Source organism: Akebia trifoliata, chromosome 8 (assembly GCF_017979445.1).
Source record: "Akebia trifoliata isolate Shusen 1 chromosome 8, ASM1797944v1, whole genome shotgun sequence".
NCBI lineage: Eukaryota > Viridiplantae > Streptophyta > Magnoliopsida > Ranunculales > Lardizabalaceae > Akebia > Akebia trifoliata.
Window position 1 is genome coordinate 9,424,945 of NC_141382.1, and position 144,179 is coordinate 9,569,123.

At 34.1% G+C, this 144,179-nt stretch overlaps 9 protein-coding genes across 10 annotated transcripts in view; 5 read left to right on the forward strand and 4 right to left on the reverse strand.

Annotated features, from left to right (window-relative positions):
* Positions 1-3,442: 3,442 nt before the first annotated feature.
* Positions 3,443-15,551, forward strand: LOC147395976 (putative histone-arginine methyltransferase CARM1). The gene is made up of 16 exons (XM_086449749.1): positions 3,443-3,579; positions 3,686-3,938; positions 4,123-4,191; positions 4,329-4,437; positions 4,674-4,817; positions 5,143-5,246; positions 5,768-5,866; positions 5,979-6,048; positions 6,541-6,637; positions 11,502-11,556; positions 12,309-12,392; positions 13,425-13,502; positions 13,774-13,877; positions 14,030-14,202; positions 14,293-14,444; positions 15,239-15,551. The coding sequence occupies exons 2-16, from the start codon at positions 3,717-3,719 to the stop codon at positions 15,326-15,328; spliced, it is 1,650 nt and encodes a 549-aa protein (XP_086305875.1). The 5' UTR covers positions 3,443-3,579; positions 3,686-3,716; the 3' UTR covers positions 15,329-15,551.
* A 1,881-nt stretch (positions 15,552-17,432) lies between these two features.
* Positions 17,433-18,922, reverse strand: LOC147395977 (large ribosomal subunit protein uL30x-like). The gene is made up of 4 exons (XM_086449750.1): positions 18,568-18,922; positions 18,383-18,462; positions 17,973-18,075; positions 17,433-17,866 (listed from the first exon to the last, which is right to left on the reverse strand). The coding sequence occupies exons 1-4, from the start codon at positions 18,664-18,666 to the stop codon at positions 17,651-17,653; spliced, it is 498 nt and encodes a 165-aa protein (XP_086305876.1). The 5' UTR covers positions 18,667-18,922; the 3' UTR covers positions 17,433-17,650.
* Positions 18,923-19,102: 180 nt separating this feature from the next.
* Positions 19,103-19,444, forward strand: LOC147395978 (cytochrome P450 86B1-like). Its single transcript, XM_086449755.1, has one exon. It carries the CDS (start codon positions 19,103-19,105, stop codon positions 19,442-19,444), a length of 342 nt encoding a protein of 113 aa, XP_086305881.1.
* A 15,238-nt stretch (positions 19,445-34,682) lies between these two features.
* EMB1644 (Small nuclear ribonucleoprotein family protein) lies at positions 34,683-46,398 on the forward strand. The gene is made up of 8 exons (XM_086449836.1): positions 34,683-34,755; positions 37,168-37,210; positions 37,312-37,353; positions 37,508-37,606; positions 37,703-37,780; positions 45,289-45,331; positions 45,503-45,673; positions 46,067-46,398. The coding sequence occupies exons 2-8, from the start codon at positions 37,208-37,210 to the stop codon at positions 46,087-46,089; spliced, it is 459 nt and encodes a 152-aa protein (XP_086305962.1). The 5' UTR covers positions 34,683-34,755; positions 37,168-37,207; the 3' UTR covers positions 46,090-46,398.
* A 781-nt stretch (positions 46,399-47,179) lies between these two features.
* On the reverse strand, positions 47,180-53,828 carry LOC147395980 (Transducin/WD40 repeat-like superfamily protein). The gene is made up of 8 exons (XM_086449835.1): positions 53,637-53,828; positions 53,324-53,531; positions 53,129-53,224; positions 52,361-52,435; positions 51,508-51,618; positions 50,107-50,198; positions 48,485-48,569; positions 47,180-47,762 (listed from the first exon to the last, which is right to left on the reverse strand). Exons 1-8 carry the CDS (start codon positions 53,771-53,773, stop codon positions 47,400-47,402), a joined length of 1,167 nt encoding a protein of 388 aa, XP_086305961.1. The 5' UTR covers positions 53,774-53,828; the 3' UTR covers positions 47,180-47,399.
* Positions 53,829-92,001: 38,173 nt separating this feature from the next.
* On the forward strand, positions 92,002-102,888 carry LOC147395981 (ABC transporter C family member 14-like). Its single transcript, XM_086452649.1, has 12 exons — positions 92,002-92,194; positions 93,523-95,701; positions 95,829-96,149; positions 96,249-96,335; positions 96,898-97,530; positions 98,241-98,405; positions 99,104-99,398; positions 99,485-99,699; positions 100,381-100,686; positions 100,776-100,839; positions 100,935-101,174; positions 102,390-102,888. The coding sequence occupies exons 2-12, from the start codon at positions 93,602-93,604 to the stop codon at positions 102,488-102,490; spliced, it is 4,527 nt and encodes a 1,508-aa protein (XP_086308775.1). The 5' UTR covers positions 92,002-92,194; positions 93,523-93,601; the 3' UTR covers positions 102,491-102,888.
* A 5,953-nt stretch (positions 102,889-108,841) lies between these two features.
* On the forward strand, positions 108,842-123,923 carry LOC147395982 (kinesin-like protein KIN-13A). Of its 2 annotated transcripts, none has more exons than XM_086450951.1 (14): positions 108,842-109,094; positions 109,512-109,783; positions 112,083-112,304; positions 113,870-114,058; positions 114,388-114,492; positions 114,684-114,761; positions 115,113-115,194; positions 117,323-117,485; positions 118,773-119,102; positions 120,213-120,431; positions 120,533-121,103; positions 122,624-122,689; positions 123,239-123,489; positions 123,649-123,923. In XM_086450951.1, exons 2-13 carry the CDS (start codon positions 109,568-109,570, stop codon positions 123,419-123,421), a joined length of 2,424 nt encoding a protein of 807 aa, XP_086307077.1. In that variant the 5' UTR covers positions 108,842-109,094; positions 109,512-109,567; the 3' UTR covers positions 123,422-123,489; positions 123,649-123,923. The 2 variants fall into 2 exon arrangements, with proteins under 2 accessions (XP_086307077.1, XP_086307079.1); XM_086450953.1 differs by having other exon boundaries at positions 109,529-109,783.
* A 609-nt stretch (positions 123,924-124,532) lies between these two features.
* LOC147395983 (ubiquitin-like-specific protease ESD4) lies at positions 124,533-130,347 on the reverse strand. Its single transcript, XM_086450954.1, has 9 exons — positions 129,176-130,347; positions 129,003-129,082; positions 128,834-128,927; positions 128,097-128,195; positions 126,871-126,963; positions 126,654-126,773; positions 125,445-125,548; positions 125,156-125,228; positions 124,533-125,077 (listed from the first exon to the last, which is right to left on the reverse strand). The coding sequence occupies exons 1-9, from the start codon at positions 130,037-130,039 to the stop codon at positions 125,015-125,017; spliced, it is 1,590 nt and encodes a 529-aa protein (XP_086307080.1). The 5' UTR covers positions 130,040-130,347; the 3' UTR covers positions 124,533-125,014.
* Positions 130,348-135,668: 5,321 nt separating this feature from the next.
* LOC147395984 (ABC transporter C family member 14-like) overlaps positions 135,669-144,179 on the reverse strand; it is a 10,878-nt gene continuing 2,367 nt past the window's right edge. Inside the window, exons 2-12 of the mRNA XM_086450385.1 lie at positions 143,554-144,179; positions 140,860-141,180; positions 140,675-140,761; positions 139,396-140,025; positions 139,133-139,297; positions 138,071-138,365; positions 137,771-137,985; positions 136,724-137,029; positions 136,576-136,639; positions 136,242-136,481; positions 135,669-136,130 (exon numbers count right to left, since the gene is read on the reverse strand). The exon at positions 143,554-144,179 is cut by the window's right edge and continues 1,543 nt beyond it. Coding sequence (XP_086306511.1) covers positions 136,030-136,130; positions 136,242-136,481; positions 136,576-136,639; positions 136,724-137,029; positions 137,771-137,985; positions 138,071-138,365; positions 139,133-139,297; positions 139,396-140,025; positions 140,675-140,761; positions 140,860-141,180; positions 143,554-144,179 — 3,050 coding nt within the window. The 3' untranslated portion in view covers positions 135,669-136,029. The remainder of the gene's footprint in view (positions 136,131-136,241; positions 136,482-136,575; positions 136,640-136,723; positions 137,030-137,770; positions 137,986-138,070; positions 138,366-139,132; positions 139,298-139,395; positions 140,026-140,674; positions 140,762-140,859; positions 141,181-143,553) is intronic.

Sequence of the window (144,179 nt, forward strand, 5' to 3'; positions counted from 1 at the left end):
AACAAATTTGTTGATAAATTACCAGCGAGATCGTTGATTATAAAATTGACAAAATTACAAATTTGTTAATTATAATAGTAAAAAATTAACTAGAAAAATATGTTTTGAGAATTAAAATGAACATTGTACCGGACTCAAAATTTTGTCATATTCAATGCATGAAATAAAGATTCACCCAATCTTTGGTTCATTTGAATTGGGGTGACATTAACAAAAGTTGGTGTGGCAATAGAATCTATGTTGTTTTATGACATTTAATGCAAGACCTAACATTACCTAATGTCGATTCTCATGCTCACCTTTCCTTTGTGGTGTTGTTAACGTGTGCGCTTGGGGCACACATCACGTAAAGTACACTAAATACACTTTGGAAATTGAATTTTGTACCGAGAATGCCTTTTAAAAAATTACTTTTTACCAAAATACTCTCTTCCAATTTTCAAAGTGTATTTATTGCACTTTAACGTGTGCCCTAAGGGTACAAGTTAACAAAATCCTTCTTTTATTATAACAATAAAGAAGTTTGCATGACCACTTCAATTATTATTTTTGACTTATTGGTGTAGGACGAGTTGGAGAAGAATTCATGGAACGCTTAGATCACCAAAAGTCCAAGTATAAGGCCTTAGGTCTATAAGGGCCCATGGACCCGAAAAAGACAACTAAGTTAGAATCATCTAAGAAGACTCATTATTGAATGAAAAATGTCGAGATCGTTAAGATTCATAGTTTTGTGATGGAATTTTCACTTTTAGGCCTGATTCCTTTGTTTACCTTGTTTTTTACGTAATTTTGGTATTTTTGACAATTTCTCGTTTTGTTTATAACTTTAGCTATAGAAGTTAGAATCGTGCATCATAGATTTTGTCTTACTTTTAAGGTTAAGTAGTTTCTATTTCCATATTTAGTGTGTGAAAAAATATTTTTAGTAATTTTTGCTATTTTTGACCATTTTTATTTTTGGAGCTATTTCCTCGTTTTACTAGAATTATAAATTAAAAAAATTCTATAAAAGATTGTAAGAACAAAACATAAATCATCTTCAATTGAATAAAATTCCTCTTTGAGAATTCATTTTTGGTGGATCCCAAAATTTATTACTCTTTTTATTGTTTCACATAGCGCTGCTTATAATTTTACTCTTGGATTACATATTGTCTTTACTATTATAGTGAGGGGAGAGTAACTAATGTCGATGAAAATCTATAATATGTTGCAAGACCTAATCAATAGGAAATTTTGAGTTTTTGACTTGTTATGTATGGAATAAAAGATAACAAATCTAGATGGAACTTTCTCTTCTAATTAACAATAAAAAAAATGCTCGGTGAAAATTTCTCCTATAATTAATAGTCAAAAGCTTAGGGAAGAAGATGAGGACAAATTTAACAGGTCTCTCTTACTGTCACAATGATTACATTTGAGTTTCCAAGGAAAGTTAATGGATGATCCCTCTAGTGTCATAAGGAGGGTGGTGTATGTATGCTTTCTTCTCTACAAGCTTTATGCTCGATTAATTGAGAAGGATGTATAGTTATCCTTCTACAAAATGGTTAGTACGCTTGATCTTTTTTGATTAAGTGTCGTTAAAGAACTTTACTCCTCTAGAGAAAGGCTTTTGAGCTCTTTTATTTTATTTTTTGGTGAGAAAATGATGTTAAGATTTTTATCTTATCTCAATTATACTTTGCCATTGCCTTTGGAGAAAGGTTTGTGAGCTTATCCTTTTAATGGATGATGTTTTTGTCTCTAAAGAATAACTTGTGACTATAAACTATTCAAAAGAATGCTTTGTCTCTAAATGAAGCTTTGTTTCTAGATATAAAGCTTTGTAGGTTTGATCTTTTATGGAGATTTGAATCCGAGTGTTATTGGCAACCCCATTTCTTCTCAAGAGATGGAACCTTAAATCTTTTGCAAGAAAGTGATCTAGAGAAGAGTTTAAGAGTTTATTATTGCGTAGATGGTGTTTTCCCCGTAAATAAAGGCTTGTGAAGTTATTACTCTTCTAATAGTGTTTTAATTTCAAATATGGGCTTGTAAGGTTGATATTTTCTATATGATGGTTTATCTATTAAGAGGTGTGTGTGAGCTTGATCTTCTGTGATATTAGAGTCCAAGTCTTTTTTAGCAAAATGATCCGAATTGGGAGAGGGACTAAAGAGATTGTTATTGTTTGGAGCTCGAGAGTCACAGCTTTTGAGAGAAATGATCCAAGGTTCATCTATTGACTTTACCTTGATATTTATAGATTAAGAGTGTGATTGACTTTTGCTAATCGATCTATTAGTCAATTAGTTACCATTCTAATAGTAGAGGTTTTAGGAACATTTCGTATGCCTCACCTTATCATCTTTGGTGTGACGATTCATGGCAAGGCTATTTAGTTCTTAGACCAACCCGTTTAGTGGATTTGTTGGTCTAAAATTATGAACCAATCCCATTTTATTAGGTGTATATATGGGTTCAATGGAAGATAATATCCTTTTTACGTTCATTCCCAATCGATGGGTCTAATTTAAGGACTAAGCTATTTGCACCCACCATATGTTCTCTTTTCACCTATTTACTCCTTGCATCTCCCAAGTTTTTTGAAATACTCTTTTCACCCACTTTTTTTTTTTTCTAACACTATCTCTTTTCTTTGCATATATGAAAGTTTCAACAAGGATTTTATGGTACAAGAAGCAATACCCTTAGAACTTGTAATGTCATTTAGAAATGATCACGGAAACCTCAACTTCTAATCTAGGGATGTTAGAAAATCTCAACAACGAGAAGAAACTGAAACTTTATTCGGTAGACCAATATTGAATTCTCCAACATACATTCGGTAGAATTCTTTGAATCTACTTAAAAGGACTTAATAAGTTCTTACAATTTCTTAATCAGTAAGTTTCTATCAAGTTCTTCCAAGTAGATTTAATAGAATCTTATTGAGTCATAATGAAAAATTTTGATAACTTCCTATCGAACAAAAAATCAATTTTTTTTCCTTCTTTGTAAGTGAGTGTAAAGAGGTTTTTTTTTTTTTTTTGTTAGGGTAAATTTGATCATTTCACCATTATTTTAATTCTATCTTTTAAGGTGGTGCACTATACCCTAATTTAAAAACGTGATATTTACTAGAGTCATGATAATATGACTCGTCAGGTGGCATACTCAATCGACTCCTTGATGTGGACAAGTTCAGGAATCTTATATTTATATGCCTCGAGATACACTATTGCACTTTCTTGTAGAAAAAGTGTATCCCGAGGGAGTCTTGTATCCTGAGGCTTACAGACTCGAACTTCCTCATGTCAAGAAGTGGATTAAGTATGCCATCTCACGAGTCATATTGTCAAAACTCTATTTACTATGATTTGTCAAACAACTAATATGATTTTTTTACCTTTTAGGGATGTTAGGGTTTTGAATTTTGATTGTCTACTTTGATGTGATACCTTATAACAAAATGTAAAATTACACTAAACATAAACATAAACATAAACACAAACACAAACACAAACAAACCTACCAATAAAACGGGAGAAGTGAGAAATGAGAAGTCTTTAGCATCTCTCCCTCTGTTTCTCTGTACTCCTTTCTTTCTTTCTTTATTTTCCTTTTTCTTTTTAGTGGCTGCGATTCTTAGCCTCTCTAACAGTTTAACTCAAAACCCTAATTTTTTCCTCTTTCCAAGGTTCTCGCTTCAAGCTTCAGAAAGAACAACAATGGAGGAATCTCTAGGGCAAAAACAAAAACAACAAGAGTTCAAGTCTATCTCCATTTCTCAACTATCCTCCTCATCTTCTGCAACAACTACTGCTTCATCAGTAGTAGCTCGTTTCAGTGTTGAATCTGCTGCTGCTCAGCTTCGACTCCACCAAGAATCAGAATCTGAATCCGAATCCGATTCGAGCGATATTATTCACTTCGATCTTCGAATCACCAAGGTTTAGCTTTTTGTCCCTTTTAGTTTAAGTTCAAATGATGTTTGAATGGTTTTATTTCAATTTAGTTTGCTTGAGAAAATTAGATCATTTTTTTTTTTTTTTTTTTTTGTATTTTAATTAAGATATTAGTTCTAGATAAATGCTTGATGGATGAGAGTGTTAAAGTACATAATTTTTGTTCCAGATTTTCAAATTAGGTCCAGTTGAATCAATTATTATAAATGAAGGCTCCGATACCAGCAAGAACGATGAGGTAACGCAATTAGTTAAGGTGTTTAGATAATTGCCAAAATGTTTGGATGTTTTTATTATGTTCAAATTGAAATATACCCTAAAGGTGAATTTTTTTTGGAGGTTTATGTGTTAATAGTCATTTTTCTTTTGAACCAGAAACATTTTTCAACAGCAGTTACTATTCGATTTAGAAATGTGGATGAAAGTAAAGCCTTCCATCATGCATTTGAACAATGGAAGAATGAAGTGGTTGATGCATGTTCTGGTATAATATCCGTTTTCGATTGCTATTCAAGTTCAATCTTTTAATCTGTTAGACTTTTATATTGGTAGTTTGTGTTAGAGTTTGAAATCAAATATAATAATGTTAGTTTCTTTCTTTTTTGTACAAATTCTATCAAAAGCATTTTTTGTAATTATCATAAACATTATGATTATGAATATGGTTAATTATTATTCATAAAAAAAAAATTATGGTTAATTATTGTTTTTCATTTCCAGGAGTTAAAGTGGAAAATGGAACAGTTGTAGCCCATAAAAGCAAGTTTGATGATAAAATAGAGGCATCTTCTGCTAAAATGTACTTCCATTACTATGGACAGCTCTTGCATCAGCAAAATATGTTACAGGATTATGTGAGGACAGGTTATATGATCAGACTGCTATTTGTTGCTCTTTTTTATGTGCTTTATTTTATATAGATTTAAATGTGAAGGTGGGTTTTCAATCCCAAGTCTGTGGTATTACCACACACACAGAGACCTTACTACCTCACCTGTTGCTGAATTTGCTTTTGAAAAAGGCTCGACCTCTTATCTTGCGGTATTTCTAGAGAATAGTTAATTCGATGAAATCATACTGATCCTCTATTTAAAGTTTCAAGCATTAAATGTGTTTTAATGTTATGGTTAGCACTAGAAGGTAGTTTAACGAACCTGTCTTTAATATAGTAAATGTTATTCTTGTCCAGGAACTTATTACGCCGCAATCATTGAGAACCGGGCTGATTTTGCGGGTCGTGTGGTAGTTGATGTTGGCGCTGGTAGTGGTATTCTTTCATTATTCGCTGTGCAGGTACATCAATTAAAAAATTATGAGATACCCATTTGCATTTTATTTCCTTATGTCTATGCATGCGTGCTTTTCTATGTTGAATAATGTGAGGGGCACATGTGATACACATGATACTCAAGTAATGGTTTGCCCTTTAAAAGATGCTAAAGGTGTTTTTTTCTGTCCCATTCACTTTTTTTTTTAAAATTCAGGATAAAATCTATTTTACCCATGATGCCTTACTAGTTAGGACACATGTTTATAAAGATTAAATTTTGCAAGAACGTTTGAGAAAGGAAGTGGCCAAAAATGATAGAAGTTACAACTAAAGGAGCCAACTTGTCCAATTGGTTGGCTCAAAAATATATAAATGCTGAAATATTTCAATTTAAAATCAACATTGAAAATTTGTATATTACAAGGATGCTTTTTGAAAAAAAAAAACGGTTCAAGAATCAGATTACAGCTCTAGGATCAGTATTTATTATAATAATACTATAATAGAGATATGCAAATCTATCTTCCGTTTTGTTTTCCTCTAGGCTGGTGCAAAGCATGTTTATGCTGTGGAGGCATCTGAAATGGCGGAATATGCACGCAAACTCATTGCTGGGAATCCATCACTAGGACAACGAATTACGGTGGGATTATACTTTCTCCTTTAGCACCAAAGGTTGATCTCATATTTCTTTTCATAATCACCTTTTGACTAAATTTCACTTTTCCTGCTGGACATTTGTTATCTAATTGCAGGTGGTCAAAGGTAAAGTTGAGGAAATTGAATTGCCAACAAAAGCAGATATTCTGATATCTGAGCCAATGGGTAAGTTTTATGCCATTTGTTTGGGAATTGCACCAATGATTCAATAAACAATCATGTTCGTCATGTACCATCCAAGACAGTAAACATTGTTCATTCAACAAATTAATATCCTAGCGGAACTGAGCTACTAGAGAACATGGAAAGAGAATCATAAAAAATGGATACAACTTTATACCGATATCATTGAATGGAATTGACTTAAATTGGTCCACTTTGGTACTAGTTTGCCAAAGTTGGACCAAATTGGGGACTTACAAGCTAAGCTTTCTAGTTCTCCCAACTCAAATATCCTTCTTGTTTTTATCTTTGAACTGTCTGTTTTCATTTCCATCTCCCCCCCCCCCCCCATTTTAACTCCCTTGTTCTTGGACGCTTTGGTATCGTTTGTTGCCTTCAGGCTATATATGCCACCGACTCTTCTGCATGGGAAAATTAAATATTGTAATGAGGCATATTGCAAGAAGTATAATCCTGTATTTGTGTGTTTTGTAGGCACTTTATTAGTTAACGAAAGAATGCTGGAATCATATGTGATTGCAAGAGACCGGTTCCTTGTTCCTAATGGAAAAATGTTCCCCACAATTGGAAGGTGAGTGTGGCCATTAAAAGGTCATGTCTTCCCTATGCTTTTGAGTATGTTCATTTGTGATGGTAGCAGTGTTTACTCAAATGATGTATATAATTTCTTCCAGTTCCTATTTTCATGGCCTTGGATCTTAAACCAATAAAAACAAGTAGTTTGATTTCGAAATAATATCATAAGTGTCCTTAGCAAGTTGCTCATTCTGACGTATAAATCTAGGATCGTCATAAGTTTTGGCTGAAGTTGTTGCATTTTTTACTTTTTTTCTTTTCTTTTTCACTTTTCTAGTGGTGGCTGTTGTATTTTGTAGCACGGTAGTAGTAGTTTCTACTGTTGTTTCTTGGTACATCAGAATGTACGTCTTAGTCTTTGTACAAGGCACTCCTCATGTTTTCTATATGGGTAGTAAAGTCAGGTTGCGTAAAAGCACGCTTGTGAAGCTTATTTCAAATGACATGGGATTGAGTTTGTCTCGGGGTGTTGTGTGTGTGTGTGTTTTTTTTTTGGGGAGGGGAGGGATGGTCTTAGCCATGGATATGGCTTCTAGATAGAGTTGAATGGCAACATAGGATTCAAAACACGGACCCATTTTTGGGGCTAAGATGTAGAAGCTGATTGGGGATGATGAGAGATTACTTCTAGAAGCATTATGGCATATGTTACAAAGGCACAACACTTAAGATTTTTGCTTGTTGGACATGTACCGTCATGGAAAGTAATGTTATCCTCAGTTTTGATCATTATCCATAAAAAAAATACTTCCATAAGAGGACTGTTTGGAGGTTCTTACCTGCAGCCATTTGTTGGGGTCTTTGGAAGGAGATGAATGAGCATATCTTCCAAGGGAAGGAGCTTCCTGTTCAGGAAGTTATTTTCAGCATTTTGGATCTGCTTTTCTTTTGGAGCAAGCAGTTTGAGGAGTGTTCTTTGAAGATTTGGTGTGTAGATGTAGAGGGTGATTGTTTGAGCATGGTGTGATTGTTTGTGTGTTTGTTTTTCTTTTCTTTATTGCTGGCATCTTGCCTTTGTTCTTTTTTGATAAGTTGGCTTGTTCTCTTCTTTGCAGACTTCTTGCCCTCTTTAATAAATTTGCACTTATAAAAAATATATTAGAAATCTAATTTTTATTAATTTTTGTATATTTCTTTCCCTATTTTTATTTAGGGGAGTTCTGAGTAAACTATTGTTTAAAAATTATATCATAGTACCTATGTCGAACTTCTCAAGGTTGTGTTATGCACCTTGTACCCATGTCAGACACCAGCATGTGTCTGTGTCCTTGTTACAAGTTATCAGAATATTTTCTTTTGTGCTTTGGAGTACTATCACCAAACTGTCCCTAAGTTAGTTTTGATGACCTTGCACTCGTCTGGTAAAAAGTTTTTTGTCTTTTGTAATGGTAAGCTATGACTGGACTTCCAGGTTGAGTAAAATCTTCTGTCAGACAAGTCCATCCTTCTCATTCAATAGAACCTTTACAAATTTCACTACTGTGGGCTAAGAAAAAATTTCAATAAAAAAAGTCTATCCTTCTATTCGGGAGAAGTTATGCAAATTTCATTGTTGTAGTCCTTGGTACCTCTCTATACATGGACACTATAGAATATGTGAACATATCCGTAAACAAAACCCTAGCTGTGAAGAATGGATAATAGAATAAAATTCCATTTTCACTTCCAAATCCTGGTGTACAAAGAACAGCACACTCTATCTATAAAAATTATATTGCAAATCTTCAAAAACCTGCAAATGAATTTCCCTTATCAAGTTCATGCAACCTTTAATCAAAGACCAGTCTCCACATCAAATCCTCGATTGCCCCTGTAGCTTCTCATTCTGAGGAAAGGCAGGAGTGTAGGTTGTGGAGAAGGGGCTAGCCAATTAGGGATGAGAGGTGGTGGTTAGGAGGTGAAAGAGAGGAAGAATAGAAGGTGTCACGCCCCGAAATCCCAACACGAATCCCTATGATTCATCGGTTAGAATCTCGAGGTATGAGGTAATCAAACACACACTCTGACAGAACATTCATAAATAATAATACTTATGAAAAGAAAATACACGCAGCGGAATAAACATTTAACTAACATCTATACGAGAGTCTAGAGTAAACAGAAGAAATCGACAAACACTGATATAAGTCAAGATCTTTAATCTCATAATTCATCAGGTTACAAAAATTTCTAAACTACCATGTTTCTTATCTACAACCAAAAACTGCTAAGATCCTCTACTAGTCCTCAAAGACATGGCGGCGGCAAGACATCAATCTGATCCTCCTCGAGGACCTCCTCAAAAGACTCCTCAAAGAACGGTTCTTCAAAAGTTGAATAATCTGAAAAGGGAAGGATAGGGTGAGTAACAGGGGAATGTTACTCAGCAGGATGAACGCCGTTCTAACAACGAGTCATACTTGCACGAGTAATCAGTTGAACAGTTAAATAATGTAAGTTTTTCATAATGTAACATACGATAAATGTCTAAGCATATTCAATAAACAGTTAAATAATTTCAACCTATCATTTAAAGTAACATATGCATCTTTTAAATGAAAACATCTATCAATCATTACAAAATAAGAAAAAGATACATAATAAGAACATGGCGGTGTAATCGATAAGAGAGCAGAGGAACACGCCGATATAACCGCCTCGGCTATGGCAATACGATATTCCAAACTTAACCTCCGATGTGGAATCCCATCGTTATAATCTGATTTTGTGGCCGGTCTAGCATACCACGGTTGGATGACCATTTATCCGGCTCAGACTGGCCGTTGACCAAGAACCCAATACTGAGTTCAACTAACGGTGAGGTCGACCGTTTGACGACTACAGACTAAAAGTGATCACTAACTAGCCCAGGAGACCCCTCGCGTCGAAACCTATCAAGAGGCAATGCATGTGAACCCCGCCTAGCTCTATACTATACAGAGACCGCCTTTACACACAACGTTTCCCAGGAAATAAGTAGGAGAAATTCCCGGATTTCATAAGCTGTAATATGCTCTAAGGTATCCCATACTACCGAAGAGCATATGACATCTAGTGTTATCCTAGATTGACTCGCCGCTTCCGGATACATAGCAACGCGTCACTCTTTATGGGTTTTCTACAAATCTTTACTGGTAAACAAAATAATTTATTTTGTATATAATATATCATTTCTTTTAATCGAAAATACAAACAAAATCTGGTAGTGCCCTCCAGTGACAGTTATCTGTCATATCCATCCATCAACCATCTCATCCCTCTATCTATCTATCACGTTTTACGTGGCATGGCCACTACGTAGAACTGGAGGCACTGTCCCATCAATCAGTCGAGAACATACGTTCTCTCTATCCATCCATCGATTAAATCGATCAATCTATCATCTAATTTCCTACATATCTATCAAAGTAATTTTACTTTTAAAGAAATTCGAAATCCATAGAGCATCAACCAATTCCATTCGATGGTTTTGGTTGAGTAGAAAGACTCGAAAACGAAGATAAAACCATAAGACATAAAAGCTGGAAATCTATGCAAATTTAACTAAGTGTTGAAAAATAATTTTTTCAAAGTCGAAATTGAAAATGAACTATTTATTTATTTATTAAAGAACTTAAAGTAATACGTAATTGTTTTTAATGAAATAAATGTAGGAAATGGGTATACATACTATATGGAAGCAACACAAAACAAATTAGAACCAAACTCAACATTCGGATACTTTTCCGAATTGCTGATTTTTCGTCGAAACTCGACCAAAATCGATCCAAATATCATATTAACTATAAAATGATTATATTACATCAAATGAACTAAAACCAATCATAAATAAGCATGCAAACATGATTCAAATCGTTCAAATATGTATAAACTTAATGAAATAATCGATTTATCAACAATCATATGGATTTTCTATGAAATTATCGCATAACTAGAAGGTAGAAGGGAAGGCAACCTAGTTCAAGCTATTTTCAACGGTTGAACGGAGTTTAAAATCGCCTCCGGCCAATCTTCAAAATTTTCTTCCGGCGAAAATCAGATTTCTTTGCGTCCACGCGTAACCCTCGACGAGAGGAGCAACTTTCCTTCTTGCGCCTAAGCTCGGATCGTTCTTGTTTAGTGTAGATCTGAGTTTCAAATATTGAAGGAAAATAGTTGAGATTTGTTTGGAGAGGAGAATAAGAAAAATCTGATTTTTCTAATAGAATTTAGATATTTATATCACTTAAGTTGGGACATACTTGTCATTTTGAGAATTGTTTTTTTCCCGAATGCCGAATTGGACAAACTTATACTCTATTTCGGATGATTTTTCGACACGAATCTAATGGTATGATCGGTTTCCTCAAATTACGTCTCTAAGGTGTCGTTTACCTATTGGAAAAATATCTAATGCGAAACTCGAGGATTTGATAACTTTTAAATCAACGCACGGATCTAAAATTCTTTCCTCGAGATACATTTTAGGATTTCAGGTCATTACAGAAGGAGCTAGGGCTTGGTTTCAAAATCTCTCCTATTATTTTCAATGATCTCCAACAACCTAATTTGTGTGTGGCTGTGTGTATAATACTTATGTGATAGCGGGTGTGGTTGTAATCTGAACTTAGGTAAGGTTTCTTTTTTGCAACCTGAAGAGATTTATTGACACCCGCTGCAAGAGGGTTGGCTTGAGTTGGGTTAGCTTGTTGACCTAATCGATTTCCATTTATTGCTATAGTTTTCAGCTTTTGCACCTATTATATGATTGATGCACTGTAACAAGGATTAATCCCTTGCATTCCATTTTATCATAATTGTTTGGCATATAATTTGCTCCTGTGATTTGTGATATTCCTGGCCATTTGGTTTTGATTTCCTAACATTAATTACTTCTGTAGGATGCACATGGCACCATTCAGCGATGAATATTTATTTGTTGAAGTTGCAAATAAGGTATAAATATGAGATTGACATGTGTATTTTTTTCAACATCATTATATTTATTGGATTTCTCAGAATTACACTATTAAAATGGTATAGGTCGTGTGCACTTGTTTCAAAATTAACCTTTTCACTAGAATAGGCCTTAGGCTTCTATTACCTGTATCTAAGGAACAAGTTCATTGTTTTAAAGTTTAAACATCTGAATTGTGATAATCTGCAGTACATGAACTGGGACATAGATGCTGGTGTCTAACATGCCTGTGACACAGACTTGATCACAGAAAATTATGGACATTATGGCAACTTGTTCATATAAAAATATGTGCAGATGTCCATGCTAGAATATGTGAGAAAAATATGTGGTACGGAAATGCAATGGATCTGTAAAATGTTTCCAATGGTAACATACTTGATATAAAGGAAACACATTATAATAATGCTGAGCCAAAAAGCACACATTTGAATGATATGCAAAAAAAATCAGCCCTTTACTTGTTTCTAATCATGGAGGAGTTTCAAATTTATTTTTTCTCAATTGCTGTTTACAATGATAAGCGGTTATATATGGGTCTTACGGAATAAATTCTAATATGAATAACTACCACTGATGGCCGTTATATTATTGACATTGTTTCTGTGTGTAGGGCTAAAGGATATGATCCTTATAACGCTGTTATTTATAATGGATATTATTAAAACCATGCATAGTTTACATATTAATGTGGCGGTCCTTATTGTTGTTGTTGTTGTGTGTATTCTAGGCCCTCTTCTGGCAGCAACAAAATTACTATGGGGTTGATCTTACTCCCCTGTATGGATCTGCATTTCAAGGATACTTTACCCAGGTCAATTAGCATTCCTACTACTTATTTCTGTTATATTGATGGAAGAACCCAATCATCTCTATTGTTCTCTTTTATAATATTTCCACTCTGGCTTAAAACTTCTAAAACTGGGCGAAGAAGCTTCAGAGTGCAATTTTTTATACCATCTCCCATGGTACCTTGAATAATTACAATTTTGTTTGAATTGGTTAATATAAAATTATGCATTGGTAAGCCCCACTTATTGTTTTGTAAATATTGGTCTCACAACTAGCTGTCTTTTACTAGGTTTCTAGTTTATGTGGTGGTTCAGTTCTGTAGATTTGTTAGTCAGTATTCATTGGCTGTTTCATTATTCCATGTCTTGAATTTGATTTTACCCCTATATTGGATCTGACAAAGTCGTGTTACATCACATTAATGGTTATACATGTATTTTTTGTTGATGGAATCGGTCCTGTTGATTGAGGTTCTTGTTTGTTGTTCCATATGTCTCTCATGTTCATTGCATAATAACTACATGTTTTTCCTGAGGTGTTTCTATGTTGGGCCGAACCAAATATACTACCACTAACTGGTGCACTTTTCGTACTTTGGTATCCAAGATGTATTTCCACGTCTTTAAGTTCCATTCTTAAAACCTGATGCACGTTTTCTTTCTTCATCTCTTGTGCTCTCTTCTTCTGGTGGTCATCAATTTCAAATGTCATTTTCATTTTACATCTCAATCATTGAGCACAAATAATTCAAACCTGGCCACAACATTTTCAATGGTCATCATTGTCAAACCTTTATGCTAAAAATTTGGGGTCAAGTCTCTCTAAAGCCATTTCTTCCATGTGTAACTTTGAAATTTTTGAATGCATATGACGACATATTTTGGAACAGATAATGAAGCCTCATGCTTAGTTAGTTGCTAGGCATGTGCTGGGGTTGATATTGCCATGTAATGGACATTGGAAAAAAAATATTATCATGAGAACCAGAAAATATAATGGTTGTGATTTTGTTATGACTAATTCTATTATATGGGGTTTCTTGCTTTTGATACAGCCAGTGGTTGATGCATTTGATCCAAGGTTATTGGTCGCTCCGGCAATATTCCACACAATAGATTTTACTACTGTAAAGGTATCAAAATGTTTTATTTTCCATTTTTGTTTTATTTTTTAATGATGACGGATATGTTTCTCCAGTTTCTTGTAGAAAAAGTGTTCCTTCAAAACAATTCCACGGCATTATTCTTGTTTTGTGCCACTATCCTCATTTTTATCATAATTTTTATTTTTTCTTTCGTTAATGATTGATTGAATTTTTTGCATCTCTGAAATGAAGTTCTTGCTTCTGAAGCATATGTATAGTAATCATTATTTTGCATGGTTGAAACTGTTCTTGCTTTCAGGAAGAAGATCTATATGAAATTGACATCCCATTGAGATTCGTAGCATCTGTTGGCACTAAAGTGCATGGATTGGCTTGTTGGTTTGACGTCCTATTTGATGGGAGGTAAACCATCCAACCTTGATTGGATTTTTATCTGTGGACTTTACTAGTCATTTTTCTCCTCCATTTTTTTCAGTATTTTTTCTTCTCTTTTTTTCTTTGAGAAGATTTTATCTTGATTTCTGAACGAGGAAATGGACTGAATTGATCTGCAGTACTGTTCAAAGATGGCTTACTACTGCTCCTGGTGCACCAACTACACATTGGTATCAGTTACGTTGTGTTCTCTCACAGCCATTGTATGTCATGGCTGGGCAAGAAATTACTGGACGGCTTCACATGGTTGCTCACAATGCTCAGAGCTATACAATGTACCTAACTCTGTCAGGTTGGCTTTGTCATCGTAGTGTTGCTTAAGCTGGTATTGCTGTGGAAGGTTGCCTTGTTTTCTGACTTTTTTGCGCTTTATTTTCCAAAGCTAAAATGTGGGGAGCCGGTGCTGAACTAGGTGGGATTATTCAGACATCATCGTGCAAACTTGATCTTAAAGAGCCATACTATCGAATGTCACAACCACAGCCCTATGTGTGGGCCCAGGATCAGCAGACACATCCGATTTTGCATGCGCAGGTATGTGATAAATGCAAGTTGGTATGGGGCTTAACACTTTCACATTATATGTTATCGTGCTCATTATTGATCAAAACTAGACCAGGAAATATTTATATGACTAAGTAGTGTTAGCCCGGCAGTGCTAATCTTCCACCTGGGGTCCTGAAATCTCATGTTCACTCAAGTTCATGATCTCGTTTCATGATTTCTAACATAACTAATCTACTATTAACCCTACTCAGGTTTATGATTATGGATTGTGTACTCTAGTTATTTATGGAATGTGTTTTAAAGTTCGACACGTTTACTTATAAATTTTTTAAAACTGTATTAAATACTTAATTCTTCCAAACTTGTTTGGTACCTTGATTTCCCTGCTCCCACACTGATTTCATTTCATGAGACATGCTCAAGAGTTTCTAACCAATTGTCAAACAAGAGATTTACCATCTAGGCTTCTAGAACACCACAAGTTTGCTTCTTCTTCCTCCTTTTCTATTGGCAAACAACATAACTATACTATAAGGCTTCAAAACAAAAATTAAATGAAGTTTAGAGAACACCTTAATACTGAAGCTTTGATGTTTCCAAATACGAGTTCTGCAAGAATTGTTGATATAAAAGATTTTTTCTCCATAGCATGTTATGAAGTGTACAGTAGTGCGTAATCTATATTTTAAAAAGTGTATTGGAAATCTAGATTTTTATCACATAATTGTCTTTGAATATGTGATAATTGTCCGTCACTAGTGAATCATCATATTTACATTTAAGATTGTTTCGAGCTTGAGAGACGGTTTTGTCTTAAACAGGATACAACCCTTCAATCTCTGGATGCATTGGAGCCTGGCTTAATGCAGCAGCAACCAAACCAGAATTCAGGGGTTCCTTTGAATCAATAACGTGAATTTTTGTTTCATACCCGCAGATGGGCATATAATTTATCTATCATGTCACTAAGACTGTAACATAAAGATTTCTCGCAAACCAAGCATGCCGGCATTGAATTATTCCTTCTCTACGCTGTTTAATACCCTCCTCCATGATGCCCGACCCGTGTAAATTATATATTTCATGGAGCACTATTTATTTCTATTATTAGTGGGAAGGTGCTGTGTTATACCATCATTACAACCAAATAATTGATCCAGGGTTATTATATATGATTGTGGGAAAATGCACATTTTTGTGGGGAATTCATTTCCCCCCAATTCAGTGTTGCATTGAAGTTTATGTGAAAATAGCCATAACAAAACAAAATCTAGTATGAATGACAATATCTTCTTTTACTCCCCCCATCACCAAACACAACCACTAGGCCCTCAACAGTAGGCCTCAAGTGAAAATACCAGACACCCCCCAATATCAAGAGAGTCCAAAACTGGATTATTATTATTTTTAATTTAACTTTGGTGGTTCTACTTCTAAACCCAAAATCCCATTTTCAGGTTTTTCTATCAACGAAGGATTTTTTTAAGCAAGCTACTGGCTTCAACTGTCTCAGAATCCTTGGAAGCAAATGCCAATTGCACAAGAGAGATCCCATTTGGGTTGAAGACCAATCTTCTCCTTCCTCACCAGCTAAAACCATAAGATCTTCCTATAATAATAAATAAATAAATAAATAAAAAGTTTAATTTAATGAGTCAGTGATAAACTGACAAAAAAAAAAAAAACACTCAAAATTCATTGGTTCATGTGGCATGTGCAAAGAGTCATAGATTTGTTTTTTTCCCTTTGGGATACACAAGTAAAATTTCTATGGTTTGTGCATATGGCACGTTAGCAGAATCAGTTTATAATTTTTATATTTTTTTAGGTATAATTTAGTCATTACGATTTTGATACTTTTTATTCAGGAAAATTACTTAAAGGACACTAGCAAAGGGATTTATTTCTAAATAATCCCTAAGTTTTGGGTGGTAGTTTGACTGGATATTTAGTAAACTTATTATTTCTTAATGGTCCGTCATTATTGGCAAACTCACTGCTTTTTTATTTATTGTCGAATTCAACAATGAATAAAATGGTGAACTTGACAATGGTAAAATTCACCCATTTTTAATTTTTGAGTTTTTTTTACTAAAATACATAGAAAAATCAACTAAGAACTTGAGATAACAACTTGTTTAGATGATTTCAAATCAAAAGAACCATTTTTGATCGATTTTCATTCAAAAGCTAAGAAGAAAAAAAATTGTAATTTTTTACATATATTTTTAAAATGTTTGAAAAAATCCTTCAAAATGACTTTAAATCCTTTCCGATAGAATGGAGTCTATTGAAAATTGATTGAAAAGTTAAAAATCCAAACAAAAAAGTTGGATGAAAACGATGAGTTGTTAGGGCTTTCAATCGTGTGTGGGAGATGAGATCAAGGGACTCGAGAAAAGAACAGTTTACGACTATTAAGAGACCATCTAAAACTTAAGGACTATTTAGAAAAAAAAGTCCCTCAAGCAGGGTCCTTAAGTAATTTTCCGTTTTTTAAATGATTGTCCACTCCCCTCTTATTATTAATTTATTTTTGGTTCCACAATAGAAGCCGACTACTTGATCCCATGTCCGCTGTATCATCAGTCAAAGAATTCCTAAGTGGCACCAACTTCATCCCCTTCTCACTCTGCTCAAGAATTTTTTTTTTTAATTTTTATAAAAATCTTTTATCTTCTCTATCCTTCACTGAGATTTGGTTTGAAGAAGAAAATGGATTGTAAAATTGAAAATGAAAAAAAAAAAAAAGATAACATTATTTTAGCATTACTACAATGCAGTCGCATCATGGTTTTAAAACTCAGTTTCACATCTCCTCCATGCCCAGATACTGAGTCGTCTCAGACGAGTTTTCCATACATTATAGACGCCTCGTTCAAAAAATGAGGGTTTTAAATCTCATCCAAAAAACTGACTTATCTGACCGTCTCGTCCATGCCTGATACGACAACTCAGACGATACATCTCGGTCTGGAACGAGTTTTGAAACCACAAGTCACAGTAAGGTGATCATGAAACCAAAAGAATGACTCCCTTTACTAGAAATAGATTCATTGGTATCAAAATGGAATACCCAATTCAAATGTCTTAAAACGCCATAATTCAACACATGGTTTAATATAACAAATTATCACCTAAATCCAAATCCAACTTGTTTACCAAAAAAAAAAAAAAACCCGGAAGTCAAAATTCAAATTCAAAAAAGACTAGATAGAAGCACAGCTCTCACTCTAGTTCATCCTCCTAATAAATTCATTGATGTAATTCTCACGATTTCCAGCATCTCCACCTTCAACGTAATGGTTTCTCTTCTTCTTCAAACCACCTGATGGTGCACTTAATTTAAATGGCCACAAGAAATTGTTTGCTTCCTTGAAATGGGGTCCAACAGTCATGATCTCATGAATCAGATCTTCCACACAAATTATCCCATACTTGCCCAGGGCCTGTAGAAACATCAAAATCAGTCAAAAGGGGTGGGAGGGACAACATTACATTAATTTTTTATTTTAAAAAAAAAAAAAAACGATTGACACAAATATTGTAACCTACCTGTTCAACAATAGAATTATCAGTCAAGGCGATTCGCTGCTTGTTCAGCTTTCCATAACCCCTCTTGTAAATCAATTCCCTCACGCTCTTAAGATTGGGGTATCTGAGAAATAGAATGTAATATCAAAGAGTGTTGACTTCACTTCAAATGGAATTAATTGCTCTTTCAATCGACATGAACCAGACCCATTAATGAAGTGGTACTAAGTTCCATCTAAATATATATAAAAAAAGAAGTATCCAGACCATCAGACAGTTTGAAACATATGGTTCAACTGCATACATTCTTATAAGAAGAAATGGGAGCCATATAATTCAACAAGTTCAATAGCTTGAACTGGAAAGAAAAGTGCAGATCCCTTCTTGTTTTTGAGAAACAGTGGTATGATCAAGAAATAGGACATGCTTACCCATACGTCACGTAAGGTTCAACCCTATGCAACATGTTCACGGTTGCTTTGTTCACTTTGAGAAATACACCATTGAATATCTGCCAAAAAAAGTTAACTCCTGAGAAACACGTGAAAAGAAAAAAAAGAAAAAAAAAAAAAAAAAAACTTAGAAGCAAAATTTCAAGTTCCGAACAGATCTTTACCTGTCTCAAACGAAGAAGTTGCAAGATCTTTCTAGTCTTCGGGTCAATCGCATTGATACTTTCAAGAAACAAGAAGATCAAAATAAGAAACAAATACATTGGCCGCTCAAATAATATTTAGTCAAGGTGGTTGTGTTTTAAATGTATTAAAAGATAAAAGAAACATGGTTGACATTCAAATGTTAGGAGATTAAATTTTGAGGATATCTCTTATAACTTTATGGTGCAATGGTCTTTGTGTGGGATATAGATTACTAGAGTTGCTATTTGCTAATAGGAAAGAACTTCACATAATTCAAATTGGTATATTATTAACCCAACATGATATGTATGATGATCATCTTTCTTATTTGCTTATATAAATCTATTAAGCTTCTAATAATTTATGTTCTCATTGTTCTTGAGGTTTGCTTTCGACAAAAATTTTGCTGTTACATTTGGGAAGAATCCTAATTAGGCGATTGACGTTGCTACTGAAGCCATATTTTATAGGCATGTAATTCCTAAAACATGGTGGAAATTGTGTCGTTGGTTGATGATCGAGAAGGAGAAGAAATTGGAGAAGGCAAAGAAAACCATAGATCGATTCATACCCTCAAAGAGAGAAGATATGCTTAAAGGTGTGGAAGAAACTAATCTAATAACAGCTTACATGACTTCTTCTGAAGAAATTTCAAAGAATGATTTGCTACCTAAAGGTGAAAAGTTCCTTAAAGACACAGGGTTGAGCTTCCTTTTCGCAGGTCAAGATTCAACTGGTACAACTCTTGCTTGGTTCTTCTGGGTGATTGCGAAGTCACCGCATGTGGAGGCGAAGATCTTAGAAGAACCCAGCATTGTATTCTTGAAGAACACGAACGGTGAAGGTGGCGTATAAACCAATCCAATCCACAGATGCAATATGGGTTAGTGCACTGTTACCTCTTCCTAACATAGTTGAGAGAGAGAGAGAGAGAGAGAGAGAGAGTTACCTCTCCGTTTTCCGACGAGATGGCGAGGTGAGGTGAGTGAGGGAGATGATCGACGGCGGTGGCTAGGTTTTCGGCTTCTTCTAACTGGAAGAAGAGAGAAATACAGAACGAAAGTTCTGTTTTTTAATAATTAAATATATTAATATTATATATAAATTTGGTTCGGATTTCGGATTGGTTCGGTTCTATTATATGTCTAATCCGGAACCGAACCAAATCAACCGGATTTTTTTCTTTCGATCCATACCCGAACCACGAGTGTGTTCAATCCGAACCAATCAAATCCAAAAGCTTCGGATTGGTTCGGTTCTCGGATTTATCCAATCCAATGTGCACCCCTAGAATTTATGCTCTATTTGGAAAAAGGTGTACCTAAAGTTGCTGAAGTTGAGAGAAAGTTATTGTTGTTATTATTGAAGCAACTTGCTGAATTGAGTATATTATTTGGTAACATACTGTTAAAATGTTGAACTGTTTGATAACTTGTTGTTTAGAAATTGCTAGATGAAATTAAAAATAATATTAAAAAGATATTATTTATATAACATTATTAAAAAAAAAAAAATTGCTGGTCTTTCCATTCTGTCTCTCTCTCTTCTATGTACTTTTATTTTTTTCTCTCTACCAAACAATACGAGACTCTAGTTTGTATTTTTGAACTACTTTAACATAATCGTGTGAGAAACTATGATTTGCATGGATACTTTCTATAGTAATTTTTCCATCCTTGCTGAAATTTAGAAAATATGATTTGCACGGTCATTTTTTCAGGAAAATTATTTATCTTAAAAAATAATTTTCTCTTCATTATTACTGATTGTCGTAATCATATTGCCCATATTTTGATACCCATAACATGATGAAGCTGTCACATGTAATAACATGGGTGACATTAATAATGCTCAATCAAAAACAAAGATAATATTCATCTTCCACTATATTAAATATGTTTCAACAAAAAAAAAAAGATATATGACGTAAAGAATGAAATATATTTACGAGTATAATGAGAGGTGTAGAAAGTGGTAGTTCCAAGAACAGTGGCCACAATGGAAAATAAGCCTATTGCCAACCCCAACACTTATCTTGATAGCAATTTTTTCCTGGATGATCTCATAGAATACTGTGCAAACTAAATGTTTATGGTGCACTAAAGCAATGTAGTCCCCTCCCTATTTATAGAATAAAACCAACCTTCTTTGTCCATCCAATCCATAAGATAAGTTTTTAAATTCTTGATAAAAGATGAATTGGAGAGTTCTCAAGTCAAGGTCAAAAAATAAAGTTTCCATTTTTGTGTGTGGTTGAGATGGACTTGAATCCTCGACCTCATACACTCTAATAATTCAACTAACTGAGCTATATATGGGTCCAAGTCCAAAGCATTGTAAGTTATTATGGATCAACATTTGTGATTGGACAACATGAATTTCTTAGTGGACCTGCACACTTAAAAGCAAAAGCAACTCTTTTTGCCATTGTTTTCCTGTATAGAGGCAGGCAGGCAGACTTTTTTTTTTTAAAAAGGACAGTAAGGCAGACTGTAGCATACATTTAGGGCTATTTTCAAAATCGATTTTCAAGAAAAATATTTTCTCTATAATCAAACACACCCTATGAGTGAAATTTGCCTTCGTCTGTTGAACAACACACAATCGACTGAGAGAAAAGAAAGAAAGGAAAGTTGAAGATAGGATTCTAAGTTCAAACAAAATTTAAAAAAAATATAGACCTTCAAATCTTTATCAATAGTGAGAAGTTCTCTCCATAAATTTTAGTTCCTCTCTCATCACAGAAGGTTCTCTGCTCAACCAAACTACGCCCAAAACGAAGATCTCCAAGACCAGGTACCCCACTCCCCCCCTGAAAACTTGATTTCTTTCTCTCTCTCTCTCAATTTATCTCTCTAATACACCCATTTCTCTACAATCGACGAAACAATCAATCTCTTCCTTAATACGAAAATTTATAACAAAAAATTAAAAAAAATAAAGAGGATGATGGTTGCTTACTTGACAGAGAGTTGTAAAGATAAAGATGGAAAGATAGATGGTGCCAACTTTGCTATTCCAGTTTTGTGGGGCCTTGTTGAACCGTGTGATTTTGTGGAGGCTTGTTGAAGTATTGATATTTGAGAGATTCAACTGATTTTTTTGAACGAATCGGCAACAAAAAAGAGTTGTTAACAATACCAAACACTAAAGTTCCAAAAAAGAAACATGTTCAACATGAATTTAGTCTTCACATGGCTTTTTCAAACGTAGTATTAGTACATGTCTTGGTATGCAATTAGTAAAAATTGGTATGTCGATAGAATATTTCTTAATAATCGGTCAAGGTATATTACCAAAATGATCAAGCCTTTTCTCGAAATTACTGGCTTAGCCATTTCTTCCGTTAGGGGAAATTATTAAAAAAAAAAAAACAAGTTGTTGAAATAAACAATTCTAAAAAATATAACATTTTTTTCGAAAAATAGTGATAGGAATCCAAAATGCCACTTCAAGTGGCATTTTCAAACTAAAAAAACAATTGAAATGGTATTTTTCTCGTGTAATGACCATACTATCATTTGCATTTTTTTTTTAAAGGTCACTTAAAGTGGCATTTTTAATGGTTTGAATTTTTTTCTCTTTCCTCCTTCCTCCGTCTGAACCTACAAATCCGATACCAAGGTAAGTTTTTGAATACTTTTTCTTCGTTATTTTAATAACTTGATTTTGATTGGGGTACTTTATTTATTAATGGCATGTGATAAATAATTTAAGATCTTGATCTTGATCTATTATTAATACTAAGATTAAATTGACTATTTTAATCGTTAATTGGTGTGTGATAAATAATTTAAGATCTTGATTTTGATCTAATATTTAGTAATGGGAAGGATTTGTTATCTCTTCTTAATTTCATCTAATTGCATAAATAATTTTTCTATCAAGTTGAAGTATAAATGAAAAACGAATGTATGTGTGTTGGTCTTGTAGTCAACCATGACATTTTGCATTAGAATGCCCAAAGAAAATTGCATGCCCCAATTGTCATGTAGGAATGATTGTAAATTTCGTTGTCAAATCAAACATTAAAAATAAAGGTCGTTCATTCAAAAAATGCTTAAAAGATTGTTAGTATTTTGTATTCACTAACAAAGTCGACAAAGGGGAGACATCAACAGATAGAAATAGGGTTGCTATTAAAGATAAATTAAAATTTTTCAATGTTAATGATTTTCTTGTCTTTTCGGATAAGCAACCTGAGTGGTTTCGGTAGAAGATGTGCAGGTCAAGCTCAAAATTAAGTTAACTACAATATTTTTGAAGTGTTGTGAATAACCATAGTTCCCCTCTTAAGAATATTATAATTGTTTTTATTAGTATTGTAAGACATTAGTATTTGCAATATTGTTTGATATTAAGTTCATTTTTGTTATAAGTTATATTCTTCTGCTTTTTCAGTTAATGGAATATATAAAAGAAAATACAACACAAATAGAAAATTTTAACTATCATATAACATAAATAGGAAAACATAACATAGAAAAGAAAATACAACTTTTATATGATTAATATCAATAGTGAAGAAATATCATTTGTTAACTCAAATTCCTAATCTGTATTACTTTCATCAGTCATATTGTAAGATGAACGTAAATTATTATTGTATATAAATTGTTCTCATTCTTCATTTGTAAACTCGGGGAAGTCACTTAATCGGTTATGGCGTAAGTCACGTAAATATATTCATGCATTTTTCATTTCCATGCGATTCAAAAGCTTGATCAAATGTAGATGGTATATTCTTTCAGTACATTTTTGCTCTCTGTCGAGAAATTTTTCTCCAAGGTTAAGCATATTTAACTTTAGAGATTTCAATTTTGAGATCAACCAACGCCATTGTTTGTTTCTTTCATTGAAAAACTTTTCAGTGGATTCTATAGTTTGCATACATTTTATTATATCTTTATGGTCTCCTTGGTTTCATCTTTTGATTCTTCGCTGCTAATAACAATAAGAGAATTCCCACTAGAAATGAGTCTTGTATTATAAATGTTTAGATCGAATTGTTTAAGATAGGTGAATTCAAATGATTGTATTTCAAATGTTTTTATAGGCAATTGAATAATGTGAATGCGACCATACATTGTGAATTATCATTTCATTACATTTTCAATTTTTTTTTTGACTTTATCCATGGTTAGTCTATTATTTATTTAAGACTTTATCAGTGTTAAGTCTATTCTCATTTCATATTTCTAGTATAAATTGATGACCATTTGTTTTTTTGCCATTAAATTTCTGATATCAAATAGTAAGAGTCGGATTGGATGACTATTTTTTTGCCAATAAATTTCTTTATTTCTTACCAATTTTTCTTAATAAATTTCATTTTTTATTTTTTCAATAAACCCATTGAACTTATATAGTTATTCAGCAAAAGTGGTTAATTATTTTCATGGGTTTTTTATTATAATTTCTCACACATATATCTATATATACACACACACACACACACACGACAGTACCACAACAATAATTTTTTATATGGTTAAGTTATTTTAAAATTATTTTATTAAAATTAAACAAAAAGTCACTTCAAGTGGCATATTTACAGGTTATATTATAATTCTAAATAAACACCAGTCACGAACTTGTTTTACTAAAGAAACTCAACACCTATTAAAGGTAAACCCCATATCTAGCCTACATGAATGAACCATAACCACCAGCAAAGAGAGAGAAAAACATTTTCAGAACCTGCTATCACTGAGTTAGTTAAATGAATAGGAAAACTAAGGAAACAAATCCCCAAGCACATTTGGGACTGACAAGAATGCTTGACAATTGACATTTTACAACAGAGTCCCATTCTTTGATGGTATGGTACTAATACCTAGACTAGGCAATGTGAGCTCATAAAATAAAATAACCACCCTCCATGAATAACACTGTGAAGTACTACCAAACCAAAAGAGTCCTAGTCAATCAAAGAAGGCCTACCAAACCAAAAAACCAAACATTAAAAAAAAAAAAAAAACCGTCTTCTGCTTTGTAATACCTGTTTATTTTTTAATGAAATCTTATACGAATAAAAAAAATGTAAACATGCTTCTAATAAATAAAAGTGTCAAAATCAGCAAAAGACCTAAACCTCAATTTCTTACGGGATAATCATAGTACACCCATCAAAAAAATATATATTAAATACAAGAAAATGTGTGCTTTATTAGATAAGTAGGATCTCAGAACTAGCAATTGATGATCCCACTATATCTCAGTAAGGTCAATCTGGCAATCCCATTGAAATAAAATTTTAGCAATAAACACACCAAGTTTAAGTGGAGTAGAGAGAAAACAATTAATTCAAACTAAGTAGTAAGTACCAGTAATACCCATTCCCTGCTGAAATCAATCACGGATCCACAACAAACAAAAGCATCAAAGATGATTGGGGTCATTATATTCAAAAGCTCCTAATTATCACTACCACATAAACCCATTTCTCTCATGCAAAAGCAAATATTTGTGATCTAGGAAAAAAATATATAAAACCACGTAGGGCACCCAATACAACATTTTTCTGCAAGATCAAACCTAAGATAACAATTTGCTACACTGTTGAATAATAACGACCCCATTTCATAGATACCCATTGAATAATAACTCAATAGATGACAATAAATCCAACAAAACTATATAAATCAATCGTTCATGCAACAACTAAGATCATAAAATCCACAAAAACCCATTTCTCACAGTAAAAAGCATGTTTTTTATCTAATATATATATATATATATATCTATATATATATAAAACCACATTCAAGATCTTACCCAAAATAACATTTGATCAATTAGACAACAAAAAATCATGTTGATAATTACAGTGAAGATTCTAACTCAAAAACTCCAAATCCAACACGCAATACGAATTGAAGATGAAATAACCAAACCCACCAAAAAAATACCATAAAAACCCCATTTCACTCAAAAAAAAATACGACAACAACAACAAAAAAAAAACCAACAAAACTACAGAAATCAATCGTTCCTGCAACAATTAAGATCATAAAATTCCACAAAAACATGAAACCCATCAAACAAATAGAAATTCTGGGAGACCAGTGAGATTCTTATAGATGGAAACAAGTAAATAGAGTTCTACCTCTGAGATTCAGTTTTCAGAGCTGCGAAAATGGATACAGGCCGCGACGGAGAGAGGAAGATGAGAGCAGAAGTTTTGGTACTTATTGAGAGTTAAATTACTTAAAATAACCTTATAATATGATGGGGTGTTTGTGTAGGTTTAAGCTGTTTCAAAGGGTATATTTGTCTTTTGGTGGAATATTTCTTTCTAGGGCAAAACACGAAGTCCCTCTCTTCTTGAAGGGCAGTTGAGGTAAAATTCGGGGCAAATTAAAGTGCGCATCAAAGACTAATGTGAGCCATAGTTTAGTCTTTTAAATAAATTAAGAGAAAAAGACTCAAATACCCTCATCTTTAATTTCTAGCCAAAAAATTATATTTTTTTCTCCAAATATCAATCATCTTCAACCTCTTTAGATAAAAAATCTAACCCTCATCGTTTATCTTAAGATCGTATCTATTTCAAGCCTTCAACATTTAAATCTCAAGGAAAAATATAATTTTTGAGGAAGTATAAAATGATAAATTTTGGATAGAAAATTTTTGGATATTTTATGAAAGGAAGCAAGATAGAAAATGATGGATGAAAATAAGGTTTAATAGATTAAAATTATCTTGGAGATTGAAGAGCGTGAAGATGATTGGTATTAGAGAAGAAAAAATTGAGATTTTGGCTATAGATTAAAGTTGAGGGCATTTGAGTTTTTCCCCCTTAGTCTCTTTAGAAGATTGAGGTCAAGGGATGCATGTTATCACTCTCAAAACATAGGGGGGTATGTCTAAATCACCCAAAATAAAATGGGCTTTCAGATTAAGATTCTATGCATAGCAAGTTAACTATTTGACAATTGATTGATACGAGCATAGTATCTTGACACGTGGACAATGGAGTCATAGTTCCTCAATGATGTGAGAACAGATGAGCGATTTGGAAAGTGCAATATAAGGTACAATTTTGAGCTCACTCTAGCATGACTAAAAAAATATCAAGTCGTGCTGGAGTGACCTCAAGTTGGAACCTCATATCACACTTTTTGACGTGAAAATGGATTGGAACCATAGATGTTTTCCACCCGTATCTCGAAGAAAAGCATCTGTGGTTCCCATACACTTTCACATCAAGAAGTGCAATATGAGGTTCCACCTTGAGGTCCTTTCAAAACCTTAGATCAAACCCAAAATAAATTATTGTTTTGAAGGAAAAAAAAATTGGATCAAAATTTTTCCATGAAATCTTGAGGACTATGGTGTTAGATTACCAATGTGATAATCCATATGAGCTAAATAATCCGAAGTAAAACTTGAAATCTTACTAAGTTAGTAAGGAAAGTGTTTTTCAATCAACAAAGAGTCACTTTTCTCTCAAAGAGATACTATTCTGGCTAACTTGGAAAGATTTCATATCTTACAAAAGGTTATTGATCTTAATAAAATTACAAAATTGGTAATCCAACAACACATCCCTCTTGATTTCATAGAAAAACGCAAATAAAAAAATTCAAAAATTTTTAGTTTTTATTTGGTCTTGATCCAAGGTTTTGAAAATTGATGGCTTTTGATCTCCCATGAAAATCCCAAATTTCAACCATGTTCGTTTGATATCGGGTCATGTTTTTGGATACCACAAGATGAGCTCAAAAGACCTATACAACAACCTACAACCACAACAACAACAACAACCAATCAAAAGAAACAATCTAAGCTAGTAAAAAAGAAATGTGTAAATTACAAAAATAGTGAGAAAGTAGTGATTGGAGGAGTCGAGTGAAACTGAAACCTAAAGAAGATAGTGATTTAGGTTGAATAGGTTTACTATCATATATATTTTTTAAATTAAAGGTGACAAATCATTTTCTAATGGGGAGAGGATGAGAAAAAAGATTTTCAGCTCAAGCTGACAAATCTTATGGACGAGGTAAAATCTTTTTTTCGCCATTTCCAAATTTTGTGTTTGTCAGACACCAGAATATAACGTTTTTTTGTGGCCAATCATTTATTACATGATTTATCGTGCAATCAAACAAGCCCTCAGAGCTTTTCAAAGAATTTTTTTTTTATGTTTTTTTTAATTATAAATAAAAGTGTTTGATCCTAAAAGACCATAAATTTCTATTGAAATGATGCTCATTATGATATTGGTGGGCTTTTAAAATAATCGTCGCTAAACTATTAGCTTTTTCATTAATATGGTCGATGTATTATGTTTGGACACTATACCTAGAAACATTGTGTGTTGATAATTTGAAAATTGGCCGTACATGCTCACATTGCAGCTTCATATGCTACAAGAAGTGAATGAAAATATTATTGACAAGGTTCCCTCCTTTGTTTTCTAGGGAACTTAAGAAACATGTCTCTTTATTATTAGTTATTAATATTTCTTATTTAGCATTTGCAATGAAAGAAAGTCAAAACTTAGATCAAAAGGTCTACCTACGAATTTTGATTAATTTTTATTTCTATAGTCTCATTTTCATATTTTGGAAAAAAAAAAAACTTTATATTTTGTATGATTTGGATTTGGAATGAGAATCTGTAACATGGTAAACTATTTTTTTCTTCCAAGAAGGGTTGCCATGAAAACATGCAGATGGTGAATTTTATATTTAAATTATTTAATTTTTATTTCTCTTCTTCGGATATTATGATAGGTCATTCACAAAACTTCTAACAAAATATTTACGATTTATGCTCCTTTCATTCTTTGTGTTACTATCAGAATATGGAAAGTTATATATTTTTTGTTCTTCTATTATAATATTTCATAGGTTGCTTCTCTTGGAGAAGGTGTATTCATAAAAGCTAAATTGTTAAGCAGGTAATTTACAAGTTTCACACCCCCCCCCCCCATTCATTCTTTGACTTTTTTCTCTATTTTGATTATAATTTATTCATTTGCATAAATAAAATAATGTTGTATTAAAAAGGAGTAAGTAGCTAAGGAGTTAATTATATTTAGTTGTAAATATATAAATGACTAATAATTAATCATAATTTTTATTTTTCCAAATATTTTTTTGGTTTAGGTTGCCTTTAAAGCCACAAAGCAAACTAATGGTATTACTATCAAATAAATGATATGCAAATATATGACCCTTTACACCCATTTTATTTTTCTTATTGTTTCGAAAACTAATGCTTATATTTTTGGTATATTGTTTAGTTTATTTTATTTTCCTTTTGTCTTGCTTGACTTAAAGTGCAAAAGAAGATGTTGCACCTGCTCTTGAGCAACTCAAAAAAGTATAATCTGAAATATAAAGTTTTTGTTCAGAGACATGGAGAATGATTTCGACTCAAGATGTTGGCCTTACTCACTATTGGGATTTAGCTATATGGCATGATAAAACTTGTTAGTACTATCTTTTACTTCATCAAGGAGACAATGGGGTTGTGGTTTTATAGTTCATTTTGAAATTCATATATTTCATGCGAATTTGGCTTTTTAGATAGGTTGAATACATTTTTTGTTATATTCTCAATTTTCTTTTCTTGGCATTTTCATTATTGTTTGGTAGTCATGGAAATTTGGTTTTTAATTTTTTTTCCTCAGTCTGTATTGATTTGTTGTTTGTTGATGTGGGTTAAATGCCTTTTTTTTTTAGTTTGTTTAGCTCCTATTTTTCATTTATTTTATATTTTTTTTACCTTATCTCAAGAACCTATTCAAATGATAAATTATCTCAAAAAAATTATTAGATCTTTGAGCAAGATAAGGATCTCATATTCTCTCATTTTCTATATTGTTTTCTATGATTTTGTTTAGGCTATATTGCCAATTTTGATGTATAACTATTAAAGTTATAAAAAGATAACAAACTGGGCTTAATTGAAAACCTTCAATTATTTTTGCAAGCATGAAAGACATAGACATTTACATGGAAGTGATGAAAGATGAATTTTTGTTCATTAAAATTTTTTATTTCAATTTTTTTTATTTCATTTTTTATAACTTTTTATTGGATTGTAACATTTTTTTGTTTCAAGTATCCTTTATTACTAAATGTTTCCAAATATGATATTGAATGATTCGAAAATAATTGATTCAAGTTTTTATTTAGATGTAATCAATAGAAATATACAAACAATGCCTGTGTCTTTCACTAAGGTTGTTAACGGAGACACCCAAATTGAAACACTACCATCAATGGAAAAAAATTTGTTTATGATTTTCACGTTTCATAAAGAAAAAAAAATCAAGTGAATTTATGTAATAAATTAATAAAAATGACCAAAATGCACGTGTCTTCAGTCCTATAGTAAAAATCCTAGACCTTCTCTATTTCAAAATGAGTCATTTTCAAAACTAGGGATTATAGGTTTTTGAAAACGATGATATGAAGATATCATTGTTAAAAAATTATATTGTAAGGTGAGTTGGTTAGTGTTAAAAATGGCCAAATTGACAACCCTACACTAGACCATGCAAGCTCACTATGAGATCATGCGGAGTTGATTAAGATATGTCATATTCCACCAAATATGAACATTATGTCTTTCAATAATATCTTATAAATCACCTACTCTATCAATTTATGCATAATTAAAAAAAATCAATGTTTTTCCATCAAAATGAAGTTTCAAATAATAAAAAGGTAACTCTTACATAATATAAAAAATGAAATGAGAAAAAAGGTACACTGTTATAATTCCATTTCTACCGAATGCTAATATTAAAATAACTCATTGGCAATTAATATACGATTTAAGCCATGGGTTTTTATATTCATTATTTATTATTTTTATTACTACATCAAATGGTGGAACCAAATTTTATGTAAAATAAATGTTTATCCACGTGCAACGCACGTACACTTTAATAGTTTTAATAAAAATGAGTTTTTCATGCATACCCACTTGAGGCTTAAAAGTCAAGATTTACACTCTCCCTATATGCACACAAGCACTAAGGTTTTTCGATGTTTTGGCCCCAAATATAATGAGTTGCAATCCCACAGTGCCTAGGGCCCCCATGTGCGCGTGTGACCCACTCTTTTTCCCATTCACATTCAATCAAGTGAGAGAGTGGTCATTTATTATGAGCACATCACTCTTGTAATCATTCGATGTATGACTATAATTTGGAGAAATTGTCTTTACAACTCTCATAACCAAGAAAGTAAAGAAATATTTGACTTTCAAATAACATATAAAAAGAAAAAAAAATTTAGTTTTATATTTTATCAAATAATGAAATCTCTACACAACTATTCCTCAAGAAGTCTTGAGTTCAATTATTGCCCTAAACAAAGCACAACAAAACTATAAATTCTACAATAATCCCCCACATATTCATAGTTAGAAGGAAAAAAGAAATGTTGCTCATACAAAATGAAATATCGGATATCTAATGTCATTATTTTTTGGACTTAATCGATATTTAGTATAGATAAATAGAACTTACAAATTTTTTGTGTAATTAGGTTATTTGTCAATTTCCCTTTTAGTGTAAGTTAACTATTATATCATAAATATATTTTTTTCTAAAACTGATTGAGTTCTTATTGTTTGACACTTTTTGGCGATGTGTTGAATCTTGGTATTTTCATTAATTCTCTAGAATACTTGTCCATAGTATTCATAGAAAACGACCTACTCCAAAATTCACGTAGGTAAGTCTATCAAATGTGTTTTATAACTATTACACACCACCCAAATAAACTATGAACTTTACTAAAAATATTTGTTGATCATCATCACGTCGTAGATAAATATTATTTAATATAATAAGAAAGGGACAAAGAGTTTATTAACTCTTTTTCACTAATGTTTCACTCATTAGTTCAGTGACTTGTTATTATCCATTGAATCTACTTCCTTTAATCTCCATTCGTGTAAATTGAGTTTCATCACAATAAAATATTTATATAAGCTTTAATTTCATTCCTTTCGATGTTTTACTCATTAATCCCCTAGTCAATGATTTTGTTAATGGATCTAATAAGTTATTTTTTAATATAACAAAATCAATATTAATCACTTCATTCGTCAATAATTGTCTAACCACATTATATCTAAGATGTACGTGTTTACTCTTATTATTATATACATGATTTTTTGTCTTGACTATAGCAATTTGATTATCATAGTAAATTAATACTGATGACATTATTTTTTTCATAAGAGAATACTTATTAATAAGTATCTCATCATTCAACTTCAGTTCCAGTTAATTCTAAAATAATGAATTTTGATTCCATTGTAGATCTAACAATACATGTCTAGTTTTTTTTATGTTTATGTGAACAATAATGTCTTCAAGAACCTTATATTTCTTTTTCCATCTCAAGTTGGTCTTGTATTCATTTCAACTTTCGAGAAACTTTTAAATTAGAGATGATACTACAAACTATTTTAGCAATTTAATGTCTTCATAGATCCATTCGTGAACAATGTTCTGAAACTCATTCACCTGGTCTATAATCGATTTTCCACTGACACTTTAAACGTCACTTAAAGTGGCATTTTTACTAGTTTGAATTTTTTTCTCTTTCCTCCTTCCTCCGTCTGAATCTACAAATCCGATACCAAGGGAAGTTTTTGAATATTTTTTCTTCATTATTTTAATAACTTGATTTTGATTGGGGTACTTTATTTATTAATGGTATGTGATAAATAATTTAAGATCTTGATCTTGATCTATTATTTAATACTAAGATTAAATTGACTATTTTAATCGTTAATTAGTGTGTGATAAATAATTTAAGATCTTGATTTTGATCTAATATTTAATAATGGGAAGGATTTTGTTATCTCTTCTTAATTTCATCTAATTGCATAAATAATTTTTCTATCAAGTTGAAGTATAAATGAAAAACGAATGTATATGTGTTGGTCTTGTAGTCAATCATGACATTTTGCATTAGAATGCCCAAAGAAAATTGCATGCCCCAATTGTCATGTAGGAATGATTGTAAATTTCGTTGTCAAATCAAACATTAAAAATAAAGGTCGTTCATTTAAAAAATGCTTAAAAGATTGTTAGTATTTTGTATTCACTAACAAAGTCGACAAAGGGGAGACATCAACAGATAGAAATAGGGTTGCTATTAAAGATAAATTAAAAATTTTCAATGTTAATGATTTTCTTGTCTTTTCGGATAAGCAACCTGAGTGGTTTCGGTAGAAGATGTGCAGGTCAAGCTCAAAATTAAGTTAACTACAATATTTTTGAAGTGTTGTGAATAACCTTAGTTCCCCTCTTAAGAATATTAGAATTGTTTTTATTAGTATTGTAAGACATTAGTATTTGTAATATTGTTTGATATTAAGTTCATTTTTGTTATAAGTTATATTCTTCTGCTTTTTCAGTTAATGAAATATATAAAAGAAAATACAACATAGATAGAAAATTTTAACTATCATATAACATAAATAGGAAAACATAACATAGAAAGGAAAATACAACTTTTATATGATTAATATCAATAGTGAAGAAATATCATTTGTTAACTCAAATTCCTAATCTGTATTACTTTCATCAGTCATGTTGTAAGATGAACGTAAATTATTATTATATATAAATTATTCTCATTCTTCATTTGTAAACTCAGGGAAGTCACTTAATCGGTTATGACGTAAGTCACGTAAATATATTCATGCATTTTTCATTTCCATGCGATTCAAAAGCTTGATCAAATGTAGATGGTATATTCTTTCAGTACATTTTTGCTCTCTGTCGAGAAATTTTTCTCCAAGGTTAAGCATATTTAATTTTAGAGATTTCAATTTTGAGATCAACCAACGCCGTTGTTTGTTTCTTTCATTGAAAAACTCTTCAGTGGATTCTATAGTTTACATACATTTTATTATATCTTTATGGTCTCCTTGGTTTCATTTTTTGATTCTTCGCTGCAAATAACAATAGGAGAATTCCCACTAGAAATGAGTCTTGTATTATAAATGTTTAGATCGAATTGTTTAAGATAGGTGAATTCAAATGATTGTATTTCAAATGTTTTTATAGGCAATTGAATAATGTGAATGCGACCATACATTGTGAATTATCATTTCATTACATTTTCAATTTTTTTTTTGACTTTATCCATGGTTAGTCTATTATTTATTTAAGACTTTATCAGTGATAAGTCTATTCTCATTTCATATTTCTAGTATAAATTGATGACCATTTGTTTTTTTGCCATTAAATTTCTGATATCAAATAGTAAGAGTCGGATTGGATGACCATTTTTTTGCCAATAAATTTCTTTATTTCTTACCAATTTTTCTTAATAAATTTCATTTTTTATTTTTTCAAAAAACCCATTGAATTTATATAGTTGTTAAGCAAAAGTGGTTAATTATTTTCATGGGTTTTTTTATTGTAATTTCTCACACATATATCTATATATATATATATACACACACACACACACGACAGTACCACAACAACAATTTTTTATATGGTTAAGTTATTTTAAAATCATTTTATTAAAATTAAACAAAAAATCACTTCAAGTGGCATATTTACATGTTATATTATAATTTATCATTTATACTTATTCAAAAATTGTATTTTTCCTTGAGATTTAAATGTTGAAGGCTTGAAATAGATACGATCTTAAGATAAATGATGAGGGTTAAATTTTTTATCTGAAGAGGTTGAAGATGATTGATGTTTGGAGAAAAAAGTATAATTTTTTAGTTAGAAATTAAAGATGAGGGTATTTGAGTCTTTTTCTCTTAATTTATTTAAAAGACTAAACTAAAGGAATGATGTCATCATTTTCAAAACATGGGGGCATGTCCAAATCACCCTCTTATTTTTTTCTTTAAAAACGTGTATGTTCACTTATGGCTCACATTAGTCTTTGATGCGCACTTTAATTTGCCCCGAATTTTACCTCAACTGCCCTTCAAGAAGAGAGGGACTTCGTGTTTTGCCCTAGAAAGAAATATTCCACCAAAAGACAAATATACCCTTTGAAACAGCTTAAACCTACACAAACACCCAATCATATTATAAGGTTATTTTAAGTAATTTAACTCTCAATAAGTACCAAAACTTCCGCTCTCATCTTCCTCTCTCCGTCGCGGCCTGTATCCATTTTCGCAGCTCTGAAAACTGAATCTCAGAGGTAGAACTCTATTTACTTGTTTCCATCTATAAGAATCTCACTGGTCTCCCAGAATTTCTATTTGTTTGATGGGTTTCATGTTTTTGTGGAATTTTATGATTATGATCTTAATTGTTGCAGGAACGATTGAGTTCTGTAGTTTTGTTGGTTTTTTTTTTGTTGTTGTTGTTGTCGTCGTCGTCGTCTTTTTTTTGAGTGAAATGGGGTTTTTATGGTATTTTTTTGGTGGGTTTGGTTATTTCATCTTCAATTCGTATTGCGTGTTGGATTTGGAGTTTTTGAGTTAGAATCTTCACTGTAATTATCAACAAGATTTTTTGTTGTCTAATTGATCAAATGTTATCTTGGGTAAGATCTTGAATGTGGTTATATATATATATATATATTAGATAAAAAAACATGCTTTTTACTGTGAGAAATGGGTTTTTGTGGATTTTATGATCTTAGTTGTTGCATGAACGATTGATTTATATAGTTTTGTTGGATTTATTGTCATCTATTGAGTTATTATTCAATGGGTATCTATGAAATGGGGTCGTTATTATTCAACAGTTTAACAAATTGTTATCTTAGGTTTGATCTTGCAGAAAAATGTTGTATTGAGCGGTTTTATATATATTTTTCTTAGATCACAAATATTTGCTTTTGCATGAGAGAAATGGGTTTATGTGGTAGTGATAATTAGGAGCTTTTGAATATAATGACTCCAATCATCTTTGATGCTTTTGTTTGTTGTGGATCCGTGATTGATTTCGGCAGGGAATGGGTATTGCTGGTACTTACTAGGGGTGCACATTGGATTGGATAAATCCGAGAACCGAACCAATCCGAAGCTTTTGGATTGGATTGGTTCGGATTGAACACACTCGTGGTTCGGGTATGGATCGAAAGAAAAAAATCCGGTTGATTTGGTTCGGTTCCGGATTAGACATATAATAGAACCGAACCAATCCGAAATCCGAACCAAATTTATATATAATATTAATATATATTTATATATTAAAAAACAGAACTTCCGATCTGTATTTCTCTCTTCTTCCAGTTAGAAGAAGCCGAAAACCTAGCCACCGCCGTCGATCATCTCCCTCACTCACCTCACCTCGCCATCTCGTCGGAAAACGGAGAGGTAACTCTCTCTCTCTCTCTCTCTCTCACTATGTTAGGAAGAGGGAAACAGTGCACTAACCCATATTGCATCTGTGGATTGGATTGGTTTATACGCCACCTTCACCGTTCGTGTTCTTCAAGAATACAAGGCTGGGTTCTTCTAAGATCTTCGCCTCCACATGCGGTGACTTCGCAATCACCCAGAAGAACCAAGCAAGAGTTGTACCAGTTGAATCTTGACCTGCGAAAAGGAAGCTCAACCCTGTGTCTTTAAGGAACTTTTCACCTTTAGGTAGCAAATCATTCTTTGAAATTTCTTCAGAAGAAGTCATGTAAGCTGTTATTAGATTAGTTTTTCTTCCACACCTTTAAGCATATCTTCTCTCTTTGAGGGTATGAATCGATCTATGGTTTTCTTTGCCTTCTCCAATTTCTTCTCCTTCTCGATCATCAACCAACGACACAATTTCCACCATGTTTTAGGAATTACATGCCTATAAAATATGGCTTCAGTAGCAACGTCAATCGCCTTGGAAAGTTCGTTAATAGGAAAGTTCCTAGAAAGATAATTAGGATTCTTCCCAAATGTAACAGCAAAATTTTTGTCGAAAGCAAACCTCACAGCAAAATTTTTGTCGAAAGCAAACCTCAAGAACACATCTTCCAAATCAGCAACAAATGAGAACCGAGAACCGATCCGAACCAAGATTGGATTGGATTGGTTCGGTTCTATAAGGTAATTGGATTGGTTCGGTTCTAAATTTGTAGAACCGATCATGTTTGGTTCGGTTCCAATTTTGTCAAAATCCGAACCAATCCGAACCATGTGCACCCCTAATAAATTCTTCATTAACACCACATGAATTGGAATGCTCTTAGTAAAAGTTGGTGTGGCAATAGAATGTCAATTGACTAAAAGTTTAAAGGGAAGATACTTGTTAATTTCCCCACTACATATAGGATGGTCTCGCATGCTTGTTTACTCCAATAGTCCAAAAACCTTCCAACTTCAAAATACTTTCTAAGAGAGAGACTCTTTGATTGAGAGAAATTCGCTCGATTCGTTCCTCCGCAAAGAGAGAAATCGAAAGAGGTTAATATTTCTCCTAATTTCCCCCTATTGTTTCGAAGTTATTGTGTTTGTTGGTTTTGATTTTGATTTTATTGTATAGGTTTCTCTCTGATCTTATTAGTCTTATTCGAATCTTACTATTATAAGATTCTTGAGTAGTTAGGGTTGCTAACTTTTTTTTTTAAAGAAGATTTTATGTTTTTGTTTCTCATTTGTTGACGATTTAGTTGCAGGGTTGTTGTTTCTAGGTTTGCTTTCGTAGCGTTTGAGAAGATGGTAAGTCATTCGTTTGATTTAATTTAATTTAGGGTTTTGATTCTTGTTTTATTTTATAGAGTCTAATTATCGTTTCTTCGTTGTTGATTCGATTGATGTAGCTTCCTCTTTCTTTGTTGAAGACGGCTCAAGGGCATCCTATGGTGAGAGAGCCTTGTCTCTGTTTGAAAACTTTAAATGATTTTTAGAGTTTTTGGGGTTAGGGTTAGGGTTTTGAAGACCCAATTTTTATTAGAGTATGCTTCTGCCACCTGTAGAAATTTCTCTTTTTGATTTACAATTTTTGATCTTGGTTAGTTGGTGGAGCTAAAGAATGGGGAGACTTACAATGGGCATTTGGTGAATTGTGATACCTGGATGAACATTCATCTCCGTGAAGTCATATGTACCTCAAAAGTATTAATTTTTCTTTTCTTTTGGCCCCTTTAATTTGTTATGTGATTTGAACCATATTAAAGACCATCAGAGTTGATAATGGCGATCTCATTGTAGGATGGAGATAGGTTTTGGCGGATGCCTGAGTGCTACATCCGTGGAAATACGATTAAATACCTCCGAGTTCCTGATGAGGTATGTTCTCAAGTAGAATCTTGTTAAAATAATCCTTGCTTGCTTAACAAAAAAACAAAGTTCTTAATTTTTTTTAGCATCCTATAGTAATCAGATTATCTTTATACAGTGTACTTTCAATATACTACCCTACCTTAAATTTTTTAATGATGATGATGAGTGTAGTTCGATATACTGTTTATCATGGGTTGTACTTCATCACTTCTTTGTAGGGGTGTCAATGGATAATCGAAAATCCGATTCGAATTCGAAAATTTGGGATACCGGATATCGGATTTGAATATTTTTATCTATCCAAATCCTTATCAGATTTGGATATTAACATATCGAATCTGATCTGAAATAACACACACACACACACACACACACACATATATATATGTAGGGAAATGTTCAGCACCAAACATTTTGGCAAAACATTTTTCAAAACATGGGTTAGAAGTTTGGAATGGGCTGATTTTTGGTGAGGATGATCTCTACGGTGAGGAGATCATCATCACCAAAAATCAGCCCATTCCAAAACTTCTAACCCCATAAAAAATGGTTTACAAAAAATGGATGGTCCACGATTTTTCAACTTGTAAACATGGGGCTAGAAGTTTTGGAATGGGCTGATTTTTGGTGAGGATGATCTCCTCACCGTAGAGATCATCCTCACCAAAAATCAGCCCATTCCAAAACTTCTAACCCATGTAGGACAAAAATGGTTGGTTAAAATGTTTGGTGCTGAACGGGACCCATATATATATATATAATATTGAACATAAGGGTTTTCTTTTGATTTTGATTTTGATACAAATGAAGATGAAGATTTTTTTTTTAAATTTTCATTATGAAAATCATTTGGATTTAGGAAAGATCGAGAGTTTTTTTTTCTCTCTCCACAGGTTATTCAAATTCAAATTGGATATTTTCAGATATCCAATTAGAAAATCAGATTCGGTTTTGAATAGTGTTTTACGGATATCCGTCGGATTTGGATTTGAATTTGGATATCAGATAAGATTTTCGGATTCAAATTCGGATACATTTGAATCCAAACCGATAAGTAACCGTTGATAGCCCTACTTCTTTGTTTGTTTGTCATGAAGATAAATCTAGTGTGAATATAGTGCATATTACCATGAGATCGAGGACAAGCAACACCAAAAGAGTTTGGACAACCCCTTGTGTCAGTGTGTGTGCCCAATACAATTTTCTAATTGTCTAAAAGAAAGACATGGTGGCAGGGAAGTCAGTTGCCAAGACTGTCATTAGACAACAGAGGTCTTTTTTCATTTATTGGTAACAATGAAGGATTGACTACTTGTATTGCATGATCCTATGTATCCTTGAGTTTGGATGATGCTTCCTACTAGAGCACATTCTTATCCCTTGATTATCAGTCCTAAGATCGCTTTATAACCTCAAGGCCATGATCGTGGATTGGAATTAGCAGTGATAACTTCCAACAAACCTTATGAAAATTAAATGGACCAGATTCTTAATAATGATTTTTTTTCTTGTAATCTTTTACGGTAAATAGTGTAGTTTTCAAAATCTTGTTTAACAACTTAACTGGCCATGATACAATTCCAATGACACCCTATGGACATCTCATTATTTGGGCCTTGGACTCATCTTATGGTAGGTCCAATAACCATGGTTTATTGTCTCAGTCTTTTAAGTCAAGATACTCAAATATAAGGAAAGGCATGTAGAAACTGATCTAAAGAAGATAGAGAGAAAGAGAAGAGAAGAAATTCTGGAAAAATCAGTTTTATTATTTCTCATTGTGGATTGTTTATATACTTACACAAATAAATATGAAAAGACAGAAAATGACATAAACATGTAACGACTAAAATAGACATAAACTAAAATAACTAAACTAACTATTGTTAACACTCCCCCTCAAGCTAGGGCAAATATGTCACACATGCCCAGCTTGCCCATAAGACTATCAAAATTTTCGTGACCCAAGGCTTTAGTTAGGACGTCAACTAACTGTTGTGTGGTAGGAACAAAGATGGTGCAAATGTCACTAGAAATGACTTTCTCCCGGATGAAATGACGATCGACCTCAATGTGCGTGGTGCGATCATGTTAAACTGGATTATGAGCGATGCTAATGACTGGCTTGTTATCACAATACAATTGAAAGGGCATAGGAGGTGAACAACCAAGTTCACGTAGTAATAGTCGCAACCAAAGTAACTCACATATGCCAAAAGTCAGGTTCTGAACTCAGCTTCAGCATTGGAGCGGGTGACTATCGACTATTAGTTACCAAATTTCCACCCACCATAACACAATACCTAGAAGTAGAACAACGATCAATAATAGAGCCTGCCTAATCAACATCAGTCCATGCTTCAACATGCATGTGACCGTGGGAACGAAATAGTAAGTCTTTCCCCGGACACCCTTTCAGGTATCGAAGGATGCGTAGGGCAGCATCAAAATGTGTCGTGCTAGGGGCATGTGTGAATTTGCTAACAACACTAACGATATAGGCAATGTCAGGTTGCGTAAGAGATAGGTAGATGAATTCACCCACCAACCATTGATAACGATTGATATCTTCAAGGGCTTCACCATCATTGTCACTCAATCGATAATTAGGCTCGGTTAGAGTATCTATTGGTTTAGCCCCAAGTTTACCTGCTTCCTAGAGCAGATCTAGCACACACTTCCACTGTGAGATAAAAATGCATGTCTTGGACCGAGCCACCTCAATACCCAAAAACATATTTTAGAAGTCCAAGGTCTTTTACTTCAAAGCGATTTCCAAGAAGATGCTTCAAAGCTTGGATCTCAGTAGGACAGTTGCATGCAATGACAATGTCGTCAACATACACAATGAGAACTGTAGTTTGAGGTCTGTTGTGCTTGACAAACAATGTGTGATTAGTTTGACATTGCTTGTAACCCACATCCTACATAACAAAGCGGAATCGTTCAAACCATGCGTGCGGGGATTGTTTGAGATCATATAATGACTTTTTAAAACGACAAACTTTCCCATTCGCACTAAAGAAAAAGAACTCCTGAAGGAGTATCCATGTGTATTTCTTCTTGCAAATCACCATGCAAAAAGGCATTCTTCACATCTAGTTGGTGAAGTTACCACAAGAAGTTGGCTACCAAAGATAAAAGAACACAAATAGAATTCATTTTTTCTACCGGGACAAAAGTTTCTTGATAGTCAATGCTATATGTTTGAGCATAGCCCCTAGCAACCTACCTAGCCTTGTACTTGTCAATCGATCCATCATACTTGAACTTCATTGTAAACACCCACTTGCTCCCAATTGACTTCTTCCCTTGTGATAAGGACACTAACTCCCAAGTATAATTTTTTTTATAAAGCTTGCATTTTCTCATCAATAGCATATTTTCACTTGCGATTAAAGAGAATTTATTTCACACTAGATGGGATGGAAACAGAATACACAATAGCAACAAAGGAGCTATGAGATGGAGACACATCATGATAAGAAATAAATTGGGAAATAGGGTACGAAGTACAAGTACGTTTACCTTTCCAAAGAGTAATGGGAACATTAGAATCTAAAGAAACTGGATTTGACTCCTTAGTGATGTGGTATGGTGAATCCGCAATGGCTTGTTTTCCTATTCTAGTGTTAACATGTCCAAACAGATTAGGGTTAGGCACTAATGGGTGGGTCAGCTTTTCCAGTAGAGTCAGGAATAATTTGCAAAGGTAGTGAAATTAGGAAAGAGGACTCCGAAAGTGACTCATCATTAGTGGATTGAAGAAACCACTTCCTCTGAAGGAATTGTCAATCAGGATTAGGAAAGTAACATTGATCTTCAAAGAATGTGATATCCATTGTAATAAAACGACGACGAGTAAGTGGATGATAGCATTTATAATCCTTCTGAGAATTAGAGTAATCAAGAAATACACTTCAATGCCTTAGGGTCAAGTTTAGTGCAAGCAGGACTAAAAATATGAGCAAAGCATATGCACCTAAAGACTCGTGGAACCACAGGGAACAATGGATGATCAGGAGAAAGGGACAACAGAAGAGGTTTGAAGTTCAAGACGTTGGAGGGAGTACGATTGATAATGTAACATATAATAAGAACTGCTTCAGACCAGAAATGCTTAGTAACATTCATCCTAATCAACAAAGCTTTTTCTAACTCTAACAAATGACAATGTTTCCTTTTTGCAGTACCATTTTGTTGGGGTGTAGAAGCACAAGAAATTTGTTGTTCTATACCTTGAGTAGCATAGCATTTTTTTAACCCCCCATAGGTATACTCTCCTCCCTTATCAAAATGAAGGATTTTGATATTTATTCCCAATTGCGTTAAAACCACCGCATGAAAATCTTGGAATATGGAATAGACATCATCTTTTGTTTTCATTAAGTATATCCACATACATCTATTATAGTCATTGACAAATGTAACAAAATAGCGAAAACCCAATAAAGAAGTAACGAGGGATGGATCTCAAACATTAGAATGCACTAGAGAAAATAAAGAACTCCTTTTATTTAAACTTGTTGGATAAGAAGAATGACAATGTTTTGACAATTGACAAACTTCACACTGTAATTCTGACAATGACATAGATTGAAACAAATAAGGAAATAAATGTAAATATTGAAAAGAAACATGACCCAAATGAATATTCCATCGCATTATTCGAGCTTTATTGACTACCCTATTATTACTACTCTGAGAAGCATGAGCATGTGGAATATGTTAAGACATTGGGACATTGAGAAGGTACAAGTCATCTGCTTCACGACCACTGCCAATCACCCTATTTGTTGTTAAATCCTAAAAGACACAATGAGAAGAAAAAAAGGTTATACTGCAATTAGATTTTTTGTAATACTACTAACAAACACAAGATAAGTAGTGAGATTAGGAACATGTAAAACATTAGACCAAGGAAAGCTGTGAGGGACTGTGATGGTTCCTTTACTGGCTATGGATGATAAGGAACCATCAGTTAGGCGGATTTTGTTCTTGCCTGAACATGGGTATAGGATTAAAAGAAAGAAGACATAACTGTCATGTTATCTGAAGCTTCTGAATCAAGAATCCAGGAGTTGGAGTGAGATGAGGAAACATGATGAGCAGCGGTAAGAGTATTTGTGTATGCGAAAAAAAAAGTGGCAGTGGAACCATCCAATAAAGCCCTCAAGCAAGTAATATCCTCCGTAGAGAATGATGCATGCACTACTGGTGAAGGTGTCTCAGAACTCGCAGTATCATTTAGCATGTCGGCATTAGAAGTGTGATGAGCGGAAGAAGATCGACCCTTAGGCTGAAATGACTCAAGGCAATCTATCAAGTCCCAGCACTTTTGCTTGAATATGTCTAAATTTGTCACAATGGTCACGCTTTGGCTTCTCTCTTGCTATTGGGTGTTCGGGTGGGTTTATCAAACATCTTCTCTCTTTAAGCTTGTCTGTCTCCCTGTCTACTAGTTGCCATGATTGATCTATCATTCATAGAAATATCCAGATGTCCCATAGCCACACGTTGACTCTCCTCACTTTGAACATAAGAGTGCACGGTGTTCAAAGGAGGTAAGGGATTCCTATTCAGAATCTGAACTCTAGCCATCTCAAACTCGGGATTCAGACTGACAAGGAACTAGAAGGTGCGATGGATCTCAACATGTTTGTTGAATTGAGCATAATCTTTAAAGCTTTCCCAATTGAAGGGTAAGTAGTGATCAAGTTCTTTTCACATGCTGTGCAATTCAGAAAAGTAGCCTGACAATGTCTTCTCCCCCTATTTGAGATGCTATATATTTTGTTCCAACTAATAGATTCTCACACTATTTTGAGCCTAAAAGTAAGTTTGATTCATCGAATCCCAAATATGTCGTACGGTTTTCAAGAAGAGATATCCTCAACTAATATGGGGTTTGCTTTGAGTGTGGCAACCATAACATAATCAAGGTATTCTTAGTGTGCCATTGGTTGTACTTAGGATCTGAGATATTAGGTAGTTTCTCCTTCCCATTCAAATAGCCTGCCTTTCATCTTTCATGGATGGCTAGCTTCGCAGACTAAGCCCATTCCAAGTAATTCGTGCCATCGAGTTTGATTGTGGTGATCTGGAGGTTTGGATTTTCATCTTTAACTTGTGAGGATCCAAACCCATTATTGGTAGACTGTCCTAAAGTTACTTTTGACATGACTTCGGAGAGTCTAGATCATACTAAAAAAAATTACTCGGAAACACTACCAAACTACTTAGAACCAATGAGGGGTCTTATTGTCGCATTCCAGATGAAAGAAGGGGCCTAGATGGTTGGAGGTAACCCTAGGGAACGTGCAACAACACACCTAAGGTAACCCTAAGAACCTGCAATAGACCTTAGAGTGGCTGTGGGGACATGCGGCAGCACTTGTGGTTGCTGTTGTGGCTTGCGGCAACACCTAGGGAGTGTTCGAAGCTTTCTTCGATCTTCTCAATTGTCACCACCGCTTTCGTACCATGTAGAAACTGATCTAGGGTTTTAGAAAAGATAGAGAAAAAGAGAAGAGAAGAAATTCTGGAACAAATTAGATTGATTATTTCTCTTTGTGTATTGTTTATATACTTACACAAATAAATAGGAAAATAGGAAAAGACAGAAAATGACATAAACATGAAAAGACAGAAAATGACATGGACTAAACTAACTAAATTAAACTAAACTAAACTAACTACTGTTTACAAGGCATTGGCCTTCTATTGGAGTCCTTGTAGATTAAATCAAACCATAGTCATAGTTGACTAAAAAATTTATAAACTTAACGGCTGGGGAATCATGCTTTATTTGCCTGATACTGCATCGGTTCTCTTTAAGAGTGACTTTATTGAGGCACCGTATTGTGGAATTAGATCCAGTTGTGGTAATTTTAGTGGATGCGTCTTGGTACCTGTGATAGTTGCTAACGAGAGCTGGCCTGAGAAGTTTTTCGTGGAAGTGACTACTTCGAAACTATTTAGACCTGCATTTTGCAGTTGACTGAAAGTTGCCACATGCCTTCATGGTCTACAATTTTACAGACAAGCTTTGTGCTTGAGTGAATAGAGAGTGCGATTCATAGAAGCTTAAGCCCCAAGCCCCAAGTGAGTACACTTGATTGGGCTGTTGGCAGTCTAGTCTAGCTTCTATATCCTTGTGCTCTATTTGTAAATGACCGATTTAAAATTTGATAATCTTTTATCTTTGATGCTAAAGGAGTAAACGATAATTGCTTGTTTTACTTTGTTGCTTTTATATCATACCAAAATATAGGCATATAGCTTTCCACTCCTTGATTTCTCGTCTGAACTTTTACGAAGTGTTCTGGTTATTGGCATCATTGTTTTGTGACTAACAAATGATGTGGAAACTTAACTTTTCCCAACTTTAAACTACTTTAATTCTCGTAGATATCGTTTCCCTATATTTGTTTCAACTATTATTATTATTTTTTGTTTGGGGCTTTTAGACAACATGTTTGGCTGATTATAGCAATATTGGGTTTCATTTCCAGGTAATCGACAAAGTTCAGGAAGAAACAAACAAGAGCCGAACAGGTATGTTACTTTACTCTGTTTTGGTATCATCAATTGAAGATGCCCATTTGTTTTACTTGTATATTCTAAGCTTGCTTGTCGTAGATGCACGATGGTTGTATCCACATAAGAACATTTGCTCCTGGTTTAAGTAAAAAATATATTATTAACATTGATTTTATCCTTGTTCAGACAGGAAACCACCTGGAGTAGGACGAGGAAGGGGAAGAGGTAGAGAGGATGGTACCAGCGGGAGGCCTGGAAAAGGCATTGGCCGTGGCCAAGATGATGGAGGTGCTAAAGGGTTTGGTGGAGGCAGGGGGGGAAGGGGTGGTCTCAACGGCAAAAGTGGTGGCAGCAGAGGTACAGGATTTTCTGCTTGTTCCTGATAATATTATTAAACATGTGGCATTGTTAATGTACTTTTTTTAAAACATAAATTGTACATAAAGAAAGATCCCCTTTCTTGGGAAGGGGAGGCAAGCCATAGTATAATACTTGAGCTTACATTGGGTCACGTTACCTTTGTCAAAAACTTTGAGCAATACAAATTATAGTCCCGTAATTCAAGAAATCACTCTATATGATACTTTTCAATTTAGCACAATGGTATGTGATGAAGCGATTAAGGCTATATTTTCCTTGGAATTTTAGAATCATCAAATATGTCAACGAAAGTCATCAACATCAAATTTTGTGGGAGTGAGTCATCTCTCTTTCTTTATTAGATATATCTGATTCCATTGTTTATAACAGGTGGAGGGCGTGGCCGTGGTTGATGCTAGTTAAGGACTGAACGACTTAAGGAAGCATTAAACCAGTTTTAAAGGCATTTCTCTGCCCCTTACGTATGCCATCATGTGTGAAGAAATGAACAGGTTTATATAAGATCTCTCTCTCTCTCTCTCTCTCTTTGGTTCTTAGGATCTCATATTGAGGGGGGCTTAGATGTATTATTTAAAGCAAAACAAAGGAAAAGTTTATTTTCTTGTTAGTTTATTTCTTCTGCTTTTGTGCTTAAGATCTTACTATTACTATGTGTTTTAGTTTCATTAAAACTTATGGACGCCAGGTTTGTGTTTTTCCCACTTTTGTTAGGGTTTGTCTTCATTTTAAAGAAATTCAGTAGTTTTAAATGGGGGTCATCTCAATCATACGGTAGCAAATATTAACAAAGGATTTAATTTGAGTAACTTTTATGAATACAGATAGAACATTAAATAAATAGATAGATCAAAATTATTAATTAAGCATTCAACCTGGTCCACGCATTTAGGAAGTTTTACTCTATTTCTGTATGATTCGTTCTTTTTCTCAGCTTTACAAAATTAGTCTTCATCTTCAAACTTATCATTGTGTCGATCAAGTCATCTGACATATATGGCGTTCATATATGCGTGCAGCTTCAAATAATGTTGTCCAATATGGGATTTTGCCCCTACTAAGGGTCCTTGGGCTCACCTTGTGACATGAAAAACGCATGATCTGAGGCTTCAGGATGGTTAAGAAGACAAAATTCAATCAGCTTTGGAAAAAAAATCCAAAAAAAAGTTATAATCTTTATTGTTGTATTTTGATTTTAAATTTGGGACTAATTTTTTAGTTCGGCACTTTTTACAATGAGTTATAAGAACGGAGGCTTTAAAAACCTAGATTCTGTGTGTTCTGAAATACAAGGGTAAAGAAAATGTTGTAATTAGATTTCAAATAACATGGCCAATGTTTAAAATCTCATTATTTTCCGATGCATATTCAAAATAATCTCAATTGAAACATTCTGAAAGGACATGAAACTTTGAATCTGAATTTTAAATCTTAATCTTTTTAAGTTATTAATAATGCAAACAACAATTTGCCCAAACAAACGAATTGAAACAATCAATATACATTTAGAGTAGTCTGGATCTCTTTCAAAATTGATTCCCAGCGCAAGTAACTTGATCAAGCAATGCTCCCTCTACATAAAGGAAGCACTTTGTTTTGTTTGATAATTTACTGATAGACTACCACAATAATACAAAATATTTCCAATCCTAAAAGCTGATTCTCAAGATGGCACAAAAGTATAATCCAACAGAGAAGAATTTTACTAGTATGGATGATGCCGGTTCCTGCGAATTCTTGGGGACTTCATAACCAGTGCAGTAGAAATCCAGGAACTATTTATTTTAGAAGATTCATCCGACAACCAGCAACATAAGCGACCATCCTCACCACCCGTCCATCCAAAAATGCCTTGGCTGTGGTCATGGCCACCGTATATACCTGACATAGGCAACACACTTCTTACAACACCCAAGTGGCCACCCTCAAGAATAGCTTCTGGAGACCCGATTGTTCCGATTCCCTTGTAATGTACAGGAAAGTAGCCTAACGTGCCAGCATTGGTGCCACCAATAACCCATAAACGGTCATTGGTTCTTGAGTAGTGGCAATCAACAAAATAATCAACCTGCCAAAATAGAAAACACTGATAAAGTTCACTAATAAAACATGAAACACGGTGTTCAACCGAAAGTCCTTTCGTCAAGAAAATGGAAATTGGTCCATCTTATATGATTGTGAAGAGTTTGGAAGGCTGTGGCTCAGCTAATGGAATTATGCAACCCTTATGACCTCAGCATCTTTCCTCGTCAAAAAGCATGTCTTGGCTTAAGAGCAGTAGAGCAGCCAAAATCTCAAATAATAAGTACAGTAAATGGTGGAGAGAGCAATCAAGTAATGTAGGTCCTCTTAAAAACTGAATTTGAACGGTTTCATGGCTTATCTTGTGGAGTGAATATCAAAATAGCATTGTTATACAGAAAACCACCACCCCCGCCCCCACCCAAAAAAACAAAAACAAAAACTGGGGTTCTGATTGTTGATTATGCTTAAAGTTTTAAACACAGGCCAGAAGAACTGTAAGGCTCTGGTCACAGCAGTACAATCGAGTATAATTGGGTTAAAAACTATCTTATGCATACAAGCGAAATGTTGCATCAAGGCTACATGTTTACAGAGCTCTTGGCACTTCTTATAGACCTTTTGGCTTCAATTTTCCTATTTATGACAAAATTGTACTTCCAAAAAAAAAAAAAAGCAAAAATGAAGCTTCATATGAAACCCTTTCATAATCTAACAAAATAAGACAATCAAGCATTTTAAAAGTATTACTGAACAGGATTAACTTACATGATCAAGTGTCCAGCTGTCAGAAGCTACTGTACGAGCATCCTGGAAGTTTGTTTCATTTCTTCCATCCTTCCAGTCCCAAATACTGCAAAAGTATAGCAACTGTTAATATGAAAAACTAAAATCAAATATTAGGTGAAGCATTAATTAAAAAAACAAAAGCAAGAAAGCTAAAACCAAGTAAGAATAAAGCCTACATTTGATAATTTTTCTGTATTCTTTAATGAAAGATAAAGTAACTGAAGCTTTTGAGAGACAAATCAAAAGGCAAAACAGGCCAATAGGAGTGGCATTTTGTAGTGGATATAACTTTTCACTGTTGGCTTCCCATGAGCATGGCTAACTTAGACAAACTGAATCCAGAAGAGAAGAACCAGAAGTTGCTGTAAAAGACCAAGTCATAGATGATAGGTTTCGATGGGAGATGGACTCCCTCGCCAAGTTATTTATTCATCTCCATGAATCACAGAATCAGTTCTCCAACACCCTTTTTCACCGACAATTTTCCTTGAACAAATATCCATAAAGCACCAGTCCTCTATAATTGTCTAATCCAACATACCGGAAAAGAAAGAACTTCAATGGTCCTTGATCTTTGCGAGGGAGGTGAATTTGAGGCACAAACAAACTATGTGATGCCTCTACTTGTAAAATTCTGATTGTTCAACCTGGAGTTTGACTTCAAATGTGTGCCACGGGGTCCTCTGAAATGGATTCAGCAGCTCAATCCCCCAGCCCCTACTTTATGAAGCATGTAACCCTAAAACCCCAGGAGAAATCATGTTTCAATTAGTCGAGGTGTGACGAACAATAGGTCAACCTTAGAGGAGTTACTGAAGAATCAAGGTTACATGAATCAGATGGCAATGTGATATTCATATGATTACAAATCTACCATTGGGAGGCATGCCACTGTTGCTTGTTAGGAGAAATTCCTTATGTTGTGTCAGGTGATACATCTATATAATAAAACACAATTGTGTGCCCCACCTTGGGACAGTTTTGTAAGAGACCTATAGTTTTGCCAGTTGATACATCTATATAATAAAATACAACCGTGAGGCCTACTTTTTTATAGTTTTGTGGGGGATAAACGTCTCATCTGGCTACTGTTTTTTTCTTTTTTTTAAGGGGCCGGGGGGGGGGGGGGGGGCAAACGTCCCACTCAACTGTGGGGCCCACTTTATTGTCTCTCCTCTTCCTCCCTTCAGCTTTATTATCTTTCCTCTCCTCCTGTCCTTTTTTCAATAATATCACTCCAAGTTTACTATCTTTCCTCTTTTACCACCTTTTTCCATAATAACCCTCTAACTTCAGTATCTTTCCTCTTTTACCTATTTAATCCACTTTATTGTCTTTATTCATATCCCTTTTCTTAATAATACCTCTCCAACTTTATTATATTTCCTTTTTTACCCCTTAACCCCAAAGAGGATGCCCGTGCCATAGGCATTGGCGAACTCTAGTTTACAAATAAGATCCCTTCTCTTTTGTTTGTCTTTTCCATTCAGTATCATATGCATGCGTGCAATGAGAGTAAATACATGCTCCATAAATCTACAGTAGCAAAAATAGTTGATTACTATGGCTAAGCTACAAGCAAAAGTCAAATTTTGAGAGACCTTAAAGTTTCAATATGTGTCAAACACCAAAGCTTTTGATTCATCTCTCCAAAGAATCCAACTTTACCAATTGAAGTTCCCACATTCATCACCTACATGGTCATGAGAATATCTTAGCATATTTGCTTGAAATAACAATTTATGATTAAGGATAAAATTGAGGAATATTACCTTAGCAAATAAAAAGGAAAAGAAAAGATATTTGAGCAGGTAATCAATGTAACGCAACAAACAATCAGAATATGAAAGTCATGCTAATTGAATGTCTATGAACAGTCATGAATGTAACGAGCAATTAGCATATGGGAACATTACTGATTGATTGCATACATACATATTGAGATACATAGATATGCAAATAAAAAGGGAAAAAAAAGGTTTCTATTCAGGAATGGAAGAATTAAGACCTTGTTCCTGACATGAATGTCATCCATTTAGACTCATTATCATCCATTTGGACTGTCCATATGCTCACTGACCACTGAATCAGCCAATAGTCCTAATGTCCAATCAAGTTCCTCCATTTGGAGGACAATTAAAACAAGTAGATGTGGTTGAAAGAATGCACACTGTTTACAGTTTAGGATGATTCTAACAATTCAAAGGTCTTCGTTTGATCAGTAGAAAAGAAGGCAACAGTCCAAATTTTATGGATGATCTCTCTATCTTAGAAGATCAAAATTTTGGGGTTGTTGCAAATCAAAGGTAAGTCTAACATTTGGATGGTTAGGTTCAATGGATGGCTATGGGTGGAATACACACAAGGTTTTGTATTGTTCATTGCAAATAAAACACATTTTAGCGTGTTTGTGTACACACATGCATTAATCACAGTTTGGAGTACGCTAAAGAAATTGTTCGAACACTATGTCACATACAAGAAGTAGCTGCACCAAAATTCTTTCCCAGGAACGAGCTTTACATGAAATAGGCAGTAACTCTCTCATACCGAATATTTTCTGTGGTACACAGATTCTGAGAGTGTCATTGATTCTTCTGAGGTCCAACACAATGTCACATATGCAGAAAGTAGAAGCACCCTTTTCAAACCATATATTTGCATGAATAAGGAGAAAACTTTTTGACCTGAAAATATTTTCTATGGCATCGTAACACATGCAAGTTCCTTAAAACATTTGTGAAGATAAAAGTAGTGTTGCAGATACAGCACATATATTCTGAAATTCTAGTTTGATGATATTAGGTTTTCCATCAATAGCATTAACAGCTACGCAAATTGAGATTAGATGTATAGGCCCATGTCTATAGATATGCCAAATGATCTAATTTTCCTTGGGTATGAATCAATAATCCACTCTTAATATTTGAAAATAACTAGTTTACAATATCTCAAATGCAGGCCTGTACTTACTAACCATTAAAGAAAAGGTCTGTACTTACTGAATCCAATTTATCATCCTCATTGATATTTCCGTCAGTATCAAAGGTGCATATCAACCCATCAACAGAAGCAGAAACAAGCTTGTTTTGATGATCTGGGGCAAAGAGGACCTAGTCAATAATTAGGAAGCCATAAGAAGATGATCAGACGTTATAACACTAATTTAAAAGCTGACACATGAAAGCAATGAAAGAAGAAACCAAGGATTATGTGAGCATGAACATGCTATTTCATAAGAAACACATGACCAGTTATCTAGTAATGCAAAAATTTTGTATACATATATATATGGAACAGAAGTAAATAAACTTATAACATGGATAATCTTTGTAAAGGTCCACTGGGGCTTATCTCTTCTTGCAACAGTGGTAACGGGTGAGCTTTCCCAAATCCTACCAAAAAGAAACATAAGCCTCTTTTTTCAGGTAGAATCCAGAAAGCAAACTACAAATCAAGTGGCCAAACACAAATATGGACACATCTAGCATGAACAACACGAACATAAAAGTAAAGATGGGTCTAAAATGCAAGGATGTGTGCATGCAAAAGTGAATGTATGCATCTATCGCTCATAAGAAAATTAATGATCATAAATTACATTTAATTCATGCATCCAAGCGATTAAAAATCCATAATCTATATCAAACAAGTGTGATAAAGCAAACCAATACTTATGGCAGTTCTGGCTCCAATAGTCCCAGTTTTTGACAAGAGATTGAATTGAGCAAGCCAAGTCAAAATCGAGTAGTAAAAACAAATTGATGCAATCATGCAAGTACCAACCCCAACAAAAAGAAATTCCAAAAAATAAAAAAAACACTATCAAGACCATAGAAATTCAAATAAATGAACCTGAGTAACGTCATCCATATGAGATTCCTCTAAGCATGCCACTTGCTTTCCATTCCTCCAATCCCAAAAGAGTACCTGCATGCAATTAATGTTAATATGTTACACACACATAAATAAATTATGTGTATACGCATGCGCGTGGGCACAAACATAAATAGATTCAAAAGGTGTATGCAACCGTAAATTTATTAAAAAAAATATAAATTGGACTTAATTGACGTGATAGAGAGATAGATACATGTCAATCAAACTAAAAGGAAAATTTCATAAGACAACAATAAAATTGACTATGCTTTATGGAGAAGAATGTTGATTAAAGAAAAATACTCACATAATGAGCATACAACCAATACGAAGATGAGACGAATAAATGGACACACTAAGAAAAACATGATAACAAATTAACTCATCTCTCATTCCTATATAAAATACAAATATCTCCTTTCAAAACAAACACTTCCAAGCCTCATAACATATAAAAAAAATTAAAAAAAAAAAAAATGAAACAAATCTCTTACAAAGTGCTTCCGATTCATGACAGATGAATTTTGACAACTTTCTAAGTAATTCAACCCCAAATAATTCCTCTTTTACGCGGGCAATCCCTTTGAATCCCATCTCATTGGAAAGCCCACTAAAATAGAGATTTCAGCGAATATTACCAATTCGAAACTGAAATAAAATTATGGTGCTCTCTCCCTATTCTAAGGATAAAAATACCAGAATTAACCGAAAATCTGAACCAATAAAACTGATGAGGAGCTATACCTGAGATTTACATCCTGCGGCAAGAAGATTATCGGCTGAACCACCAAACGAAAAGCTGAATACTTCTTGAGACGAACCCGCACTTAGTAAGGAAACCTGATATTCATCAAATAATCAAAACCCATTATAAAATATAAAAAACAAACTTGGATCAAAGGGTTTAGAGGAAATATCATGTTGAGATAATAATGAGACCTGATTGAAGGTTCTTGTGTCCCAAGTTCTAAGAGTGCCATCAGAGGAGCAAGAATGGAGGACATGAGGTGGGGATGGACCTGAAAATGAGATGTGGTTGATGGATTCAGTGTGCCCTCTACATTCTCCAATGTATTGGCCTGTTATCGGGGAATAAAATTTGATTGCTTTTGTTGATAGAGAGACCGCCATTGTTGAACTCCCCTGGCTTGCATATTGTTCAAAGAAGAGAACCAAAAGGGGGAAAAACATAAAAATGAAGAAAAAACACAAGCAATAATCTTAGAGAGAGAAAGAAAGAGAGAGGTTAAACCTCGAATCGATTTGAAAGACGTAATCGTCTCCAAAGTTGGTTTGAATTGAGTTTTTGATGCCAAAACGCTTAAATGAAGACGAAGTAGTTGCAGAAGAAGGAGATTCTTCTACCTCCATCTCCGTTTCTTCTTCCATCTCTCTCTCTCTCTCTCTCTCTCTGAAATTAGAATTGGTTCAAAATTGGTAACAAGGGTTTTAGGAATGTAGGGCTTCAAGGGAAATAGAATCTGGAATTGATCGGGCCTAAAAACCTAGCCTAAAATCCCAACCCAAGAAGAGTTAATTTTGTCCAATCTAGGCCCGACTCTCTTCTCTCCTGGCCCAACCGTATTAGGCCCAAGTTATGTGTCAGAACCATTTCTCTTACCATCCTTATAGTGGTTCGCATATGGTGACCTAATTTTCAAGTCCCATAGTTTTATGTTTTGATTTTCTCAGTAAATTACTTCTTATTTTCTAGCATAAATGTCACCTCAAGCTTCTAAGCACATTTTAATTTTGCCTAATTAAAGGTTTCGAGAATAGACGACCACTGAACTCTCAAATATAAATGTATTGGTGATCGACCCAATGGTAAAAAAAAAAAAAAAAAAAATTGTGCTCTACATCAACATGGCATCCGATCATTAATAGATGGGTCTTTCGATTCATGCAACCTCTCTCTCTCTCTCTCTCTCTCTAACACATGATCGTGATCGTAAAATCACAAAATCGAAAGATTGAGTTTCATCCTCTGGATATGTACTATTTGTTGATTATTTATGTCTTTCATCCTAACCACTAGATGGGATCACAATGAGATCTAATAGTCGTGTTATGAGGTGTTTTTCATAAATTAAGTATTCTTCCTCTAGGTTTTGAGTGAGATGGTGAGAGGAGTATGAGCGATGCCGATGATGACATTATTTCACTATTTCTCGAATAATAAGGTTACAATATCTCCTTCTCACTTTTTCTTTCAACGCAAGGTATCTCATACCCCTTTTGGGATGGGACTAATTCCTAGGATTGCACGTCCTAACCTTGTGAAAGTTTTCTAGCGTGCAACATGGTAATTCAGAAAGCCATCTAGATTCTGACACACGACCAAAGGAAAACCTACTGATAGTTTTATTGTTGAGCCAATCCCCTAAGTTTCTCAATTTCACTTCCTCTCAATAATAATAAATATTAAAAAAAAAAAAAAAAAACCTAAAACGAGTTTACTAAGGGCGAGTTTGATTAGAAATGGAAATTGGGTTGGATTTTTAATTTTTATAGAAAAATCACATTTTCCATTGTTTGACTAGGTTTTTTTCATGAAAAATTAAAATCTACTCTCATCTAAAAATCCAACAAATGGTGGATTTCATTTTTTTTTTACCTAGTCCATGGAAAAATAAAATTCAGCCCTAATTTCCTCTTCATCTTTTCCTTACTTTCCTCCCCCCTCCATCACTATTGTCCCTCCATCACTATTGTTGTCGCTACCTTATCATCACTGTCATCTTCTCCTTCAATCTTCTTTTTGACTTTTTGGCTAATATTGTCTCAAGTGCAATCAAATTGATATGAGATTTCGATTTTTCATGGTGCCCATTTTTCTAAGAAATTTAAAATTCATAAATTTGCATTTTTCATGCAATCAAACATATCCTAAGAATTTATAATTTGTACTGAGATGAAATTGTCCCTATAGTAAAAGTTATGGAATTGGTACATATAATATGGTGAAGTGCATCGCATATCATTAACATTATCTTCCATCTATATTTAATTTGAGTTGTGATAAACTGACTTAAAAAAGCCACTCGAAATTCTTTTGCTGATGCGACATGTGTACAAAACCATAGATCTTTTCTTTAAGATACAAAAGAAAAAAGATCTATGATTTCGTACATACATCCATATCAACGAGTGAATTTTGAGTCAATTTATCATTAATTATTTAATTTTAGGTAAATTTTCAAATAATTACAAAAGTTTTCAGTGTTTCCGAAAATGTTAACAAAATCATCATGTAATGTTGACAATTTGATAACATTTTGTCAATATTATGTGGTAATTATGTCAACTCATGTAATACTTTCAGTATTTCTGAAAGTTTTGATAATTATTTTAAAATTTTAACTTTTAATTTTTGATAATTTAAACATACCTTCTTTGTTTTGAAATTGATGACATGCATCCCTTGACCTCAGTCTTCTAGATAGACTAAGGGGGAAAGACTCAAATGTCCTCAAATTTAATCTATTGCCAAAAACTCAGATTTTTCTTCTCCAAATCTAATCATCTTCAACTTCAGAGATAATTTTAATTTATTCAACCTTATTTTCATCCATCATTTTCTATCTTACCTTCTTTTATAAAACATTCTAGATTTTTTATCCAAAATTTTACATCTTATTTTTCTTCAAAAATTCTATTTTTTTCCATAGAAGGTGAAGATGATTAATTTTTGAAGAAAAAAAAATATGAATTTTTAACTAAAGATTAAATATGAGGGCAATTGAATCTTTTTTCTTTAATAATGCATGTCATCTTTTTCAAAACATAAGGGGGATATCTCTAATTTTCAGCAAAATATAGAAGAGTATTTTAATTTGTCGAGGACATGTAATATATAAGACAACTTTGCCCATCGTATCTCACATGTCAACGTCAGGAAGGGTCAAAGAATTACTAAAAAAATGTCAAATAATTCCAATGGAGCCACGTGGACGATGGTGACTTGGCGAATGAGGCCGATCAGTTTCAACAACATCCACACATTAATTTCTAACCGACAAGAAACTTCCTTGTACTAGCATCTCTTGTTTTAATTAATTAACTTACGACCAAACATTTGCTTGACTTTTTCATAGAAGAATCCAAAGGTTGTCGTTGAACATCTGGGATTTTTCAGTATCTCAATAAAAACACCGACACACAAGGGTTGGAAATCTGTTAAACATAAGAGGCTGTAAAGCTGTTAATTATAAACTTTAATTAATATTTGTTGTGGGTTTTGCTTCAAAGAATCACAAAATCATAGGGTTGGAAATAGTTGTGGAAGTTATATAAAAGATTTTTTTTCAAATATATATATTTTTAATAATTATATTAAAAGATTTAGTCCTTTTTATCATTAATTTGATATGTAAAACATTCTCAAGAGATATTTTAGTTAATAACTAACAACTGAGAATTATGAGAAATTTATTTAATAACCTTACAAGGATTGGTTCAATAGCAATTTCGAACCGATAAGGAGTGAAAGTTCGTAGGTCGTAAGTTTAATGTGTGAGATGTGCGGGTGTTGCACGTGTCTTAAGACTAATCTTGAGACAAGACCATGGTTTATGAACTGGGCAAAGTTCAAGTACAGCCTGATTATCTATCTGTAAGGATACTTGGTTATCCTTGCATACGTAATGAACTTTCAAAAGAGATGATTCATTTTAAACTTGCATACGTCCCGTTACGTAAAACTTAAATAACATTATATAATATCTCTAAATCTTAAAGGGTAGAGAAACCTTCAACCATCTATGTCACATAAAATAATGAAAGAAAAAAAGAAAAAGGATAAAACAAATCGATTTTGAAAACTTAATCGTCACACATGACGTCATCAATGATAGAGAGAGAGAGAGAGAGGAGCATAAGAAAGGTATTAATTTCATAATTTGTTTGTATTTAATTTTGACTTTTTTTTTTTTTTAGTATATTGGTCTTGTCAACGTGCAATAAATACAATTGGAGTCTACGTATTTTGGTTAAAAATATAATCGTGTTGGGGTGACACAGGATTTATTGTGATTCTCACAATTCTGATGTGGACATGCATACATAATCGTACATGGTTTTTACTCGTATTGCGAGGAAACACATCTATAGTTATGTATACATCCCATGTCAGACTTGTGAGAATCGCAATAAATTCTTTTTGTCATTTTAGTATTTTTCAAATAATATTTCAATTGTGAAATTGTATTTATCGCACTTTAAAGAGTGTCCTTAATTGGGGCACACGTTAACAAAACCCTTAGTACCATTTGACCAATCTTCTGGTTGGCTGGCTAACCACCAGTCCATTTGAATGGTTTTCATCCTAAGTTGAGATGATTATTAGAGTCCCCATAATATGACTCGCCAGGTTTCATACTCAATCGACTTGTTAATGTGGACAAGTTTGATAACTGTATGTAGATCTATACGTCTCGGTACATGGCTCCCTCGAGATATATTTTTTGTATATGCGAAAATATTATCTTGTATCCCGAGACATACAATTCTGTGATTCCCGAACTTGTCACTTCAGAGACTTGATTGAGTATGCCATCTGACAAGTCATATCATCACGACTCTTATTATTATTATTATTATTGTCATGAAATCAGCAATCAAATTGACTTTTCTATTTGTGATACGTGGAATGAAGAAATTCCAGTGATGTTCACATGGTCACGGGATGGGCTCTCACTTACACTACATTTCAAACCTTAAAGAAGTTTCCTTGTGATGCTCTGAGAGAGAAGAAAAAAATAATAAAAAATTGGATTGTCTCCATTAAAGTTGTCTCTCTCTCTCCTATTTTTTGGTGAGCTTCCTGGACTTTTACAAAAAGAAGAAGTATTGGTTATGATCTTCTTTGTTAATTATTGGGAAGATGACTTCTTTATCTCTACTAATTTATTTATTTTGATTTTTCAAGTCTTTTTCTTTGACGACAACGCCTACTAAAAGACATTGGTAGTGTCGTATCAATTGAATGTTTGGGTTAATGAAGAAATGGATATACCATTGAACAATACATTCAATACAAATAGATATGTTACGATACATTCTTGAAACATTCAATGTTTCAAGCTCAATGTTTTGTATCGGTCTAGGTTGATACCACTATATTTTGATATTTTAAATCATCGATAGGGTTGTTAGTATTATGTCGATTTTTGGTCCTACATAAAATGGATTAGGCTTGAGTAGTGTAAGTATGACCGTTTAGATATCATGCCAGTCCGTTCAATTCATGTTTAGACGTCGGTGTGGTGCCTTATACCTCAATTTTCTTGGAGTCGAGGAATCATAGGTGAGGAGGCTATACCGTAGCTTGGAGAGTCTAGCTGAGCTACATCACCTCTCAAGCCTTAGTAGCTTAGTCTAATTGTAGCTCGACCTAATCGAGTTGTCGAGCTCTTTGCCTCTAGTCTCTAATAGTTTGCCATGATCTGTCTGATTGAGCACACTAATGCCTAGGCAACCGTAAATTTAAATATAGCATAATTTTTTATTTGGATATCATTTTGATTATTATTATATATGTTTTTTAAGATAATTTATGAAAATCTATCTATTAAATATATTCAACTGAGTTGGATGATCTTTTGGGGTAACATCTCTTTTCTAGAAAGGGTTGAAAAGTCTTCCATGGTGAATTTTCTAAGATGACACCTAAATCATGGAAAAATCGTGAAGTTTTCTTTAGTAGAATCTCTTGATTTCCTCTTCGTCCAAGGTGGGTGCCTCTTGGGCTAAGCTTGTTGTCCGAACATCCGACTGGCTGAGTTCGATCTTTGATTATTATGACATGGATCTCAAAATCACAGATGGACAACAAATGGACTATGAGAGAAACTAAATCCCTCAAAGATTTGTAAGATTTTAAATAGTCATCAACTCCTAAAGTTTCAACTAGGGTTTGGAAGCAATAGCGACAATCTTAATAGAGGGACTCAATTACTAAGGATATGAGTCACATCTTGCATGTACTTGATATGAAATCTATTGCATTTCAATTCAAGGGGTACATGATTGATGATAAAATTATTTTTTAAAGAAAGTCAATTTTTCAGGGAAATAGATTTCTCATTGTGTTAGAGTATATTCTCATTAAGATAAAAAATAAATAAAAATGAATTGATTTTTCCATGAAATTCATAATTGTACACTTGCAAATCACATTTTTCTTAGAATATCATTTTCATGCACAATGAGACAAACTCTTAATGTGTTACATTAATTTATAGAGTTGGAGATCTCTCTATATCAAAAGAGTCGTGATTTTCTAATGCCCCTCTGACACACACCACTTGACGTGGCATGGACTAAAATCATATATTTTTCACTCGGGATACATAATTGTAAATCCCTATAAATGTGCGTAATTGTGTATCCTGAGAAAATAATCTATGATTTTATCACATACCACATTAGAAGGTGTTAGAAAATCATTATTCATATCTAAAAGGTGTTAAAATTGTCAGATATTCTTGTCCACATGGTAGTAGAGATGAGACCAATATTAAGGTCATATAACAACAAAAGAAATCTTACAAAAGGTGAGGCTTTAATGAATATGAGCCAACCAAGAGGCTTTAATGAAGATAAGTGTTGTACGAAGGTGATAGACTTTAATGAATATGAGCCAACCAAGAGAGCTTAAAGCCATGAAGAGAGTGTTGTCTTCCTCTTGTTAGTAGCTTAAGTGATGGGGACTATAGGATCTAAGTAAGGTCCCCCTTACAAGGACCTTTTATGTCCATATTGCATCAATTGGCATATTTGTACCTTTCATTCAAAATCAATGATTCTATCTAGCTTATCTTAATAAACCTTTTGTTTTGATCAATGTTTCTTAGGTTAATTTCCTTATAATTTAGACCAAAACTGTACTTCATATATTGTCCAAACTCTTTGAAATGACATGAAATTTTGAAGCATTAATGATAGAAGAGACGAGATCACTAGTGCACACCCAAGTGAAGATCTATTGGCCAAATCCAAAGTTTAATTATATATATATCTATTAACAACAATTTAAATGTCTTATTCAAAATTACGATGACTTGTGAAGTTAGACTTGTCTAGTAACTTATAATCGTTAAGGGATTGGAATTGTACTCATTCTGATAAGAGAGATCATACTCTTAGACGATTATTTCAGTATCAAAATAAAAATATTAGTCAGAGATAATTGACATGGGGATCAAGCAATGTTGAATCAATGGCAATTTCAGACTGAAAAGCGGTTAATGCATGTAAGTTACGAGTTTGATACGTAATATGAGCATTAATTCTTTAGGGGCCACCAATGAGGGCACACCCTCACTTACCTGGTGCGTGTGATATGCTGACATTGTACATGTCCCGAGACTAGTCCTTGGATAAGACCATGATTTATAAAATAGGCAAAGCTTAAATATGTACTTGATCTGTTGTTTATAGGGATACTCAATTATCAAAAATAAAAAATGAACAGAAAAATATAATACTCAAAGATGGATCAACCAATCCAACCCAAAATTCAAGGACTAAATTATAATTGGCCACTAAGAGATCCTTGTCGGGTGATTTTAGATTGTGTTAACTCCAATAATATTAAAATATATGATTAAAAAATAAATAAATAAAGGAACATGATTGGGATAATATGTCACTTCGATGGTGACAATGACTTGAATCCTCAATTATTTTAGGAAACCAATTTGATAGTGATAATGATTTGAATTCTCTTTAAGGTATTTAGTATAATTTTTCTCCAACCACACACACACATCAACCTCTCAAAAACCAATTGAGATTAATTGGATGGTCGATCATGCATGCATGATAACTATCCCTGCTTTTAGGTAAATGACTGGCTACTTATGGAATCAGTTTCTTCTTTGGGGAAATAAACAGGAAAAAATGAATTAGGAGAACTGGTTGCCTAGGTATCATGTATTTCTCTTTTAAATATCATGATCTTATTATAACCGTTACACGAATCCCAATAGAGAATAAAAAAAGAGAGCTGTTATTACCACACCAACTTTTGCTAATGTCACACCAATTCCTATGTAAATGAATACATACAGTTGGTGTGGCGTTAGAAAATGTTGGAGTGGCAGTAGCAGCTCTCATAAAAAAAAATTTATTTATTTATGAGAACGAATCATCTATTATTAGTCAAAAGTGTGTCGGATCTATCCCTTATTCAAGGAGAAGAATTATTTTATTTCACTAAGTCAAGGAGCCATTCATGACTGAGGTTTTAAGAGAACTATCAAGTGAGTCCTAATTCAATGCATGTGAAGACCACCTAACCAATCATCCAAGCAAACACACACCAAAAAAAAAAAAAAAAAAACCTTCTCCAGTCAACTTGAGACTTGGCCGAGTCAAGTCAACCCAAAACGTGATGGAATCAACTTGTCTAGCCAACTTGGAAAATCATGAGTTTCTTATGATACAAGTTGTGCTAGAGTGACCTCAGCGGGGGACACTTTGATGTAGTGGTGCATGCATATCCGTAGATGTGTTTTACTCATATTTTGGAGAAAATGCATCTACGGACATGCGCACATCATCACGACAAGATGACTTTTGTGTGTCCCCCACTGACATCACTCCAACATTAATCATTTAATATTTACATAAAGCTTAATAAAAGATGCATAATGCTGAAGTAACCTCAATATTGGACATCACATCGCACACCTTGATGTGAAAGTGTGTGGGATGCTTTACTCGAGATACAAGTGGAAAAGCATCTATGATTCCTATCCACTTTCATGTAAAGATGTGCGATATGGGATTCAATCTTGAGGTCACTCCAGCACGACTCTAAAAAGATTAAGATTTAATTCAGTTCAATTTTTTTTATAACTATTTTAAATGAATAATGTTGAAATGACATCAAGATTGGACCTCGCATCGCACACCATGACGTGAAATTGTATTGGAACCATAGATTCTTTTCTTCAAGATATAAGTGAAAAGCATCTATGGTTCCTGTCTACTTTCATGTCAAGATGTGTGATATGAGATCCAAGCTTGAGGTCACTCTAGCACGACTCATTTTAAATAGATAATCTAATATTATATTAAAATTTATAATTTAATATATTAAAAAATTACTTTAAATTATTAAAGTATTAGTTAGGAAAATTTTGGAATTTTCCTAACTATTTTGTAATTAAAATACTTATTTTGTAATTTCAACAAATTAACTAATGTGATTATGGAAGTCATACATTTCCAATTTTATTCATTTCAACCAAAATAATCTTTATAATTAATAAGTTTAAATTTAGATGTGTAATGATTTTCTCACGCCCCCTCTGACACATGCCCTCTTCACAGAAATATAGATCATTTGCCTCGAGATATGCACAATCATATATCTTTTCTTATGTACCCGAGGCACATGATCTACGGTCCTGTGATGGGGGCATTTGTTAGAGGGAGGCGTTATATTACCACAACTCAATTTAGATAGATATTATTGACACCACATTTTACTAATGCCACACCAATCCCTATGTAAAAAGAATTGCACACAATTGGTGTGGCTTAGTAAAAGTTGGTGTGGCAATGGCAGCTCCCAAAATTTTGGTCTCAACAACCATGTCCTCTTACCTAATATTTTATCCTCTCAAGAATAGTAAATTAAAAAAATATGAAGGCCAAATTTCTAGATGTTTTTATTGAGTTTTAGAACTATGTTTTTTGTCAAATAGTAAGCCCAACAAAATTATATTTTTTTAAATTAAAATGTATAAATAATATACAACAGTGTCAGTGTTTGACCAGTGATTGCAAACGTTTGTCTTTTGGAAAAATGTTGGGTGGATACAAATAAATGCATACACCTGTACATATGTGACATAAAAATATTTATTTATATATTTGAAGAATCTTTCTTATAAATAGAATGCAAAATCGTCACCAGTGATCTCATTTGGGAATATATATATTATATATAAATATAAGTTTATCGAAAAGAACAGAGTCTACGGGACCATGGTTTGGTACTTGTCACAATATCATTTTATCGTAGAGAAGGGTGAGTAATTTTGATTAAAATCTATATTAAATCTTTTTTTAAATTATAAGAATAAATTATGACTAGTAGGGTCTCCTTCTAAAAATGGAGAGGTCCTAAATTCAAGCCCTCTCGTTAGCCACCCATACGGCTTTATTTCGACTTACTTGATATGTGTGGTTTGTGGGCTATTGCAGGCGAGATATGGTGCTCTAATAGACTAGTTGTCTCTTTCTTACTAGTCAAGCATACAAGTCCACCAGACCCTCATCATCGAAGAAAAAAGAGTAAATTATTCATTACTTCACTTGAATAAAGGCATTTATAATAATGGAAAATAAAATATTATTTAAAATTTTTTTTTTCTGACAATTAACGAAATGTTACATTAGTAAGAGCCCATGATTTTGAGGTATCTTAACCCTAAGCAAGATTAATATATAATCATGATACTCAAGATTGTCAAATTTAAATGATATAAAATTCAAATTATGAAGAAAATTTTATAAATAAGTTACATTTGATTTGGATTATGCATATCGATATTGTGTTTTGTTTGAATTATAAAACAATAATGATAACAAAATTAAGTCTTATCCCTAAGATATAAGGTCAACTAGATGAATCATGTTACTACATTCCATTTGTCCAAAATTAAGTCTTTTGGTTTTTTACTTATCAACAAGTCTTTTTGTTATTGAGAGTGAATTTATATGTATCTTTAACGGTCTTCATTCACATTCTTTTGGGTCTTTCCACTACCTTCCCCTTGAATATTTTTTCCAACTAGACTATAATCAACTTTTGTTGAATATATGTGTGAACAATCTTAATTAACTTTCTCTTAATTTATCTTTTAGTGGAGTTTCTTTTATATTTTTTCAAAAATATTTATTTCTAATTATATTCTTCCTAGTCTTTCCACTCATATCTTTCTCTCTCGACATTCCCACCTCTGCTAGACTTAATTTATTAACAATTTGTTGTTAAGCAAGTAGATAGTATATACTAAAATATAAGAAAATTTATCAGAGAAAGGGAACACTATAATTTACAAGTCTAATGGTAGGTAGAGATAGAGAGAATCTTTTATAAAAACCCTATTTAACATTGCTAGCGAGCGCTTCAAAACAATAAAAGCATTGAGATCTTCTCCTTCCTCCTTCAGAAATTTGAAAGAGACTATTAATTTTTTAGAGTTACTATTGCCACACCAACATTTACCAATGCCACACCAACTATGTGCAAATCTTTTTGGTGATTTACATAGGATTTGGTGTGGTATTAGTAAAATTTGATGTGGCATTAACAACTCTCTAATTTTTTTTAGTATAACATGATTCTTCTTGATTGTCCAATACTTAGCCATTAAAAATAAGGGTAAATAACACTTTCACCCTTATTTTTTATCTTAATTCTAGGTCGACCCCCTATTGTTATCTGATGGTTCAATTAAACCCCCTTCCATCCACTTACCATCAACCAAATAATTAAAAAATGATTTTCACTTTTTATAAAGATGATTTTACCTTTTTAAAATGTTATTATTATTTTTTTATATAAATAAAAATAATCATGCCAATAAATGAGTTTACTTGTGAATGTTTATAAAAAACATTTTTATATTTATAAAATTTATTTATTTACTTTTATAAAATGAGAGGGTAAAATAACAAAATAACATCTGACCTTTAACACAGTGTGTAAAAGGGAAGGTAAATGCAATTGTCAAAATGCTAGGGGGACAACATGGAATTTGCCAAACTACAAGGGGTTAAAATGTAATTTACCCTTAAAATAATTATTCTAACTACCATCTTACAAGTTTGTCCTTTTAATTTGATTGGTATGTACCTATGAAGTATACCTCTACTTTAAACATTCAATTTTAATTTTATGGACCACAACTTCATCATTCCCCCATACTTAGGTGAGACATAACTGAGAAAATGAAATTCGTCATTTCAAGGTATTTCTAGATCATCAATTTTAATCGGAGATTATGATTCAAAATTCTGAAATCAATTCTTTAAAAATAATAAGTCAAACAAGATTGAGGATATTGTACATAAATGATTCCAATGACATAAAATCAATCTCATGATCTTATTAGCATTTGATGAAGCATGGTGGAGTGCATCACTCATCATCTTATTTCTATATTAGCTTTTGAGTCGTGATATTCTGACTCGAACATTTTCACTCGATCTATACTCTATCGACATGGCAAGTGCATAGGACCATAAATCTTTTTCTTTGGGATACACAAGTAAAAAAGATCACGTTGACTGAGTATAGAGTGAGTGGAAATTTTCGAGTCGGTTTTCATTAGTGTAGCTTTTTATGTATAATAAAGCAAGATTAACGATCGTGTCAAATTTAATAAGTCAAGTCAAATTTATTAATATAATGGCCTATGTAGGTCATGAATTTTTTTTTTTTTTTTTTGAAACATGGTATCCATGTTGGTTGAGGACCAGGACCTGGTCCATCAGGCAGTCCATAGGATAGGTTCAACCCAGGTTTCCCGACCATACCAGATATGACTAAGTCATGACCATATACGTCGACCCACACAACACATGTGGCATTTTAATCAAGCAATAATTCTTAGTTTCGAACTCACAACCTAGAGGAGCAAACTCTAGTTGTTAGTCTTACCATGTAGGCACACCCCTAGTGGGTAAGGTCATTAATTTTTCTCTACAACACGTTGTCAATAATATTCCAAGTGTCAATCTCAAATAAACTAAATCGTCATACATGACATCATGAGCTAAGGAGAAGAGTTAGATGAGTGCACCTTTCAAACTTTAGTGATTAAGAGTGATTTAGACATATCCCTTCATGTTTAGGTAAATACCTCGAGACAACATGTGTTTTCAAATTGATGACATGCCCCTTAATCTCGATCATCTTAGTAAAAAAAATCAACTATTTTCAAGTTTTCTAGTCTCACTAGGTAAATTGTTTTAACCCATTCAATCAACCTCATCTTTAACCCATTATCTTCAATTTTGTTTTCAACTTTGTCTTCTATCGTTTGTCAAAAATCCTTGATTTTTTAATTTAAAAAATTATTATCTTTTACTTCTCATAAGGTCTAAAAGCATGGTAAAAAAAAAAAAAATCCTAAATTAGAAGACTTTATAAGTAGCTTTCAACTTTTGACTTTTTTCCTTTAGCGACTATTTATTTACTTTTATGTAAAGTGATTCTTACGCTACTTAGGATTATTTATTTATTTATTTAATATTATTATTACTTATTAGAATTTGAGATAAGCTAGTCTAACTAACTCAGTAAAACTTGAAATCTTACTAAGGATTATTGGGCCCCCATGGATTGCTTTGGTGCGAATTCTTTAATTCAATGCTCATAGCTCTATAGGTTTCATGACATAACCATTTAGCAAAAAAAAAAAAAAAAATTTAACGATGGAACTAGATTTAAAAAAAAAAAAAAACTTTTTTCGACTTCATCCCAACCTTTGTAAATGAATAATGATTTTTTAGATGTGCAGTTATGTATCTTGAGGAAAAAGATCTATGATTCGATGTTTGTGCCATATTAGACGATTAAAGATTTTCTAATTAAAAAATCAACACTCTTTGTAAATGGACGGCCATCAAATTTTCAAACGTGAAATTAAAATTGAATAACGATAATCTAACTCTCCCACAATAACGTGGCATGTGCACGAATCATAGATTGTTTTCCTCAAGATACACAATTACACATCCCCATAAATATGCGTAGATATGTATCCCAAGAAAAACAATCTATGATTCTATGCACATATCATGTCAGGAGAGTAAAGAGGGAGTCAGAAAATCATGACTCGTTAAAATTTCACGATAAAAATATATATGTATCTTTTTTAAGTGTTGAAATTCTAACTATAAAATCTTCGTCCGTCAATATTCGACTGATGTGTTATGGACATGAAATCATAAATCTATTTTCTTAAGATACATAAATTGCACATCTTTAATGAGATTTACATTTATGCATCCCGAGAAAATAGATCTATGAATCTGGGCTCATAATACGTCAGCCGAGTATCAAATGAGTGAAGACTTTCTAGTCAGGGAATCATTATATTTTGTTTTTTTTGTTTTTTTGTTTTTTGTTTTTTTCATTGGAGCTTCGTAAAGTTCCTTACAGCAACTTTCTTCTGTCCTTATCATCGTCCTATCTTGTCGGTATCATTAATGCTAAAAGATTTATTTCTCGTGAAAAAGTCACACGTAAAGTAATATACAATTGGAAATACTGAATTAGCATTAGAATTGACATCGATTCTCACATTGCTGAAGTGGATATATGTATCGAATCATAGGTGCTTTTCATTGAGATACGATTTGTTATGTTTTAGACGGCTGTATTCACTGATCTGATTGGTCCAAAACTTTTTTCAGAAAAACAAGTTAATTTCTAGAAGACAAAAATCCAGAGAATTTGAGGAATTTTTCATGTTTGATTCTAAATTTTAAGAAAAGGAGGATTTTGTTAATATGTGCCGTTAACAAGACTAAAAAAAAAAAAAAAAAAAGCTGATTCTTAGTTTTGGAGATGCAGTAATGGTGAGAAAAATAAAATAAAATGAGAAATCATTTTATTCACCTCTTAGAATGGAAAATCATTTACTATGAACAGAAAACTCTGAAAATTTGATTTTCCAAAAAAAAAAATGTGATTTTGATGTAATGGTATGGTGCATTTTGTGAAGAATTTTTTTTTTGTTTTTGTTTTTGTTTTGTCAAGAAGAGTGGTTTTTTTTTTTTACTTCTTAAAGACAATATCAACCAACCACTTAGGAAAATGATTTTCTTGTGGGCTACCCTTACCCCAGAATTAAATATCAATTACCTTTAATATATGCTTTTGACTAATCAAACATAGCCAATATTTTCCAAAAAAAAAAATCTATTTTCTCTTGAGTATTTTTTTTTGAAGAAAAAAAAAAAGAGCGAGAAAGGAACTGAGAAATTGCTTCTCGTGACTATTAGACTTGGGAATTGATTTTATCATGAAAATATTTTCTATTCAAGCATTCACACGTAAGGTTCCATACCATTGCACGAGCAAATGATTCCCCCACCCCAGAAATATGTGATTTGTTGTCTTATCATTACAAATTTTGATGAAAAATTCATCTTCCCACGGTATTTTATTTTCTTAGGGGAAAATTATACCTTCACCCAACCCCATAAGAAAATGATTTTCTGGTCAAGATGAGAATATCCTAATTATATTTTTTCTCAAGTACCCTCATTCAAAAAAGTTAAAAAATTAACTCATATATATATATATTATTTTTTTCTTCTGTGTAGTCAAACAACTGTAAATATTTTTTAAGAGAAATCTTTTTCTTAGAAAATTAATTTTTTAGAGAAAATAATTTTGGCAAAATACGTAATCAATCTTGCTTCAAATTGCAATTTTCCATAAAAGGAAAAATTCTCCCAATCATACAAACCCTATGATACCTGAGCTCTTCATATCATTCATCCCAAAAAGTAGGTGAAAAAAAGAGCTTTTCATATTTTCTTTATTGCAACAACGTTGGTGACCTCTCTATCACTCATTTGTGGTCCATATGGTATGAGCTTTAAGTAAACAATGGAAAAGACTTTATAAGTGAATATTTTCTTTTCTTTTGGTTGGTAAGTTGAATGAAGCACACTATGCCATCAAAGACAAAGATAAAATTAAATCAAAGCAAAGACTCATCGAAAGGACAAGGATTTACATGGTTTGACAAATTGTCTAAATTCAACAAAGGAAAATGAGATCAATCCATTGTCGACGATAAAGATTGATTACAAGCTCTCGAATTCTACAATTTTCTCAATTCAATTAAGATACATGAAACCCTAGTCTGGAAAGTCTCATTTCTTGATTTAGTATCATGAAGTCCAACTTAAGAACACTAGAATCTCACAGTAAGATGGTTTGGGCATGACCATTGACCTACTTTGAAGAAATGTTCAAGTTGAAAGTCTTGAAAGAACGAGAGGAAGACAAAGAAGAAAAACCTTGAATGAAGATAGTGAAAATATATATGAATTCATTGGGGCGAAGCCTGGATTTTGCCCATGTGGGGGCAACCAAGAGTAGAATATTTTTTTTTTTTTTTTTTTTTTGTGAGAACAACTAAGAGTGAAAAAATTTGTCTCAATAGCTCACTAATTCATAGACTTTAGAAATTCTTGTAGGGGCAAGTGCCCCCACTGTAAATCCACCCCTGATCGGGGGAATATAATTTTTTCAACCCACCACAAATATTTGATACAAGGCTTTGTTGTCGCTGTAAATTTTATTTTCAGCCATGTATTTTGTCATTGAATCCGTTAAATACTATTACAAGAACATTTGGCTACCTAATCAGTCAGAACACATTTTTATTTATTGGATGGTTGGGATTATTACACCATGTGTTGGGAAATGATCATGGTGGACATCTACTTCAATAATGTTTCATGGATAAGTTACTTTCTGTGCAGGTGAGCCTATTAATGTCTCCTTGATATCAGTTAATGTTATTTCAATTATGGCATATTCTTCATTTTGTAGGCCTGAAGCCACTTTTCATCTCCTATGCTTCCACCTTCAAATCAGTTTTGGTTGCTATTCAAATAAATATTAAAAAAAAAAAAATGTAAAATAAAAAGAGTGTTGCTATTGACACTCCAACTTTTACTTACTATATTCCAATTAAAAGAGAAAAAAATAAGAGAGTTACTATTGGCACCACAATTTTAATTATTTTAATTTATTTTCATAAATAAGAAAATCTTGCAAAATTGGTAGTTCACAATCAAACATAATTTGTGACAAATTTCCATTGAGCTTGATTGATTAATCTATTTGATTTGATTTTTAAAAATATTAAATGAAAAGACTTTAAAATTAGTAAGGGAAAAGGAGGTATTTAAATCATGTTATAAGAAAAAATGAACCTAAAATTGACATTTATAATAAAAAAAAGACACAATAGAATTTATTGAAAAAGCTGAATAGTGATAGACGTGGAGTTTCAAATCTTCTCTCTCCCCTTCATATTTGAAGTAATGAATAGTGACTTAGAGGGATTTCCTTCAATATGAAGGACGGTTGGAGTTTGTTTTGGATGTTGTCACCTCTATATTTGAAGTTTTGAAAGACGATTAGAGTTGCTTTAAGAGCAAGAAACTTTGCTTCTCATCCTATTACAATGTAAAATGTTTATCACATTTTCTTATATCGATGAGGAAAGTAAGCACAATTATTTTTTCTCACTTTTTTTTAAAAAAAAAATAGATAATATGATACTAATTCTAAATAGGAAAAAATCTCCTTTCATTCGATCAATGTTTTATAACACAAAAATTCAACTCGAAATTTCAATAATATATATATATATATATATATATATTATATATATATATAGGGTCCCGTTCAGCACCCTAAGCTTTACCACACACTTTAACAAACGTGTTTTGTCTTACATGGGTTAGAAGTTTTGGAATGGACTGATTTTTGGTGAGGATGATCTCTATGGTGAGGAGATCATTCTCACCAAAAATCAGCTCATTCCAAAACTTCTAACCCCATCAAAAATGATTTACAAAAAATGGACGGTCTACGATTTTTCAACGTGTAAACATGGGGCTAAACATTTCGGAATGGGCTGATTTTTGGGGAGGATGATCTTCTAATCATAGAGATCATCCTCACCAAAAATCAGCCCATTCCAAAACTTCTAACCCATGTAGGACAAAAAACGTTTGTTAAAGTGTGTGGTAAAACTTAGGGTGCTGAACATTTCCCATATATATATATAATATATATATATATATATAATATATGGGTCCCGTTCAACAACAAACATTTTGGCAAAACATTTTTCAAAACATGGGTTAGAGGTTTTGGAATGAGCTGATTTTTGGTGAGGATGATCTCTACGGTGAGGAGATCATCCTCACCAAAAATCAGCCCCTTCCAAAGCTTCTAGCCCCAGTTTACAAGTTGAAAAATCGTGGACCGTCCATTTTATGTAAACCATTTTTGATGGGGTTAGAAGTTTTGAAATGGGCTGATTTTTGGTGATGATGATCTCCTCACCGTATAGATCATCCTCACCAAAAAGCAGCCCATTCCAAAACCTCTAACCCATGTTTTGAAAAATGTTTTGCCAAAATGTTTGTTGTTGAACATTTCCCTATATATATATATATATATAATAGAATATTAAGTATAAATTTATGACTTGGCCAAATTTCATTTTTATAATAAAACACAACTGAGTTAGTACACTTGTGAGACCCCAACCTTTGTGTGGGACCCACTTTAACACTTTATTGATTTTTTTTCTCTACTTTATCAACTTTATTTTCACTTTTCTAATTTTATTATATTATCTCTTTTACTCTTTTTAGTCTATTTTAGTGTTTTTCATCTTTAACTTTTTAACCTCAAAATTATTTAATAATATCCTTCTAATTTTATTTATTTCACTTTTATCCTTTTATCCCTCTCATTAAGTTATAGTTTAGTGGGATTCACTATATTTTTTTTACATTTCATCCTATAATTTTATTATATTTTTTCTTTTACCCTTTTAATTCATTTTATTATTTTTTATCTATACCCATTTAATTTTAAAATTTTTCAATAACACCCCAAACCCAGTTAGACTTAACTCAAACTCACTAATTGCATGTCATTTTCGAGTAGTGTTCGTGGGTCGTGTTAAAATTGACACCCTACTCCAATTTTATTTTTTTCACTTTTACACCCTTATGCCCCCAAAGAGTTCTCAAAGTGTAACCCACCTTAAAAAACAAAGGAAAACTATTTAAAGAACCGTGGTGGAGGGACTTTTTTTTAATTAATCCCTAAGTTTTAGAGCCTTTCTTAATAGTTCATTTAGTAAAACTTTTATTTCTAATCCGTCACTAAACCCCATTTCTCACATTTCTCATGATTGAATGTCCTAATGGTTCGAACTGATCGTTTTCATCCAAAATATTAGATTTTTGCCATCTCAATCAAGTTTTGGAGATTCCATTCTGTTGGAAAGGATTTAAGAAGGAAGAAGAAACATTTTTCAAGGGTTTTTTTTTCGAACATTTTGAAGAAGTATGTAAAAAGCTAGTGTTTTTTCACTTTTTCTCTTCGTTTTTGAATGAAAATTGATCAATAATGATTCTTGTGAGTTGAAATCATCTAAATAAGTCATTATCTTAAGCTTTTAGTTGAACTTTCCATATATTTTAGTCGAAAAAAACTCAAAAATCGAAAATGGGTAGAGTTTGTCAGTGTTGAGTTCACCTCTTATTTATTGTCAAGTTCAACAATAAATAAAAAGCAGTGAACTCGACAAAAAATAAAAAGTGGTGAGCTCGACAATAAGTAAAAAAGTGGCAAACTTAACACTAAATGAAAAGTGGTGAGTTAGATAATAATGAGGGGCCATTAAGAAATAAAAAAATTTACTAAATAGACTATCAAGTTACAGCCCAAAACTTTGGGATTATTTAGGAATAAATCCCTCCTCCAAGGTCCTTTAAATTATTTTCCCCAATGAAACCATTGAGATTCCGAAATGAGACCCACTCTATAATAGGTTAGAGCAACTCCAAAGGTGTCTTAAATTAGGATAGCAATTCCAAATTTTGAAATAACCTCTCAAAATTGAGCTCCAAGACTTGTCTCAAATGGTTTCTCATATAAAACATACACTAAAATCGATATTATATTTGACATTGATTTTAACATATCTCATAATTTGCAGAAGTGATTTTTAGGCTATAAAAAGTGTCTTTTAAATTTTCTTTTGACCAAATTCCATCCAAACAAATAAAAAGAGTACATTTTTTATCAAATTGCCGTCAAAAGCATATCAATATCATTTTTTTGAGATGAAGTGTTAGAGAGGTATATGCCAAATAAACTTAGGGACTATTTAAGAATAAATCCCTTCGCCAAGGTCTTTTAAGTTATTCCCCCCCCCAAAAAAAAAAAAAAAATCGCAATGAGCCACTAAGAATACAAAATGAGACGTAGTCTTTAATAAGTTAGACCAACTCCAAAAATGCCATCCAAACAAATAAAATGGTACATTTATTATTATTATCAAATTGGTATCAAAAGCATATCAATAGTATTTTTTTTTAGATGAAGCATTAGAGAGGTACACACCAAATAAACTTTGGGACTATTTAGGAATAAATCCCTCCACCAAGGTCCTTTAAATTATTCTCCCCCCCCCCCCCCAACCCACACACAAAAAAAAAAAAATCCCAATGAACTACTGAGAATTCGAAATGAGACCCAGTCTTTAATAAGTTAGACCAACTCCAAAAAATGCCTCAAATTAGGATAGGGATTCCAATTTTTGAAATAACCTTTCAAAATTACTCTCCAATGCATGTCTCAAATGGTCTCTCAAATATAGTAGATGCTAAAATCAATGTTATATTTGACATTGATTTTAACATATCTTATAATTTGCTAAAGTGACTTTTAGGTTATAAAAGGTGTCATTTAATTTTTTATTTTTTTTTTTTTTTTTTGTGATAACGAAGGGTATTCGGGCCAGCTTGCGTGCACCAGACTAGTCCCTACGCCCCACACTCAAGCTATACCCCACTACGTGGAGCGGTGTGTGGCCACCAAGGTTTTTTTTGGGTAGTGGGATTTGAACTTGAGACCATAGAAAGAGCAGATTCCTTGGCCCCAAGTTACTACCATTCAGCCACCCTCTTGGTGGTTGTCATTTAAATTTTCTATTGACAAAATTACCATCCGAACAAATAAAAAAGTACATTTTTTGTTATATTTTTTTACGAAATGGCCATCAAAAGCATATAAATAATATTTTTTTTAGATGAAGTGATGGAAAGGTACATGCCAAATATGACATTTTTTCTCTTTATTATCTAAAAAAATGGAATTGTAAAGGCAAAGTTAGCATTAGCATTGGAGATACTCTTATTGAGTGGATTTATTTTTGGGAAAATTACTTAAAGGACCCTGGCAAAGGGATTTCTATATAATTAACCCTTAAGGTTTAGGACTTCTCTTAATAGTCCATTTAGTAAAACTTGTATCCTAACCAGTTCTTATAGTACAATCCACATATCTCTTACGATTGAAATGTTAAAATTGCCTTAACCATTCGAACTCATAATTTTCGTCCAAAAAAATTGCACTTTTGGCATCCTAATGGAGTTTCAAAGACTCTATTCTAATGAAAAGGATTTGAGAAGGAAGAAGAAGAAGCCATTTCAATGAATTTTCAAGTATTTTGAAAATGAATGTAAAAAAAACTAGTTTTTTTTTTTTAAATACTTCATTTTTTGATGAAAATCAATCAAGGATGATTCTTTTGGTTTGAAATCGTCTACACAAGTCGTTATATCAAAATTTTAGTCGGTCTTTCCATATATTTTAGTTAAAAAACTCAAAAAACGAAAATCAATAGGGCTTTACCAGTGTCGAGCTCACCACTTTTTATGTTTCAAGTTCAACATTTTCATTGTCGAACTCAACAATAAAAAGTGGTGAGCTTGACAATAAATAAAAAATAGATCAGCTCGACAATAAAAAGTAGTGAGCTCAACAATACATAAAAAAAATTTAGATTTTAGGTGCATTTTTTATTTTTTTGTTATAAATCATCGAAATAAATCAAAAAATACACTAAATGTTCAACATTAGATTTATATCATTTCCATTCGTCATTCACGATAAAAAAAATCATTGAAAATGATTAGAATCATCGTTGAAAAACTTAAATATGTGAAGAAGATGAAAAGAAGGGCAATTTGGATATTTCAAAAATATTAAAACTAAGATAAGGTTGACAAACCATTAAGAATTAAAATGTTTACTGTAGAATTTGCACGAGTCCGCCCAAAATATTAAAGTTTTTTACTTTAATTTTGAATAAAAGTTTAAAGGCCTTTAACAGGCCCATGATCCACAATAAGTGTCACTTAGCAATTTCCTCATACATACATACATCATTTCATATTGTTTTAATACCCAAACCTTATCCCTGATTTGCTACATTAACTTAAGCCTATCAAACTCATAACCTATGCTAAACCCACAACCTAGGTTAAAGCTCATTTTCATTTTAAACTCACTACTTAGTCCAATACCTAACCCATTACCCATATCAAAATCTTAAAAGTCCATGGTCTTACACATTTCTCAAAAAGAAGACACATGTCACACTTTAAGAGAGTCGATTTCAAATTTATCTCTTTGCATTTACTTTTAGAATTATTTACATAAGGACCGAAGTCTACTTTACACATGTCATCCTCATATTCATCTTCTTAAAAGTATTTTTCATCTTTTCTAATCTACCTTTGCTTTATGTGCTATTTACAAATAAACTAATGTCTATTTTTTACCTTTCACATCATCTTTACATATATTACTCTTTCATTTATCATCTCAAAATACATTTTTGCCTCTCACAATTATACCCATACTTTTGGATATATTTACCAAAGACCAAATGTATTTTTAGGGTTTCATTTTACAAATTTCACGTTTACCCTCATAAAAATAAAAAAACCAAAAAGAAATAAAACAAAATCTATGACTTTTTCTTTTATTTTTAGGATCGGACAATTCTACCCCAAAAATATCCCAAAACCTTTATAAGTAACCTCACTTTCTATGAGAAATTCATGCTCTCAAGCCCCCCTCTCTTTCAACCTTAAGCTCTAGTAAAATTCCTACTCAACTCCTTCAACCTTTTCTCAACTTACATTCATACTAAAAAATCCTTAGCTTCTTCCTACCTTTTAATGTTCTAAACTAAACCCCCAATCCATATTTTACTACAACTCTTAGCCAAAACTCTCTTACAAACTCTTCCATTCAAGACTCGAGCTCATTCAACAATATCATGAGATATGATGAGTTAAGACTTAATTTTAATGTTAAGCATTTGCATTTTTTCCTTTTATCCCTTTATTTTATTTTTTATGAAAACCTTAGGATGTAATAAAGAACCCCCTTAGTCTCGAATAGGTTGAACCTCAACCTTAGGCATGAAATGCTTGATGAGGTTTGGTCGAAATAATGAAGGTTGAAGCCTTCTTAACCCATCTAATCTTATATGCATCATAATGTACACAATACACACACTACGCATATTTGGTCTATTAGGAAAGCAGATTTCTGACATAAATTGAATCCCTTGATTTATGCTTAATATTAGGAAAGCAGATTTCTCACATAAATTGAATATCTTGATTCATGCTTATTAGGAAATTACCCACATATGTTTAGCCTTGAATTGTGGTTCTGTATACCAACCATGACTTGATCTACTTGTATAAATATTACACAATATCAATGGAAAAGTTACAGGTTGCATCATCATATTATACTTCTCTTTATGGTATCAGAGCCTATTTGCTTAAACAAGCATTATTTTTTTATCTGTTCTTCTTCTTCCCCTTCTTCTTCTTTCTCACTTCTATCAAAATGGTTGAAGAAAATACTGGAACCAGTCAAACAAATCTTACTGTTTCAAATTCCCTTAACCTTGAAAATAGTTTGATTTCCATAAACTCTGCCGCCCAAGCCCCTCTCAAACTTAATCCAGAGAATTATATCTCTTGGCACACACAATGGTATTCGCTTCTCATCGGTTATGACCTCTTCGGCTATGTCGATGGCACCATTTCTTGTCCTCCTACAAACAGAGATATAAGTAATATAATGAAACAAAATAATTATACCAACAGATATCTCAATTCCATTGGAGAGCAATTAACTAGGATAGAAGATAACTATTGTTCAAAATCAAAAGACGAAGAAAAGGTAAGCCCAAACTCTAAAGTTTGTGAGAAAAATAAAACTCCAATTTTTACTCCTTATGAGATACCAGAAAAACTACGAATGACAATTCCAGATAAACAAGAAATGTTACAAGAAATAAATGAGAAACTCGCTAAATTAAGTTTAGGAAAAGGAAAAGAAATCATAGTAGTAAACAAAATAGAAGAGTTGAGCAAAATAGAATCAGAAACAAGTTCCACAGACAATGAAAACGAAGAATATACAAACAAAGATTTACAACAAATCTATAATCAATTTCAAGAAGAAGTCAATATGGCTAGCACTATACACAGGGCAAGAATTAGACCAAATATGCCTAATTATTACAATAGACCCACACCACTGGACATAGGATATGAAGAAAGAAGCATGATGACCCAATCAATATATGATGAAAAATCCTTATATGAGTGGAACATAGATGGATTAACAGAATACAATCTTATATCATTATTACAAGAGATGACTATGGTATCCATAGCAGCACAACCATATGCCACAGATCATCAAATAGCACAAAGAATAGTCTCAGGATTTACGGGACAATTAAAAGGATGGTGGGACCATTATGTTACAGCAGACCAAAGAAATTTTATTCTCACCAAAAACAAAACAACTGAAGCTGGAGTACTTATAAAAAATGAATAAGGACAAGACATAGGAGACGCTATCAATACTCTCATACATGCAATAACAAAACACTTTATTGGAGACCCAGAACCATATAGAAACAGATCCTTAGAATTATTAACAAATCTTATATGTCCAAAACTCCATGATTTTAGATGGTACAAATACGTCTTTTTTACCAAGGTTATGCTTAGAGAAGATTGTAGTCAAAGCTTTTGGAAAGAGAAATTCATTTCAGGATTACCAACATTATTCGCAGAAAATGTTCGAACAAGAATTAGGTCACAAGCTAATGGAACCATCCCTTATCATGATCTCACTTATGGCCAACTAATTGGCTTTATCCACTCAGAAGGCCTTAAACTCTGTAACGATCTTAGACTCCAAAACAAATTAAAACAAGACCACTTATCCACAAGAAAAGAGCTAGACCAATTCTCTGAACAATGTGGACTCCCTCCACCTTTCCAATCTTCTCCTTCGAAACTTTCCAAACGTTCAAAAAATTTTCGCCCCCGATATAGTAGGAATAATAAATATAGTGAAAATAAAAAGCCAAAACAATCTTATTATAAGAAAAATCTTAAACAACAAAAGAAAAACCCTTTTGAACGTTTAAAACAAACAAAACAAAAAAGAAAAATACCAACATGTTACAAGTGTGGAAAAGTAGGACACTATAAAAATCAATGCAAAGTAAAACAGAAAATAAATGAATTAGAGATAGACAAAGACTTAAAAGAACAATTAACAAACTTAATGATAAACTCTGACTGCACTGACACTAGCAGTAATTCAGAAGATGATATAAGTGATGAAATACAAGATCCTAGTGAACCAGAAAACCATCTACAATTTTGTAATACAACCTGTAGGTGCAAATCAATAAACACCCTCACCAAACAACAAAAGGTATTATTTGATTATATAGAAAAAATAAAAGACCCAGAATTACAAAAGGGATATTTATTACAACTAAGAGAAACAATAAAAAGAGAAGAAATAAAACCCCAAAATTTTCAAGGATACAATCTCCAAGAAATTTTCAAACGATTTAAAATACCAGAAAAGGAAGTAACAATCCAAGACTTACAAAGAGAAGTGAATCAAATAAAAGAAGAAATCAAAATATTGCATATAATCAATAAAGGGCAACAGGAACAAATAGATTTATTAAATTTTAATAAGTTAAAACATAAAGAAGTGATAGAAGAAGAACAACAAATGGAATAAAATTTTATCCAAATAATTAACAAAATCCAATTCCAAAAGTGGTTTGTCAACATAGAATTAGTAATAAACAAAGAATTTATGATAACAATTGTTGCTCTAATAGATTCAGGAGTAGACCTAAATTGTATACAAGAAGGGCTAATACCAATAAAATATTTTGAGAAAACTACAGAAGGAATATCAACTGCAGATGGTTCAAGTTTAAAAATAAAATACAAACTCACTAATGTCCATGTTTGTAATTAAGGAATTTGCATAAATACTCATTTTATTCTAGTAAAAAATCTAACCAAATTTGTAATACTAGGAACACCCTTTTTAGCACTAATCCAACCTTTTACAGTAGACTCAAAATGAATAAAATGTAAACTATTAGATCAGGAAATACATTTCAAATTCATAGAGGAACCCCAAGATAAAGAACTAGACGTAATAAAAAGTAAAGTTATTACAAAAACAATTAACTTAATAAATAAGAAGAAAAAACAGGTGAAGTTTTTAAAACAAGAAATAAACTCCTTAAGGACTCAAGAACAATTGGATAATCCTGGATTAAAAATAAAAATACAAAAATTCAAAGAAAATCTTGAAAAAGAAGTATGTTCAAATTTACCCAGTGCCTTTTGGCACAGAAAACAACATGAAGTTACTCTACCATATGAACCAGATTTCATTGAAAAGGAAATCAAGACTAAAGCAAGACTCATTCAAATGAAAAAAGAAGATCTAGAATACTGCAAAAGGGAAATATAGGATTTGTTAGAGAAAAATTTAATAAGACCAAGTAATTCCCCTTGGAGCTATCCTGCATTTTATGTTCGAAAACATTCAGAAATAGAAAGAGGAACACCCAGATTAGTAATAAATTACAAACTTCTAAATAAGGCACTTAGATGGATAAGGTACCCAATACCCAATAAAAAAGATTTACTAAAAAGATTATATGAAGTTAATATTTTCTCAAAATTTGACATGAAGTCAGGCTTTTGACAAATAAAAATAGCAGAACAAGATAGGTACAAAACAGCTTTCACAGTACCATTTGGACATTATGAATGAAATGTAATGTCATTTGGACTAAAAAATGCACCCAATGAATTTCAAAGGATTATGAATGACATTTTCAACCAATTTTCAAAATTTATTATAGTATACATAGATGATGTCCTTATATACTCAAAATCAATAGAACAACATTGGAAACATTTAGAAGCCTTTGTAAATATAATAAAGTTCAATGGGTTAGTAATATCAGCCCCAAAAATAGTTCTGTTTCAAACTCAAATTAAATTCTTAGGACACAATATCAAGAATGGAACCATTATTCCAATAGAAAGATCATTACAATTTGCAAACAAATTTCCAGATGAAATAAAAGACAAAAAATAATTACAAAGGTTCTTAGGAAGTTTAAATTATATAAGAGACTTCTACCACAGTCTTCATATCATAGCAAAACTTTTATTTCAAAGACTGAGAAAGAAAATCCCAGAATGGACCAAAGAACACACAGAAGCAGTCAGACAGTTAAAGCTAAGATTACAAGAAATTTCTTGTTTGAATATCCCAGATCCCCAATCACTAAAAATAGTAGAAACTGACGCAAGTGATATAGGATATGGAGAATATTAAAACAAGAAACAAACAAGACCCAAGAGCAATTAGTAAGATATACTTCAGGTATTTGGAACCCTACACAACAAAAATACTCCACAGTCAAAAAGGAGATTTTATCAATTGTTTTATGTATTTCTAAATTTCAAGAAGATTTACTCAATCAAGAATTTATTTTAAGAATAGATTGCAAATCAGCAAAATTTGTTTTAGAAAAGGATGTCAAAAATATTGCTTCAAAACATATTTTTGCCAGGTGGCAAGCTATACTAGCTATTTTTGATTTCAAAATAGAATATAACTCTATACCAGATTTTCTTACCAGAGAATTTTTACAGGGTAAACAAGATGAGTGAAAATCCTTTAAAACCCAAATCCAAGAGTTCTTATGCCATGGCAACAGCTACCCCAGCCAAAATAACTCCAGTAAACCCCCTTCAATTTGGTTCCCCTAGTAACCTGTCCAACAAGTTTCAAGTCTTAGGTACCACCAGTCCAATAAAGTCCTACTCCCAAACAGTGACAACACCTTCAAGTCAAGATCAATAACCCTCATCTCTTTTCTCCCTAAGACCTCAATACATTTACAAGTCTAATCTAACGCCTATCATGACAATAGAACCTGAGTTAGAAAAATCCTGTCCAAAAACAATTGCCCAGTCAATCTTTATTAAGCCAAATCATTTTATCTCATCAGTCCATACCAAAACCCAAAAGTTCTATGAATTTATTCTCGTAGACTCAGACTCTACACTCATTACCCATACTCCAGATAAAAATGATCCTAATAGAATCTCCCATTCAAAATGCCAAATCCTCAAAATCCTTACCATCACTACTTGGGGGACAAAATCCCAATACCATGAAAAGTCTGTCCCAACCTTTCAACCCTCAATATTACAATTACTGGGATTACCAGAAAGCCTGGTTCAATACTTTCACTATCCAAAATGACCAATATAATCATTCCTGGTTTTTCCTCTTCAATGACCAAATCAAGATCCAGTTCCCAAATTGGTTTGCAGAATGGTGAAATCAGTATGGACCCATACCAGCCATTCTTCCTGCACCAGTACAAGAAGGATTTCAACATTTCATCCAAAATTTCATGGCTCCAGAGCACTTAAGTCAAACTCCAAATCTTCTAACCTTTTTTGCACAATTTTCCCTAGCATGGATTTGTTGTTGGGAATACTGTACAGGTTCAATATCTCAATTTCATCCAATTCCAGCATTCTCAAAAAAATTTAAAGTCAAGTGGTGGGCAAACTTAAGATTTGAAAAAGCTACCAAGGCAGGAGTAATAGCATGGTTGCATAGTCATCCTCAGCAATCAAGAATAACTGCACCAAGTTCCTCAGAATTTCCACTATCCAAGTCACAATTGCAATCCAAGTTGGCAGGAGCATCCTCAAAGGCAGAAATGCGCAAGAACTTACTTGAGGCACTATCTCAAGTTGATGAAGACGAAGACCCCTACGAAGACTTTACTTCCCTCAATGAAGACGATTGCGAAGGAATCCTTCCTCCGTGCCATTATCCAAATATATGAAGTCAAGAAAAGTCCAGTCAAAATTCAAGAATAAAATTCAAAAAAGTCAAAAAACCAGTCAAGAAATAGAATGTTCAAGAATGGTCTAGAATAGAAATAATAAAATAATATTATCTCTAATGGGAAACCACCCACAGGCAGTCGTCCATGTTCTGTTAGAGATAAGAAAGAATATCTTAATAGTATCCTCTTTGGATCTTCTCTTCACAAGATCTTTATAGCCAGCCACCTGTCCAAGCTTTACCCATCGACCTGTCCATCAATCTCAAATCACCTAACTTTATTTTCTCAAAAATCGCATCCAATATCCTTATCTCCTAAAAAGAAGGCTCCACTATCCAAAACAATCCTTATCTTTACAAAAGCAAATCCCATTATCAAGATACCGAGAATAAAAGTCAAGCGTCATCATCAGAGACTATTCGGACTCCAAATAATAATTTTCAAGTCCATACTGTATAAAAAGGAAGGAAACTTCATTTCCGGGCATCAGGAAAAAACTTTCAGAAGAAGCAACCCTTGCAATCAAACCAACCAGCCAATCAAACCTCTTAGCTAAACTTTCTTTCAACCAATCACTTTCCTTCAAAGATCTAGAGAAGAAAACTATTTAGGTAATCTTTTAGTTTAATCTTTCTGCTTTTCAGCTTTTGTCTTATTTTGTAAGCAAGTTATTTTGTAAGCAAGTCTGTTAGTTTATTATAAACTAGTTTTATTCTGTAATATCATTCTTATAATGCCTCGTTATAATTTCAATCTTAAAGAAAGATATGAATTATTGAAAATGTACTATGAAGAATTACTTGACAAACATTTATCTTATTCAAGAGAAAATAAACCAAGAGATGAAGAATATTAGGAGAATCATCAAAAATTAGTCAAAATTAGAGAAAAATATTTGAAATTACTTCTACGATAGAATTTAACTCTGTAACAAAGATCCTGAGCAGAATGGTATCAGAGCCATGTTCTTTCAAGAGATTAGTTTGATCTACTAATTCCTAGTAAGTACAACTGAAAATTTTATCTGACCCAAGTCGCGTATCCCTCTTATAGGCTAGTTGAGCCGTTTCCTCGGGAATAAATCGTTGACAGTCCGAAAAATTTCACCTTTTGAACTTACCATGAATTCCTTGGTCAAATTTATTTCTGGAAAATATAGTTCCGATCCAGAAAACCCAGATGTCTTAAATATGGAAGAAAATTCTATTACAGATATTGAAACAAGTTTGCATAATTGGAATATACCAAAAGTCCCAATTAAAAGTATTTACACAAAAGGAAACTTCCTTACAAAAACAGATTATACTATAAAAACATGTGAACAACAATACCCTTGTTAGCAGACCATCAAACAATAGAATTATTCTTTTGAGGAGGTTTGGTCGAAATAATGAAGGTTGAAGCCTTCTTAACCCATCTAATCTTATATGCATCATAATGTACACAATACACACACTACGCATGTTTGGTCTATTAGGAAAGCAGATTTCTGACATAAATTGAATCCCTTGATTTATGCTTAATATTAGGAAAGCAGATTTCTCACATAAATTGAATATCTTAATTCATGCTTATTAGGAAATTACCCACATATGTTTAGCCTTGAATTGTGGTTCTGTATACCAACCATGACTTGATCTACTTGTATAAATATTACACAATATCAATGGAAAAGTTACTGGTTGCATCATCATATTATACTTCTCTTTATGGTATCAGAGCCTATTGGCTTAAACAAGCATTATTTTTTTATCTGTTCTTCTTCTTCCCCTTCTTCTTCTTCCCCACTTCTATCAAAATGGTTGAAGAAAATACTGGAACCAGTCAAACAAATCTCACTGTTTCAAATTCCCTTAACCTTGAAAATAGTTTGATTTCCATAAACTCTGCTGCCCAAGCCCCTCTCAAACTTAATCTAGAGAATTATATCTCTTGGCACACACAATGGTATTCGCTTCTCATCGGTTATGACCTCTTCGGCTATGTCGATGGCACCATTTCTTGTCCTCCTTCAACAATCAAAGAAAACACCAAAGAAACCATCAACCCCAATCACACCTTCTGGATCCGACAAGATCATCTCCTTAGAAGTGCTCTTGTTGCTTCCCTCTCTGCACAAGTTATACCGTTTGTGGCCTCTACAAAATCTTCAAGCGATATCTGGTCCAAACTTGAAACCATGTACGCCAAGCCGACTCATGGACGTATCATGAGCATCCGTGACACACTAAGCAAGACAACCAAAGGCACTACCAGCATCTCTGCCTACATGCAAAATATCAAGACTCTTGCTGATTCCGTGGCAACTGCCGGTGTACCACTGGATGATGATGAGATTGTCTTCCACGTTCTCAATGGCCTTGGGATTGATTACAAGGAAATAGATGCTGCCATTCGTGCACGTGACACCGTTATTTCCTTCGAAGAGTTACACAATAAGCTTAGCGACTATGAGGCTTATCTCAAACGAGAATCTCAAAATGATGTTGTTCCCATTACTGCCAACTTTGCCAACAAATCAGGCTCCCACAACCGAAGCAACCACCATCAAAATAGGCAAGGCAAAAATGGCAATTACTTCGGTGGCAATCAACAACAACGTCAAGGCCAAGGTCAAAATTACCAACACAAAAATGGTAATAATTCTACTCACAATTTCAACAAAGTTGTGTGCCAATTTTGTGATAAGCCAGGACATGTTGCAAAGAACTGTCGTAGACTCCCTAGTGCTATGCCGTGGATGTCTCAACCATCCTACCAGTCGTATTCACCAAATTTTGTTGCACAGCTGCGCCCTTCCTCTGCTCCGCCTCGTGCTCATTTTGCCGCTCAACCCTCTCAATCCGCTCCTAGTTGGCTCGTTGATTCAGGTGCTTCGCATCATGTGACCTCTGATCTTAATAATCTGTCTCTTCACTCGGAGTATGAAGGTCACGATGACATTATGATTGGTGATGGTAAAACTCTTAAAATTACTCACACTGGCACCGCCAACCTCTCTTCCTCCTCTAAGCCTATTTTCCTTTATGATGTTCTTTGTGTTCCTACCATGAAAAAGAATTTAATTTCTGTTTCAAAATTTTGTTCCACCAACAATGTTTCCATTGAATTCTTACCCTCTTCATTTGTGGTGAAGGATCTTCATACGGGGGCACGTCTAATGGAAGGAATGAATAAAGATGGTGTTTATGAGTGGCCTACCAATGTACCGACCTCATCTTCCCCAATTCTTGCACTTGCTACTGTTAAAGCGAGTCTTCAAGCTTGGCATAATCGCCTTGGTCACCCATCTTCAAAAATTTTGAGTCATGTTATTCGTACGTCTAATTTACCTTTATCATCTTCTGTTCGTCATTTTGAGTCATGTAATTCCTACAAGTGTAATAAAATGCACAAGATTCCTTTTTCAGTTTCATCTCTTCGTAGTAAATCTTCGCTTGAATTGGTTTATTCTGATGTATGGGGACCCTCTCCAATACTATCTCATGATGGTTTCAAGTATTATCTTTTATCTGTTGATCATTTTACGAAATACATCTGACTTTATCCCATGAAACAGAAATCTGAAGTTTCTGTTATCTTTCCAAAATTCAAAGCCATTGTGGAGAAATATTTTCAACGACCATTAATTTCATTTTATTCTGACAATGGAGGGGAATTTCTCAAAATGAAAGCTTTCTTTGAGACCAATGGTATTTCCCATTTTCTTACACCTCCGCACACTCCTGAACATAATAGGACTGCGGAGTGTCGACATCGTCACATTGTCCAAACAGGTTTAACCATGCTCAGTCAAGCCAACCTACCACTCCACTTCTGGTCTCATGCCTTTCTTACAACTGCTTACCTTATCAATCGAATGCCTACACCAATTCTATCTATGCTTTCTCCTTTCGAAAAGTTGTTTGGGACCTCACCTAATTATGGCAAGCTTCGAGTATTTGGGTGTCTTTGTTATCCTTGGCTTAAACCATATACACATAATAAATTAGAGGCTCGATCAATGCTGTGTATCTTTCTTGGATATTCTTCCACTCAAAGTGCATTTAAATGATTTGATCCCTCTACCAAAAGAATCTTTGTGTCTCGACATGTTGACTTCGTCGAATCCACCTTCCCTTACAAGTCTCTTGATACCCTTTTACCTAGAAATTCATCTAACGGTCTTTCACATTGGTTACCTGCTATCCATGATCCAATACATACATCCTCTTCTATTCAAAATCCCACATTTTCCTCAACCATCCATGTGGTAACTCCTTCCCATAAAAATATCTCTCAAATCCCTCCACCAATCTCTCACCCTCCATGTGATAATTCCACATTAATTCCTAGTGATCAAATCCCTTCAAACACTCCACAAAATTCTCTACCTTCCCTAGTGCATGGTCAGTTGTCAACACCCTCTTCATTATGTCCCTCTATTAACAAGTCTCTACATTAAGATTTCATGCCACAAACGGAGCCACCCTCTCCACCTTTAATTTCATCACCTACTATTAACCAACAACCACCACCCTCGCCACCCATTACAAGATCCAAAAATAATGTTTTCAAGCCTAACCCGCGTTTCTTCACAGCTTTCAAACTCATCAATGACCATCTCTTTGAGCCCACCTCACACACTCAAGCTCTTAAACACCCGCAATGGCGTGCAGCAATGTCCGATGAATACAATGCTCTTATTCGAAATGGTACTTGGCTACTTGTTCCTCCTGCACCCAATCAAAACCTTGTGGGATGCAAATGGGTGTTTCGAATCAAAAAGCACCCTGATGGCTCTATTGACCGTTATAAGGCTCGTCTTCATCAACGACTAGGTTTGGACTATACTGAAACATTTAGTCCGGTTGTCAAACACACGACAGTTCGCATTGTTCTTTGTTTGGCCGTTTCTTCTGGTTGGTCCTTGCATCAACTTGATGTTAACAATGCCTTCCTTCATGGCCATTTGACTGAGGATGTTTTCATGCAACAACCACCAGGTTTCATTGATGCCAGCAATCCATCTTTTGTATGCAAGCTTCACAAGGCTCTTTATGGTCTTAAGCAAGCACCTCGTGCTTGGTATAATGAACTACGTTATTATCTCTTATCTCTTGGGTTCTCTAACTTTCAATCTGATAATTCGTTGTTTATATACTCACATGGGGATGTTATGCTATTACTCCTTGTTTATGTTGACAATCTTATTCTCACCGAAAATTCTCAAGTGTTGTTTAACAAGGTTGTGCAGCAACTTGGTAACAGGTTCTCTATCAAAGATTTGGGTGCTTTAAACTATTTTCTTGGCGTTGAGGTCACCTCTACCGCAACGGGGCTCTTTCTCTCCCAACAAAAGTACATTCGTGATTTACTTGATCGTACCAAAATGCTTGATGCTAATGATGTGCAAACTCCTATCTCTACAACAACTGCTCTTTCTTTGGTAGATGGTTATAATCTGGCAGATGCCACTGAGTATCGTCATGTCGTCGGTAGCTTACAATACTTGTCATTTACACGACCAGATATTGCCTATGCAGTCAACAAATTGTCTCAATTCATGCACAAGCCGACAACAAATCATTGGAGTACAATTAAACGAGTTTTACGATATCTAAAGGGCACAATGCATCATGGTTTATTCCTTCACAAGAACTCCCCTACCATTCTACATGCTTTTTTCGATGCTGATTGGGCGGGTAACAAGGATGATCGCACCTCCACTAGTGCCTATGTTGTTTTTCTTGGCAAAAATCCTATCTCTTGGAGTTCAAAGAAACAACGATCTGTTGCACGCTCTTCAACTGAAGCTGAGTACCGGTCTATTGCATCTACCACAGCTGAAATATGTTGGATCCAATCTCTTCTTCATGAACTTCAAATCCCTTCCAAGCAGCCACCGGTTATCTATTGTGACAATGTTGGTACTACTTATTTATGTGCAAATCCGGTCTTTCATTCTCGCATGAAGCACATAGCTATTGACTTCCATTTTGTTCGTGATAAGGTGCAGAATGGTGATCTTCGTGTTACTCATGTCCCTTCTAATGACCAGTTGGCTGATGGACTTACTAAACCTCTCTCTCGACAACGCTTTCATTATCTTCGATCCAAGATTGGTGTCTCTAACGGGAGCACCATCTTGCGGGGGCATATTAGGAAAGCAGATTTCTGACATAAATTGAATCCCTTGATTTATGCTTAATATTAGGAAAGCAGATTTCTCACATAAATTGAATATCTTGATTCATGCTTATTAGGAAATTACCCACATATGTTTAGCCTTGAATTGTGGTTCTGTATACCAACCATGACTTGATCTACTTGTATAAATATTACACAATATCAATGGAAAAGTTACTGGTTGCATCATCATATTATACTTCTCTTTATGGTCATGATGAAGAAATGTGTCACTATTTTGATGGGATTGAAACACTATGTTTTTAGCCAATCATGCATGTATCAAGATTATGGTTTAAGAGAATTTCATTCATAAAATCTCTCTAAAAGTTTAAATCAAGATCCTATTTCACATAAGTTTAATGACTCCATGGGGTATCTTTTTCCACAACATTTAACCCCTCTTAGAGAAGTACATTATACACTTATTGCACACACCTACCTTCTTGCATCTCATTCATAACTATTTATTTATTCATTAATTACTTTTCTAAAATGGCCAAATTTCAAAAGGGTAAACCGAATATCACCAATTTAAAAAAGGGATATTTCTAAAATACCCTAAAATGTACATCTATATAATAAGGAAAATGCTAAAGTAACACTAAACTTGACATCAATTGAATATTACTGATGTGGATTTATGTACGAAATCATAGATGTTTTCATTGAGATACGAGTCAAAAACATGTATGGCTATGTGTGTACCTTTACATCAACAATATGAGGATCAATGCCAATTTTAATGTCACTCCAGCACGATTCATATAATAAAACACAATTGTAGATCCCATTCCAGCAACAATTATGGGGGATAACGTCCCCCTAGCTAGAATTTTGGAGTGGAGTCCACACTACCCACCTCATTCCTCTTTATCCCCTGTAACTTTAGCGTATTTCCTCTCTACTTACACCCTCATTTTCAATAATATCCCTCCAATTTTACTATCTTTCCTCTTTTACCTTATTTTTTCAAATTCTATTGTTTTCTTCTTTTAACATTTCAACTTTATTGACCTTCTTCTCCCCCCTTTCAATAGTATCCCTCCAATTTTATAATCTTTCATCTTTTACACCTTTTTCAATAATACCCCTATAATTTTACTATGTTTTCCTCTTTTACCTCTTTAACTCACTTTATTGTCTTTCCATTTCTCCCATTTCTTAATAATACCTCACCAATTTTATTATATTTCCTTTTTTACCCCCCCTTAAACCTCAAATACCCTTCCAACTTTATTATTTTTTCACTTTCACCCTCTTAACCATAGAAAGGATGTCTGTGCCTACGTGAACTCCAGTTTATATAATAAAATACAATGGTAGACCCTACTCTTTTGTTTTAAGATTTATATCCCATAAGCAATGTATTTGGATGACGATTGTTCCTCATCCTATGTTTTATCTTTTGTTCTCCTTTCGAAGAATACTCCTAATTTTATTGTCATTTCTCTTCTACCATTTTTCTAAAACACCCGTATAACTTTCTATATTCTTTTCATCTTTTCAAAACACCCATTTCCAATAATACCATTCCAAATTTGTTATATCAGTTTCTCTTCTCTTTTATGTTCCCCATTCTCTCATCTCAATCTTCCTTTCTTTATGCCTCTTATCTCAGTCCCATTTTTCTCTCATCTTATCCCTTACTTCTTTTAATACTGACTCTCATCTCTTACTTTCTCATGAATCTCTTTTTCAGCTCAACCCATCTCCTTCTCTCTCTCTCTTACACACACACACACACACACACACACACGTACGCACGCACGCACTCTGGCTTGAGTTTTAGAATGGATTTGGGATACCATCACCACACCAACGGGAGACCAATTTCAAAAGTCCAAATCTCTTTCTCTTTCTGCAAGTATTCACTCCCTTAACTTCTTGTAGAGCTATTATTGACATACCAAGTTTTATTTATTATACCCCAATAAAAATAAATATTTACGAAAACATGCACGACTTTTGTTCTAATTACAATTTCGGTACATTGTTCATTTTATTTACAAAAACATGCATGTGGTACACTGTTCACTTTTACACATTTACAAACTCGTACCTTTAAAAGTTATGAACTTATGAATTCATAGATATTTAAAAGAGTCGTGATAATTTGACTGCCCCATGTGGCATATTCAAAATACTCTTCTGACATGGCATGTGCTAGAACCATAGACTTTATGCCTTGGGATACACAACTGTACATCCCCATAAATCTGTGCAGTTGTGTATCCCAATGAAAGAAAATTTACGATTCTAGCACATCCCACGTTAGGAGAGTATTTTGAGTATACCACGTGGGGTGTCATATTATCATTACTCATATTTAAGGTGACAAACTTAGAGCATTTTCAACAATGCTCTTTGAAATAAAGAGCATATTTTGTTAAAATCTCACAAATATTATTTTAACTAGCTTAAAATTTCTTGAGTGCTCAAACATACTCTAAAAGAACACAACAAATTTATTTTGTCTAATGTTTTTCTTCACATCACATCCTCAATAGGTGTATTGAGTTCAATTTACATAAGGGAATAAATAGTAGTTACATAACAGAGTGGTAATTACATAATAGAATGAAGAAGATGAATTCAATTTGCTCAGGGGCGGATTTAGAGTGGGGCCACTTACCCCCACAAGAGTTTTCAAATTCTATGAATTAATGTGCTATTGCGACAAATTTTGAGTGGCCAATAAAGAAATCTGCCACTATTGCCCCCACAATTTTTGTTTTCCACTCTTAATTGCCCCACAACTATTTTTTTCTACTCTTGGCTACCCCCACATGAGCAAAATTTTGACTCCGCCCCTAAGTTTTCTGAAATGTGTGAGAATAGGGGCTGTGTTTCAAATTGGTTTGATTGGTTAAGAGGGTAATTGTTATTGTAGAGCTTGGCTGGACACATTGTATACATTACTATCTTTTATATATTCAACAAAATTTTCATTTGTTGAAAATTGACTCAAATCTTAATAAGAGTCGTGACCTTATATTTTGGAATTCGAAAACATGATCAAATACCACAAGTTTTTAGAAAATAAAATTCTAAGAACTTAAAAAAAAAAATTATTTTTCACCATTGAATTTTAATTTTAAGTTGTGAAAGTTCTGTAACCATCCATTTCACCACCTTCGATTAAGTGTAAAAATATTTTATTTTTTAATATATTTTTTTTAAATGAGTTTTTCTATAAAATCTGGAAATAACTTGAGAGAATAGAGGGTATTTGACTCTTATTTTGTCATTTTACTCTTTATAATAGAGAGGATCTTACATATAAAAAGGTTGTTGGAGTTGCACTGACGAGTTCGTAAAAAGTGAGAAATGTACCGAAATCGGAATTTCGGCATATTCAGTCGGCGATTTGGAGATTCACCCATAATAAGTAAAAGCTGGGCTGCCAATATCAATTTCAGCTCTCTAAATTTTATTTTGGAAACAAAGATTCAATTGGACACGTGGCAAAATAGATTAAGGGATATTTGCTAAATTTTACCCATAAAAGCCAGCATATTAGTGTATTTAATATTCACGTTTTATACGGAGAGCCAGCGAAGGACTTCATGGTCTCTCCCTTTGCTGCAATGGTGGACTGGAGGTTACCCCTTCTCCACGTCTTTGATTTTCTTCCAAGTGTTCCTTTTATGGCTATATAACTGTTAGAAATCTCAACAAATGTTCTCTCTCTCTCTGCGACGACGTTCTTGCTCTGCTCCCATTAATGGTGAACTTATTGACATTCAATCTCTGTTTTTAGTCTTCAAGATGTTTAAAAAAACAGATTTTTTCTTAATGGGTTTCTACTTTTGATGGTTTTCCCTTCTGGGTTTTATTATTTTTTTCATTATTTATACTGTTTTACTAATATTTTGTTATGGGTTATTTGTTTCTGAGAGATTCTTTCTAAAACAAAGCTCATAAATTTGAAATTTTAAATTAACATTTTTGCGTTTTATTTCCTTTTTAGAAATACTCCATTTAATAATTTTAATAACTCTTCTTTCCAAACTGTTATTAATTTTTGTTTTTATTTATAATTTTTTGAACAAAAATGGTCTTCTGGATCCAAGGAACCTGAGCTATGATTTTCAATCAAAGTTTGAATTTCTTTTGTCGCTCTGTTTGATCTCTACTTAGTTGGTTTTTCTTCTTCTTCTTCTAGATTTGTAGAAGTAATAGAAATCTTTTTTTGATTGGTAGAAGTAATAGAAATCATTAGAAGAAAAACAATGACTCTCCATTAAAATCTTACCCTTTGTACCGTGTTTCACTTAGATTCTATAAAATACAAAATGGCTCATAAAACAAACAGTGTTTCAAATTTCTGTTTCATCTGTTCTGTGTTTCTGGTAATATTTGGTTCTGTTCTGTTCTTTTTAAAAAATAAATAAATGTATGTGATTTATTTCTTTACATGTTAGAGTTTTTTCCAAGTTTTTCCCACTCAATTTAGATCGTTTTCTATTTTTATGAGACTGGGTTTCTTTGTTTGAAGTTTGTGTATTTATTTATTATTATTATTATTGTATTTGTTATGATATATTTCAATATTTTTGGCAACGGGCTTCATGATTTATCATTGTTTAGATTCTTGTTTTTAGTTTCAATCTGAGTTTTAATTTTTTTTTCTGGTTTGTTTTGTTTTTTAAAATGTTTGTGATTTATTTCTTTACATGTCGAGTTTTTTCCAAGTTTTTCTCACCCAATTTAGATCGTTTTCTTTTCTTATGAGACTGGGTTTCTTTGTTTGAAGTTTGTGTATTTATTATTATTATTATTATTATTATTATTATTTTTGTATTTTGATATGATATATTTCAGTATTTTTGGCAACTGGCTTCATGATTTATCATTGTTTTTTGTTTTTTGTTTCAATCTGAGGTTTAATTTTTTTCTGGTTTGTTTTGTTTTTTTAATTTGATTAAGTTATTATATGTGATTTCTTTTACGTTATCTGTTTCTGAAATTCATATACAAGGTTGCAGACCTATTTATTTCCTAGAAATCAATATTATCTGATTCTTTTTTTTATTTATCTGAACTTTTTTTCAGAAAGATAGAGGAAGTTGGATGAGAAGGAAAGCTTAAAGGAGGGAGCTTTAGTTCTTGTGAGGGAAGTTTGTGTGTAAACATGTCTTCCTCCTCAGATTCTTGGTTCACATCCCTCTCATGTTCAAGTTCTACTATTCAAACCTCAGATGGTATCTCACTCGTGTTTCAATGGCTTGGATTCATTTTCATCTCCCCATGCCCCCAACGCCTTTTGTTCGCCTCCATCGATCTACTCTTCTTGCTCGTTGTCCTTGCATTTTCAATCCAAAAACTATGGTCTCGATCCCGCTCTCGTGATCATCACGACTCCATCCACAAACCCCTCATTAGAAACAATAGAGGTCATATCAGTAGTACTATGTGGTTCAATCTCACTTTAATTCTAACGGCTCTGTTGGCAATCACATATACAGTCCTCTGCATTATAGCATTCACTAGGACAACCCAATCATCATGGGAGCTGACCGAAGCTCTATTTCGGTTAATTCAAGCAGTAACCCATGCAACGATTGCTGTTTTAGTCACCCACGAGAAGAGGTTCAAAGCCGTTAATCATCCGATGTCACTTCGGATTTACTGGTTTGTGAACTTTGTTATCGTTGCTTTGTTCTCGCTTTCCGCAATCATTCGACTGAGCTCTATTAAAGAAAAACAGGACACTGAATTAAGAATCGATGATATATTTTCGTTAATTTCTCTTCCGATATCTGCTGTTCTTCTCTTTGTCGCCATTAGAGGATTCACTGGGATTACGATAATCAGTGAATCCGATAATGGGTTGGAGTCGGAATCCAAATTAAAAGAACCACTTTTGAGAGAATCGAACGTGACTGGTTATGCCACAGCTTCGCTGTTGTCTAGAGCAATGTGGTTTTGGATGAATCCTTTATTAAAAAAGGGCTACAAATCCCCTCTAAAGATTGATGATATCCCTTCCCTTGCACCTGATCACAGAGCAGAAAGAATGTCGGAGCTCTTCGAATCAAAATTTCCCAAACCCTCTGAGAATTCAATGCATCCGGTTCGAACCACATTGCTTCGATGCTTCTGGAAGGACTTGGCCTTCACCGCATTCCTCGCAATAGTGCGGCTTTGTGTCATGTTCATGGGTCCAATTCTGCTCCAACAATTCGTTGATTTCACCTCGGGGAAGGGCAGTTCTCCCTACGAAGGATACTACCTCGTCATCACCCTCCTTATAGCGAAAACCATTGAAGTCTTATGTTCCCACCAATTCAATTTCCAGTCTATGAAGATTGGGATGCTTATTAGATCCACTTTGATCACCTCTTTATACAAAAAGGGCCTTAGACTATCATGCTCGAGTCGGCAGGCACATGGACTCGGCCAGATTGTTAATTACATGGCCGTGGATGCTCAACAACTCTCTGATATGATGCTTCAACTGCATTACTTATGGTTGATGCCACTTCAAGTTGCTTTTGCCTTATGCCTCCTCTATGTCTACCTTGGTATCTCAACACTTTCGGCATTGATTGGTATCGTTGGAGTCTTGGTATTCGTTATATTTGGTACCCGGAGAAACAATCGGTACCAATTCAATCTGATGAAAATGCGTGATTCGAGAATGAAGGCCACGAATGAGATGCTTAACTACATGCGTGTGATCAAGTTCCAAGCATGGGAAGAACACTTCAATAAGAGAATTCAAGGTTTCCGTGACTCGGAGTTTTCATGGCTGACTAAGTTCATGGTTTCAATCTCGGGTAACATTGTTATTCTGTGGAGTACCCCTGTTATTATAGCGACGTTGACATTCGGGACAGCAATCTTGTTGGGACTTCCGCTTGATGCGGGGACGGTATTCACTGCTACATCGATCTTTAAGATCTTGCAAGAGCCAATCAGGAACTTTCCTCAAGCTTTGATCTCAATGTCCCAGGCAATGATCTCACTTGGGAGGTTGGACGGATTTATGATGAGTCGGGAATTGGTGGATGGAGCGGTGGAGAGAGAGGAGGGTTGTGATGGTAGAATTGCTGTGGAAGTGAAGGGAGGGGTATTTGGGTGGGATGATGAAAGTGGGGAAACAGTTTTAAAAGATTTGAATTTGGAGATCAAGAAAGGAGAGCTTGCTGCAATTGTTGGGACCGTTGGATCTGGAAAGTCTTCATTGTTGGGTTCAATTCTAGGTGAGATGCACAGGATCTCGGGAAAGGTACGGTTTATAATCATGCATGCAATTATGCTAGGCTCAATTCTGGTTCTTCTGTGTTGGGTGTCATTGAAACTATCCTGACTGCACTGCTTAATGCTTATCATCTTTGTTTCCTTTTCTCCTATAGGTTAGAGTTTGTGGGACCACCGCCTATGTGGCACAGACGTCGTGGATTCAAAATGGAACAATTCAGGACAATATTCTTTTTGGCTTGCCTATGAACGGACACAGATATAGGGAAGCAATCAGAGTCTGTTGCCTAGAGAAGGATTTGGAAATGATGGAATTTGGAGACCAAACCGAAATAGGTGAGCGTGGCATAAACCTCAGCGGTGGACAGAAGCAGCGGATACAACTTGCTAGAGCGGTCTATCAGGACTGTGATATTTACCTTCTTGACGATGTCTTCAGTGCTGTTGATGCTCACACTGGAACAGAAATATTCAAGGTGATTAACATCTTTTACGGGTTTGGAGGTACACTGAAACATTGTGTTGTATATACATTTTGTTGAAATGGCATTTTAACAGTAATAATTTTGTTGCAGGAGTGTGTAAGGGGAGCTCTAAAGAACAAAACCATTTTGCTTGTAACCCACCAAGTTGACTTCTTGCACAATGTAGATCACATATTGGTAGGTTTGATGCTTCTTTTATTAGTTTTTGGGCATTTCAATTCAAGGTTTTTAAATGAAAAAAATTATAGTGGGAACAGTGGTTAAAGTTTGTTGTTTAAAGTTCTGTACCATCTTGGAATGTCTCTTAGCCGAAACCGGAAAGAACATTGATCCTAAAACATTTAATGGTTTGATGAGATTTTAAAACTTGCTAATGATTATAACAGTGTCATTTCGTTAAACTTGCAATATTTATTTGGGTTCGGTTAGGAGAACCTTGTCCAATCATTATGGCTCTATCTCTGTCTATTATCTGATGGAAGGACAATTAATGAAGGCTGTTCACCCATAAAACTTAGCATGTATGGACGGAACCATTAGAAGGTTTATATAATGGCCATTACTGAAGCCTTACTTAATTTCTAAGAAATTTTGTTAGATATAATAACAGGATCTTATATGATAATTGATAACTTACTTCTAAGTTAAATATCAAAACCCAGACTTGTTTTGAAAGCTTTAATGTCTTTCTTCTTATTTCCAATCTGATTTTATGTGTAACATCGGGATAAAATAACAGGTCATGCGAGATGGAATGATAGTGCAATCTGGAAAGTATAATGAGCTTGTGGAATCTGAATTGGATTTCTCAGTTCTTGTTGCTGCCCATGAGACATCCATGGAGCTTGTAGAAAATAGCACCAATATGTCCAATAACGAACCCCAAGAATCACCGAAATCGCCAAACCAACTATCTCCACATCCGAGAGAAACCAACGGTGAAAACGGATCTTTGGACCGAAACAAGTCCCAAAAGGGTACATCAAAACTCATTGAAGACGAAGAAAGAGAGACTGGTCATGTCAGCTGTCAAGTTTACAAGACTTATTGCACCGAGGCATACGGGTGGGCTGGTGCTGCGGCAGTGTTGCTAACGTCTCTTGTGTGGCAGATATCTCTCATGGCGAGTGACTATTGGCTGGCATACGAGACTGGTGGTGATAACGCATCATCATTCAATCCTTCTTTATTCATTCGTGTTTATGCAATCATTGCAGCGATTTCGTGTGTGTTGGTGCTGATCAGAGCTTTTCTTGTAACGTTTGTGGGGCTCAAGACCGCTCAAACCTTCTTCAAACAGATTATTTACAGTATTTTACATGCTCCCATGTCATTCTTTGATACAACGCCTTCAGGAAGAATACTGAGTCGGGTAAGATTGATCACACTCTGGATCTTTATTATGTAGGGCTTAAAATGGGTTGGGTTCGAATTGGATCTGAGCATATCCATAAATTTTTGTTCGGATCTGGATTTGCATCCGAATCCGACTCGGATCTGGATTAGCATCCGAATCCGACTCGGATCGTATTAGCTAAAACTATATCCAAACCCATTTTGGTTTTAGTAAACCAGGATCCGACCCAACCGAATTACTTGATGAGGGTTGGTCGGGTCAGATAATTTCTGACTTTAACATTTTTTTTATAGCTATATTTCTTTTCAAATTGCAATACTATTCTATTTTACTATTATAATTCTTTTATTTTATAAAAATTCATGTTATATTTAAGTAGAAGAAAAAAAGATATTTTGAAAAACATAAAAATATACTTTTCAAAGCAGTATATCATTCGCATCCAGGCAGATATAGGGATGGATCCATATCCGACTCGGATCAAAAGACATCAACCCATATTCGACCAATTTTTTAAATCTGGTCTACTCCAAGGGTCCAAACTCCCTAAATTTGGATCACTCAGATTTCGGTTAAATCCTACCCATTTTATGTGATATTATTATGGTGTTGTCCCACTTTTTTACATGTTAATGATTCTCCTCTATAGAATTTTCCTTGTTATGATTGCTTGTCTATGATGTTCGCTCTCATAAAATAACCTCATGTGCTTATATCTTTTGCAGGCATCAACAGATCAAACCAATGTCGATCTGTTTCTTCCCTTTTTCTTGGCTTTAGCCATTGCTATGTACATCACGGTTCTCAGCATCATTGTCGTCATTTGCCAGGTTGCATGGCCAACTATCTTCCTCATAATTCCGTTGGCTTGGTTCAACATCTGGTATCGGGTAATAATACAAATACCATTCCCTTTCCATCTTAGTTTCTTCTTGTACCATTTTATAATTTTTATGGTACACAATAAAAAGGCATCTCTATGTAAGAAAATTAAGGCACCTGTTTTCATACACATCTTGCACGGTTTTAGTGTGGGACCCACCAACCCAATTGAAAATCACGAAATCTTCTGGGGTGGGAACTGTTGATTGGTCGGTCCTCACTTCACTGCATGTGCAAGCTGTTTAGAGTCCAACTAGCTTTACTAACTTATTAAGATTTCTACAGTTACTAAGGGTCATTGACCTCACCTTGGGGCGTCTAGAAACATGATCCGATGCCACCGGGTTATAGAGGACAAAATTCTATGAACTTAAAAAGTTTTTTTTTATTTTTAAAAAGAAGTTATTTTTCACCGTTGAATTCTAATTTTAAATTTGGGAGTTCCGTGGAAGTTTGGTAGCTGTTCATTTTCAAAACCTTGGATGAAGCCCAAATATAGAGGGCCGTGGTGTTGAATTGCCAATGCAGTAGTACATTTTGGGAAAACGACCCATAGTAAGACTTAAAAATCTTTCTAAGTTAGTAAGGAAAGTGTTTATGAGTTGTTTATTATAGACCATCCGTAAAGTCCACTTGATCAGGTAACCTCCTAGCGAGGGTGCTTTATTGGATGTGCAACCCGTTTACCTGAACTTTTTGGTGGCAGGGATACTACCTTGCATCATCCCGTGAGTTGACTCGACTTGACTCCATCACCAAAGCTCCTGTTATCCATCATTTCTCGGAAAGTGTGTCAGGGGTTATGACTATCAGGTGTTTCAGAAAGCAAGCAAGGTTTCGTCAGGATAATATTAACAGAGTGAATGCAAATTTGCGCATGGATTTCCACAATAATGGATCAAATGAGTGGTTGGGTTTCCGCCTAGAATTTACTGGGAGTGTCGTACTTTGCCTCTCTGCCTTGTTCATGGTCTTGTTGCCTAGCAATGTTATCAAGCCAGGTATTTATTTCTCCCAACACATTTTTCCTTTTCTATCCGACACATTTTATTGTTATGGAATTAACTTGCTGTTTTGGATGTTGTAGAGTATGTGGGGTTATCTCTTTCCTATGGTTTATCTCTCAATTCTGTTTTGTTTTGGGCCGTATATATGAGTTGCCTTGTGGAGAATAGAATGGTTTCGGTCGAGAGAATAAAGCAGTTTATAAACATCCCATCTGAAGCCGCATGGGAGATCAAAGACTGCCTTCCTCCTCCAGGTTGGCCCACCCATGGCAATGTTGATCTCATGGACTTGCAGGTAATTGATCAGAAACTTTCAATGTATCGTGGTCGTTCACAAATTATTTAATAATGTGTATTCTAATGATTCAAAATGTAATTTCAAAAAGGTCAGTAGCATTGCTATTATTTAGGCTGTAAATGGATCATTGGTAATGATGTGTAATTCAGTACTCAAGTCATTGTCAAGGTTGATCCAAATCCAATTGGGGAAAAATTATCACTCTCTTCTGGATTTCCTGATTATTCTTGCAATTTTAGAGAGAGAAAGAGAGAGAGAGGTGGGGGTGATTGACTCGAGCTTAGGCCTCCCATTTTTTAAGTTGGCTTGAATTTTGTGACACAGGTTTTTTTTTTCTTTCTTTTTTTTTCTACATATTTCTTTTGTTCTCTTCCTATGAGCTTACTTGAATGGATGGAAGAAGAAATCTTATCTTGCTTGTTTCTTGGAGTATTGTAAGAAAGACAACCTAAAGAATAAATGTGTAAACCGTTTTACCGTTGTTATTAAGGGAAAACCCTTGGTAAACTCTCAATAATTTTAGAGTGGGTTTTTTTTTTTAAATATAAGGGCAAGCTCATCATCCAAATAAAATTCTAAATGCTTATTTATTTGTGTCTAATTTTTCACTAGTGTACCACTTAGTAGAGGCATGTGTGTGTGAATCCTAACAGGAAGTTGCATGCTTTTGGTCAACAGGTTAGATATCGACCGAACACTCCTTTGATCCTCAAAGGCATCACTCTTAGCATCCAAGGAGGAGATAAGATTGGTGTTGTTGGTCGCACAGGGAGCGGGAAGTCAACTTTGGTCCAAGCTTTATTTAGGGTGATGGAACCTTCAGGAGGGAAAATAATTATTGATAGGATTGACATTGGCAAGTTGGGTCTTCATGATCTCAGGTCCCGTTTTGGGATTATTCCTCAAGAACCCGTCCTTTTTGAAGGAACTGTGCGAAGCAATGTTGATCCAATTGGACTTTACTCTGATGAAGAGATATGGAAGGTGAGTATCATTAGTAGTGGTTGTTCGGTCTGTTTATTTAAAATTTGTTTCGGTAGGCTTAGGATTTATTTGTTTTTCCTCTTTTTTAGAGCCTTGAACGCTGCCAACTTAAAGATGTTGTGGCTGCAAAACCTGATAAACTTGATGCTTCAGGTATTTAATTATAAGTTTAATTTTTTTATATTAAAATCTCTAGTTGAGGTTATTTTCTTCGACACTCATGGTTGTCAAATTTTTTTTCTTCTTAGTGGTTGATAGTGGAGACAATTGGAGTGTGGGGCAGAGACAGCTTCTTTGTTTGGGGAGAGTAATGTTAAAGCGTAGCCGCATTTTGTTCATGGATGAAGCCACGGCTTCTGTTGATTCACAAACTGACAGTGTAATTCAAAGGATCATTAGAGAGGACTTTGCTGCATGTACCATTATCAGCATTGCTCACAGAATACCCACAGTCATGGACTGCGACAAAGTTCTTGTTATAGATGTTGGTATGTTTTTCTTCACATTATTGCTTTATTGCCTTTTTTCCTTTTAATCAAAAGGTCACAATGGAATCATCCATTTATAGAGGATTGCCCATCCCAAATAATATTGTTCTAAATGTTAATCACTTGTTGACAGATAGTTTGGGGGGTCTCCCTCAATTTGAGTTGTTTCGACTTAGTTCAATAGTTGACTAACATAGACGCAAGCAAGCTTGAATTTCTGACAAATTTATACAGTTTGTGGGATTATTCAGAATTTGATCTGATAGATTTGAGTTATATTGGCCTAGATCCTTGGCTGAGAAGACTAGGCTCAAATCTCTTCTTCGTCTGTTATTGTTAAAATGTCGAAGGGGGTGTTTGGTGACAAAGTTTAAAATTGCACAAATGCTTATTTATACAAGTCAAGCCAATTTTTAAAATTTTCTCTGCTTTGTCCATAATTTTAGGGACACCATGCTGCAACATTCTGATGACATCTCTGTTTCCACATCAGCACATTGATAGCTTTTTTCTGAGAAACCCAAAGACATTTAATTTCCTAAAATAGTTAGCCCCAAGGGGTTGGCCTAGTGGCAAGCCGAGCCTTGATAAGCTCCTCATGAAGGGTAGGTCAAGTGTTTGAGACCCCATGAAACAATGAATTCCTTGGGGCTACCCTCTAGGGTCCGGTTGACCCTTGACTCAACCAGTTGCATGTAGGACTTTCTGAGGGGGCAGTGCGTGTGACCGTGGGATTTGTCTCTCCCCCAAAAGGTGGACACCCACGATAAGCACCCCCCTCCACACACAAAAATCCTAAAATAGTTACATTTCTTGGGTTTAATACTTCTGTGGAAACGTACATGTTCTTACCAAACATGCCCAAAATGTTTTATTCAAAATTATGAGAAAAATAAAAATATATATATATGAACAATTTTCAGCAATATATACACATATCACCTACAAATCGAGACCTAACCCTTGTTTAGGCATGCAATATAAGAAAGGTAAACAATCGAAATGGGTAGCCTATCTTTTTATCAGAGATCTATTTCCATGTTAAAATCTTTCCATTTCATGCACGTTGGCACTTGGAAATCTTAGAGCTTATGATATTTTTAATTCTGCATCATATTAGTTTTTTTTATGTTTACATTTGGTTTATTTTTATGTTTCATTCTCCTTAAGCTGCATGTTTTGTAATAGAAAGTGATTTTGTTTTTTCTTGAGCAGGACGAGCAAAGGAGTTTGACAAACCATCTCGTTTGCTGGAACGACAATCGCTCTTCGGGGCATTGGTTCAGGAGTATGCCAATCGATCTTCGGGTTTATAGACAATGACGACTAGTTTTGTGGCGATTCTTTTGGGTTCTGTCAGGCACTGTTACAAGGAGTAAGTCAAGGAGCATATATCTTTTCATTATAACGAGTATGAGCGAGTAATGCTTCAAGAGCTCTACAAATAATTCCAACCCCAACGATGGCAATATTTCCTTGTACCAGTTACGTTTACCAGAAATAAGAATTGTACCCGAATTTCACATTATACCATAACCATTAGTTTATATTATATTTAAAAACATAGAATAAGCTCAAAACAAGTAACTCAACCTTGGAGTTCATTATCTCCATGTCTTCAAAGGCTTATTCTATCCATTTGGATTTCTAAGGAACCTCTTGTACTGTACTGAAGCCTACAAGGTAAATAAATGTTAAACTTATATTCTTCGAAGGTTGAATCGATTTTGAATGAATTTGATGCAATGATCTACCCTTTATGGTTGTTTTAGTTTTATGTTTATGATTCAATATTAGTAGATGAATTTATCCAAGTCCAGTTCACAGGTTACTGTTTTGAAGATCATTCAAGATAAGAAAATTGGTACATATCTATTCTGGTATTATTTTTGGAGGGAGTTAATTATTTTGGTTTACTTTGAGTTTTGTAGGAATGAATCCATGGTTTTGTTGATATTTGTTATTGGGTTGCAACGAATGCATGCGGTTGGGTACGTGGCTAGGGCACAGAACCATAGATCTTTTTCATCAGGGATACACAGGAAAAATGTGCAGTTCTGTGCCCTTGCCATGTCAACTGTGTATCAAAACCGCGTGCATTCATCATTATTCTTTGTTGTTATTTCATTATATTGGTGTTAAAAGGCTTAATTTTGACGCGTTCCGCCAGGTTTAGGTCTCTTGACGTATATTTTTTAAGTACGTAACATTTGATATCAAAGGCATTCTACGTCTCGGGTTTGAATCATAGAAAGGCTACTTGGGAGGATTAAAAGTCTTGAAGATTAATAGGCTACACATTTGATAATATGTTATGTGCTTAAGTATTAGCTTTCGAATAATTTGTATATTAAAAAAAAAAAACATAATTTTTTATTGTTCAATTGATTTTTCATTATTTAGAAAACCTATTATATCTTATACTATGTATATAATAAATAAAGTAATATATATTATATTATTTATATAAGAAATAAATCAAATAAAAAAAAGTATTGAGAAGTGCCCTACCTAGAATGAAAGTCATCATAGACGTTTGTTATGTGCTTAAGTGGTTAATAATTTAAATTTGATGCATTCTAACTAGGGGTGCAATTTGGTTTGGGTTGGTTCGATTTAGAGCAAAATCATAATCGAACCGACCAAGGTCGATTCCATTATATAGGAACCAGAATCGAATCAATTTGATCTAAAACCGAACCAACCCAAACAGACCTTAATTTGGTTTGGTTCCATGGGTTGTAAAAAAAAAAAAATTTACATAAATTTATCAATAAAATTATGTAAACACATGAATTATGAAAATTGAAAATTTTAAAATCCAAAAACAAGATTATGAGATCACATAAAAAATTAGATTAATTTTTTAAATAAAACATTGGATTTCTGAAAATTATTAAAAAAATTAATTTTTCTCAAAAACTACAAAGCCCAAATCCATCTCAAAACAAAATGGGTTTTCATGAGAGGTACTTGCATCTCAAAACAAAATGGGTTTTCATGAGAGGTACTTGCAGCTGCACATTGAGAGAGAGAGGAAGACCCATCGGCCACTAGAGTTGAGAGGTAACCTGTAGCTAGCCAGCCACACGTTAGTAGTCACACACTCACAACCTCAAGCCAAGAGAGAGAGAGAGAGAGATGTAGCCCATAACCAATCGTTGGAATTGAGATACAAACCACAACTGTACTATTGCACAAATCGCAAGAGACGAGAGAGAGAGAGAGAGAGAGAGAGAGGAGGGGGGGGGGGGTGACCGCCAGTAGCCGGAGTTGAGCCCGCAGCCACACGTTTGCTGCAAGAGACGAGAAAGAGAGAGAGATAGGGTAGAGGGAAGTGGGAACCCAAATATCGAAAGGGTTAAGGGTTTAGGTTTTGTAAAAAACTAAAAATCAATTATAAATTTAATATTTTATTTTATATTAATAGTGGTTCGATTTTTTATATTATATGAATCGAGAACCGAACTGAATTTATCAATTCTTCATTTTTTTAAACTCGAAACTAAATCAGTAGCAATTTAAACTGAACCAAACCAATCCAAATTGCACAGTTTGGTTCGATTCTCAGTTTGAACCGAATTAAGTTGCACCCCTAATTCAAACAAGTCCAGGCCTTTTGGCGCATTGGTTTAGCTACCTAAGTTCTAACCATAGTAATTCTTCGAATAATTCGTAGAATTAACCCAAATTTTTCGAATGATACACAAAATAATTAAAATTTAAAAAATTCTTAATTTTTTGAACATTTTCAAATCATTCACGATTTATTCGTTTTCCTTTTTAAACAAATCACTAATCCTTTTTACAAAGAAGGTTAAAAACACAAATTAACCCTTATTTTTATAATAAAAAATATATTTTAATATCACATGATATTATTTTTATTAGTTTCTCTTTACAATTAAAGGTTTCATCATTAGACAATTATTAATTATTGATTATTATTACACTAATCATTGTTTGTTATCGAATTTCACGATTATCAATCAACAATTAATTTTTTTCACTCGTTTTAACTCAATTAATTCAGATAGTATGTGTTTTACATTACGACGATTTGTGTTAATTGTATGACTAATCATAAAAGAAAAAAAAATAGGTTCTTAGTTTTAATTTTTGCCGTTCTTCGAATTTTCAACCTAATTTTTAAATGAATTACTAAATATATATTCCAAATTCTACTTGAATTAATCCCGTAACGATTTTTTGGTGTACACCGAATTTCTAACTATCGTTTTGACCATGGTTTGTAGTTACGTACCATCTTGGAATGTTTTGTTTTTGTGCGCCATGTGGCAGAAAAGTGATGTGGTACTAGATTATGCTATTCAACGCATGAAGTAGAGTATCTATGCCCTTGTACTAGGGTTTTTTTATTAAAAAAAATGGGAATTTAGTTGAAATAGAAAATGCCAAGCCAGTTAGGATGTCACTATTCTCATATAATATAATAATGCCAAGAAATTATGATCTTTAATTCAAATTACGCTCCAAATATCATGCTTTCGGTCAAAGGCTTAATAATTCAAAACCTTATGAAATAAGCTTTAAATGCTCCAATTGATTTGGCTTCAATCCACATCAAATTGGGTTTAGTGGACCATCTTAACCTAATCTTTATCATCACCAATCACCATCACCGTCTTCATTAAAGTTAATTATCACTTTACCCTTGATTCTGTTTATATTTTTTTTCTCCATGTAAGTAATCGACATTAGTAATGTTCCCCTTTATAGTTGTCGAACCCAAGCATTCATTTCGTTCGCTCCAGAAAGCGAATTACTCTTAATTCTAAATCTTCAATGTTGAATCTGAATTGGAAAAATTTGATCGATTTATGCAAATTTAACTGAGCTTGATTACCATCTAGTTGGTGAATTAAAACTTGTTATCAGAATCGAGGCTCAACACCAACGTAGTAACATTTTGAGTCTTATTTAGCACATTAGAAATCTAACACCACAATTCTCTGAGTTTCATCGAAAAATTTAGATAATTTTTTTTTCAAAAAATAATTTCTATTGAACTAAATCCAAGGTTTTGAAAATAGACAACTAATGAACTTCAACATAACTCCCAAACTTAAAAATGAAATTCGACGGTGAAAAATAACTCTTTTTTTTGTGTGGATTTGCAATGATATTAAAGTTAAAAATTGTCATTAGGATTTGCAACAATATTAAATCTCCATCCTTTTTAGGAAGGAAATAAAGGGGGTGGGGACTATCCTGTTATGTACTAGATTTTACCCATCTTGTCATAGACATCCTCTTTGGAATTAAGGGATGGATGATAAAAGATAAAGAAGTTAAAAATTGTCATTGGGATTTGCAACGATATTAAATCTCAACCTTTCTGTATAGGAAGATAAAGGGGGTGGGGACCATCCTGTTATATACTAGATTTTGCCCATCTTGTCTTAGACATCCTCTTTGGAATTAAGGAATTGGCGATAAAAGAAAATAAAGTTTGAAGAGGTATTATTGAAAAATGATGAATATAATATATATATATATATATATATATATATATATATATATATATATATATATATATATAATTGAATGAATATTCTTGAAAGAGGAAAACCAATAAAATTTAGTATGTTTGATAACACTTCTGAAGTTTGAATGGAGGTGGTCCACTTTTAAAATTCAGACTTTAAAAACTTTATTTTCTTTTGTTTTTTATTCAAATTCTTAAATCTGATATATATATATATTTTTAAATACCCTCCTCAAAACCTTAATTTCTATCACTTAACATTTCTTTATACAAACTAGGGGTGCACATGGTTCGGATTGATTCGGATTTTGGCAAAATTGGAATCGAACCAAACATGATCGGTTCTACAAATTTGAAACCGAACCAATCCAATTATCCTATAGAACCGAATCAATCCAATCCAATCTTGGTTCGGATCGGTTCTCGGTTCTTATACTTATTGAAGATAAATATCTTTTTCCTCGATCCAAACATTCTATCTCCTCCAATCTTCAAACCTTAAAAACAAGTAGGACTTTTTAAGCGTGGACTTTGGGGTAGTAAAAAAATTAAAAATTTTCTATATTTCATTTAAGAAATTTGATGTAGATGAGGTTCAATAAGTAGAAAATAATAGATTTTATAGAAGATGAGATAGAGGATGAGTTCAATAAGTTGAAAATGAAAAAATTTCTCCAAGAAAAATGAAGGGGTTTTGGCTTGAGGTTTAAAATAATAGCATTTAAGTCATTTTATGTTATTTTCCTGAACAAATAAGAAATATATTGAAGATCCATTCGAAAAGAATTTAAATTTGTTTACCGTTAATTGAAGGCGCCTGAGAGATCGATAGCTCAGAGATTTATCGAACATTTTTGAATCACAGAGAGAGAGAGAGAGAGAGAGAGAGAGAGAGAGAGAGAGTTTAATCTTCGTTTTCCTATGAGTTTACGAGACGGTGAGGTGAGGTGAGTGAGAGAGACAACTGAGATTGAGAACGACAGCGGCTAGGATTCTGTTTTTAGAATTCTTCAAGCAAGAGGAAGAAGAAAGAAATAAAAAATCGAAAATTTTTATTTTTTAAATAATTATATATATATATAATTGGTTCGGTTTTCGGATTTGTTCGGTTCTCTTATATCCTAATCCGGAACCGAACCAAATTAATCGGGTTTTTTTTTCTTTGATTCGTACCTGAATCGTGGGTGTGTTTAATCCGAACCAATCCAATCCAAAGGCTTCGGATTGATTCGGATCTCGGATTTACCCAATCCAATGTGTACCCCTAATACAAACCCTAAAATCCTTATTTTTAACTTTTCTATATTTCCTTCCTCTACAATTATGTTATAAAAGTCTCTTCCTTTTTTCTCGTTTCGTATTCGAAAACCCTATAATTTTATACGAACTCTAAAATCCTATATGTTTCAACTAGAAAATGAATGATTGTTTATTGTTTGAATATTACCTTATTGGAATATAATTTTTTAAGTATGAATTCAAATTAAAAATAATATTTTTGGGGTGTTTGATTTATTAGAAATCGAAATTAAATGAGTAGATTGTTCCATTATGCATAATATGTTATATTTTTCAATTAACAATTTATTAGAATTATAAAATGGTAATATTGTCAAAATGACCATTATATTTTAAAATTCTATTTGTAACTATAAACTTTAAAAAATGATAAACAAACAATTTTTTGAAAATAAAATTTTAGATTTCAGATTTCAAAATTTCAAAAAACAAACTTTGGACTTCAGAAATATTAGCAAACATAACCTAAGTGGCTCTTGAACTAGAAAAAAAGAAAAAAAATGCAATAAAAGTTAACATTGTCCTAGAGACTCATGGCAAACATCACCACCCAACATAACCTCCATGATAATTCTAACATTTCTATTCTTTTTTAGATCCTTCATTTTTTTCAAAATATTAAAGTTACCCATACTATCCAAACTTATTCTCACATATCTCTTTTGTAAGAGAGATTCTATTGCCACACCAAATTTTGCTAATGTCACCCCAATTCATAACTAAATCACTCATGTGACACCCGTCGTCATATGACATCATTCTCTTCTCCATTTATAAAGGGGCATTAACGTCATTCTCTAGTCTACATTTATTTTTTTTCTTTGAAAAGTAGAAGAGGGAAATAATTTCCATAAATTGGATTTCCGAAAATATATCACTTTGTAAATTGTAAACTGGATTTGTGGGAGCGTACTTCGTGCAGACTCTAATGTCTTTGTCGGAAAGAATTTTTTTTTTACAGAAACAGAGATTCGAAAGCCGTGGCAAAATTAGGGTTTTAATTCTTCCCCATTTCGCATAGATCTGGTCCAGAATATCCAGCATTTTAAGAACGAATCACCATTTTTGATCATCATCGAAAAAGAAAAAAGTTTTGTATCGGATTGAATCTGGTAATTTTCATTCTCTTGTCCCCTCCCCCCACCACGTAGATTCTTCGATTTATTACTCTGGACCGAAATGGGTTCGAATTATTTCGATTTTCAATTATAGAATCAAATTAGGGTTGAATTTGAATTTGAATAGAAATCGCTTGCAACTCGCATCTCCCTCTCTTAGATCGGATTGGTTTCTGTTTCAGATTCGTGATGAAATATCGTTCTTTTTTAACTTGATTTTTTTTTTTTTTTAATATAATTTTTTTGTTCTTTGGATTTATGGTTTCGAAATCGAATCTTCTCTTCTTTTAATTTCATACATTGCTCGCCGAGATTTCATTTATCTTTGTAGTGGCTGTTCTACAAAAAAGTGTGAAAATTGGTTCTTTTAATAACATGTATTGTCCCATGAGATTTAATTTCTCTTTGTAGTGGTTGTTCTTTAAAAGGTGTGAAAATTGGCTCCCCAACGCCGCGCCCAGCGCCAGATGGGCGGTCAAATGCAACAAAGCAATGCTTCTGCTGCTGCAGCCGCTCTGTACGATAACCCGGGAGGGGGCGTCCTGCACAATATGGGGCAGACTAGCGATGCAGGCGACGCAGTCACGGCACGGTGGCTGCAATCTGCCGGGTTGCAGCATCTGGCATCTCCCTTGGCTTCAACTGGCATCGACCATCGACTCCTCCCCAACCTCCTAATGCAGGTATTGAAACAACGAGATACCTTCTCTCTGTCGCACTCTTTCTCTCTTTGTTTGTGTGAGTATAATTATATTAATAATATTTACAATCAGTTTGGTGCAAAAGAGGAGTGAGAAAACAATTCAGTGATAATACATACACCAAAACTACCCATTAGGCAGAAACACAGGTTTGAGCTTTATTTACCCAATATAGGCTCAAAGAGAAGGAAGTCTCGTGGTATTTAGCAACCGACATATATCCATTGACCGACCAATTGGAGGACCGTATTGCATGTATTACTGTTGGTGGACTCCATAGTTTAAAATATCAGAATGTAACGGTCGATATGTATCGGTATAGGCCCAGACCGATACAAGACATTAACCTCAAAATGTTGAATGTTTGAGGAATGTATCAAATGTATCAGTCAATACCGTATCGATTTTAACATTAACCGAAACATTCAATCTGGACAATATTTTAAACCTTGGTAGACGCACTTGTAAAACACCCGACATTTTCTAACATAGGATGGCAAAACTTCCGAAAGTCACCTTATTTTCCATAGCTTCTAAATTGGCCAAAGCCATGACCGTGGCTAAGATCTGGTCCACATGGCCTAATAACATGTATTTGTTTATTGGATCTCTCCATCCATGGGGGCCTCTTTGAAGGGAATTCATACTTGGAAGGGTTGAAGGTATGGTCTCCCATTTAGTCCCCTGTATAGTGCATTGGGATCCCCATTTTCACCCTCTGTACACCAATGAATTCCTTGTGAGAAAATGTATCCCACTTGAAATGTTGAGCTATTTAAAAAGGATAGAACAATGGAGCGTAACATACTATACTAGTATGGGGCATGATATATCTAGGTTGGTCAAAGAAGATTGATATGATCTTTTAATTTTTAGTAGTCGTGTAAAAGGTGGTAAAAGCCACCAGTTGATGTTCATACTCTATTGAAAGATGGGGGATAGGTGGTTCATTTATGGAAAAGATTAAAAGTGAACCCACTATGGCTTGAGTGTTATATTCCAATCCCAGCTCTAAAGGCCCATTGAGGTTGCTGACTTGCTATTTGGTTATATTGCACATTGACATGGTTGTCATATTGCTTAAATGAATTGGTTGGTTCCATTCTAGATGCTTGGTTTAGGTACATTGGGTATTTTGAGAGGTAGAAAACAAAGCACATCACTTTATTTAAATTTGGCTTGGCTCCGGAAGCATTCATGTTTTCCTTGGAGGTAAAAGAGGGGGATCGTTCCACATCCCTGACCGTAAATAAAATTCAGAATTTATGTTTTCTCTGATGTGTAGCTGGAAAATTGACTCCTTTCCAAGTTCTGTAATTTCGATGGACACTAGAAATTTTTAGCACCTTGAAATCAAGATTTCAGACAAGTGACTAATTTATGACATTGGGGTCTTTAGTGTAGTTTCACGCAATCAGTCAATGGAGTTGGTGGGGATTTGGCTTGGGTCACTACACAAAAAGGGTGAGTTGGCTAGTGGAAAAGAGTACTTTAAATCAATGTGAAATCAAAAGTACTCCTGATGCTTGCAAAAACCATCATTTGCCTTCAAAAAGTGCTTAGATATCAAGAAATATCACACTTGGATGTGTTGAGAATTTCCTGTATCATGAAGATCTCCTCTTCTAGTTATCAAAATTGCTCTCTAAAATTGTTAAGCTGCTTTTCATGCAGTTAAATCATTATATCAGTCACACACCATCTTTTGAAAATTTCTTCCTACCAAAACTTCCCTCCCGAGCTTGTGTCCAACCTAAACCCCTACCTTTCCTTTCTCTTCCCCTTTTTTCATTTGTATCGTTCTAATTGTGCTCAATGCAGGCCCCCCTTATCCCTTATGTTATTGGGAATGAAATGCTGATTATTTATTAAAATTGTGAATAATGTAACCTTTATTTATATTTTATTTTCATCTAAAGTTTGTGTAGCCCTTGTTCATCCACTGTCTTCTGAGTGATCGTTGAGTCATTGCTCCTGGTCCGTTGGGGAACCAAGAGAGGATTCGTTACTGCGGTAAGTGGTTAATGTGATCTTCCACTTCAGGTTTTTTCCCTCTCTTGGTGAGCTCATGATCTTAGGGGCAAGATAATCGGAATTTTAATGGAGAAATTTGAGTAGTATGTTTATCTTTATTTTTATTTCCAATTTTGTTTTCTTATTGTGCATAATGTTTGGAGTTCCATTTTTTATGTTTAAAATTTTATACTATTGTTGCCTTTTGTGATTTTAGATTTCCTGTAAGTTTGAGATAATAAGGGGAATTTTTGTGATATTATTGAAGGGCCATGGAGCGCAATCTGCTGAAGAGAAGCAGAAGCTCTTAAAATTATTGATGAACCTCAATTTGAACGGGGAGTCTGGTTCTGAACCATATACTCCTACTTTCCAAAGTTCTGGTGCAGTTGCTGGAACAGACGGTTTCTATTCTCCTGAACTTAGAGGGGAATTTGGAGCTGGCCTTTTGGATCTCCATGCTATGGATGATACAGAGCTTCTATCAGAGGTATGATACTTTACTTTGTGCCCATTTCCTTCTGCAATAGCACATTAGTGTCACCTGGTCTTTCCATTTTCCCATTGAGAATGACAAGATAGGGAAATCCCTAATTTACTGACTCGCTGAAATTATTAATTTCAATAACATGTGCAATTTCTTTATTCTTCACCATTATCGTGTAGACCTCATATGAGAGACGCGTGTATGTGAGTAGCTAGTGTTTTAATGAAGAATTTTTTTTGGTAAGTGTAAATTTTATTAAGAAAAAAGAAAAGAAAAGGAGGCTGAGATAGCCCCCAATACAGAAAAAGGCAAACAAAGAAAAGGCAAAGAACAAAGAAAAAAGGAAAGAAAAAAGAGCCCTCCACAGCTACGCTTCACAGAGCGCATCCCATTTAAAAACAAAATCCTCAAACGAGACCCCAAGGAACTCACTGCTCAGCTTTGACCAAAAGTAAAGGAGACCCAAATTTCCAGAAACACTGTTTGGGGTGTACTTTCTTTACCCAGGAACACCCTTTTATTTCTCTCTTTCCAAAGACCCCACGTTCCCACCCAATAGCTGGAGGAAGAATAGCCTAGGGTTATCTTTTTCTGCAAGAGAAAACATTAACGTCCAAACGACCGAGGGAAAGCCCAAATTACCTGAAAAAGATCTAAAAAGTGCAATCAAATTTCCTTCGAGAACGGACAGTGGATAAGAAGATGGTTAGTCAATTATTTTGATGAAGATATTGTAATTAGCTTTATTATTTGGCATCCTGCAATGAGAGTACTTGCCTCTTGTCAGCATTCTTTGAAATCGATAATAAGTAGAACTTGTTCATATAAGAATTACGTAACATGTCCAAAAAATAGAAAAAAGAAAAAGAAAAAGAAAAATGATAAATAGTGATAGCAACTCTATTTTAAGTGTAAAAGTTACTATTGGGCCATCTTACCCAATCTTTCAAAGCTTGTCTCATTGACTTGTAATGGTTAAGCTACTTGTCTAGGGCAGGATATTGTATTAGCTGACTTAAAGAAAATTGTGAGAAATCTTGAAGTAAAGTCATTTATTGACTTGTAATTTTATCATTAGTTTTCTCATCTCATTAGTCATCAAATAGACGGAGATTGTTCACTATGGATTCAGATGCTACTTGAATTAACTTGTATTTAATTCTTTTTTTAACTTACTCCTTACCAGCATACATTATTTTATGGTTTAATAAGTGTAAGTCATATGCTTGTTCAATTTATTACTATTAAGTACTATCGTAAACTTATCTATAAAAAAGAAAGTACTATTATAAACTTAAGCATAGTAACTAGTAGCCAGTCAAGTATGAGATCCACACTTCTGTAACAGCTATTACATAATTTACAAGATTAATATAAGACGTCATATTTTTTAGAAAGCTAAGGTATAAGAGAGAAGGTGGAAACTGTTGCAGGATTTTAGATTCCATAAATACCAAGTAAATCTGCAAATTTGCCATAACAATTTATTGGTATATTATCTGGTGCATATGTTTCCATCTTTTCCTTTGGATATTTTTTTTGATAATAGTGTTTTGTCCCCTTGGCAGCATGTTATGTCAGATCCCTTTGAGCCATCACCTTTCATGCCGGCAGCTACAAACGAGCTTGATAATGACTTTGATGATGTGACTAGCAGACAGCAACAATGGCAAGCAGCAGATACCTCTGTCAGATTGCCAATTATTGAAAAAGAGAACAGCACAAAGGAGAGCAACCTTGCAAAGATTAAAGTTGTGGTATGTTTGGTTCTTTTCCTGGTAGTGCTCATCCGCTTGTGGCTTTCTTCAGTAGTTACTGTCTAGTACAATTCGATGCTGGACAGTTAATGGTTTGATCAACATTGTTTAAGAAAACAGAGGGATTCCTCTTATATCTTCTTGGAGACCTGCATAAGTCTCAGGTTTGGCTATAGGCTCACAAAAAACCACCACTTTAATTATCCCCATGTGTGCCCTAAGAGCACGTGTTTTGTGTGTCTTAAGATATGTCAAACTATCTCCCCCCCCCCTCCAACCCTCAAACATACATTGATAATCTCTGATTCTTCATGTTGCATGTATATCAGGTACGTAAAAGACCTTTAAACAAGAAGGAGCTGTCTCGGAAGGAAGAGGATATTGTAACTGTGTATGATAGTTCATACTTATCTGTCCACGAGCCCAAGCTAAAGGTTTGGATCTTTTATTTCTTCTATAGAATGTATTAAATTATATTGCTATAAAAAAGAGAAGAGAAAATTATAAACCTGTCTACTCGATGCATACTGCGTAGTAGAAATTGATGCTAGATTGATATGAAACTCTATTTCATTACTTGGTCATACTTCAATGAAAGAACTAATTTAATGTCCTGATGTGAAAGGTGGACTTGACTGCATATGTGGAGAAGCATGAATTTTTTTTTGATGCCGTTCTAGATGAGCATGTCTCCAATGATGAGGTAACATTTTTCTTAGTGATTGGAATTTTCTAGCTACTGCTATAATGTACTTTTGGTCAAGAAACTCTATTAACCATTTTTTTTAATAATTAAAACTCTATTAACTATAGTTCCCTGAAGGTGCTAACTTGCTAAGCTAACTAACTTTATATAGTTGTTGGTTTTATCTTTATTTATAATTCTTGTTCTGTAGCTTTTCGGGCATTTTTTTTTTAAATGTTAGTCTTATACCTTTTAAGATTTTATTTATTTTGGCAAACATTGATGGTTAACCATGTTTTAAGACTGCTTCGTTTATGTTCTTTTTAGATATTTAAGGTTTGATTGCTGCCCATACACTTGCTTGAACAGGTATATCGTGTTACTGTGGAACCAATTATTCCTACCATTTTTCAGCGAACAAAAGCAACATGCTTTGCGTATGGCCAAACAGGTGGGCAGGGATTCGGATTTCCCTTATTACTTTTGGACATAGATCAGCAATTCATTTAAACTCTTGTTAGTTGTCTTCCTTGATTCATTATCATGGATAGTTTGTTCATTATTGCATGATGCATCGTGAGTGACATTGATTCAGGGTGGTTTTATTTCTTCAATGTTAAAGTTACTGGAACTATTGAAACTAAATAATTAGAAAAATTCGTCATCAACTTGAAGGCAGAAGTTTTCAGTAATTACTAATTAGGTTACTTTCCTCGAAAAATAAAAATATTGGAAGTATGTGTATGTGACAAATTTCTCTCTCCTAAATTCAAATATAATTGTATTATCAAATCTGTTACCCTTCTCAGAAATAAATAATTAAAAAAAAATCGTTATCAACTTTAAGGTAGAAAATTTTGAATTTTGTTTGCACTTTATTCACAATGCGTTTCCCTTCAAGGCTAAACTTATAATGTTAAAATCTGAACTAATTTACACATCAACAAAATATAAGTAATTCAAGGGGGTTTAAATAAAGAGAAGTTTGTAGAATTTTTTCAACTTTGAGAAGTTCCAAATTATTGTCCAGATGGTTAATAAATACACCGATATTTTTGGAAATTACTGAGCCAAGCATCATGGCAATAGTCACAACTCATTATACCACAAAAGATAACTAATTGGAATAACATATGCAAGATGAATAGTGTTCCATACGTAAGTACCCAGAATTTTGGAGGTAAAATTTACAATTAACTTTAACAATAACTTCATCTCAGTTAATAAAATCTCAATTACAATATGGATTTTTCACGGCTGAAAATTGACCTATGACCCTAAATGGCTTGTTTAAGGCGAGAAAGGGGGAAATTGTTGGAGTTTCGTTTTTTTGTTGATTTTTTTATTTTTTATTTTTTTATTTTTATGTTTAAGGTGAGAAAGGGGAAATTGTTGAATGAACCTTGTTTCTCCATCCAGTTTTGTGTAAAATAAATAAATAGATCTTGTATAAATCCATAGAATAACAAGTTTATATATCATAGATTTGTAGTTTTGATGCATTTACAAATTTAAAATACACAATTGGTCGAGTTTTTGATCTTGAGATTGACCTGTACAAATTGTTTTTGGCTGAAAACCTTACAGGTGTCAGATTTTTTCACATAAGAACGGCCTGAAAGCATCCAAATGTGAAGATAATACAAATAATAGTGTTTTTAAATACCTGTCATGAAAAAAAAAACTTCTCATTACTGCTATATATGAATATGAATATGATAAGCATGTGCTTCTTGTGGCATTCCTTATTTCGGCAACTTGCTTTCTGAATGTGCCTATGCTATTACTTGTATTAATGAATTAACTCAAACCATCCCTTAATTTGCCTAAATTTACAAAACTACCAACTTACTTTGTTCCAACCGACCATATCTCAAAGTAGTTTTGATTATTCAAATTGCCCTTGTTTCTAATCTATGAGTTGTTTTGCTATTAAGATAGTACTATTAGAAAGCTTCACCGAAATCTTTTATTTATTTATTGGTAAGCCTGTTTTTAATGAGTTCAGTAACCGGTGCTGGCGGGATTTGAACCCAGGTCTCTGGTATCATCACCTAGAGACTTTACTAACTAAGCTAGCTGGCACCTGCAAAGCTTCACTGAAATCTGTACAACAATGCTTGTATTAACTATTTTTATTTAAATATAAAATTTCTATTTACATTAGTATGAAATTTTATTGTAATACCCTTAGAAACTTATTTTTTACATCAGACAATAACATTTGGCTAATTATAGTACTATCTTTTCTTTGAAGATATCCCACGCTAATATTGATTCTACTTTGGTTTAATTTTTTTCAAATACCTTTTTGATGTAAACCATGAAATACCCTTCGAAATTTGTTTGTAATGTGTAAAGAATTAGGTTTGGTTCAACTACAGATGCCACATGGAAGTTGAAGGCACTGGTTTTCGACTTAGAGTTTGCCTTTATTTTTGTTCTGATTCTCTTCTCATCTTTCTATGATCTCTTGAAGTTGATCAAGTTGTGATGAGGATAATTGCCTATATTCCTGTTGCTGACCCCTAAACTCGGGATATGGCTAGAGGATTATGATGTATATTTATAATTTTCAGGAAGTGGTAAAACTTTCACCATGCAACCTCTACCTCTCAGAGCTGCAGGAGACCTTGTCAGGTTATTGCATCATCCAACTTACCGTAGTCAGAGATTTAAATTGTGGCTTAGCTTTTTCGAGATATATGGAGGAAAGCTTTATGACCTTCTCACTGATAGAAGGTCAGTATTCTCAGTGTGTTTGGTATTAAGTGTTTCTTTGATGTATCGCTATACTGATGCTCTCATTTTGTTAGGGCTCACTGAATAATTGCTGGTATTCATAGGGTTTTTTTTATAGCACATTTTACGGTTGAAGTATAAATGTTTTGGTCAGACCAGCATGTCTGAACACCACGATTGTTGGAATTTGCGAGACCTTTAATATGGTTGTGTGTGGTCAGCAAATTTATACATCAAGGTTTGCAGGATTCACAGTGCTGGAACCTGTGAGACCATGTAATATGGTGGTGGTTTCCAATGAGCTACCACATTGGGTACTTGTATGATATTTTATTTTATGTTTTTTTCCCCGTCCAGGGGGGTGTTGTGTTAGGTAGGGCTGCAACCTGGGCGGGTTGGAGGGTAAACCCAGGCTCAACCCAAGTAGTAGAACCCTCAACCCGAGCTAGATCTTCTAAAATTGGGTTGAGCTTGGGTTAGCCTGAGTTAGGTAATTTTGGGCGATTTGGTCGGGTTGGGCTTGTTGAATTACCCTAATTTCAGCACCGAGTTACTAGTCTCGTTAAAAACAGGCTTACCAATTAAAAAAATTATATTTTAAAAAGAAATATAACATCAAAAACAAAATCACTAATAAATAAAATCGCTTACAATCTTCAAATCTATCATTGGGAGAATATTCAGACAAATCATACTAAACTAAAGCTCACATTAATAATATACAATTGTCAACAAGCCATAATAATGAGATGGATTAAAAATCTAAATTAAAAATATATAATTAATATAAAAATATTTATATATTAGTATATAGTATCAGGTTCGAGTTGAGTTGGATTGCCCGAACCCTCTACCCGAGCTCAACCCAAATTGAGGTCGGGTTGAGATATACTAACCCAGGCTCAATTCATCTTCTACATAACTTGGCCCAGGCTTGTCCATCAATCAGGTTGAGCCTGGGTTGCGTTCGGGCCAACTCGCCCTAGTGTTAGGCCCTGCCCAAAGCCTGAGCAAACTCAATTAAAATCCACTACCAAAGGTCCAAAACCTCTTAAGGGCCTGCTCGTTTACACCCGTATTGGAGTATATGCAACCTATGAAAATCTTGAGTGGTCATGACTGCATGTTTGAATAACACAAGTTACGGGATTCTTGGTGGTGAAACCTCTGCAAGTGTTTAATATGATGTCTTCCCAGCTACCTCATTGGGCCTTTAATGATCCTGCTTACCCCAAATTTTTGGGATAGAGATTCGATGATGATGATATTTTTAATGTTCCTGACCAGGAAACTCTGCATGAGGGAAGATGGCCGGCAACAGGTTTGCATTGTTGGACTGCAGGAATTTGAAGTTTCAGATGTACAAATTGTAAAAGAATATATTGAGAGGGGAAATGCAGCAAGAAGTACAGGTTCTACTGGTGCCAATGAGGAATCTTCAAGATCTCATGCAATCCTACAACTTTCCGTTAAGAAGCACAATGAGATAAAGGAATCCAAAAGGCACAATGATGGAAATGAATCCAAGGGTGGGAAGGTTGTGGGAAAGATCTCGTTTATTGATCTGGCCGGTAGCGAACGTGGTGCTGACACTACAGATAATGATCGACAAACACGGTTAGTTTTATGCATTATGTTTTCCATCTTTTATATTTACATGATTTACGGATAATTTATTTATAGTAGTTACTTGGAAGTCTTCTCGCCCACAATTTATGTCGTAAATCAGATGTTTCTTTCACTGTTTCCTGCATTGTTTTCTCGTCCTGTAAATTCTGATCTTGTGTCTTGTATGATACAGCTTCTACCATTTCAAGTTTTGCTAGTTGTGTACTTTGTGTTGACAGCATTTTTTAGATGCTCCGGTGCATTTTAAGATTATTATTGTATTTACACGTTCGTTCTTTGAATTTCTGTTATCTTCTGAGACAATCTATGAGTAATCATCTATTTGGTTCTGGTTGACTTTGATTTAAACGATAATGAGACAATCTGTCTATATGCTTTCCTGCTTTTTATTTGGTTTGAAAATTTGTGTACTGTTTTCTGCATCAACTTAGAAGGTTTGTTGATAGGTTGGGATCACCAGATCCAACATCCCATGATCGGATCTGGATCCCATCCATTGAAGTCTTGTCGTCTAGTGGGCTTATATTGGACCAGTCACTTATCAACTCTGATCCGATCCGAATGTGATTCATTGGCAGCCTACTTACGGGTGGCTTTGGGTGGTGGTCCTAGGGTTTTCAATGGATCAGATTAGACCTGAAATCCAACCGATAATTACATGTACGGATCAAGGATTTGGTTTCTGATAAGGACCCGATCCTATAAAATTTGTAAATGATGTATATTTATATTTAATATTTTATTTAGATGTATGATGTATATGTACTTTTATTAAATGAAATCAGGTTGGATTATGACCATAAGAAAATATTGATTTTTCGGATTGAATCGGATCTGAAACTTTATATATATCATATCGGATTGGGCCTGAACTTAAAATGGCATATCCAAATGGGTCCAAGTCCAATAAATTCCTGTCATATCATGTCAGGTTTGGTGCCAATGCGATTCAAACCTGACCATTGACAGCCCTAGTGGCTTCCAGCCTTCTTGCTTGTTTAGCCTGGGTACTAGTATGCTGTTGATTGGTTTCTTATGATTTACCCTTGTCCTTGAAATTATGGTTCAGATGTTAATTGTTAACCTATATCCTCGCAGGATTGAAGGGGCAGAAATAAACAAGAGCCTTTTGGCTCTGAAGGAGTGTATCCGTGCTCTTGACAATGATCAGATTCATATCCCATTTCGTGGGAGCAAACTCACAGAGGTGCTCCGTGATTCCTTTGTTGGAAATTCTAGGACTGTTATGATCTCTTGCATTTCTCCAAATGCTGGTTCTTGTGAACATACACTCAATACTTTGAGATATGCAGATAGGTATGTCAGATTTTTTTTTTTGTGAATGTAAACTAAGTAGTTAATCTGGCAATAATGAGCTATCCTAGTTTATTAATGAAACACTACTATTTGATTAACAGGGTTAAAAGTCTATCCAAGAGTGGGAATGCTAAAAAAGACCAGGTCCAAGGTTTGTTGCCACCTACAAATAAGGAATCTTCATCAGCACCATCTTTGCCCTTTTCCATTGAGTCGGAAGATGTTTATGACCTTATTCAAGAAGTGAAAGTGCCAGACACGGGTAGAAGGTTTGTCGAAAAAGAAGTTTTCTCCAATAATTTGCCGTCAAATAACCCGTTGAATGGGAGGGAGGAAAGTGGGGTTGCTTCTGGTCCTCTGGACAGGGAACGTGTTGACATGAAAAGTACTTTTAGTAGTTCAACTGGGGAGAAATTATATTCCTCTGCTCCTAACTCAAATGATATGGTAGAGGAGAAGGTAAAGAAGGTGTCTCAGCCTCATCAAAAAGTTTCTAGGGAGGAAAAACCAGGAAAGCAAGGGAACTGGTCTAGAAAAGATGGTGGTGGATCTGACTTTTCCAGCACAAGTTACAAACAGCAAAAGGTTTCTGATTCTATGTTGAACAATGTTGGCTCAAGACAATATGAAACTGAACCACCTCATGATGGAGATATCAATGCCATACTAGAGGTAAGTTACTAAAGTCACGTTAGGCCAAGATTCAAATTTTCTTTTGTTTTTAATTTTATTCACTTTATATTAACTGCATTCAGTATGAACTAGGGGTGCAATTTGGTTCGGGTTGGTTCGGATTAGAGCAAAATCAGAACCGAACCGATCAAGATCGGTTCCATCGTATGAGAACCATAACCGAACCGAATTATTCTATAACCGAACCAATCCATACCGACCTTACTTCAGTTTGGTTCCATGGTTTGGTCGTAAATCGCAGCCGCAGCTGGAGAGAGAGAAAGAGAGAGAGGAACCTGTTGCAGGTAGCAGCCGCAAGAGAGAGATCAGCCGGTCGTAGAGACGATGATGAGGGTTTGATTTTAGCCGGCGGTAGCCGCTTGCAGAGACATGAGAGAGAGAGAGAGAGAGATGAGTTTTAGCCGATGGCAGCCGGTCGCAGAGACGACAATGAGGGTTTGGTTTTAGTCGGTGGCAGCCGCTCGCAGAGACGACAATGAGGGTTTGGTTTTAGTCGGTGGCAGCTGCTCGCAGAGAGAGAGAGAGAGAGAGAGAGAGAGAAGAGAGAGAGAGAGAGAGATAAGGGGTTTTAGCCGCTGGTAGCCTGTAACAGAGACGGGAGAGAGACGAGGGTTCGAACAGTTTTGTTTTGTTAAAAATAAAAATGAAAAATGATATATATATATATATATATATATATATATGTGTCGGGTTATTACGACCCCCTTTGCGACACACCATTTTGTCTTATATGGGCAAAAATGTTTGGAATGGACTGATTTTTTGTGAGGATGATCTCTATGGTGAGGAGATCATCCTTGCCAAAAATCAGCTCATTATGAAACTTTAGCCCCATGTTTACAAGTTGAAAAATTTTAGACCGTCCAATTTTTGTAAATCAATTTTGATGGGGTTAGAAGTTTTGGAATGGGATGATTTTTTGCCAGGATGATCCCCTCATCACAGAGATCATCCTCACAAAAAATCAGCCCATTCCAAACATTTTTTCCCGTATAAGACAAAATGGTGTGTCGCAAAGGGAGTCGTAATAACGCCATCCTATATATATTGGTTCGGTTTTCGGGTTGGTTCGGTTTTTTATATTATTTGAACTGAGAACCGAACCGAATTTATCGGTTTTTTATTTTTAAAATCCGAAACCAAACCGATATAAGTATAAACCGAACCAAACCAATCCAAATTCCACGGTTTGGTTCTGTTCTCGGTTTGAACCGAATTAAGTTGCACCCCTAGTATGAACTATGAACTATGAACTAAAGGCACATAAATGCCTAACCATATTTCGGCTTGTGATCAATCCATGGATAATGATAGAAAATAAGTAGGCACGGAAAACAATTAAACAAGTACATGTTCGAGCATAATTTCCCAACTCCTTATCAATCTTGATTCATTTCAATATAAACAAAAATTTAACCAATTTGATTGAGACTAGAATATAACAAGTCCGTAAGAAAAGGTGGTTGGTATTAAACTCTTTCTTTTCTTTGATACTGCAGGAAGAAGAGGCTCTAATTGCAGCTCATAGGAAGGAAATTGAAGATACAATGGAAATTGTCCGTGAAGTAAGTTCGGGTTATCATCTCTTTTAGTATTTCTTTTCAAAATTATATTTTCATATACTAAGGCGGTAAGCTATACATTTTCAAATATGCCCTCTTGGATGTCTTTTAGGTTTTATGGTGTGAATAACTTGTACGATTCCTGATCCTTGTATATGGTTTCAATACATGAAATGTTTGAATCACACTGTGCGTGGAAATATATTTCGTGGTTCTAGTTTTATGATGAACTTCTGTTTTATAAATTTGAGCTTATGAGTTATTATTTACCTATTTCTTTGCAAGAGAAATGCTAGTGCTTTGGATAAAAAACAAATGCAACATCGGTGGGTAACTGGGTATAACAGTTGTCTAAGTTAGGGTGTTTTGGTGATTTACACAACTTGAACTGTACCAATTAAAATGATAGACTACCTCGCATAGAGCTCAAAGTTTCGTGTGTACCACTAGCATTTCTCCTTTGCAAATTAGCATTGCAACCATTGGAAGTATTTAATATTTTGTGTGTTGAGATTATTGAATCATCTTTCTTTTCCTTTATATGTATATCAGGAGATGAAGCTGTTGGCGGAAGTGGAGCAACCAGGCAGCCACATCGACAACTATGTGACCCACTTGAGCTTTGTACTCTCACGCAAGGCTGCAGGTCTGGTCAGCCTACAAGCTCGGCTAGCACGATTCCAGCATCGCCTAAAAGAACAGGAAATACTCGGTCGGAAAAAGGTCCCCCGTTAAGTCAGTCTGTGGGGCCTCTCCTAGGCTCCTGTCCTCTCTGATCTCAATAGTGGAACCATAATCTGCTTGTAATCTCTTGTTTCCTTCTTGTATCTTTCCTTATTATTATTGTTACATTGTTAAAAGGTTTTATTAATCTACACTGACTTCTTCTCAATGGTAGAAAGATTAGATCTGAATTCAAAAACTGCCCTGTGATGTTTCCATTTTTTGTTATGTTTGCGCAGTTTACAAGTGGAGAGAGATCTGTGGGAGGATTTACTGCTTCATAGCAACATACAACTTAGTCTGTCATTGGTGATAAAATAGGGATATGCTGGGCTCAACAGAACTGTGGTGAAAGTAATGATTTGTTGTGCAAGGAGATAATTGTGTAATATCTTAAATGATGTTTCAGATTTGTTTCAAATGTGTTCTATGTTTTACGTCTATGATGATATTGGGATGTCAATTTGTACCTGAAGAATGATAAAGAAAAAAAAAATTATATTGTTTGTTTCAATTGCAGTCCTGTTCTCAATTATTCCATGTAGCATTTGTAAAAATCAGTCTCTGGATGGTGTTACAGAGTTAGTGGATTCATTCGCTTGAGACCATAAATCTTTGGGGCAAGGTTTTGTTGGTGAATTTATAAAACTCACGACCTTCAACACAAAAGACTTAAAATGGTAAAGCTTTAAACAATATAGTGGGTACGCAACAGAGATTCAAAGTCATTAGAGGGGATTGCGGAGAGAAATACCGTGAAGAATGTCTTCTTCAATGATGTTTTAAAGGCTTTTGAACAGATTTCGGATTCTGCATTAAAGATGTGGGGGCGTAAAATGGTGCTAGAGAGCTGGAAGAATATCTCAGTTCATAAAATGATTGATCTTTTAGTTTATCATTGTCAAACAATTTATTGAATCCTCTCCAGCTCAAGTGATGCCTAGTAAGTTTTCGTTGATTGAATGGTCTTCCCATTGTAGAGTTTTATAGCTGGCATCATCAGCTGTTTGTATCTCACCGTTTTCTCAATAGTAAAGTACATAGAAATGAAGAATCGGTACTCGGTATCATTTGGTTTCTGAGAAATCGAAGTAAAAAAAGATTGTAAGGACATCCACTCAAATACAGGATAAAAAGCCAACCAAGATCCATTGAAACCAGTGTTCTTACAGTTACAGACTGAATACATGATGAGACAGCTACAATAAACACTAACAATCTAGAAACAAAAAGCTGTGGAAGGATCAAAACTGAGAACAGAAAAACAGATAAAAACATCGTTAACCTTCACACTTCTACCCATCATCTTAAGCACTAGAGCTGTTCCCGCTGCTAATTGCTCAAAATTATATGGCATATACACGTGTCTCGTGTCACAAATTTCAACGAACATTGTACACAGAAAGCAAGGTGCACATCTCAGTAAAGACCATCTTAATAGTCCAGTCCAGTCAAACAAACAACTCGAGGGCACACACCAAAGCCACTTTAGAGTTCTGTTTGAGTTGCAATCACTTGTTATCGACATGTTGAAACCACTCATGATTATCTGTCACTTTGACGTGAATTAAATGACCTGCTAATATAAGGAGCTCATTATGCAGTTCATTCAGCTTTCAACCTCAGAATTTCCTTTGCAGTCCTCAACCGAAAATAGGGCATGTTCTCCTACATAGAGAGTACAAAATGAGATGTAGAATAACACATCACAGACAGAGGCAATGCATTTGATATAAATCAACTTGCCTGATTGAACTTGAGCCCTACACCTCTGCTATAGAAATCTGCATATTTGATCATAAACATGCCACAGTCCCACCTATTCCAAAAACGAAAATTTATCCTCAAATTTCCAGTTAAGGCAAATCCATACAACAGCAAATGAATGGCTTGCCACAGAAAATTGCTCTATTCTATGGAGTGCACTACTCTATAAGTGCATTCACTTAGTTACAATAAATTCAGAAAAGATTCCTTTACGTTGTAAAATTTCGAAGAAAATGACATTTTATGTGTCTAAGAATAGCACATGTACCCGTTCTCCTGCTCAGGAAGGTCATCAACATATTCTTGCTTCCAAGAACTTACATCGATGTCTTTTGCATTCTTATCCTTAACTTCATCCACAAAATACCTAGCCTGAAATGTTAACAAAACAATCAAGACGTGACATGGATTACAAGTTCCAAGATAATTAGAACACATGACATAAGCAATTGCAATTATGTTGAATATAAGGTCGAATTGTTAATTCTAACTTCTAACGTACACTATTCGTGAAAATAGTTTGCTTGCCAACAAAAACTTCACATAGGTTCCAAAAAAGGTGGTCCACTTTTTTTTTTTTTTTATATCATCGTATATGCATAGAACTACAGGAAAAGAATGCACAAAGGATAAGGGTTCTTTCTCAAACTAAGAAATTGCAGTGTTTATGTACCAGCTGTATTTCTCAGTCTCACTGCACTGAACCAATGCAAGATACCCACCAATAATATCAAGCACGTCCACCTACACCATGTTAAGGCTCGTGAATGAGCTCCAAAACCGTTACAGACCCAAGCAAAGTACTAGCCTCAGCCAATAATATCTATAAAATAAAACACAATGGTGGGGTCCCACTCTGTCTCAAGATTTATACTCCATAACCAACATATCTTGAGGATATGTATAAACTTTTTTTCTCTTTCCAAAAATACCCCTAACTTTATTCTCTTTCCTCTTCCATCCTTTTCCAATATTACTCCTCCAACTTTATTGTCTTTCCTCTTCTCCCCCTTTAATTATAATACCTCCCCAACATTATTATTTTTCCTCTTTTACCCCCTTAACCTTAACCCCAAAGAGGATGCCCGTGCTTAGTTTTGTTATAATATTTGAAAGCATGGTGGATAATCACCATTGTAGGAGAGCAAAATGCAGAAAGATCATGGTAGAGTAAAACCATTGCAGAAGAAAATTAAACTAGGTTAAGAAGAAAAAAAAAACAAAGTGCAATTCAGACCACAAAAGACTCAACTGAAGAAGACAAAAGACAACCAAAACTATTTTTACCTAATGCAGGAGTCAAAGCATCTTTCATTCATAAACCTATTTTTAACTACGAAAGGATACCAGGTTTAGATTGAATGATAAGTGAGCAAGTATTTTTTTTCTTTGTCAAGAACTAAAATTCTGAATTCACCACATACATTTCAAACAGTAACATGTGTCTTTTGCTAGACTAAATTGTATTTAAACATACCAGAACCTTCAGCACTTGCGTATCCATGCCTTTAAGCGAATCAAGATACTGGAACTTTTCCTCCTTTTTATTGATAACCGCTAAGCACCAGTGTATCTCCTTGTGAATAGGGACAAATATCTGCAAGAGTATTAGTAATGTTATTATATAAATCCATTTTCAACCGAAAGAGTTAAAAGGATAATGGACTAATTTAGAAGGGAAATAACAACTTTACTTTGTCACACTCAATAAGGCCGTACCCTATCTTCCTTTGGGTAGTCCACCTTTTGACAGCTTTGTAGTCATAACCATTCTTCCCGCTGATCAACTAGTAATAAAAAAGAAAATACAACGGTAAGCTTTGCTAACTAATTAAGATCAAAAACAAAATGTAGAATACCATTCCACTTAGTTGGATGGGAAATGGTATTTATTTATTTTAATTTTTTTTCCAATTTTTAATTTATATTTTGGCCCGCCCCACTAGAATTGCATTCCATTGACAAAAAACACAAGTCCTGGAAGAATATGAACCTGCATTACTTGAACCAAGAGGACTATTTGTCTTATCTAATAAGACGGATGCTTCCTAAGTGTGCGCCTGAATTGATTGAGGGCTGGTTTATAGATGCTCTTGTGGACACAATTTAGAGGATGCTTCCTTCTTCTACTTGTTGGGGCCTTTGGGACAAACATAATGCTTGTACTTTTAAGGTAAAAGCGCTTCTATTTTCATGGTAATTGAGGTATGAGGGAAATTTTCTTTGAAGACATGGTTTTTGGATGGGAGGATACTTTACATTAAGGCCCTGCTTGGTACACTACAAATCCTTTGCATTTGCAAATGATTGGCACTGCAAATGTTTTGCAATGGTTTGGATGAATGATTGACAATTACTTGGTAACCATTGGGAAATCTCTTGCGAATCTTTTTATGTGATTAGTTGATCTTTGCAATAATAATTTTCATTGAGATTTTGCAAATGATTTGCGGAACTTTTTGTGCTGCAAATCATTTGCTGAAATTTCTTAAAACTTTAGGTGATCCAAGCAATTTCTTTGCAATGCAAATCATTTAAATTGTGTAACCAAGCACCAATAAAATTGATTGCAGAAAATGATTTGCAGCATACCAAGTAGTGCCTAAATGTATATCGTTTTTCAATTTTGCTGTGTCAAAAGGTATTTCTTTCACTAGTTTGTAAATTCCCTCTACACTGGGACATACTTCCTTTTTATCATCCAATTCCACTATTCACAAATAAAACTAAAATAAAAAAAGTATTCAATATAGACATAAATAAAAAATATATGTATGAAATAAGAATGGTTGCTCAAGGCTTGTGAATAAAAGTGTGCACAAACTGAATATTGAACAAGCAGGATAAAATATATGGAAAAAAAATACATCACTAAGCTCAAGAAGTTCAAGATGTTAGATTGCAAATGCAATAATCCAACCTTTTTATAGAAGAATGTGCTGAAGAAATGGCACTTCAAAAACTTTTTCGGTTCTCTCTTTTCCCTCTCCTTCAGTAATTCAAGGTAAACATTTATGACCTACAAAGAAGAAAAATCACGCATATCAAGAAACATTTAAAAGAAGTTATTAGGCTATGCAATTAGCTTCTATCAACCATTACAAAGTCTCATATGTAGGCATATAACAAAGCATACACCCTATTCCTCTCCTTTTAAATAAGAGAAAACTTCATAAGTAACACAATAGTATTAAACTTTGCACTATAACTACAGTAATATAAAACTATGATCCATTCTATATCACCATGCTATACCCTTAAAAAAAGAGTAGGTAACCTGACTTTCAAAAGAAGTAGGTATTGCAGAACAATCTATATAATAAAACACAACAGTAGATCCCATTTTGCTACAATTTTATGGGGATAAATGTCCCACTCCAGGTACAATATAGTGGGGTTCCACACTACCCCCACTTTATTGCCTTTCCTCTCCACCCCCTTCAACTTTATTGTCTTTCCTCTCCTCCACCCCCCACCCCCTCCCCCTCCCCCTCTTTCTTTCCCTTTCTCAATAATATCCCTCCAATTTTACTATATTTCCTCTTTTACCCTTTAGCCCCAAAGCTAGTACTCCTAAATATTGATACTAAAAAAAACTGGAATGTAGATAAATATACACAACTTAGTAGATCGAGAAACTAAAACAACAAGAATCACCTCATCATTCAGCCAGGCTCCTGGTCTCAAGCATTGCAAAATTTGTCCCGTAATCTCAATATTAGAATTCTCATGTGCGACTAGCACATTCCGCCTGCAGAAGAAAATGTCAAAAATAAAATAATTACCAAAATCTATGCGCTCCAATAATATATATATGAGATCATACCAATTAGAATTTGAAAAAGCACAAGAGACTTCAGCCTCCTCTTCGTCCGTGAGAGGGACAAACAGTTCCCAAAGTACATCCTGAAAATTATTTGAAATGTTATAGTAGCCAAAGACATGATCACTAAGAGGAAATATGAATTGCAGAAAAGATAAATAGCAAACATATTTTACCTCCTCTGGATTCTTTGCTGGCCTTGAGAAAAAGGACAACTTTTTCTTAGTTAAATTGATATTAAAGTCTAAGGAATCCAACTTGGCATTCCGTCTCTCCGCCGATTCATACAATTTTTTGTGTGGAAGCACACCCATTTCTTCTAACCCATGATTTACTATGAGAGACTCCAAACTCTTCCCAACATAATCCACTTTTGGTGTCTGATTTGTTAAATCAGACACCACCGAAGACGATCCTTGGAGATGATAATCCGCAAACTTCTCATATTTTTCCTTCAAATAGACATCCTCATTGGTTTCAAGAGACCTTTGGAAATTATAATCCGCAAATTTCTCATATTTTTCTTTCAGGAAGTCTTCAACATTGGTTTCAACAGACCTCTTGTTTGAAACCACAGACTGCCCATCACCTTCATGCCCATTATCCAATGTTTGGAGTTCTTCTATGCTCGAATCCTCAGAAATCACATCCTTCGAACACTTATCATCCACATCAATGACTTCCTTATCCTTTCTCGAATGCTCTAAAGTATGGTGAGCCAAGCAATTCCCCATATTATCCAAATGGGTTCCTCGACCCGAAATCACTGAGAGATTAAACTTGGGTTTTCGACAAGGACCGTGAATTTCTCTACGGATTGGCTGTATGGGTTCAGGGTACTGGTGAATTCTAGAAACTTTTCTTTGTGGAGAAACAAGAGAGACCGATGGGTTTGGATTGAGATGCATAGAAATTCTGGGTTTCTTCGAGACGGGCAGATAGGATTGAAAGTTTGAATCTTGAGAATTATAAGGAGATGAAAAACTACTCAAATTGAACCAATTGTCTCCACGTTTACGATAGCTCGTTAGGGCACACATGGCCGATCCTGTAATCTCTTCCAATTATCCTAAAAACCCGAGAAATCAATCCCATCTAAAGCCTGCCATTCCATTATCAAATAACCACTACAACATTCGGAGAGAAAGAAAAAAAAAAAAAAAAAATTTGTGCAGAAACTCTAGTTAAAGACGAAATTGCATGTTTGCATAGAGAAATTAGGGTTTTTTGAGTTCGATACAGAAGTGGAATTCAAACGAGGAGTTAAATTAGGGCAAAAAGATGAACCTGAGATTGAATTTGAAGCCCTTATCCGTCTGGTACTTCGAATACGAAGAAGAGAGATCGTTTGAGACACTAAAAAGGTGAATTAGATATACTCCTCCATGTTTTGGTGAATATTTTAGATACCCCTCTACGTTTTTAAATAGATAATATACCCCTTGATCTTGGTATTTTCATTCAGACTTAATAAAATGACTTAAATATCCTCAATCTTTGAGTACACTTCCACACCCTTTTTCAATTAGACAGATGACATGACCTTTGACCCTGCTAGCCTTCTTTGAAGAGACTAATTTATTGAGAAAAATATCCATACATTTGACCTTTTTTAGAAATAATTTTTTTTAAATAATTAAAAATGTGTCTTAATCTCATAGATATTTATGTAAAAACTTTGATTTGATTAGCAATTCGACTTTCTTCGAGGGCCCACTCAAGCATAAGGCCACTTAGGCAATCTTTCGAGGCCCACAATTGGATAAGTCCTTCAAAAAATATTTTTTAATATTTTTATTTTTAATTAAAAAATTATTCTTTTTATTATACACATGTTTTTCAAATATATATATATATATATAAATTACTAAACGATCTCTTATTTCAGATTCCCACAAATGGTAATTTTCAAATCAAACAACTTTGAACTGGATTCCAAATAAGGGTAAGTTTTCTAAAAATTTAAACAACCCTATCTTGAAGGAAAAAAACAAAAAAAAAAAAAAAAAGCCACCCATCGGATTATATCCATTTAACAGAATTTAACCTATTCCATTTATTTTTTAATTTTTTTAAAATACTCTAATCCTCCCACAGATTCTCTAAAAATGGTTAAACCCTGTCTTGAAATTGAAAACAAAAAAAAAAAAAAACTCACTCACGATTCTATATAGAATTAAAAAATTTACCTTATCCCATTTAAAGTTAAAAAAAAAAAACTTAAACATTCCACCCAAGTTGAATCGTAAACAAAAAAAAATGGTTAGTTTCCAAAAATAAATAAATAAATAAAACAACTCTATCTTGAAACCGTAAAAAAAAAAAAAATCTTTTAAACATTGAATATAATATATTAGGAAATTTTGAATATAAAAACTTTTTTTTTTATTGATACGCTCGACTTGAACCCATGACCTCGAGGTTGTTTTGTAATGTTTCAAACCAAAGTAAGAAAAAGTAAATTTTAAATATTTTTTTATTTAAATAATTAATTATTATTTATTTTAATAATTTAAATATAAAAAAGCCTAATTTTAAGATTTCACCTTAGGTGACAACTTGTATCGAGCTGGTCTTGTTTTCGCCCCAAAATTATTTTAATTCCCCCGCCCCCACCAATTCCCCCACACCCACAAAAAAAAAAGAAAAAAGAAAATTCATAATAATAACTATAATTCAATTATATTCAACATGTTTTGAAAAAAATCCTCTAATGTAAAAGTTTATTTTTATTAAAAATGAAATAATAAAGAAAAATAAGGAATTTGGATAAGAGGTTGAAGATGGGGATAATTTGGTTACTTCTATTAATCTCTCATAGAAGATTGTAGTCAAATGTAAGTATGTAATCCTATTCAAAACGCAAGGGTGTATCAAGTATTCCTCAAAACCCAACGATGGGGTTGTCTGAACTTAAACTCTCAACCCTTTTGATTAGGGCTTAAAACGGGTCGGGTTTAGGCCGGATATGTATCTACTCATATTTGGATCTGGATCCATATCCGATTTTTTAAAAATTTTCATTAAACCTATATCCGGATCCGACCGAATTAATTGATTTGGTCGGTCAGGTCGGATAATTTTAAATTATTATAAAGTAATTCATTAAAAAATGTAGTTTAAAGTGATTTGAACTAAAGACCTCTCCCCTTTAAAAAAAAAAAAAAAACTTTGACCACTACACCTAATACTCATTTCTTGATAAATGATAGATTAAAAAATCTAAAAATATTACATACAATATACAAAATAATATATCATTTGGATATAGGGATGGGTCCGTATCCAAATCGGGTCAAGGGATATCAACCCATATTCGACCCATATTTTAATTCGAATATACTTGAAAAAATCAAATCCGCTAAAAATCGAATTCGAATTTCAGATAAAATCCGACCCATTTTAAGTCCTACTTTTGATCTTGGAGAATGATGGGAAGGGTTTTGAACTGGATCAATTTGATATTAATGTGATAAGAATCGGATCTGATACAGAACTGATCCAATGCTTAGTGAATTGCTCATTATCCGGTCCAATTCTCATCAAGAACTCAAATTTGGATCCAAATCCAAACTGATAACAATTGGGTTGGGTCAGAATCATATCAAATATGCATTGAAATATTAAAAATAGATATACATGGTGTATCTAAACAAAATATATAGCATAATTTATATATTTTATCACACATCCAATTAAATTGGGACATGATTGATTTTTTTTTTTTTAAGTATAAATTTCAAGATATCCATCAGAATCATATCAAATATGCATTGGAACCCAAAGATTTCTAGTAAGATTTAGATCCAAGTTTCAAAAACTCTTAACGCGCGTGCGTAGGAGATGCGCATCTTGTTTCACACACGTGCGCCAGGCCGGACTTTGGTGTTACCTAAGTTTTAATTAAAATTTGTTTTGAAAATCAAGCCAAACAAACCTTTTTACATCCGTTCGAGACAAATCCAACATTTGGACAGATCCGTTTAGTGTCTCTTCATTGGTGTCCCTATAGTACTCTATGTTGATGTTTATTCTGAATCAGTATAGAGAGAAACACGGGCAAAGGGTTTGGTGACTGTTTGGACAGTTGCTTCTCCCCTATTTATTTCCAAAGTTTTTTTTTCAACTCTTTGCACTCAAATTTTCACAGCACATCGCCATTTAATTTTATTATTGTTGCTTTGAGAGAGCACAAAATTTAGTTAAGTTCGTTGTAATGTTCTAATTGGAATGCCTCCTTGGAGCGTGGATTGTTGTATCTTGGATAGCGACGTCTACGGAACTGTGGTATCATAGCAGGGGCGAATTTTATTTTTGGATAATGCATTTGTGCATGAAAATTGGATATCAAACTTAGAAAAAATTCACTAGTGGTTACATTTTTACACTTGGAAGTGTAAAAATCTAATGAAAATCCACCAAGTAAACATACATAGCTCTTTTCTGTATGGAATCTGAATTTATTGTCATGGATAAGATTTATGAAGAAAGTGAGTGACTTAGGAGTTTTCTTGTTGACATTTCTATTTTGCCTAAGCTAGTATCTCCTATATCTATTCATTATGACAACCAGATTACCACTACAAGGGCAAAAGACAACATGTATAATGGCAAGCTAAAACACATTAAATGGAGACACAACTATGTACTATTTTCAAATGAGATTATTTCTATTCACTTTGTAAAATATAAGGAAAATTTGATGAATCCTTTAACTAAGGAATCACTTCAATAAAAATTCAACCTAATTTACTAGAGATCCCAAGATCTATGGTCAAATGGGAAAATCCATTGAGTCTAACTAAAAGAAAGCATTAACTAGCATATATATCTATACCAAGTCTATTCCTGTAAAGTGATAACGTTGTCTGTAAAAGAGGAAATGTTGAAGTATAATTTCTTAATGCTACCTATACTTGTAAAAGTAAAGCATAGCAAGATATTTCTCATAAGCACACTTAAATGAGTGTAAAAATAGGTTGTTTCTATGAAAATTTAGACTAAATTCTCTAAAGAACTCATAATATCTGGTTATTGCTTAGGGTCAAAGTAGATACCATCAAAAGAACTTGACCATTGGTTGATTAACCTATGTATAATTTATTGTCTTTATTTACACTAAAAATTGGCAGTTCAAAGCTTAAAGTCCACTAACCAACTAGTAAATCTGATAGATTTATACTAGGTAAGTTTCAAGTCTAGAAGACACTTATACTGATACATAATTGATCAAAAATGCCTTTCATATTTTATACATATTAATTAATTTTTTTTTTTTTTTTTTTTTTTTTTTTTGTGTTTTATACATTCATGTGATGGGTTATCGAATTATAAGGATGTAAATATAGAAAACCCCTTTGTACTTCCTTGTGGGGGATTGATGGAATTATAAGGGTGTCAATGTATAAAATCCCTTTGTTTAGTTGTGGTTTTATTTTTTTAATGTGATTTAATCCCACATCGTAAAATAGAAAAAAAAGAAAAAAAAAAAAAAAAAAAAGAGTTGGAATGTAACGCTTATATTATTATTATTTCTATTAGTCTTTAGGTTAATAGAGATAGTAAGCGGGCTCATGCACGCATGTGAAGACCCAAAAGAAATTTCTAAAGGTTTTTAGTGGGATTTGGGTCTAAGTTTTGAAAACCAGGTTTTTAGTGAGATTTGGGTCTAAGTTTCAAAAACCCTTAGCACATGTGCGCATCTTGCACGTTTCACACACACACACACACTATACCTGACTAGGGTCTTAATTGCTTAAGTTTTTATTAAAAGTTTGTTTTGAAAAATCAAAATAAACAAATTGTCTTACATCCTTTGGAAATCAGACCGTTTAGAGACAAATTCAACCAATGGACAGATCCGTTTGGTGTCCCTATAGTCCTCCTTGTTTGTGTTTGTTCTGAATCAATGCAATAGAAAGACACGAACAAAGGGTTTGGTAACTATTTGGATTACCAGTTCTCCTCTATATATTTCCATCATTTTTCTGATTCTCTGCACTCAAAATTTTCAGTATCCACTCTCCCTTCTTCACAAGATCTAGTCGATTAATCACCATTTCATTTTATTAGGATTGAATTAAGAAAGCACAAAATTAAGTCAAGTTCACTCTAACGTTCCACTTGGAATACCCCCGTTGGAGCGTGGGTGGTTGTATCTTGGAAAGCGGACACCTACAAAACTATGATACCATAGCATGGGTAACTTTCGCTTTAGGATTGTGCATTTGTGCATACCTCAACCGATCAGTTAGATAAGTATCATATTTCCATTACATTGAAATCCAAAATCTGAATTTTTCTCAATCTTCTTCCCTTACTTTTCTTAAAAACCAATACCGACTTTCCAAATTCGAATCACCACTTAGGGGTCACCCTTGAGTATTTATCCTATAAATTACCCAATACATATGGGAGGAAGGGATTGCACGTGCCAGATGATTAGTCGGGTGCTACAAGAAGTCTAGACACCTTGGTTACCAAAAAAAAAGATCAGAACCAAAGTTTCGTCCAGACAATTTCTTGATCAGAAGAAAAACCCAAATCTCAACCAAGACTTTCATACACACATACACACAAAATGAATGTAAGACTTACTATCTACCTTGTAAACCGTAGAATAGAGTGCTTAACACAATGAAACAATACCATTAGTCCGTAAAACTATGGTTAGAAGAATGTAAAACTTACTATCTGCCTTGTAAGCTTTTCACTGCGATACAAAAAGGCTCCTTAGAAATGGAGAGGACAAGCCTTAGAAGACATTGAAACGAAGAACCCCCAAAGGTTGAATTACTTGCTTCTGAGAGCCCATTTTATTTAAAAATAATGGCATTGTTTATTGGGACATTTGAACACAATTCCAATTTCTGGTAAATAAAACCGGTGCAAGGAAATCTTACCAACAGATGGTTTTGGATTTAATTCTAAAGCTATCGAAGCATTAATTGCTCATACCTGAATTAAAGAAGATATGATCAGCAATTTGCTCCTTGTAACCGAAAGAATCATCACAAAAACTAGTAGTTTTCTACAAACTCGTAGATCGATTGGCGTATTCTTGAACCAATGCCCTGAAGAGCGATTGTCGTTCGAGTAAACGAGATGGTTTGTCAAACTCCTTCGACTGTCCTGCTCAAGAAAAAAATGGAAGAACAAAAAAAGATTCATTTTTATAATAAATTTATGATTCCATTGTGAACTTTATATTAAAGGCAAAAACAATAATTGTGAAGAACATACCAGCATCTATCACAAGCACTCTGTCGCAATCCATGACTGTGGGTATTCTATGAGCAATGCTGATAATGGTACATGAAGCAAAGTCCTCTCTAATGATCCTTTGAATTACACCGTCCGTTTGTGAATCAACGGAAGCTGTGGCTTCGTCCATAAACAAAATGCGGCTACGCTTTAACATTACTCTTCCCAAACATAGAAGCTGCCTTTGTCCCACACTCCAATTGTCTCCACTATCAACCACTAAAAAGAGGGCAAAAATTTGACAACCATGAGTGTCGAAGACGATAACCCCAACTATAAATTTAATCAAAATTTTAAATTTATAATTAAATACCTGAAGCATCAAGTTTATTGGGTTTTGCAGCCACCACATCTTTAAGTTGGCAGCGTTCGAGGCTCTAAAAAAAGACAAAAACAAGCAAATTCTTAGCCTTCCAAAGCAAATTTTAATAACAGCCCGTACTACTACTAATAATACTCACCTTCCATATCTCTTCATCAGAGTACAATCCAATTGGGTCGACATTGCTTCGTACGGTTCCTTCAAAAAGGACAGGTTCTTGAGGAATGATCCCAAAGCGGGACCTGAGATCATGAAGACCCAACTTGCAAATGTCGACCCTATCAATAATTATTTTCCCTCCTGAAGGCTCCATCACCCTAAATAAAGCTTGGATCAAAGTTGATTTCCCGCTCCCTGTACGACCAACAACACCGATCTTCTCTCCTCCTTGGATGCTAATAGTGATGCCTTTGAGGATCAGAGGAGTGTTGGGTCTATATCTAACCTGTTGACCAAGAGCATGCAACGTTCTGTTAGGCTTCATCCATGCCTCTAAAGGAATATGGATTTAGATATCATCTTCCTTAGTGGTACACAAGTGAAAATTTTAATACCAAAATAAATCAGCATTTAGAATTTTATTTGCAAATTAGAAAAAATGAAAGAAAGAAAAAATGTATCAAAATTCAAGAGAATAACTTGAAAAATGAGAGACCAAAAGATATTTTTTCCCCAATGGAAATGAATTAACCTTGGCAACGACTTGAATGGAGCATCGAATTTCATGTCATTTCCAATGATCAATTTGCTTTATGCCCAAGTTTGTTATTTTTCGTTATTTTGGTTTTGGTCTGAGAACATGTTTATGGAAACAAACACACCTAAATATAGCAATGCTACTGATCTTATTGAAATTAATCATGAATCTTTAGGATACTCATTAAGTCATCTTTACTATTATAATGAGAGAAGGGGAAATAGAAACGGCTCGACAACAAATTTTGGATCTCACAAATGCCCCCACCTTTGCCTTTAAACTTAATATAATCATGGTTATTTTGCTCAAAAACCAAAAAAATTACAACCCATGACTCTAATTACGTTGATTAGTTTTCAAAATTACGAAAATATCATTTCTACTTTGTAATCTTCAAAAATCCTTTAATCAATATTTTAAATTATAATTAAGCCCTTTTGATGCGTGCATTCTCACATGCCACCTTCTAGTTAATAAATAATCAGTTACCTGCAAGTCCTTGAGGTCAACATCACCATGGGAGGGCCAACCTGGAGGAGGAAGGCAGTCTTTGATCTCCCACAAGGCTTCAGATGGGATGTTTATGAATTGCTTTATTCTCTCGACTGAAACCATTCTGTTCTCCACAAGACAACTCATATATATGGTATAGAACAAAGCGGAACTGAAAGATAAACCATAGGAGAGAGAGAGACCCACATATTCTACATAATCGAAAACCATAAGTCAATTCCACAAGAAATAAAATGTGTCAGATGGAGAAGGAAAAATGTGTTGGGAGATAAATACCTGGCTTGATAACATTGCTAGGCAACAAGACCATGAATAAGGCAGAAAGGCATAGGACGACACTCCCAATAAATTCTAGGTGGAAACCCAACCACTCATTTGATCCTTTATTGTGGAAATCCATACTCATATTCACATCCACTCGATTAATATTATCCTGACAAAACCTTGCCTCCTTTCTGAAGCACCGGATCGTCATAACCCCGGACACGCTTTCTGAAAAATGGTGGATAATGGGGGCTTTCGTGATTGAGTCAAGTCGAGTCAACTCTCGAGATGATGCGAGATAGTATCCCTGCAGACCAAAAAGTTCAGGTAAGCAAAGTTCTGACCTCAGCACCTCACAAGGAGGTCACCAGATGAAGTGGACTTCAAGGATGGTCTATCAGGAAATGTGTTGCATATGTGGCGAAATGACAATCCACCATTCAATGGTTCCCACTAGGAAGATTTCAAAATTTTAAATTGGGTTGGTTGCTCACGTGCTACACTATGCCTGTGCAAGATGTTAAGACCCAAACCAATGCTCAAAAAAGACCTAGGCATTAATGGAGTGGAAAGCTTAAGTCTTAACCTAAGGATCCTAACATACCCCCACTCTTTAAGGCTGAGGCCCTCGTTGGCACACTTTATGGTGAACACCCCCCCAACCTTTTTCCCAAGTACCAGGTACCCCTTTTTTCTTTTTCCACAAGTCGCCTCTTTCCAAACTAATCATGGTGGCCTACTATGGGGGACCCCTTCCATATCCCATCCTATGATGGAGCCCCATTTTTTTTTAGTTTTTCAATAATCACCTCCCCATGACTAGAATCTTGGACGGGGGGTTGACTCTGATATCAAATGTTAAGACCCAAACCAATGCTCCAAAAATACCTCGGCATTAATGGAGTGGAAAGTGTGAGTCTTAACCAAGGATCCTAACACAAGATGTGTATGAAAACAGGAGCCTCAATTTTCTTACACACAAATAGAGATATGCCTTTATTGTGTACCATAAGACTACAAAGTTATAATATGGTGCATGAAGAGATTAAGATGGAACGGGAAAGGAGTTCTTACCCGATACCAGATATTGAACCAAGCCAATGGAATTATGAGGAAGATAATTGGCCAAGCAACTTGACAAATGACGATGATGACACTGGTCACTGTCATGTACAAGTTAATGGTTACAGACAAAAAAAAGGGAAGAAACACGTCAATCGTGGTTTGATCCGAAGATGCCTGCAAAAGATATAAGAACATGAGGTTATTTTATGAGTCTGAACATCGTAGACATGCAACCATAACAAGGAAACCTCCAAGAGGATGATCAATCTTACCCGACTCAGAATTCTTCCTGAAGGTGTTGTATCAAAGAATGACATAGGAGCATGTAAAATACTATGAAGAATCTGTTTGAAGAAGACTTGAGAGGTCTTGAGTCCCACAAACGTAACAAGGAAAGCTCTGATCATAACCAACACACACGAAATAGCAGCAATGATTGCATAGACACGAATGAATAAAGAAGGATTGAATGACGATGCGTGAGCATCCCCAGTCTCATAAGCCAGCCAATAGTCACTTGACATGAGGGATATCTGCCACACGAGTGATATTAGCATCACTACCGCAGCACCCCACCACCCATATGCCTCGGTGCAATAAGTCTTGTAAACTCGCCAGCTGACACGACCCTGCTCTCTTTCTTCATCTTTAATGAGTTTCGATGTTCCCTTTTGGGACTTGTTTTGGTCCAAACACCCGCTTTCACCATTGATTTCTCTTAGATGTGGAGATGGTTTTGGTGATTTCGGTGATTTTTGGGGTTCGCTATTGGACATATTGGCACTCTTTTCTACTAGGTCCATGGATGTCTCATGGGCAGTAACAAGAGCTGAGAAATCCAAGCCAGATTCCATAAGCTTGTTGTATTTTCCAGATTGCACTATCATTCCATCCCGCATGACCTGTTATTTTATCCCCAATATTAGACTCAATCAAATTGGAAATAAGAAGAATAAAGAAATTAAAGCTACCAAAACAAGTATGTGTGTCTTGATATTTAAACTTCCAAAATCAGATAGTTATCAATTATCATACTGACCTGTTATTATATTTCACAAATAATTTTTAGTAATGAACCAAGGCTTCAATAATGACCATTATAGAACCCTTTTAATAACCCATCTATACAACAATTAATGTTATACGGGTAAATAGCCTTCATTAACTGTTACCAATTAGACGATAGACCAAGATAGAGGTGGAATGATTGGACAGGGTTCTTGTAATAATTAAATATAATAAATCTACTAAATTAATAATGTTGAAATTTTAAGGGAATAACACAATGTTATAACCACTGGCAAGTTTTAAAATCTTGACTGAGGGATAGGTCAAGAGAGAAACTGAGAGTGTCTAGACCAACACATTTTGAAAGCAATCCCAAAACACTAAATGTTTCACAATAAATGTTTTATTCTGGTTTCAGCCGAGACAGGATGAAACTTTAAACCATGATCATTAGAACAATGAATAACAGTTGAGGTTCACCACAGCTATTTAAAATTTTGAATCGAAGATACCAAACACTAATAAAACAAGTATCAAACCTACCAATATGTGATCCACATTGTGCAAGAAGTCAACTTGGTGGGTTACAAGCAAAATGGTTTTGTTTTTCAGAACTCCCCTTACACACTCCTGAAACAACAATATCAGTATTAAAATGCCGTATCAACGAAACCCAAATATATCATAATGTTTCAGTGTACCTCAAAAAACTGTAAAATTATTATCACCTTGAATATTTCTGATCCGGTGTGAGCATCAACTGCACTGAAGATATCGTCAAGAAGGTAAATATCACAGTCCTGATAGACCGCTCTCGCAAGTTGTATTCTCTGCTTCTGCCCGCCACTGAGGTTGATGCCACGCTCACCTATCTCGGTCTTGTCTCCAAACTCCATCATTTCCAAATCCGTCTCTAGGCAACAAACTCTGATTACTTCCCTATATCTATGTGTGTTCATCGGCAATCCAAAAAGAATATTGTCCTGAATTGTTCCATTTTGAATCCATGATGTCTGAGCCACGTAGGCAGTGCTCCCACAAACTCTGACCTATACGAGAAAAGCAAACAGTAATGGTGGACCGATAGTTTCAATCACACACACACACACACACACACACACAAATATATATACATATATATGGGAAGTGTTCGGTAGGCAACATCCTAGACAAAGTTTTGTCTTATATGGCTAAAAAGTTTCGGAGATCATCCTCACAAAAAATCAGTCCATTCCGAAACTTCTAACCCCATGAAAAGTGGTTTCAAACTAACGGTAAAAAATTGACGGTCCACGATTCTTCAACTTATAATTAGGGTTAGAAATTTCAAAATGGGCTGATTTTTGTGAGGATGATTTTCTCATCACAAAGACCATCCTTACAAAAAATCAGGCCATTCCAAAACTTTTAGCCCACATAGGACAAAACACTTTGTCTAGAAATTTATCTACTAAAGGCGAACCTGATACGCATAGGGTCGGGCAATTTTGACAAAATCCTAGACAACATTCTAGACAAAGTTTTGTCTTATATGACTAAAAAGTTTCGGAATAGGCTGATTTTTTGTGAGGATGATCTTTATAGTGAGTAGATCATCCTCACAAAAAATTAGCCAATTCTGAAACTTCTAACCCCATTAAGAGTGTTTACAAGCTAACAGTGAAAAATTGATGGTTCACGACTCTTCAACTTATAAACTAGGGTTAGAAATTTCAGAATTAGCTGATTTTTTGTGAGGATGATTTTCTCATCATAGAGATCATCCTAAAAAAAAAAAAAATCAAGCCATTCCAAAACTTTTAACCCACATAGGACAAAACACTTTGTCTAGAAGTTTGTCTACTGAAGGCGAACCTGATATACATAGGTCAGGTAATTTTGACAAAATCCTAGACAACATTCCAGACAAAGTTTTGTCTTATATGGCTAAAAAGTTTCGGAATGGGCTGATTTTTTGTGAGGATGGTTCCTATAGTGAGTATATCCTCCTCACAAAAAAATCAGCCAATTCTAAAACTTCTAACCCCATGAAAAGTGGTTACAAGCTAACGGTGAAAAATTGATGGTTCACGACTCGTCAACTTATAAACTAAGGTTAGAAATTTCAGAATTGGCTGATTTTTTGTGAAGATGATTTTCTCACCATAGAGATCATCCTCACAAAAAATCAGCCCACTCCAAAACTTTTAGTCCATATATGACAAAATGCTTTGTCTAGAATGTTGTACACACACACACATATATATATATATATGGGTCAAGATCCGTGTACACATATATCTACTCATATATCTACAACGTGTTTTGTCCTATGTGGGATAAAAGTTTTGGATTGAGCTGATTTTTGGTGAGCATGATCTCTATGATGAGGAGATCATACTCACCAAAAATCAGCTAATTCTAAAATTTCTAACCCCATATTTATGAGTTGAAGAATCGTGGACCGTCTATTCTTTGTAAACCACTTTTGACGAGGTTAAAAGTTTCTGATTGAGCTGATTTTTTATGAGGATAATCTCCACATCATAAAGATCATCCTCACCAAAAATCAGCTCAATCCAAAACTTTTATCCCACATAAGACAAAATACGTTGTAGATATATGCGTACACGGATCCTGATCCTATATATATATATAAGGGGCGGTTCATGGGACATATGTAAAAATAATGGTTTTTCAAAATATGGGTTAGAGGTTTTGGATTGAGCTGATTTTTTGTGAGGATGGTCACTATGATGAGAAGATCATCCTCACAAAAAATCAGCTCAATCTGAAACTTCTAAATCCATCAAAAGGGATTTACAAATTATTGGCAAAAATTGGCAAAAAATCGACAGTCCACATTCTAAATCACTTTTAATGGGGTTAGAAGTTTTAGATTGGGCTGATTTTTTTTTTCGGGTGATCTTCCCATCATAGAGATCATCCTCACCAAAAATCAGCTCAATCCGAAACTTCTAACCCATATTTTGAAAATTTATTAATGTTACATTGTTTTTACATATGTTTTTTCATATGTCCCTTGATCTGTTCCCATATATATATATATATGGGGAATGCTAATGTCCAATAGCATTGTCCAACACTTTTTTTCCAATAATACCCCTCATCATTTTGTCTTTTAGTGAAAAAGACAAGGGTGTATTAGTCTTTTACACAATAAATGTTTGTTTACATAATAAATACTATGAACATTTAAGTATTTTGAATTAAATAACTTTTTTTGGCAAATGCTTTGGCAATCAATGCCAACCTAATAAATGCATTTATTAATGGCATAATAAATGTACCTTGTCTTTTTCACTAAAAGACAAAATGAAGAGGGGTATTATTGGGAAAAAAAAGTGTTGGGACTTGGACGTTAGCATTCCCCTATGTATGGAAGTAGGCCTAATTGTTAATTGAGAGAATAGAAACCATACCTTTCCTGAGATCTTGTGCATCTCACCGAGAATTGAAGCTAGCAACGAAGACTTTCCCGATCCAACGGTCCCAACTATTGCGGCAAGTTCTCCTCTTTTGATCTCGAAATTCAAATCTTTTAGAACTGCTTCCCCTCCTTCATCATCCCACCTAAATACCCCTCCCTTCACCTCCACAGCAATTCTACCCTCACCACCTTCCTCTCTCTCCACCGCTCCAACCACCAATTCCCGACTCTTCATAAACCCATCCAACCTCCCAAGAGAGATCATAGCTTGTGAGATCGAAATCAAAGACTGAGGAAAGTTCCTGATCGGCTCTTGCAAGATCTTAAAGATTGAAGTAGCGGTGAACACCGTGCCAGTATTAAGCGGGAGTCCCAACAAGATCGCTGTCCCGAATGTCAACGTTGCTATAATAACAGTTGTGCTCCAAAGAACACTCATGTTAGCCGAGATTGAAAACATGAACTTGGTCAACCATGAATACTCCGAGTCACGGAAACCTTGGATTCTCTTATTGAAGTGTTCTTCCCATGCTTGGAACTTGATTACACGCATGTAATTAAGCATCTCATTTGTGGCCTTCATTCTCGAATCACGCATCCTCATAAGATTGAATTGGT

Excerpts from the sequence above, each read along its gene's own strand:
- LOC147395976 (XM_086449749.1), top strand. The coding sequence starts at position 3,717 with ATGGAGGAATCTCTAGGGCAAAAACAAAAACAACAAGAGTTCAAGTCT. Across the intron at positions 4,818-5,142 it reads ACAGGATTATGTGAGGACAG|GAACTTATTACGCCGCAATC; the intron begins GTTATATGATCA and ends ATTCTTGTCCAG. Across the intron at positions 12,393-13,424 it reads TTCAAGGATACTTTACCCAG|CCAGTGGTTGATGCATTTGA; the intron begins GTCAATTAGCAT and ends CTTTTGATACAG.
- LOC147395977 (XM_086449750.1), bottom strand. The coding sequence starts at position 18,666 with ATGTATTTGTTTCTTATTTTGATCTTCTTGTTTCTTGAAAGTATCAAT. Across the intron at positions 18,076-18,382 it reads GAACCTTACGTGACGTATGG|ATACCCCAATCTTAAGAGCG; the intron begins GTAAGCATGTCC and ends TCTATTTCTCAG. Across the intron at positions 17,867-17,972 it reads ATAATTCTATTGTTGAACAG|GCCCTGGGCAAGTATGGGAT; the intron begins GTAGGTTACAAT and ends ATGTTTCTACAG.
- LOC147395978 (XM_086449755.1), top strand. The coding sequence starts at position 19,103 with ATGATCGAGAAGGAGAAGAAATTGGAGAAGGCAAAGAAAACCATAGAT.
- EMB1644 (XM_086449836.1), top strand. Across the intron at positions 37,781-45,288 it reads ACCTCCGAGTTCCTGATGAG|GTAATCGACAAAGTTCAGGA; the intron begins GTATGTTCTCAA and ends TTTCATTTCCAG. Across the intron at positions 45,674-46,066 it reads CAAAAGTGGTGGCAGCAGAG|GTGGAGGGCGTGGCCGTGGT; the intron begins GTACAGGATTTT and ends TGTTTATAACAG.
- LOC147395980 (XM_086449835.1), bottom strand. The coding sequence starts at position 53,773 with ATGGAAGAAGAAACGGAGATGGAGGTAGAAGAATCTCCTTCTTCTGCA. Across the intron at positions 52,436-53,128 it reads CCGCAGGATGTAAATCTCAG|GTACTCTTTTGGGATTGGAG; the intron begins GTATAGCTCCTC and ends AATTGCATGCAG. Across the intron at positions 50,199-51,507 it reads AGGATGATAAATTGGATTCA|GTGATGAATGTGGGAACTTC; the intron begins GTAAGTACAGAC and ends ATGACCATGTAG.
- LOC147395981 (XM_086452649.1), top strand. The coding sequence starts at position 93,602 with ATGTCTTCCTCCTCAGATTCTTGGTTCACATCCCTCTCATGTTCAAGT. Across the intron at positions 99,399-99,484 it reads TAGCAATGTTATCAAGCCAG|AGTATGTGGGGTTATCTCTT; the intron begins GTATTTATTTCT and ends TGGATGTTGTAG. Across the intron at positions 101,175-102,389 it reads AGTTCTTGTTATAGATGTTG|GACGAGCAAAGGAGTTTGAC; the intron begins GTATGTTTTTCT and ends TTTCTTGAGCAG.
- LOC147395982 (XM_086450951.1), top strand. The coding sequence starts at position 109,568 with ATGGGCGGTCAAATGCAACAAAGCAATGCTTCTGCTGCTGCAGCCGCT. Across the intron at positions 114,493-114,683 it reads TCCACGAGCCCAAGCTAAAG|GTGGACTTGACTGCATATGT; the intron begins GTTTGGATCTTT and ends CTGATGTGAAAG. Across the intron at positions 119,103-120,212 it reads GATAATGATCGACAAACACG|GATTGAAGGGGCAGAAATAA; the intron begins GTTAGTTTTATG and ends ATATCCTCGCAG.
- LOC147395983 (XM_086450954.1), bottom strand. The coding sequence starts at position 130,039 with ATGTGTGCCCTAACGAGCTATCGTAAACGTGGAGACAATTGGTTCAAT. Across the intron at positions 126,774-126,870 it reads GCCTTATTGAGTGTGACAAA|ATATTTGTCCCTATTCACAA; the intron begins GTAAAGTTGTTA and ends ATACTCTTGCAG. Across the intron at positions 125,229-125,444 it reads CTTCCTGAGCAGGAGAACGG|GTGGGACTGTGGCATGTTTA; the intron begins GTACATGTGCTA and ends TTTTTGGAATAG.